Source organism: Sus scrofa, chromosome 6, assembly GCF_054392235.1.
Source record: "Sus scrofa isolate SSC_HxYL_T2T_F1_AM1 chromosome 6, Sscrofa_HxYL_maternal_Yorkshire_Landrace_v2.0, whole genome shotgun sequence".
In the NCBI taxonomy this organism is placed as follows: Eukaryota; Metazoa; Chordata; class Mammalia; order Artiodactyla; family Suidae; genus Sus; species Sus scrofa.
This window is the reverse complement of record NC_139388.1, coordinates 57221104-57336327: the sequence shown is the minus strand read 5'-3', so window position 1 is coordinate 57336327 and position 115224 is coordinate 57221104. Positions and strand designations below refer to the sequence as shown.

The 115224-nt window shown below is 55.6% G+C and overlaps 4 protein-coding genes across 19 annotated transcripts; all 4 read left to right on the top strand.

The window, feature by feature from the left end:
• The first annotated feature begins 4426 nt into the window (after positions 1 to 4426).
• NAPA (NSF attachment protein alpha) lies at positions 4427 to 30345 on the top strand. The gene is given in 11 exon segments (NM_001244384.1): positions 4427 to 4614; positions 15826 to 15905; positions 18613 to 18729; positions 23824 to 23870; positions 25116 to 25193; positions 25428 to 25483; positions 25570 to 25654; positions 26364 to 26468; positions 27521 to 27589; positions 28288 to 28338; positions 29580 to 30345. Coding segments are annotated over 11 exon segments (888 nt in total). The 5' UTR covers positions 4427 to 4516; the 3' UTR covers positions 29682 to 30345.
• Positions 30346 to 33831: 3486 nt separating this feature from the next.
• On the top strand, positions 33832 to 41073 carry KPTN (kaptin, actin binding protein). 3 transcript variants are annotated; one of them, XR_014806444.1, is made up of 12 exons: positions 33832 to 34128; positions 34516 to 34598; positions 34704 to 34788; positions 34875 to 34929; positions 35722 to 35797; positions 35919 to 35992; positions 36403 to 36512; positions 36596 to 36673; positions 36921 to 37425; positions 38178 to 38313; positions 38394 to 38576; positions 40651 to 41073. XR_014806444.1 is itself a non-coding variant. In XM_003127264.6 (12 exons), the coding sequence occupies exons 1-12, from the start codon at positions 33906 to 33908 to the stop codon at positions 40777 to 40779; spliced, it is 1308 nt and encodes a 435-aa protein (XP_003127312.2). In that variant the 5' UTR covers positions 33832 to 33905; the 3' UTR covers positions 40780 to 41073. The 3 variants fall into 3 exon arrangements, 2 of the variants coding, with proteins under 2 accessions (XP_003127312.2, XP_084817415.1); XM_003127264.6 differs by having other exon boundaries at positions 37350 to 37425; XM_084961289.1 differs by having other exon boundaries at positions 35897 to 35992; positions 37350 to 37425.
• Positions 41074 to 43285: 2212 nt separating this feature from the next.
• On the top strand, positions 43286 to 78286 carry SLC8A2 (solute carrier family 8 member A2). 3 transcript variants are annotated; one of them, XM_084961276.1, is made up of 12 exons: positions 44477 to 44793; positions 45577 to 45702; positions 46071 to 46124; positions 48172 to 48864; positions 54292 to 54956; positions 62268 to 62690; positions 68675 to 68778; positions 68929 to 68946; positions 70298 to 70422; positions 70702 to 70801; positions 74646 to 74924; positions 76559 to 78286. In XM_084961276.1, the coding sequence occupies exons 4-12, from the start codon at positions 48187 to 48189 to the stop codon at positions 76933 to 76935; spliced, it is 2769 nt and encodes a 922-aa protein (XP_084817402.1). In that variant the 5' UTR covers positions 44477 to 44793; positions 45577 to 45702; positions 46071 to 46124; positions 48172 to 48186; the 3' UTR covers positions 76936 to 78286. The 3 variants fall into 3 exon arrangements, with proteins under 3 accessions (XP_084817401.1, XP_084817403.1, XP_084817402.1); XM_084961275.1 differs by lacking the exons at positions 44477 to 44793; positions 45577 to 45702; positions 46071 to 46124 and adding an exon at positions 43286 to 43398; XM_084961277.1 differs by lacking the exons at positions 44477 to 44793; positions 45577 to 45702; positions 46071 to 46124; positions 68929 to 68946 and adding an exon at positions 43286 to 43398.
• Positions 78287 to 88156: 9870 nt separating this feature from the next.
• Positions 88157 to 103858, top strand: MEIS3 (Meis homeobox 3). 12 transcript variants are annotated; one of them, XM_084961288.1, is made up of 13 exons: positions 88157 to 88384; positions 93172 to 93353; positions 93606 to 93765; positions 93862 to 93912; positions 95187 to 95237; positions 95467 to 95565; positions 98041 to 98152; positions 98342 to 98490; positions 99693 to 99769; positions 99998 to 100056; positions 100160 to 100246; positions 100809 to 100878; positions 103400 to 103858. In XM_084961288.1, exons 5-12 carry the CDS (start codon positions 95187 to 95189, stop codon positions 100856 to 100858), a joined length of 684 nt encoding a protein of 227 aa, XP_084817414.1. In that variant the 5' UTR covers positions 88157 to 88384; positions 93172 to 93353; positions 93606 to 93765; positions 93862 to 93912; the 3' UTR covers positions 100859 to 100878; positions 103400 to 103858. The 12 variants fall into 12 exon arrangements, 11 of the variants coding, with proteins under 11 accessions (XP_084817414.1, XP_084817413.1, XP_084817412.1 ...); XM_084961287.1 differs by having other exon boundaries at positions 95416 to 95565; XM_084961286.1 differs by lacking the exon at positions 88157 to 88384 and adding an exon at positions 90949 to 91445 and having other exon boundaries at positions 100163 to 100246.
• Positions 103859 to 115224: the final 11366 nt, after the last annotated feature.

The following is a 115224-nucleotide window of genomic DNA, read 5'->3' as shown; positions in this document are numbered from 1 at the left end:
GCTGGCATCCCAGCCTCAGAGGGGGCAGGACAGGGAACAGGGCCCTCCCTTCCTGGTTTCTCTTTTCAGGCGTGAGTGGAGCTTGTGGCAGCCCTCAGCCAAACACCCCTCATGTCTCATCAGCCAGAACTGCAGCCTGTGCCCTTCCTAACCGATCCCTGGCGGTGGGAAGGGGAATGGCCACAGGTGCCCTGCACACTCCAGATTTGTCTCCTCGGAGTTCCCGCTGTCCCACAATGGGAACAGCGGTTTCTCCGGAGTGCTGAGACACAGGTTTGATCCCCGGCCCAGCACAGTGGGCTAAGGATCTGGCATTGCCATAGCTGTAACTGTAGCTCAGATCTGATCTCTGGCCTGGGAACTCCGTATGCTGCAGGGTGGCAAAAAAAAAAAAAAAAAAAAATTAGTTTCCAGGACTGGGGAAAACCAGTGAGTTCCCTCAAGTTCATCGTCACCTGATCAAAGCTGAAATCCCATTTGCCAGGAAAAGCAGCAGCAGCAGAGATGGCTACTGGGGGGAGTTCCCCGATGGTGGTTAGGACTTGGCATTTTCACCACTGTGGCCCAGGTTCAATCCCTGGTTTGGGAAGTGAGATCCCACATTAAGCCAGTGAATACCACAGCAAAAAGGGACGGAGGGAGGGAGGAAAAGGAAGAAAGAGAAAAGAGAAGGGGAAGGAAGGAAGAGGAAGAAAGGGCTACTGGGGAGTTAGACTTGTGTCCACCACAAAGTGATGTGAGGAAAGACAGACGGGGGACCCAGTCCTAGCGAGTGACAGGGTGTGGCAGACACTGGCAGGTGGATGGCTGGAGGGAAGGCCACACTGAGAAGGGTGCTGAGGCCGAGACCTGCTTTCCAGGCCAGAGCGTGGCGAAGCAGACTCTGCCTCGGGAACATGTTGTGAGGCCCGTGGGAGGAGGACTGGAGAGCAGCTAGAAGGCTCTAAGGTGAGATGGTGGCCCCGGGCTGGGTGGCAGTGAAGGGGCCAGAAACACAGGGATTAGGGACACATCAGAGAAGCAGACTCAGGCTTGATGGGTCTCACGTCATGGGATGAGCTGTAAGGACAAAGACGGATCGAGGCTGGCGCGGCAGTGCTGGGGTCTGGGCGGCTGAGTGGATGTTGTAAACTCTGGTGGGCAAGAGGGACGCATCCGAGGGTTGATGGCTTCGAGGTGTGACTGCGCTGCCTTCCGAGGGGCGGGCAGAGGAGGAAGTGGAGCTCAGGCCGTGAGGGCACTGCGGTTAAGGGAAAGGGCCCCAGCCTCACAGGAATCTGATTTACACCCTGGCTCCTCTTTCTTCTTTGTGATCCTGAGCCAGTTACTTTCCCTGTTTGAGTCTCAGTTCTCATTCCATCACTGGGGTAGAAAATGCCTACACTGACAGATCTGTTGATGAGAAAGTGTGAGTTGGGTATTGGCAGGTGCGCCAGGTGGTCTGGGCAGCTCCCACTTTCTGAGCATTGTGCCATGGCTGTCACTGTGGGGCCCACCCTCATAACAAGTGAAGCCCGACAGCTCGGGAAATGAAAGTCTGGCTTCAAGCCTGGGTGGTATCGTAGTTACCTCCTGCCACATAACAAATTAAGCTGAATCTTAACAGCTTGAAATAAATGGAAACTCATGTAATAGTGCTGCTTGGGTGGACAGGGGACCCAACTGCTTGTGGCAATCAGACTCAGCCCTGCCTTATCTGTGCTCGGAATATAGGGGCTACCACAAGTGGGTGGGCCAGAAGGGTCTCTGGGTGCAATCAGAGTTGGGCAAGGGTTTCTTAGGTGAATTACCCCCTCAGCCAAACCCCACCTCCTGCCCACCGGAAAACAGCATTTTCTCAACTGCAGATTATCTGCATCCTGTGCATCAGGGGGTCCAGTAAAAACTGCATATTCTTATACGCCACTATAGCCATTCATAATCGGAATCATTGGAGCTAGGGCCCTGGAACTTAAATTTTTCTAAAGAAGCTTTCTTAGTAAAAGAGTTTTTAGATTTACATAAAAATTGGGAAATGGTACAGAAAATGACCGTATACCCCACAGCCAGTTTCCGCTGCTATTATCGAACATTAGTGTGATACATACGGTTAATGAGCCAATATTGATATTAGTAACTAAAATCCATACTTATGCAGATTCCATCAGTTTCTACCTAGTGTCCCTCTTCTGTGCCAGGATCCTCCCAGGACGCCACACTGCATTTAGTTGTCACATCTCATCAGGTTCCTCTTGGCTGTGACAGTTTCTCAGACTTTCCTTGTTTTTGATGACAGCCATGAGGAGTCTTGGTCAGGTATTTTGGAGAATGTGCCCATCTAGGATTTGTCTAAGTTCTTCGCATGATCAGAGGAGGAGGACCACGGGGGTGAAGTGGCACTGTCATCCCATGTTATTAAGGGTACACAGTACCAACGTGACTGTCACTGTTGGTGGTACCATCCAGCACCTGGCTGACAGTGTCAGGTTTCTACACTGTCAACTTAGGCCCCCTCCCCCCTACTACTTTCTGTGGAAGGAAGTCACTGTGCAGTCCACATGTAAGGACAGAGGAGTTATGCTCCACCTTCTAGAAGGTGGAATATCCACATAATTTGAAATTATGCACAGAATATTTGCCTGTTCTCTACCATTTATTTGTTCAGTCATTTATCTCAGCATGGCTCATGGATTTATAGACTGGTTATAATCAGCGCTACTTTGTTGCTCAAAATATTCCAGCTTTGACTATTGGGAGCTCTTTCAGGTGGCTCTTGCGTCTCTTTGACATACCCCATCTTGTTTGTGTGTGTGTGAGAGAGAGACAGAGAGACAGAGATGCAGGCAGAGAGACTTCCTTTCTGGATGTACAAGAAGCTCCAGGCTCATCTTGTATGATTTCCTGCCCAGCCATTTATCCAAGGACCCCTGGTTCCTTTTAGTGGAGATGGTATTAAAACCTAAGATCTGGACGCTAGACATGGTTGAACCTGACTTTTTACCATACTCTCACCAGCATTTTTTTTTTTTTTAAGTGAAACCAGAGCTAGAACCTCTGCTCTCAGTTTTGCCTCTATCTCTCAGTTATGGGCATATCTCAAAGACACTGCAGGTGCAGTTGCAGATCACCACAATAACACCAGTCACAGGAGTTTTTGTTTCCCTGTGCATATAAAAGTTACCTTTACACTATCCCTGAGTCTGTTAGTGTGCCATAGTATTGTGTAAAAAAAAAAAAAGTACATATCAATTAAACGTACTTATTGCTAGAGTTCCCATCGTGGCTCAGTGGTTAACGAATTCGACTAGGAATCATGAGGTTTGGGGTTCGACCCCTGGCCTTGCTCAGTGGGTTAAGGATCTGGCGTTGCCATGAGCTGTGGTGTAGGTTGCAGACGTGGCTCGGATCCCGCGTTGCTGTGGCTCTGGCGTAGGCCGGTGGCTACAGCTCCGACTGGACCCCTAGCCTGGGAACTTCCATATGCCACGGGAGCGGCCCAAGAAATGGCAAGAAGACAAAAAAAAAAAAAAAAAAAAAGTACTTATTGCTGTCATCTGAGCCTTTAGCCAGTCGTAGTAGTAACATCAAAGATCACTCTTCACAGGCCGCCCTAACAAATGTAGTAATGAAAACATTTAAAGTAGTTCAAGAATTATCAAACGTGACACTGAGACGTGAAATGAGCTAATGCTGTTTGGGAAGCAGCGCAGCGCAGACACTCCTGCTCAAGGCAGGGTTCCCACACACCTTCAACTCGTCCAAAACGTAGTATCTGCAAAGGGTAATTAAAGTACAAATAAAGTGAGGTATGCTTTCTTCACTGCCCTTCCCAAGCCAGTTTCAGCATAGGTCGACAGAGGGCGCAAGAACAAGAAGACCAGTTTCCTTCTCGCCACAGACGCCTTTACAAGTGAAGGACAATAGGAGATAAGGAGCGGAGGCGGGGACTAACTACTGCGCAACGGAGCTGTCAAACCCAGGCGTGGTTTGGTCGTATCTTCCCGCACGGCCCAGGAGCTGTCACGTGAGAGGCATCGGTCAGCTGACTGGGATATAAATTCCACCGGGGAAGGTACAGGCGGAGCCAGGGTCTGGTGCTCATTGGTGGAGGCGGATCCAGCCAGGTAACACCTCGAGGAGGAGCTTGCGGGGAGGAGGAAGGGTCCTTGGCGGTGAGGACTACGATTGGCTGGCGTTGAATCACATGGGCCGTCACCCCGAGCTTCCGGAAGCGAGGCGAGCGCAGTGCGCGGACTCTTGCGCATGCGTCCAAGCACCAGGTCGCCGATTGGAAACTGAGAGTCACGGGGCGGTGTAAGGCAGCTGGCGGGGGGCGGGGCCCGCGGGGCGCGCGCCGCGCTACGAGGCCGCTGGTTGGCCAGCGCGGAGCACGTGGTGCCGGGGCGCAGGAGGCGCGCGCCGGAGCGACGTCAACGCAGCCCACTAAGCTCCCCCGACCTGTGTACCGCGGCTCTGCCGCGGCTGAGTCCTCCGAGGGTTGGGGTTCGGCGGTTTGCTGAGTACCTTTGCCGCCGCCATGGACAACTCCGGGAAGGAAGCGGAAGCGATGGCGCTGCTGGCCGAGGCGGAGCGCAAAGTGAAGAACTCGCAGTCCTTTTTCTCGGGCCTCTTTGGGTAAGAACTGCGCCGGGCAGTCGGCCGGGACCTACGCTGAGAGGACGCAGGAGTCATGGGCTGAGGCGGCGGTAGAGACGAAGGGCTTGAGCCTCGAGGATGGAGGGCGTCACTGGATTACGTGACATGGTCTAAGTCAGCAGAGGGGACGAGGCTGAGGGCTAGGGGGCCCCGGGTGTGGCAGTGGCATCATGGTTTGAGGAGAGACTGAGAAGATGGCATTACCCTGGGCTGAGGACACCCAGGCCAGGGTGACACCATCTGGAGGCGGCAAGGGGACCCAGGCTGAAGACGGGCCAGAGCAGCAGCTGGGGTGAAGAAATGGTCTGAGGCCTTGCGGGGAACCTGGCCTGCGGAGATTGAGGGAGCCTGGGAGGGCAGCCAGGTCAAGCAGCTTTTTGAAGCTCTAGGAGGACTTATTTGAAGGATCTCAGACCGGCGTCTTGAGGCCTGGGACTGAGGAGCTCTCCCGCTCTAGGGCCTCACCTTTCCAAGTCCTGAGGTGGTGGATTTGTGTGAACTCAGGGTCAGGGCTTAGGTGATCCTGGGAGTGAGGAGCCCAGGTCTGAGGTGTGTGAGGTGTCTGGGCTGAGTGTGGTCCTGGTTGCCGGGAACTAGTATCAGGGGATCTGACACCCGGGTGAGATCTGGGCGGAGGCCTCCCTGGGGTGATGGAGCGAAGGCTGATGAGGCCTGAGCTGGGAGACTGGAGACCAAGTGGGCGTGGGGGGAAATCAGTGGAGCTGGCTCGGTTTAGGACTGGGGAGGATAAAAGGAAGAGATGAGAGGAGTTCCCATTGTGGCGCAGTGGAGACGAATTCGACTAGGAACCCTGAGGTTTTGGGTTCGATCCCTGGCCTTGCTCAGTGGGTTAACGATTCGGCGTTGCCGTGAACTGTGGTGTAGGTTGCAGATGCGGCACAGATCTGGCGTGTGGCTGTGACTGGCCGGCAGCTGTAGCTCCGATTAGACTCCTAAACTGGGAACCTCCTTATGCCACAGGATTAGCCCCCCCCCAAAAAAAAAAGGGAAGAGATGAGAAAACCAGAAGGGGCTGAAGGCCTGCTGAATGGTCCTTGAGTGAGGTTTGGGCGGGCAGTGCGAGCAGGATGAGCAGCATGCCCAGGAGAGGGCTGAAGGGGGCTGGGCCACAGACCCAACACCCACAGTGTGGCAGGCCTTTCACATAAAGTTCATGTCAGCCCATCAAAGCTTTTCTGATGGCTACCCATTGAGAAATGTTCGTGACTGAGGGGTGTCAAAAGCCCTGGGTTGAAGTGGGCTCTGCCGTTTCCTGACCTTGGGCAAGCTCTTTACTTTCCCCATTACAGAGGCTCTTAGTGATGAAATTTAGCTCAGATGTTTGCTGCTAGTATTGAATAAGAGGGCAGGCAAAGGGCTTAGAATTGAGCTGGGGGTGGAGAGGCACTGGGGCCTGATGGGTTGTACCCATGAGGTGAGCAATGTTTCATTTGAGAGGCTGAGGGCGGGGAGAGGGTACAGGTGTTTCTTCTTCCCTCGCAAGGGAGAAATTCAAGTGCGGTCTTGGGGGCTGAGGCCAAGAGCTCAGTTTTCAGTACTGGTCTTCCTGGGTGGCTCTCGGTGTCTGGTCCCTTTGGGCGGGGGACTAGTGTACCTCTGGGCCGTGCTTGGAGGGAGCAGCTAAGTCAGAGCCTGAGACATTTGCCAGCTGGTTAGGAAGGCAAGACGAACACTCGCTAAACCGGTAGTGAAGTAGACTTCTCCAGGGTGCCATTCTGCCATTGGTGTGAGGTTTTCGACCTGAGAGCGAGCTGCAGGAGCTGAAGGAAGGCTCTGGAGAGGCGGGAGCCGGGCCCCAAGGAACCCTGGGACATGCTGAGGGAGTCCGGGCCGGGGAGGGTGTTCTGGGCTGCAGGATTGTGTGAACAAAAGTCTAGCGTGGGGGAGGTTCTGCCCCAAATGACGGGGACCAGGATCCAGGGACAGCTCCTGGGAGGAGAGGCCTCCACCTGGGAGGAGGAACAGGAGTCCCAGGGGTGCCCTCTGATGGGGGAGCACTGCTTCAGGCAGAGGAGAGAGCTCGAGCAAGGCCCAGGTACGTGAAGCTCGGCGTATGAGGGTCTGATACAGGGGGTTCGGGGTTAGCACATAAAGTAGGAATGGACAGAAGCGGGTGGTAAGACAGAACCAGAACCAGGTCCAGTCCTAGAGGGCCTTTTGAGAAAGGGCTTGGATTTGAGGAGGTGCTAAAGAGCATGGAGATTGATTGGTTTTTTCTTGCTTTTTAGGGCTGTACCGTGGCATATGGAAGTACCCAGGCTAGGGGTAGAGTCCGAGCTACAGCTGCCAGCCTACACCACAGCCACAGCAACGCCGGATCCTTAACCCACTGAGTGAGGCCAGGAATCAAACCCGCATTCTGATGGATCCTAGTCAGGTTCCATCAGGCTGAGCCATGATGAGAACTCCTTCAGCCTTGAGGATTTTAAAGGGGGCCTGTTTTTTCTATTCAGGCTGCTATCACAAGATACCATAGAATAGGTGGCTTATAAACAGCAGCAATGTATATCTCACGGTTTTAGAGGCTGAGAAGTTTAAGCTCACGGTGCTCACAGATTTGGTGTCCGGTGAGGGCCTGCTTCCCCTTAGCGGTCAGTTCCCTGTGTCCCCACATTGGGGAAGGGGTGAACTAGCTCTCTGGGAGCCCTTTTATAAGGACACTCATCCCAGTCGTGAGGGCTCCACCCTCATCACCTCCAGATACCATCACCTTGGAGGTGAGGATCTCAACACATGAGTTTGGGAGAGACACAAACATTGGAGCCAGAGCAGGACCAGGCCTGGAAGGTTCCCATTTACCTTTTAGATAGGACTGCAGCAGCTGACACGGGGGAGCGTGAAGGCAGTGACAGTGATGACAGCTGATAGCGTTTATTGAGTCAGGCCTGGGCCAGGCACTTTACCTTCGTCCTCACAGCATCCCTGCGGGGTGGACGGATGCAGGCTTAGAGATGCTGATGTATGCCCAGCCTTCCTGTAAGTGGGAGACGGGCGTTCCCACCCAGGCCCACCTGATCCCAGAGCCCTCTCGCTGCCACACGAAGCTTCTCCTTGAGGCTCAGGCCTGTTTTTAGGCACTCCGTTTAGGGGGGACGTGGGCAAACGAGGTGTCTTGGGGAGTCTCCTCCCTCTGATCCCCCATCCTCCCCACCCATGTGGTGGTTTTCCCCAAACGTCCGAAAGAAAGAAGAGCAGGCGTGTTCATCTCAGACCCTTCCAGCTCCAGGAGCAGCTGCCAGGGTGCCAGGAGGAGAGGGAGCAAGGCGCGCGCAGGCGGCGGGGACGCATGGAGACCGAGCCGGGCCAGCCCATGGCTTGTGTGCCTGCGAGACCAGCCCACGGGGACCCGCCCAGGGGTGGGAACCACTCCTCACACCTCCTCCACCCTGGGAGCTGGGTTTGCCTGGGTTCAGCGTTTCACAGCCCATCTTTTCTGAGGCCCTCTGAGGCTTCCAGGGACCAGGCGCGGGAGTGTCAGGGCTCAGCTTGTCTCTCATGCTTCTCCTCCCCCTTTCCGGAACCTCAGCAGTGACAGCACCCCAAATTGAGAGGTCTCTGCTCATGTCCAAAAGGCCAAGTAGGGTGGCTCCCACCTGGGATGAGGGGGCAGCCCTGTGGCCTTGGAGGTTAGGGCTTCTTGGTTGTTTCTGGGCACCAGACACTGGGGGCTTTGACGCGCCGGCAGCCTGAGCGGGAGGCGAGGCGGTACCAGCTGGTTAGTAGATCAAAGCTGCTTCTGTATCTTCCCTCCTGCCCTCCCCCATCCCATTCCCCAGACAGTGCTCAGAAGATAGGAGAGCAGCCCAGACTTTTACTCTGGAAGCAATTGCCCAGACGCAGTGAAACTGGGGAAAAGGAGGGGGCAAGGGGAGTGCACTGTCCTCCCGTCCTGCTCCCAGCCTCCTGGTGGATCGGACCACCTTGCCGCGCCCCTTAGGAACTGGACAGATGGGGCTTTTCTTGTCCTAACGTCCCCCCCTCCCCCGCCACCGATCCAAGGTAAAAAGTTCATTCCACCGGATACCAATGTGTTTAAAAAGTTTCTTCACCTGTGAAATGAAAACTGCAGCAATACCTACTTCGTAGAGTTGTTCTAAGGGGAGAATGAGATTATGCTTGTGAAATGCTAAGAGCACAGTGCCTGATCCTGGTAAGTGCTTATTAAGTGGTTATTATTATTGTTAGGTATTAGGATTGGAAGGTGAGCTGCAGGTGTGGGAGAAACAGAGATAACAGAGTGTTTGTGTTCTGGGCACGCTCAGCAGCCTAGAGATCAAACGCTGACACAATTTCTGCTTGACCCACCTGTGGGCACCAGCAGGCACACCATCCCTCAAGCCCTGGAGGCTGGCTTTGTTTTTTTGTCTGTTTGTTTTTTGTCTTTTCTAGGGCTGCACCCATGGCATATGGCGGTTTCCAGGCTAGGGGTCTAATCGGAGCTGTAGCCGCTGGCCTACGCCACAGCCACAGTCACAGCAACACCAGATCTGAGCCGAATCTGTGACCTACACCACAGCTCATGGCAATGCCAGATCCTCAACCCCCTTTGAGCAAGGCCAGGGACTGAACCTGCTACCCCATGGTTCCTAGTCGGATTCGTTTCCCCTGTACCACAACAGGAACTCTGAGGCTGGCTTTGTTGAGGCAAGCATTGAGGCCAAGGTCCGGGTTGGCATCCCCTGTACAGGAGCCACCTGGGCCCTTAGCTGAGCGTGGTGTGGGAATGATAGCTTCCACCTGCAGGGCATGCAGAACCCCCCCACTGCCAATTAGCTGGGCACCGAGGTGATTCACAGAGCCCTGCCAGCTACCAGGATTCACAACTTAAAACCTGGCATCTCTTGCTTAAAGTGAAGTCTTTCCTAAGGGCACACAGATTCCCAAGGATCCCAGCCATCGTTTCGCTGCAGTCCAGGGTTCTGCCTCTTTTGGTGGGTGGGACTCTGCTGCCCAGTCACACACAGGTTTCGATGCTCCTATCAGGGAGAGGGCTACCGAGAGGCTTCTGAGAGGCAAGAGTCTTTCAGAAACAGCTCTGAAGAACAGGAAACATGGAGTTCCTGTCGCGGCGCAGCAGAAACGAATCCGACTAGCATCCATGAGGATGTGGGTTCAATCCCTGGCCTCGTTCAGCAGGTTAAGGATCCGGTGTCGCCCTGAGCTGTGGTGTAGGTCGCAGATGCAGCTCGGATCCTGCATTGCTGTGGCTGTGGTGTAGGCCAGCAGCTACAGCTCCGATTTGACCCCCAGCCTGGGAATCTCTGTGCCTCTGGTGCTTCCCTAAAAAGACCAAAAAAAAAAAAAGGAAACATTCTGTCAGTTCCTTGGCTGGGGTGATGGGATGAAGTAATTCTGTTGGGGTGCAGAGGGCATCAGTTTAAGGACCACAGGAACACCTGCCAGGCCTTTGAGCTTACAGTCCTGGGGGGCTGGGGGAGACCACAGGCTCTGCGGAAGCTGGAGGAGGGGCGCCGCTTTGCCCATCTCGGGGTGGGGAGACAAAGCCCGCCCTGAGGGGTAGAAGGAGGCGAACATTTCTAGAAACTGTTCTCTCCGCCAGCCTGAGAGTGATGGTCTCCTTAGCTGAGCATCTGCTGTGTGGCAGGCGCTCTCCTGGGCACTTACCTGCAGGCGTATGGGGTGTGGAGTCTGAGCCCCAGTTATAAAGGAGGGATCAGCCTGGGGTGCCATGTGTTGCCACTGGCATCCAGCCTGCCTGACAACAGTCCCCAGTTCTTCCCCCCACCACAAGTGACTCTGGAGTCCCATCGCCAGGCGGCCGGCAGCCCTTAGACCTCCTCCTTCACATGAGAGCACGCGGCAGAGCCCCTGCTCTGGGCGCGCTCTGCTCTGAGCCGGTTGCTGCGCCTGCGTCGTCTCATCCTCACAGAGACACCCCCAGATCGGGCTCCCTGTTTCCAGTTTACAGAGGAAGAAACCGGGGCTCAGGGTTCACTAGCCCAAGGCGGCCCAGCGAGCAGAGCGCCTGATTTGAGCCCCGATCTCTTGGCGCCCAAGCCCCAGCCTCTGTCCCCCCTTGCCCAGCTGGGCAGTTAGCGTGTCACACTGGATTCCTCCGTCGTCACCGGGGCCTCAGCGAGCCGGGGGGCCACGAGGGCTGAGCGCTCGCAGTGATGTGGAAGGAGATGTTGGGGAATCCGGGTGCCATCGGCAGAGGGGCAGGGCTGGGGGCCATCTGCTCCGTGGGAGCGGGGGCTTTGCATTTTCTGCTGTTCCTTCTGCCTGCCGGGTGGGCCAGGGCTCGGCGGGGGCTGTCCTAACTCGTCCCTCCCGGCTGCTCAGCACAGCTCCGGCAGTCAGAGAGCCGTCTGCTGTCAGATGAGGGGAACTGAGCAGCACTGGAGAGACGAGAGCAGGCAGGGACCTTGTCCACCTCCTCGTTTTCCAGAAGACTCTCAGACGTGGGGAAGGACGCCTCCCGGGTCCCTGAGTGAGCCAGAGGCAAGGCAGGTTTCCAGGCCCCACCACTTCCTGGCAGCAGTGGCCTGCCAGCCCCTCAACCCCTCTGAGCCCTGCTTCTGCCTCTGTGAAGCCGGGATGATACCTGGGGGGTGACTGCGTAGCCAGACCCAGGGGGCACAGCGAGGGAGAGGCAGTGAGGGCCGCCCGGCCCTGGGGTCCATTCCTCCCCACATAGGGCCCTGCCGGACAGTGGGGTGGACCGGCCCTCCGAGGAGGGGACCAAGGGCAGGTGTCTGTGTCCCGCAGAGGGACGGGAGGTGGGAAGTGTCGAGGGCCTAAAATGGGCCTCCGTCTACTTGCCTTGCCTTTGAGGTCCTCAGGGGACCGCAGGTGGGGCAGGGGCTGTTTCCGGGAGCCAGGAAGTGCCCAGGGGACAGAGGCAGGAGGGACGGAGGCTGAGACTCTGCCCTGCAGACCCCCTGGCCCTGGTCCCACCGGGCCGTCTGTGCAGTCCTGGCACCACTCACTCCGCTCCATATGGCAGTCACTGGGGGTTGGTGACTGTGCCTGGGAGACCTGAGACTGCTTCCTCCGCCTCAGGAGGGGGCAGAGAGTGAAGCTACATGGGTAATTATAGACAGCCCTGCACCAGGCCGGCCCAAACCAGTTTCCTCTATTCCCGGCGCGCCTCCGAGCCGTGGGATGGCAAGAGCGGAGCAGAGGCAGCAGGGTGGGGAGAAGGGGGCAACAGTCAGCTGTCACAGGCTCTGCCTCTTGGCTCTTCAGAAGACACTGGTCCAGCGAGCTTCTCTGGCCCTCGTGCAGGGTCCCAGGGAGGAGGCGGCCACCCTTAGTTGAGTGACATGAACCGACCCGATCAGGAGGGAAGTCCTACAGGAAACCCCGCAGCTTTACGTGGGGAAACAGCTTGGAGGAGCAGAGGAACTGGGGTCTTCTGCCTTCTGCTCATTCTCCCCTCGCCAGAGACCTTCGCTTAGGATGGGGCCTGAGCCTCTCTTCCTGGGGTCCCCTGCCTGCCTCACCAGCCGCACTGCCCACTGCTCCCTGCACCTTAGCCAGCCTGGCTCCTTCTCTTCCTTGGACTGGCCCAGTTTATTTCTGTCTCAGGGCCTTTGCACGTGCCATGACTACAGTCTGAAATGTTCTTCCTTCTTTGTATGCATGGCTTCTTAGCATCTTTGAGGACTAAGCTCAAATCTCACACCGTCAGAACAGCTTTCCCTGAGCTGTCCACTCAAAGCCCCTCGTCCCCCAGTCCCTCTGACCCGGTCTTGGTGACATCCTGTTTCCCGAGGGCCAGGTCCTTCTTCTCCTTTGTATACTGCTCTTGTTTGCAGTTCCTGGCACATAATCAGTGCCCAGCTGTTTGCTCCTTAGATGAATAAATGGCTACACGAATGGCTTCTGCTTCAGGATCTGCCAGTGACCAGAAGCAAGTCACTTTCCCTTTTGGCGACTCCACTTGGGTCTCTAAACCAAGAGGGTGGAGCTCCAGAGATTGTCCTGTCATTGTCTGGCCATAGGAGGGGCCAGGCCCCAAGCATTGAGGGGACGGAGCTGGCAGGCCTGGAGGCCTGAGCTGAGGTTAGTGGCCCCAGCTTTTCCACCCGCAGTTAGAATCGTCGACCCAGCACAGCGTTGGCCCGGCTAAGTCTGGGATCCTGGGATTTCAGCCCAGCAGCTTCCAGGCTTTGTGTTCTGAGTCCCCTCTGGGCCCCTGAGCCGCAGTGGGCCAGCCGAGGGGGACTCTGCTCATTGCCAACCCCCTGGCTTTAGGTTTCTCCGTGCGATGGGCCGTTTCTGCCCATCTGGGGGCCTGAGCTTTTTCAGAGAATGCCTGGGTCTGAAGAAGATGGAATTGCCCCCACAGACCAGGAATGGATGCGCCAGGGGTCCAGGGGGTGGGCAGACCTGTGATTGCGTCTGTAACCGCATCTGGCCCTTTTTAAAAAGAACCTTCCAGAGAAGGTTCCCCGGGGAGCTTTGCAGACTGGCCTCAAGGGACCCTCCTGAAATCTCTTCTGCCCAAAGCATGTCAAAGTTCCTCCCCTCTCCTGGGCCGGAAGTGGGTTCTAAAGAAGCCCCTTCAAACAGGGCCACAGGAGTTCCCTTTGTGAGTCAGTGCTTAACGAGCCCAACTGGGATCCATGTGGTTGCAGGTTCGATCCCTGGCCTCGCTCAATGGGTTAAGGATCCCGCGTCACCATGAGCTGTGGTGTGGGTCGCAGAAGCGGCTCAGATCCCACGTTGCTGTGGCTCTGGTGTAGGGCAGTGGCTACAGCTCCAATTGGACCCCTAGTCTGGGAGCCTCCATGTGCCGTAGGTGCGGCCCCTAAAAAGCAAAAAAATAAACGGCCCATAGGCCTGAGGCATGTTGTGCCAGCAGGGGTGACATCTGGGCGCAGGGCAGGGGGACAGTGGGACCCAGGAGAGCAAGCATGGAGGGGCATGTTGCTCACCTCCACTTCTGGGGACAGCAGAGGGTGGGTGTGGCCTGTCAGCACAGCCCTGGAACTTTTCATCTGGAGGAGAACCTTCCCTGGTGCCTTTTAGATTCAGAAGGCCAGGCTTCCACTCCCAGCCCGCCTGGGACAGGTCACTCACTGGTGGCTGCTGTCCAAGCGGGGGGCAAGGTCAGCTTTTTCGGATCCTATGAATCATCCAGGGCCATTGTTAAAAATCCCAACTCCAGGAATCTCCGGAGAGGGCGGCCCTGGGCCCCAGCTGGACTGTTCTCTCAGCACCTGCTGTGGCTCCAGAGCTCGGGAGAGCGGGAGCTGCCACACCAGCAGTGCAGAGGGAAGGTCTGCTCCCAGCACAGCTCCCCAGAATGTGCCTGCCACGGCCGGTGTCCGCGCGTTGCCAGGGCCATTGGCATGGGTGAGGGGTGGGACAGGGACGGCCATGTGTGAGGCTTTTCTTTGGAAAATACGCGCCTTTTCTCTGTCTTCAAAACCAAGCACTGCTTGACGGCCACGAGGAGAGGATGTGAAATCCTGGTGGTGGGATTCCTGTGGGTGTGGATTTCACTCTCCCAGTTACGTGGGTGGGGGGTTCCAACCCCAGCAGAGCCCACAGGCCTCGTGGATGGTGGGGACTACGGGCGAGGTGCTTGCCATCCTGGCGCCCAGGTCCAGGACAAGGCCTGTCTGTACTGCGGGGAGGAAGGTCGGAAGCTGGAGAAAAGCTCCCCAGACAGGGTGCTCTGGATTTTTTTTTTTTTTTAAATGCCCCTCTCCTGAACCTCACAGCCCAGTACTGTTTGCACAGTAAGATTTTTTGAGGGTGGGTTTGCTCTTTTCAATAATCTTGCGCTAAACCTCCTTAGAGCTGCGCTGCTTCTCTTCTTGGGATAAATTGCTAGAAACAGAGTTCATTGCTAGACCATAGGACCCGAGGTAGATCCTCATATTGACAGCGCATAGATATGGTTTGTTTCCTCGACTAGGCAAAGTGTGCAGGTGACTTTAAAATTCAGTCAGTACCTAACGAGGGGGATGAGTGTGGCTGCCACACCCTGGGGCTCAGTGCCAGACCCCACCTTCGAGAAGAACACTGTAACTACGCTGTGTGTGTGTGTTTTTCCAGAAATAGTCTCTGTTCACACGTATGTTTCTGTTCTCACTCTTTTTCCGTTTCAACACCAATGGGAACTTTTTATGTACACACTTAAAAACAGCATTTCTTGGAGTTCCCGTGGTGGCTCAGTGGTTAACGAATCCGACTAGGAACCATGAGGTTGTGGGTTCGATCCCTGGCCTTGCTCAGTGGGTTAACGATCCGGTGTTTCCGTGAGCTGTGGTGTAGGTCACAGACACGGCTCGGATCCCACGTTTCTGTGGCTCTGGTGTAGGCCGGCGGCTATGGCTCCAGTTCGACCCCTAGCCTGGGAACCTCCATATGCCGTGGGAGCGGCCCAAGAAAAATGGCAAAAAGACAAAAAAAAAAAAAGAAAGAACTATTAAAAAAAATAAATAAGTAAATAAAATAAAAATAAAAACAGCATTTCTTGGTATGTCTGTGTTTCTCGTCCTGAATTGGCAAGTGACGCGCTTTTAGGGCCGAGAGGTCATCGAACAACTGGAGTGTGCATGGCACAGGGTTAATACATCGAGGAAGGGAAGGGGCATTCAAAACTGGACTCTTTCCCCAGAACGCTTTGCAGCTTCTTGGGAAAAAAAGAGATTTGCAGAGCGCCTAGGAACTGGTGGTCACCACTGAGCAGTCAGAGCCCGAAGTGGAGGAGGCCGTCAGAGGCAGGCTGTTCCCCCCCGCCCCCATAAGGGTCCAGCCCAGGCATGCCCAGCCCTTGGGTAAGGGGTTGGAGCCACCCATTCAGTCTCCCTTGAGCCCGAGCAGAGGCCTGAACTGCAGCTGGACTGGAAGCTGGCTTCACAGGGACATCGTGGGACTGCGGCTGGGCAGAACGTTTACTTTCTATTTGGGTTTGTTTTTTTCTTTTTTTTTCTTTTTTGTCTTTTTAGGGCCGCATCCGAGGCATGTGGAAGTTCCCAGGCTAGGGGTCTAATCGGAGCTGTAGCGGCCGGCCTACATCACAGCCACAGGAAGGCCGGATCCTTAACCCACTGAGTGAGGCCAGGGATTGAACCTGCATCCTCATGGATGCTAGTCACGTTCATTACCGCTGAGCCACAACAGGAACTCCTGCTTTCTCTTTGATACCAGACTAGCTTTCTTATCTTTTTTTCCTTTCTTTTTCCCCAGAGGCTCATCCAAAATAGAAGAAGCATGTGAAATCTACGCCAGAGCAGCGAACATGTTCAAGATGGCCAAGAACTGGAGTGGTACGTGCTCCTTGCTAGAGCGCCTCTGTGCTTCTGCTGTTTCCCCCCAGCTTCCTGTCCCGAGGGCCTGGCTGCGGGATCCGCCTGCAGCCCCCTCTCTCTAATGCCGCCACCAGCATCACAAACCCACTGGCTGGCCATCTGGTCCTTTTGAGCCCACTGGTTACTTTGCAGCTTGGGTCGCAGGGCCTTGGGGGAAGAGCTTAGAAGATAAGGATAGATTGATTTTTCTTCCCCTCGGCTATGCCCACAGCATGCAAAAATGATCAAACCCACACCACAGCGGTGACAGCGCTGGCTCCTTAACCCACTAGGCTACCAGGGATCTCCAGGGATAAGTAGATTATTGAATTAGACCCATGGGGGTTGATGTGTTCTTTGGGCGGTTTCTCCTTAAATTCAGAATTTCAGGTTTCCCCCGAAGCAGTTCCCTCATTCTCCTGTCAGTCTGAATTCTGAACCGGAGGACATTTACGTGGTTAATCGCAGCCCCATTGGTTACCATTTTCCTAAGCACCAAGCAGGCAGTGTTTCATTGAACCTTCACTGCAGCCCCATTTTACAGATTCAGAAACAGGCTCGGCCCAGCCCCTTGCCCAACGGGCCACGACTAGTAAGTGCCTGGGGCAGAATTCAGAAACCAGAGCGCTGACTCTGGAGTTGGGTTGCTTCAGCTGCCCCGTGTGGCTTCATGACCTTTGGAGCCAGAAAGGCTTGGCTTTGTGTCCCTGCTCCTGCTGACCATGTGACCCGGGGAGGTTGCTTGGCCTCTCCGAAACTGTGCCCTCCTCAGTACGGCAGTGACAGCCCTGACCCTGCGGGGCTGTGGCGTGGCTTCAGGAGGATCAGCCACCACCATGCAGGGCAGTCAGCACCACACAGTGGTAGCGGGAGCTCCCTTTCTCACTCCCCGGCCCTCCTGCTCTGGAGTGGGAGAGAAGGCCCTTTGAGAGGCCGGTCACCAGATCGGCAAACCTCAGGGGCACCTCCAAGGTCCCCAGCCTCAGCCTTGTGCGCGCTCTCACTCCAGGTGGGGCAGGACACTCACACCGACACCATATGAGCCTGGGGGTGCCTGTGCCCGGAAGAGGGCATCCCAGCCGCCTGCCCCCGGAGACTCGCAGCCTGCGCTCGTGGGCAGAGTGGCTCTTCCCACCTGGCCAGGAGGGTCCAGACTCTGGCGAGGCTGGAACTTGGGTGGATGTGGTGGCATCCACCACAGAGATGCGGGTGGAGAGGGAATCCTTGAGGTCCGAGGGGCTCAAGATCTGTTTGGGAGCTACCTGAGGACCTCGGAGGGGAAACTCGAAAAGCCACCATTTGATTCCTTTGGGGGCCAATTTCTTGATGTGGCTTTAACCATCAGCAAGATTGGGTCAAAGAGAATCCAGCAAAGGTCGTTTTGAAACTCAAAGAGGAACTTCCTGACCACAAAGGAGCTGAAACTTGGACTTGGGCTGTGGAGGCTCATTTTCAAAGAATGTTTTCAGGAGGAGTCCCCCGGTAGCCCAGTGGTTAAGGATCCAGCATTGTCACTCCTGTGACGCGGGTTTGATCCCTGGCCTACGAACTTATGCATGCCGCAGGTGCTGCCACCAAAAAAAAAAGGGTTTTTGGTTTCCTGAAAGTTAGAAGAGTTTTTCCTGGACTTTCACAAACTATGTATATACACAGAGCCAGATTCTATGAATATTTTTATGTTCCCAAGCTAATCAAATAGCTTTAGGGAAAGAATATTTACTTTTCAATCAGATGTTGCCTTTCTCCTGAAATTTGTCACTTCCCTCCCTCCCCCAAATATGCAAACAAAAGTCTCAGGCCAGTCTTTTTCCTCCACTTTTCCCCAGTGATATTACCTTTTCGGGCAACTCCGCGCTCAAGGTTGGAGGCCTTAAAAATAAGAAAGAAATCCTGCGTAGTGGAGGATTTCCTCCACTACGCAGGATTTCTGCGTGGCTTGTCTAGCCTCCTGCTCTAAAGGTACAGCACGGGGACCGGGCCCTCTCTTCCTCCTCCAGCCCAGGAAGTCTGTGATTCCGATTCGGCTGCAGGAGAGTGAAGGGCAGTCGCCTTGGAACCGAGCTGGAGGCGGTGGTTGGCATTCCCAGTTAGCCCCGTCCCCGCCTCTGGAGGAGGAGGGGTCCCATTGTCAGGTTAGGGAACAGAAGGGGTGGCCTTAGACCTGTGCCAGGGGACGACAGCCTGGGCTGCGGTGGGTCTATGTTCCCTCCCCCGTGGGCATCTGTCCCCACCTACTCAGGTTCTCAGCCTCCACATTCGGTCTCCCTTTCTGGCCGTGGAGGGAGCGGCCCCCGTGAGGCCTCCGCCTCCTGCCCTGCAGTTAGCATAGCGCCTTCTTCCCACACGGCCCGCAGTGTGGACCAGGCAGAGATGGGGCGTTAGACTGGGAAGCGGGGAGCGTGGGGTGTCTGGATCCTGACAGCCCCTCCCTTCCCCGGTACCCCCACCTACCCCATCCCACCATCCAGCCTGTACTCTGCCGGAAGGAAGACTGGTTCGGGGCTCCAGGGGCTGGGAGGGGGCCCCCCTGGGGGCAGGAGACCTGAGGTCTGGGCCTCCACCTCGGTTCACCCAGGCCAGTCTCTTCCTCCCTCGGGAACTCCTTCTGCGCCGACCGCTTCCCAGGACACGGAGCAGCTTTGAGCCCCGCTAAGGGTGGGATCACTCTTCTGTTCCTCTGTTCCAGCTGCCGGAAACGCCTTCTGCCAGGCGGCCCAGCTGCACCTGCAGCTCCAGAGCAAGCACGACGCGGCCACCTGCTTCGTGGACGCCGGCAATGCGTTCAAGAAGGCTGATCCCCAAGGTGAGGGCCCCTGGGACTGGCCGTCCCGAGCACCCGCTGAGCCCTCTGGAGAAAGCCCTCCAGTTTCCCAGAGGCTCCGGTTTCCTCCCGAAGCCGCCGACAGGACACGCTGTCGGCTGGCAGGGAGGCACCGGTGCTTTAACTTGAGGATTGGCTCCCTTCCGGTTGCCATTTGCATCATCGTGCTCCAGGCCTCGCCTCCCCCTCCTACTCTGCGTGCAGCTGATGCTCCCTCCCCAGCTGGGAGCATTTGGGAGTGGGAGTTACATTCCAGCCCCACCGCGTGCCAAGGGGAGAAGGAAATCTGTTCGCTTGTCAGAATTAACCTGCACAGGAGCGGGAGGGGTTCTGAGGCTGGCCAGGTAGGAGTCCCTGCCTGCCGGAAAAAGGAGCGGAAATTATCCTGACCTGGCTTCCTCCCCCCGGGGCGCTGGGGAGGGGAGAGAACCCAGCCTGAATCCTGGCCAGAGGACAGGTCCTTAAAATGAGAGCGTTTTAGACAGAAGCGCAGTTTGGGGCTGACTCATTGGGAGAAAGCAGGTTTCTTCCCCCTGGGCTCATCCTGAAGTGGAAGCACAACCCAGTGGGTACCAGACTCAGGTTTGATGGAACTGAATTTTTCCCTTTTTTTTAAATCTTGGTGCCAGACACAGCCAGCCAACTTTTCATTTTAACGAGCCAAGACTTTTTGTTTCTTTTAATTTCCACCTATTGTCACTGTCCTCTTATAAGAGAATGGGAGGAGTTCCTTTTGTAGCTCAGTGGGTTAAGAACCCGACTCATATGCATGAGGATGTGGGTTCGATCCCTGGCCTCCCTCAGTGGGTTAAGGAGCCAGCATTGCCATGAGCTGTGGTGTAGGTTGCAGACGTGGCTTGGATCCCGTGTGGCTGTGGCTGTGGGGTAGGCTGGCATCTGTAGCTCCGATTAGACCCCTAGCCTGGGAACCTCCATATGCCATGGGTGCGGCCCTAAAAAGCAAAAAGAGAGAGAGAATGGAAAGTATATGGATATTAACTTTTTGAAAGAAGAGAGATGCATGCTCTTGGAACAAAGGCCTGTCCTTCCCAGGAGAGGGCGCTTTGCGGCCGAGCACAGGGCTCTCTCCAAGGGTCTGTAAGCACCGGTTCACCACCATAACCCAGCAGTTGCCGCCGAAGGCCCCGATAGGGCCGTGGGACATTGGTTTCCCAGTCCAGGATCGATGTCTCTGTGGACCTCATAGCTGTTCTCTCTCCCCAGACGCGACAGGTGGCTCCTCTGCAGCCAGGCGTCTCACCGATGTTGCCCACGGGAGCTCAGGCCTGGCGAGAACCAGGGCGGGGGGCAGCTTGTGACTGGATGGGCTGTTGTCACTCTGCACAAAGTTGGGCACGCCCAGCTGGGCGTGTTGGGCCACGGCAGGCCACATGGTGATGTGTTGATGACCCAGGGTGACCTTGGGTTTGTTTTCAGCTGAATCACCAGGGAAGTCTGTGCACCCACCACAGAGGCTCCCTGCCTCCAGGGGAGCCAGTCGGCCTGGAGATGCAGCCCTCGCGCCTGTGACTTCAGCTGCTCTTCCAGAGTGACTGGGAGGACCGGTTTCTGGGGCAGGAGCTGAGGGCTAGGCTTCTTGGCATGTACATGGCACCACTTGCCCTGTAAACCAGCCCCAGCGCTTCCGGCAGATGGGCCCCACCTGGCACCACAGTGTCGCTTCTTCTCCTAGCTTTTGAGCAGAGCCTTTTCAGCTGGCAGCGGGACTCTGCAGGGTGTGTGTTGGCTCTTCAGGGGCCTGGCTCGGGGGTGTGGCCCTGTGCCTGGCTTGTACCTGGCCTCCAGGAGCCTGGAGGGTGGCTGAGCATCCCATGGGAAGGCAGCAGCAGTTAGGTGTGGGGTCGTGCCTGTCCTGGGCACAGAGGCCCACTTGGTTTCTCTGGGGGTCAGCGATCCTGGTTTGCTGCCCTGGATGCTGAGGCCGGAAGGGGGTGGATTTGGCCTTGGGGGTGGCTTTCAGAGAACAGGTGCTCCTAGAGCAGAGGAGCGCCTAACTGGGGCAGAGCAGGAGCCGGTGCCTTGGCCATGGCCCCGGGTTCTCAGTGCTGAGCCGGGAGGGGTATCGGGGCGGGGGGATCCCAGCACCACCGCAGCACGATTGCCCCCCCGCCCGGTCAAGGGCGGGACTCAGCACGGTCTGAGAGGAGCCTGCCCCCCTGTGACCTCAGGCAGTCACCTGATCTCTTGGGTGTCCTGTGTCCTGGTCGTGAAGCAGAGACCACAGTAGGATGAAGCACCAACGTGCCCAGCATGGCACCTGATGTGTGATAAATGTCCAGAGAGGGCAGCCTCTGGCTCCCAGTGGGTGGGGGCCTGGCCTGGGCTCCCCTGGCCTCCACGTCTTGGCCGCAAGCCTTGTGAAGCAGAGCTGGAGGGCCCCTTTGGGGCCCTGCCCAGTTTCTCCAGGCAGGTGGCCAGCTCCCTGGGCCCTTGCCAATTGCCTCACCTGCCACAGAGGCCCTCACACTTGGTACAGGAATCACGGAAAGCCCACCGCTCACCAGGCAGCTGGGGCCAAGCCTGCACCTAAGGCTGCCGGGACGGAAGGAAAGGCCATGGCTCCGTCATGACTCTGCTCTCTGCCCTGAGTGTGGGCCGGGATGGCCAAGGGGGCAGGAGGTGATGCCTGGAGCTGTCCTTGGTTCCCCAGACACTGCTGGCCGCTCCGATAGACTCAGGCCAGGAGGCGCCTCACCCTGCCCACCAGAGAGCCAGGCCTTGGGATGCCTGGCTGCGCACCCAGGGAGGGGCCATGGCCAGACCCCTGCCTTCCCTCCTCCGTGTGCTCCCACAGCTTCACTGCCAGGTACTAGGTGCCTGCTCTGTACCAGGCACGTGGCATCTTCCTTTAACCCGGTCTGCTTCTTTGTGGGGTTCTGCGATTTGTCTTACTGAGCAGGGGACGGCAGCTGAAACTGGGGCGGGGGATGGTGTTGGAGGGGGGTGCAGAGGTGGCCCTGGTTGCACAATCGCCTGTCTCCCTAGGCCAGGGCCTTCCTTTCTCAGGGCCTCCGCCCCCACCCCAGCACTCCCTCCCACGCTGGGTCCTGCCCAGAGCCCCTTGCTGGCTCCTAGTTTCTGTGGGTGGATGCTGGGGAACAGGTGTGCTGGGGTTTGCTGGCCATTCACCCTCAGGGCCCCAGTGACCGGAGATAAGCTGGTTGTAGCCAGTGTGTCAGCAGCTTGTCTGCTGGGTGGCAGCTGGCAGCCTGCCGCTGTCAGGGACAGCCGTCCTGGAGCCCGGGGACTTAACCCTGTGAATCCATGCTGCTGCCAGGGGGGAGCCTTCCTCCCCCGCTGCCAGCAAGGGCCATCTTGCTGACAACACTCCCGGCCGAGGCTCTGCCGCAGGGAGCCTGTCCCACCAGGGGAGCCTCCTGCCTCTTCCCCTCCAGGGCCACTAATCTCATCTCATCAGAGCAACCTTTGCCGCCTCTGCCCGCCTGTGTCAGGCTGTTTGCCCATTGTTCCAGGAGGGGGGAGCCCATGAGTCGCATGGAGGGGCCCCTGCTGGTGGCACCCACCCCCTGGGGTGGGGGCTGGAGCAGGAGGGGATCCGTTCTCTGCAGGCCTGCAGCCCCTTACGGTCCTTATCACTGGCTTGCCGGCTGCTCAGTTCCCTCCAGAAACCCTGTCACAAAACGTGTGATGAAGTGACACTGCTTCTGGTGTTAAACAGAAAACACGAGTTTTTGTTGCGCTCTCTCCCTTTCCTCCTCCTCTGCCCCCTTTTGGCCTTTTCCTCTTTCCTACTGCCTCAGGCTTCCACTGTCAGCCTCAGAACCTTGATCCAGTGGTGTCTACTCTCAATCTTTTAGGGGCCCCCAGAGGCCTTTCAGAATTAGACCCCGCCTGCAGACTCTCCCGCCCCCAGAGTTGTGCTGACAGACACCCCCCTTTTGCCTATAAATTTACGGGAGGAGCCGCCGCAGATCTGGGCCTAAGAGCATCGGCTCCTGTCTCCCTGGGTGATGAGACCCTTAGCCCCGTGAGCAGCTGCTGGGACTGGGGCTTTGCAGTATCTCCACCCAGTGGGCCCTGCTGCCTTTGGAGACCCCAGGAGCAGACCGGGAGCCTTACAAATGCCCGGGACTGCAGGGTGCACTTTCAGCCCCGCCCCAGCCCAGAGCCCACCCCGAGTGGTCTGCCCAGGCTCTGTCCTTGCCCCGCCCCACCTCGCCCAACAAACACCCTTTCCTCCTGAGATGCATTAAAATGGTGTTTAGAAAAAAAAAAAAAAAAAAGTCCACCCGAGAGCTCATTTCTATCTGCTAGAAAATGCCTCCCACTCATGCCTCTCTTTCCTCCAAATAACTTGTCAAAAAAAAAAAAAAAAAAGGCCTTTCCCAAATTTTCAAATTTAAAATCTTGCAAGCTGTAGTACAACAAAGGTACCCCGATTCTTCACCTCGAGTGCTGTCCCGGAGTGTTTGTTTCATTGGCAAACCTGCGGCCTGAGGAGCCAAGGGCAGTGCCAGGCTGAGGGGGCGCAGCGTTTCTGCCAAACGCTGGGGTTGGGGGGGGACTTCCAGCTGCAGGGACCTCAGTGTCACAGCATCCAGCCTTCTGCCCCAGATGGAGGCCAGGAGGGTACAGGGGGTGTGGCTGATTCAAGGCCCCACCGTGAATGCCTGGCAGAGCCCAGGTGGACCCTGGGCATCCCTCAGGTGTCAGGCATGGCCGTCGTGCCAGCAGCTCATCCTTGAGGGCAGGGCTTGGACAGGACTGGCTCAGAACACCCATCAGTGTCTGGCCATCAGCCCAGCCCGGTGCTGGCTGTGCCCTGTCCCAGGGGTTGCTGGGAAGGTGGTGGCAACGTGGTGGTCTGAGGGAGAGGGCGGCTATCTCAGCGGTGCTCCTCCAAAAGCAGGTGCCCAGCACGTCACAGTCTGTGAAGTCACAGTCTGACCGGGTTTCTGAGGCTCAGGGATCCCTTCCCGTCCCCTCCCAGCCCAGGAGCGGGCATGGTGCCCTGGCCACCCCTCGCTCCCTCCCGGGCTGCTGCCCAAAGGGCTTCGCCTTCTCACTTCTCCCCTGGTCCCTCTCTCCCCGCAGAGGCCATTAACTGTTTGATGAGAGCCATCGAGATCTACACAGACATGGTAAGGGCCACCGTGTTTTCCCGTCCCCCAGCTCCAAACCCTCCCGTGTCGCCCCAGCCCTGGGAGTTGGGGTGGGGGGGAGGGTGTTGGTCAACTGAGCTGCTCCGGGCCAGCTGGGTGCTCACTCAGCTTCTGGTGGCAGCTCCCAGCACATCCCAGGGGCTGGTGGCCGCTCCCCAGGTCCTGCCTCTGCTCCCCCCGCCCCGGGCCATCGTGTCTTCACTCCTGGGGCCTCGTGTGTCCAGCACGTATCCCCACCCGGCCATTTGACTAGGGAGGTGTCGGCAGGGCCCAGGGTCAGCTCAGCCCTGCCCCAGGAGCATCCCCACCGACACAGGAGGCCCAGAGAGGCTGGGGAGCTGGGACGCTGGACCAGAACCGGGCCTCAGGTCCTGTCAGCTCCACTTTCTGCCTCTGCCCACTGCCCGTCAGGCCAGTCCCTCCCCAGCGGGAGCAGGGGTCCCGCTGGAGGCTGTAGATCGTGGTTCCAGCAGTGACAGCGGCTGCCCTTTGCTCTGGGCAGTCCTCTCAGCCGAGCGGCGCCCTCTTCCCCCACAGCAGCCCTGGGAGGTGGGCTCTGGCATTCCCCCGTTTGACAATCAGGAAACAGGGTCCCAGGCGAGAGACGTGACTCGGGGACGTGTGTCTACCAGCAAGAGTCGCAGAGACCCAGCACCGGTCCTGGCTCCTTTTTTGCCGCCCCCGGCAGGGAGGTGGCCATGTCCCAGGCCGTGTGCAGAGTGGTGGGCCAGGCACCTGGACCCCCACTGGGTGGAGGCGGGTGGGAGGGGCTCAGCGCCCCTGGGAACTGGAGGCCTCCATGGGGAGAGCCCTGGGCGTCTACCGGGGAAGCTGGGGCCGGCGGGGGCGGCCTGTGAGGAGGACTGCCTGGCCACATGGGAGATGGAGGCTGTCCCTTGGGTTTCTCCAGCGCATTATTAGGTGACTCTGAGCTGGTCCCTCTGCCTCCCTGGACCATCTGTCGGATGTGTCTTTAGGCCAGGCCTGTGGCCCTGCAAAGGCTGGATGTGGAGTGACACACCCAGGCCACCCAGTCGGGGCAGTGCTCAGACCCAGGCCTCTCAGGCGAGCGCCTCCCCTTCAAGCCCTGTGCCCCGTCTGCCCCTGGGGACCCTTCTCTGCTCATGTCCCCTCGCGGGTGTGGCTGGGGACCAGGAAGGGGGGGCGGGGCCCTCAGGACGGCCTCCCCACCCCCATTGCCGGCCCCTCCCCGGGTCTCACCAGGGCCGGTTCACAATCGCCGCTAAGCACCACATCTCCATTGCCGAGATCTACGAGACGGAGCTGGTGGACATCGAGAAGGTTGGTGGCGGCTGCGGCCCAGCCCATGGCGGGGAGGACTGCAGCGGCCTGTCCTCTGGGACCCGGAGGCCTGTCTCTCTGTCCCCTCCGGGGAGTCCTCTGGTGTCAGAGCAGCAGGACAGGAGCGTGGGCCGGGCCGAGCTTGGGTAAAGGGCTTGGGGCCATCCTGGGCTTGTGGGTGGCAGAGGCTGTGTTGGGCCCTCCCTGCCCACCCCCGTCCCCGTGTCTCCCCAGGCCATCGCCCACTACGAGCAGTCTGCAGACTACTACAAAGGCGAGGAGTCCAACAGGTACCCCGGGTGCCCCACCTGCCCTCCCCAGCCCCTCACCGGCCTGGCCACCCCCAACCTCCCTCCTCCCCCTCTGCCCCTTGCAGCTCGGCCAACAAGTGTCTGCTGAAGGTGGCCGGCTACGCGGCGCAGCTGGAGCAGTACCAGAAGGCCATTGACATCTACGAGCAGGTGGGGCTCCGCCCTGCTCCCCCTGCGGCGCCCCCCATCCCCCCATTCCACGCCGTTCCCTCCATCACCCCCAGCTCTCACCTCCTACGCAGCCACAGAAACTCTCCACCTGTGACCACCCCCCACCGCCCCCGGACAGGCCCTTCCTCACAGGCATCCCCCAGGCGGCCCCAGGGTGAGGCCGACCCTGGAGAACCAGAGTCAGGGAGAGGAGGGAAAGAATTGCCAGGCCTGGGCCGGCCAAAGGCAGCTGGGGGCCCTGGGAGGGGCCCAGCAGGGGAGCGTGTCTCCTGGGTCCCCGGGTCCCCTCTGCTCCTCTGCGGTGGGGCCTGGGCGGGGTTCAGCCTGGCCGGAGGAAGGCAGGCGGCTGGCCTGGGAGGAGAGTGGGACAGGTGCCCCCTCTCCTGTTCCCGCAGCCTGCCACCCCTGTGCCCACTGGTGTGCCAGCCTCCTGTCGGGCCTGACGGTGGGACCACCTCCCCTCCACCATCTCAGGAAGCCCACCGACACCTGGCCTCGGCCCGGGGCCCCCCCTGGTCCTCAGTCCCGCAGAGCGGTTGCTGACTTCCGCAGGCTGGGCTCCCGCCTCCCTGCCCTTTTGGCCCTGGATGAACAGGGTTTCACTGGGGCACAGACCCTGTTCCCAGCTGGCCCCCAAGTGCCTGGCAGGGACTCCAGCCCTCTGGCTGCCACGTTCTCGTGCCCACAGGTGGGAACCAATGCCATGGACAGCCCACTCCTCAAGTACAGCGCCAAGGATTACTTCTTCAAGGCGGCCCTCTGCCACTTCTGCATCGACATGCTCAACGCCAAGGTGAGCTCAGGCCCGCTAGAGCTCCCCCCAGGGGACCGCCCCCGCGGTGCCAGGTCTGTCACCAGGCCGTCACTTCTCAACCCCTTAGGAGGGCCAGGCCCCTCACTCACATCTGGCCCCTGGCAGATGGCCTTCAGGTAGGAAGTTCTTGTTCTCACTGGTGTGTTTCTGTCACTAATGTCACCTGCCTGGCCCTGTTTCCAACTCTCAGCTCACCCGGTGCCAGGCTTTTTCTTTGGTGGGAGCACTTTTTGAGTCCTCACTGACCTAACGAGGTTGGCACCCTGGCCGCCCCGTTTACACCTGAAGACCTGAGGCTGAGACCACCGTCCCTTGTTCAAAGCCACATGGCTAGTAAACTGCACCTCCAGGATTCCAGATCTTTCTGACTCCCAGTGTGGCGATTTGAACCATGGCGTGCATGCCACCCCCTCCTGTTCTCCAGGCTGCCCGGCACGAGGGGGCTCCGTGCCGGGCGGGGGATTGGGGAATGGCCAGGGAGAGGAGCCGGGTTCTGCAGGACTCCAGGCTTTCCTGGGGTCCCAGGCTGCCCTGTCCTCAGACACACAGCGTGTCTGAGCCCCCCTGCTCGCAGACCGGTTCGGATCCCTCACACTTACTCTGTGCCCTGAGTGGGTCACTGCCCTCTCTAGATCTGTTTGTCACTTTTGAAAAGGCCTCACCATCCTTTGCCCCAACCCAGGCCCTCAGGAGGGTTAAATGTGACATGTGACCGGCGTCAGGCCTGGCCTGTAGCATCTGTTCCTTTGAGGCGGTGGCGTAATTGCCCCTTTCCTGGGTGGGCCGGACGCAGGAAGGAGCACCAAGCCCCGGCCTGGGGAGCCCTGCCCCCACCCCCTGCAGCTGTCTCTGTGGCCAGGCTTGCTCCAGGCACAGAGCCAGGTGTCGCTGGAGGCTGTGGTGGGGACACAGAGAGCTGCCACGGGGCCAGAGCAGCCCCAGATCCCCCGGCAGCCAGGCCAGCTGCACCGATGCTGTTCTTTATATTTTCTGGCCTCTCCGTCCTCCCCTCCACCCTCGACGATGCTCAGCTCGCCGTCCAGAAGTACGAGGAGCTCTTCCCCGCGTTCTCTGACTCCCGGGAGTACAAGCTCATGAAAGTGAGTGCAGGGGGGCTCAGTGGGTGTGGGCATGTGTGAGTGCGGCCCTGGAGCAGGGTGTGTCACGGGGGATCTGCAGACTTGGGCTCCAGTGAGCACAAGTACCAATTTTTGTACAGTACTTCTCAAGGGTTTTTTTTTTTTGTCGTTGTTGTTTTTTGTTTTTAAGGGCCACGCCTATGGCATAGGGAGGTTCCCAGGCTAGAGGTCGAATCAGAGCTGTAGCCACCGGCCTACACCATAGCCACGCCAGATCCAGGCCATGTCTGCGACCTACACCTCAGCTCACGGCAACGCGGGATCCTTAACCCACTGAGCGAGGCCAGGGATCAAACCCGCATCCTCATGGATCCTGGTTGGATTTGTTTCCACTGTGTCACAACAAGAACTCCCTTTTTTTCTTCTGCCATTTGGGTCTCCATTTTCAAGACAAGTAAAATTCAAGCAGCGACAGAGCTCAGGGTAGAGCTGGGGGCTGCAGGATCTCACCCGAACACAGGCACTCAGGCATGCAAGGTGCCATGTCAGTGACTTGGCAAGCGACTTCCGATGCGGAGGGCAGGGACAGAACACAGCCCCTTCCTGCCTCTCAGCACGGGAGGCCCCCTATTTGCCCCTGCCCAGTTAGTGTGTGTGTCTCACTAGGTCCGGCTCAGGCCAGCCTGGGTCCCTGACCCCTGCTGGCCATTTCTTTGCAGAAATTGCTAGAAGCCCACGAGGAGCAGAATGTGGACAGCTACACTGAGGCGGTATGTGGCCGGCGGGGGTGGCTGTCTTTGTCAGACACGGTCCCGTGAATTTTACCCTTTCTCATCTCCGGCCCTGGTCCCTGGCTGGAAATTCCTTTCTCCAGTGGCCCCAGTATCCTCACAAGGAGCCTGGGGAGGTGCAGACAGTCATCTCCCATCTTAGAGGTGGTGGTGCTGAGGCCGCCGGGGACCAGGGCTGGGATTCGAACCCACGTCTCTCTGCCCCTGAAGCCCGAGGTCTTTGCAGCACTCAGAGCCCATGGGTGTGCAGTTGCAGGCGTCTCTCATCAGGCCCTTTGGGTGACCCAGAAGGTGCAGCAGGGGAGGGGGATGAGTCTCGTCCCCCCGCCGCCCCCATCCCTCCCCGGAAGCCAGAGGGAAGAGGGGCCAGGGCTGCAGGAGAGGCGGCGCTGGGCGGGCCCTCCCTGTCCTCACTCAGTTCTTCCGCTGGACCGCAGCTGTGTCCAGCTCGGGACCTCATCAGGCATCTGTCAGGCTGGTCTCTCCCTTAGGAACCGTGGGCCCCCAGTGATGACAGAGACTGACCGCCTCTGGTCCATCCTGCCCCAGACACTGGGAAGCTCAGCCAGGGTGACGGGGGAGGAGAGAGGAGGAGGCACAGTCGGGGGCTCTCCCTGGCCCTCCCCTCAGCACTCGGAATAGCCTGACTCACAGCTCCAGGCCTCAGTTTCCATCCATCAGACCAGAAAGCTGGACCCTTTTATTTTGTCTCTTTAGGACCGCACCTGAGCCACATGGAGGTTCCCAGACCACGGGTCGAATCAGAGCTACAGCCGCCGGCCACAGCCACAGCCACAGCCACGCCAGATCCAAGCCACGTCTGCGACCTCACCACAGCTCACGGCAATGCCGGATCCTTAAGCCACAGAGTGAGGCCAGGGATCCAGCCTGCATCCTTAGGGATACTAGCTGGATTCATTGCTGCTGAGCAACAACAGGAAGTCTTGGACCCTTTTCTTTTTTTAAGCTATAAAAATCCACTCTCCTCCCCCCCCACCGCCAAGGGCAGCCCGATGCCCAGACCAGTAAAGTCACAGAAGAGAGCTGCCCTGGCTCGTTTCGGGAGCCCGCACCCCCCTTTGCTCTTCCTCGGGGCCTGAGACTGACAGGGACACACCCAGAGGATCCCGGGATGAGGGACTGTGGGCTCGGATGGGGGACAGGGCAGGAGCCAAACCAGGCACAGGGTCGGCCTGACACCGTGACCCCATGGGCCGCAGGTCAAGGAGTACGACTCCATCTCCCGGCTGGACCAGTGGCTCACCACCATGCTGCTGCGCATCAAGAAGACCATCCAGGGCGACGAGGAGGACCTGCGCTAGGCCCCACCCAGCCCCCTGGCGCCCATCCTCCTGCCCCATCTGCTCTCCCCCAGCCGGGCCCTCCAGTGAGGATCACGGCGTGAGCCCAGAGAGAGGTGGGGCCCGAGACCTTGGCTGTGAGACCCCCGATCCTCCCCACCGAGGAGTCGGTCCCTCAGGCCGCAGCTTGGGCTCAGCACTGCTTTGGGGGCTGCTGAGGCTGGGCCCGCTGGCCAGACTGTCACCCTCTGTTCTCACTGCATCCCTCGCCCCCCGCCCTCTTATTTAAGCCCCCAGAGGTGCCCTTCTCTGCCCCGAAGCGCCGAATTTTTGACCCAGACCTATCTGCTGGGGGTGGTGTCGGGGGTCAGGGTCAGCATCCGGCCCCCCATCTCCCAACCAGCTGAGTTGAGAGGTCGGCACCTGTCTCCCCACTTTTGTCCCCCAGCCGAGCTCTGAGCCCATGTAGCCGCTACGATTTGCTCTTGCCCCTGGAGAGGGCCCCTCCCCACCAGTGCCCGGCACCTCCTGCCTCCCACAGCCTGATCTCTGGGGACAGCCCCAGGCCCTGGCGCTCTGAGGATCAAGGGTTGTCCTGTGCCCCCCACCCACCCTCCCTGTGCTTCGAGGTGTTGTTGGTGGGAAGCTGCAGCTGCCCGAGGAAGGAAATAAAATACAGCACCTATGCATGAGTCTCCTCACCTCTGCTGTCCGCCTCACCCAGGGCCCAGGTCCCATTCTCCTGTCCCTGTGGGCCACCCCTCCCCCTTGGGCCCTGGGCGGGCTTGACCCACTGGCTGGGCTGGGTCAGAGCCTGGCGGGGGGAGGAGCCACAGGCTTGGGATCTTGCTCTCTCAGCTCTGCGGGGCTTGGTTCCCTCAGCTGGGACGGCAAGTGGCAGGGCCACCCCTCAGGACTGGCGGGAGGATGGCTGCCACAACGGTGAGCAGAAGGGGTGGGGAGGTCTGCCAAGTCTCCAGCCTCAGGCCATGCGCATGCTTCCCTAGCAGCCAGGTCGAGAAAGCCCAAGTGGCACCGTTCTGTCTCTCAAAGTATGGGGAGGACATGGCTTCAGCAGGCAGGGTACAAGGGCTGAGTGGCTACGGGAAGTGGGGGAGAAGACGACAGGAGTCTTTGCTCAGGAAAGGAGGGCAGGAGCCAGCCACCCCCTCCTGCCCTGGCAGGTGGACAGTTTGCTGGGTCTGCATTGCCACCGGCTCTGAGCCAGGCCCTCCCCACTTGGGGTGGGGGGCAGTGTCTGGAGGCAGGCTCGGTGTCACAGCGTGTGGGGTAACATCACGAAGGGAGCCCAGAGCAGTCGTAACGCAGAGGAGGGGCTGCCTGGGAAATCAGCACAGGCTCCTGGGAGAACTGTTTTAGCCTTGAGCCTGGAAGAGGTTCAGGAAAGGCCCAGGTTCACTGTGGCCCCTTTGTGACACCTTCCTGTTCCTCTGGCCCCTTGAGCCTCTCCCCAGCTCCAGCCAGCCCATTGATGATGACTGCCTAGAGCTGCTAAGAGTTTCCTAAGACTGGAGTTTCCACAGTGGGTTAAGGACCCCACATTGCTGCAGTTGTGGCGCAGGTTGCCCCTGCGGCTTGGATTGGATCTCTGGCCTGGAACCTTCCACATGCCATGGGGATGGCAAAAAAAGAAAAAGGAAAGAAGATTCCTAAGACTTTAGATTGATGACCAACATCTGCCGTGGCAGAGGCTGAAAGATAAGTAGTATGAGAACCTAAATAGTGATTCCCAACCTTGGCTGTGCTTTAAAATCATATTTAAAATGCTCAGGGGGAGTTCCCGTCGTGGCTCATCGGTAGGAACCCAACTATCATCCATGAGGACAAGAGTTTGATCCCTGGTCCTCGCGCAGTGGGTTAAGGATCCGGGCATTGCCGTGAGCTGTGGTGTAGGTCGCAGATGCAGCGCCGATCTGAAGTTGCTGTGGTTGTGGTGTAGGCTGGCGGCTACAGCTCCAGTTCGACCCCTAGCCTGGAACTTCCCATGTGACATAGGTGTGGCCCTTAAAAGCTAGAAAAAATAATAAAAAACAAAATGTTCAAGCTTGGGTGGCACGGTGATAGATTGTGGTTTCGTTGAGGTTCCCTACCCTTTTGGTTTTAAAGAGGTTTTTAACCCCCCTAAACGTTCCATGGGTGATCCAGATGTACAGCTAGAGTTGGAAGCCCCCCGAACGGGGCAGTTCTTTCCTTTCCAACCCATAGCTTGATTTGTGTATTCACTCATTCAACGAACGTTAAGGGAATGTGGTTTAGCAGTTACCCAGGGAGGTAGAAGCAGCCTGAAGAAAACATTCTTCAGAAGTGGCAGAACCAGACCCCACACCTATTTACCGAGCAAGTATTTACCAAGCACCTACTGTGTGCCGTGTCCTGGTCCAAACCCTGGGACCCCAGCGTTAAACAGCATAGCCAGGTCTGAAGTTGACACAAACTCCTTTATACCGCTCTCCAGATCCAGTCTGCCTCTGAGAACACGCATATCTCTAATGCAGCAATGTCCCTGTTGCTTGGCAAAGGGCCTGGTACATAGTTTTGGGTTCTTAAACGTATTTACTAAATGTTCCATGTCAGGCCTTGTGGTCCAGGTGCTGGGGGATCTGACCGTGACCAAGGGAGGTCTAGTCACCGTCTGTGAGGCTCTTGCAGTCTGTGTTCTCTTTCTGTGTGGAAGGGGGTGACAGATTACTCAAGGTGGCCGGCGACAGCTGGCCAGTTCGTCTTCTGGCAATAATATTAGAGAGTCCGCAAACTCCTGGTGCCCTTTTAGGGACAAAAAAGGCATATACAGGTATCCCAGAAGACTCAGAGTCAGAAAGACCTTGGTTTCCATCCTGTTTCCATCCACCACTTCCTATCATATCAGTCAAGGGACGTAATCTCCCCCAGCCTCTACTTCATTCTCTATAAGTTGGAATAGTCAACCTCTTTCCAGTGTTGTTGCAAGTTTATCGAGATGAATTTGCAAAGGATGTCTTGGTACAGAGTGACTGCTCAGTAAATGCTGAATAAATGTGGGGTAACAGATCAGGGTACTTGTGAGCATTCAATAAGATAATGAGGCAACGTGACTGCATAAAGTAGGCTTTCGGTGAAGAAGGTGGTGGTGATGTGCCAGGACAGCTAGATCTTTTTCCCTTGGGGTAAGAAGAATGCATTTCACCTTTTTAAAGGTGATGTGATTAAAATAAGCCATGGAGCTCTCTTGCTGTGTTCTAATACTGACAGCTTCATACTGACTGTGATCTTAAATGAATTACTTTACCTGTCTATGCCTCGATTTTTTTTTTTTTTTTTTTTTTTTTTTTTTTTTTTTTTTTTTTTTTTTGTCTTTCTGCCTTTTCCAGGGCTGCTCCCACAGCATATGGAGGTTCCCAGGCTAGGGGTCGAATCGGAGCTGTAGCCACCGGCCTACGCCAGAGCCACAGCAACGCGGAGTCCGAACCGCGTCTGCGACTTACACCGCAGCTAACGGCAGTGCCGGATCCTTAACCTGCTGAGCGAGGCCAGGGATCGAACCTGCAACCTCATGGTTCCTAGTCAGATTCGTTAACCACTGAGCCACGACGGGAACTCCTATGCCTCGATTTCTTTATCTATAAAACATGGAGTACCTACCTCAGCCTGCTTGTGAGTTTTAAGTAAACCCGTCGATGGAAAACGTGTAAAACTGCTAATGGCACCTAAGGGCTATATTGAGTTTTATGGTTCTTTTTAGGGCCGCACCTGCAGCATATGGATGTTTCCAGGCTAGGGGTCGAATAGAAGCTATGGCTGCTGGCCTACAGCCACCGCACCGTGGGATCCGAGCCGCGTCTGCTACACAGCTCACAGCAACGCTGGATCCTTAACCCACTGAGCAAGGCCAGGATCCTCATCCTCATGGCTCCTAGTCAGGTTCGTACCACTGAGACACCACTGGGAACTCCCAGTTCTTCTTATTCTGCCTTCCGCAAGACCACAGCAAGGGTCACCACCTCAGCCCGCATCTGCAGGCCATCATCAGTCGCCTGGCCCTGAAAAAGGCACAGGGAGGAGGGCGCAGGCACGTTGGCACAAAATCTGTTGGGAAGCCCAGGCGGCCCGGCTGGCGGCCATTTTGGCAAAGGGCAGAGACGACGGCTTCTCTACGTCATCAGTCTGCGCGACCGGCGGGCGCCTGGCGCTCCATGGGGTAGAGCGGACCGCAGCGAAGGGTACCGGAATGCGCGGCTGAGGGGCGTGATGGGGGAGGTGGCTGTGGCCGCGGGGCCTTGTCCGCTGCGCGAGGACAGCTTCACGCGCTTCTCGTCGCAGAGCAATGTATACGGGCTGGCGGGCGGCGCGGGCGGGCGCGGGGAGCTGCTGGCCGCCACCCTTAAAGGCAAGGTGCTGGGCTTCCGCTACCAAGACCTCCGACAGAAAATCCGGCCCGTGGCCAAGGAGCTGCAGTTCAATTACATTCCCGGTGCGTGGCGCCATGGGGCTGGGGGCCTGGAATGTTGTGTTGTGAAGGTTTCTGAGGCTCTGTCTGAGCTGGATCACCATGACGGGAAAATGAGATCAGGTTGATGGTGACTGAAGGGGGTCAGGGCTGATAATCTGCAGGCATTGGGGTCAGAGGACAGGGATAATAGGGGCCTGAAGTGGTTTGGGTTGAGGATTCCCCAGACGCGGAAACCAGGATCCCTCCCTGCCATGGTGAGGATGATCAGGACTCACTGGGACCCAGAGGTCATGATAATTTGCGGTAGTGAGAAGATTACTGAGTCCTAGAGGTCAGAGGTCACCATCATTGAGAAGATTGGGGTTAGGAGTCTGACTGAAACACCAGCTTTGAACTGTCCTCTCTCAGTGGATGCAGAGATTGTCTCCATCGACACCTTCAACAAATCGCCCCCAAAGCGAGGCCTGGTTGTGGGGATCACGTTCATCAAGGTACCCAGAGCCCCCTCCCTCTCCCTGTTTTTTCCTCCTTACTGAGTCTGACCCAGATCCCTCTTGCTGCCCCTGCTCTCCCCTGAGGCCACTTTCCTCCCCCAGGATTCCGGGGACAAGGGCAGCCCTTTTCTGAACATTTACTGTGACTATGAGCCTGGCTCTGAGTACAACCTTGACTCCATTGCCCGTAAGTGGCCCCGGGGTGGAAGGAGGGATGAGGCAGTGGCGGCTCTCAGGTCTCCGTGTGCCCATCTGCCTGTGCTGCCCCTGCAGAGAGCTGCCTGAACCTGGAGCTCCAGTTCACTCCTTTCCAGCTGTGCCATGCAGAGTAAGTAAGCTGCAGGTGTGATACAGTAGGGTGTGTGCGCGTGCGCACGCGTGTCTGTGTGTGTGTGTGTGCATGCGTGTGTGCGCGCGCGTGTTGGGAGGGCAGAAGCTGCAGCACACTGGAGACCACACCTCTGCCTATAAACAATCAGACTACTTTTTTTTTTTTTATAAGGTAGCCATGGACTAGATTTGGTTGATGGGCTACCATTTTGTTGTCCCTCAACTAGATAATCTGAGAGTTGGTTATGTTCCAGATACATAGAAGTCTCAAGTTCTAATGTGCTAGATACGAGCATTCTGAGACCCCAAAATGCTGTTTTTCCTAGCATTATTAGCGCTGAGATTTCAGAGTCTCAAAGTTCTACGGTTTGATGATTCTGATTTTCTGTGATATTAAAGTCCTAACATGACTATATTTCAAGGAGATAGAACACAGACCATCTAGTATACTGATGTTCTGGAATCCCAGAGTTTAAGAATTCCAGGAGTTCCCGTTGTGGCTCAGCAGAAGTGAATCTGATTATTCTCCATGAGGGCGCAGGTTCCATCCTTGGCCTTGTTCAGTGGGTTAAGGATCCAGCATTGCCATGAACTGCTGTGTAGGTCACAGATGCAGCTCAGATCTCACATGGCTGTGGCTGTGGCATAGGCCAGCGGCTGCAGCTCCAATTCTGCCCCTAGTCTGGGAACTTCCATTTTCTGCAGATGGGGCACTAAAAAGAAAACACACACACACACACTCTACCACGCTCAAGTTCCATGACAGGTTTCTAGACTTTCCTGCTTTCAGGGTCCAGATTGGGGGTCAGCTGGAGACCGTGTTTCTCCTGAGTGGGAATGACCTGGCCATTCATCTCTACAAAGAGGTGAGGCAGGGGGAGGTGTGGTAGGCAGAGCCCTGCTGGGACCACCATGGGCTGCCACGGGTCGGGGGCGTGTGAGCCTGGACGCTGACTCCAAGCCAGTGGCGGGTCTTGGTTCCCCCAGAACGAGGGGCTGCACCAGTTTGAAGAACAGCCTGTGGAAAACCTCTTCCCAGAGCTCACGAACCTGACCAGTAGGTAAGAGAGCCCCTGACAGAGGCCAGTGGGGACCGAGACAGGCGGCCGGCCCCAGAGCAGTCAGGCGGTGGGAACCGCCCCTAAAGGAATCAGGCCCAGGAGTTCCTGTTGTGGCTTAAGAACCTGACTAGGATCCATGAGGATGTGGGTTCGATCCCTGGCCTCACTCAGTGGGTTAAGGATCCGGCGTTGCCGTGAGCTATGGTGTGGGTCGCAGACACGGCTTGGATCTGGTGTGGCTGTGGCTGTGCTGTAGCCTGGGAACGTCCAACCCTAAAAAGAAAAAAGAAAAGGAAAGAATTCAGGCCCAGTGGGGGCCCAGGGGCAGGAGGACGCTCCAAGGGAGGCAAAGGTGGGGGCGGGGCCTGGTGATGGCTCTGCGGCCCCTCTGTCCACCCGCCCATCCCCAGCGTCCTCTGGCTTGACGTGCACAACCTGCCCGGCACGTCCCGGCGACTCTCAGCACTCGGCTGTCAGAGCGGCTACGTCCGTGTCGCCCACGTGGACCGGCAGAGTCGAGGTGCGGTCTGGGGCAGGGGCTGGGGCTGGAAGGGGGGTGTCTCAGGGCTGGAGGCGGGACCTGAGTCTTCCCCATCCATGCAGTGGTGCTGCAGACGTGGACCATCCTACAGGACGGCCCCATCTCCCGCGTGACCGTGTTCAGCCTCTCAGCGCCCGCAGGTGAGCTCCAGGCAGTAGCAGCATGGCTGTGGGTTCGGCTCCCCCCACTGCATCTGTACCCGTCTGCCAAAGCGTCCCTCCCTCCCGGGTGCCCCACCCCAGCCCTGGAGCCACAGTGCACCCTACTTGCCCTTGAGGCTCCTGAATTTCCCTCACAGCCACTGACCTTAGCTCTGACCTTGGTGTTGAACTTACCCCTTTCCCTTGGTGGCCTGACCTTGATCCTCACACTGTGCCTTCCTTCCAGCCCCCTGCTCTGGCCTCTACAGTGTGATTCTTGCCACCATCCAACCCAGGCTTTTCTCATGGACTCATCTCTGTCCCCCACTTGACCTGTTCCTCTTCTTGTGGTCTGTCCCCCTCTGGCGTCTCCCTCGGTCCGCCCCCTGTGGTTTATCCCCCGAGGCTCCCAGTCTGGTCTAACCTTGGACTTGGGTGCCATCCTTTAGCCTTTGTCTCTTCTACTCTGAGCTTAGGAACAAACACCCGTTCCTCCTCCTGGGGTCTGAGCTCAATCCATCGTGATCCAGCGCCCACTCCTCCCGCTGTAGCCCAACCTCACGTCTGTCTACTGGGGTCTAACCTGCCTTCCTCTCAGGTTTGAAGGGGGCGGGAGGAGCAGCCTGGAACCTGTCCCCTCACACCTGCCTCCCCGCCATTCATCTTCCTGCTCCAGGGGCCGAGGACAGACCCGAGCGGGAGGAGTACAGCGTGCTGGTGGCCAGCATGCTGGAGCCAGCGGTGGTGTACCGGTGAGGGGCCCAGGGCATGTGGGTGCCTCTGCACGTGGCCTCACCTTGTCCTTCTCTGCACAAAGTAAACCTTAGGGTGCAGTGGTTCAGGGCTGGGCAGACAAAGGGGTCTGTGTTCCAGGGAACGGAGCACAAGTGCTTAGGTCTAGAACTTGCTGGGATGTGCCGAGGCCTTGGGGCGGGAACTGAGATGGCCCCTCCCCCTGGGGTAGGTGGACAGGGCATGTTGGCATGTGTTTAACCACTGGCTCCGTGTGCGAGAAAGCCCTGGGGTGTAGCATCTGCGATTTCCCTGGGTCAGTACTCCGCTGACACGATGCCACCCACGTGATGCCTGCCCACTTGCAAAATTTCTGGAAATTTCCCAGTCGGCTCCCTTGAGCCAGTGCAAGCCAGCTGTGCACACCCGGTGGGCAGTGAAGGTGTCCGGGCTGGGGCCCAGCCCTTAGGCTACAGGGGGCCACGTGGGGGTCGAGACTAGAGACTGGGGGGTCACTGGAAGGAACGGCGTGGGTTTCCACTTGGGTGTGAGATGGCTCTGCCTCCAGGAGACAGGGTGGGTGTCCAGATCAGAGGCGCCTTGAGTCTCCCTTGGTGGGTGTGAGGATGTCCAGCTTGGAGGCAAGGTTGTCCAGGCCCCAGGAGGAATGGCGTGTGCAGACCTGAGACAGGGAGCCCTGTGAGGATGCGCCACCAAGGGTGGCGGTCGCTGCCACCTGACCGCCGTCTCCCCGCCCTGCTTCAACCCTCAGGGACCTGCTGAGCCGGGGCCTCGAGGACCAGCTCCTCCTTCCTGGCAGCGACCAGTTTGACAGCGTCCTCTGCGGCCTGGTCACCGACATCGATTTGGACGGGCGGCCAGAAGTCCTGGTGGCCACCTACGGACAGGTGGGCCCCGAGAGGTGGGGCTGCCTTCCCCCACCCGCCCCCAGCCCCAGCCTGTGTGACCTGGGTCCCCACCCATGCAGGAGCTGCTGTGTTACAAGTACTGCGGCCCGGAGCGCGGGCTCCCCGGGGCCAGGGGCGGCTTCCGCCTGCTCTGGCAGCGGAGCTTCTCCAGCCCCCTACTGGCCATGGCGCATGTGGACCTGACTGGGGACGGACTGCGCGAGCTGGCCGTGGTCTCCCTGAAGGGCGTGCACATCCTGCAGGTAGCGGGGTCCCAGCGGGTGGGCGGGTCCTCACCAACCCTGTGTCCGGGCAGGCAGGCCTCAGCTGCATCCCTCAAGTTCAGCCTGAGCCCACCTTGGGGCAAGGGGGTCGGTGGCTGCAGGGCCCCCTCACCCGCCCAGGGAAGGGAGTGGCTGTTTCTCCAGTTGGGGAGGAAGGTGGCTTCTCTCACGCAAGGAGAAGGGGCTGGGGCTGGGGGGACTGTCACAGTGGGGGTGGGGGCACCAGCCTGATGAAGGGGACTCAGCAGCCGCATCTGTCACCTCCTGGCCTCCCTCAGCCTCCTGGACATCTGTCCTTCAGTCCTCCTGCTTTGTCGGGCTCTGCGCTGTCCCTGTGGCCTCGCCCAGTCTGCCTTGTGGTTTGACTCCACCCTTCCGCTGCCCTGTAACGTGGTCCTCCGACCGCAGCCCCCCTCCCTCCTACGCGTGTGACCAGCCTCGCTCTGCCCGTGGGCTGCCCTCCAGCCAGTCGCCAGCTTTCTCGACAGTCTGACCTCGAACCCTTCCACTGTGCTCTAACCTCTGCACTTTCTACTGTGGTCGCGCCCTTGACCCATGCTCTCATGTCCAGCCTCTCCTGCACTTTGACCTCTCACCCTCCCACAGCAACCTCACGGCCTAAGGTCCAACCACTGCAGTGTTTCAGGAACCGACCTGGAACCCTACGTTGCTACTTAACCTCCAACTGGCGTAGTCTGACCTCTGACCTTTTCCCTCTGGCCCACCCCACCTTCAGCTATGGTGTACCTGTTTCCTGACCTCGTGTCTGCATTCCCCCTCCCTCGGGTCTGACTCTGGATCCGCTCCTGAGTGGTCCAAGCTGCGTTCTCTCTACAGGAGTCTAACCTTGCTGCCTCCTCTGCATCCCTGCTGGGGCTTTTCCTCCCACTCATCCGTGGGATGGTCCAGGTTGAACCTCGGAGAGGTTGGACCTCAGTGGGAGGTGGTGAGGTTGAACCAAAGTTCGTGGGACGGAGCGAGGAGGGGGCCGTGGTCCACCGTGGAGAAGAGGCTTCCCCTCTGCTGTGGTCTCAGCATCCCTGCCTCCCTCGTTGTGATCTGTGTCAGGCCATTTCACTGTGACCTCCTCTCTGTCCCTTCTGTCAGGGTCTAAGTCCAGACCCTCTCTCCCTCTCTCTCCTTCTCCCCTCCACCCCAGCTCCGTCTCTCCTGCACACACACGCTCTTTTTTCTTTAATGGCATATGGAAGTTCCCGGTCCAGAGATTAAATCTGAGCCACAGCTGCAACCTACACAGCAGCTGCAGCAACACCAGATCCTTGACCCACTGCACCAGGCCAGGGATCGAACCCGTACCTGCACAGTGACCCGAGCTGCTGTAGTCAGAGTCTTAAGCCACTGTGTCTCAGCGGGAACTCCTGTCTAGTCCTCTCTTTTCCACCTTGGTTTGCTCCTCATCTCTCCTGCCGGCCTAACCTCTTTTGCCAGGGTCTTTCACCTCTGTCCTCCCTGCTGTGGTCTCACCTCAGCCTCTCCGGTGGTCAGACTTTGCTCCTGAGGTTCCCATTGTGGATGAGCAGTAGCAAAACCACTAGTGTTCATGAGAACATAGGTTCGATCCCTGGCCCCGCTCAGTGGGTTAAGGATCCGGCATTGCTGTGAGCTGTGGTATAGGTCGCAGATGCAGCTTGGATCCCGAGGTGCTGTGGCTGTGGCATAGGCCGGTAGCTGCAGCTCCGATTTGACCCCTAGCCTAGAAACTTCCATATGCCACAGGTAGAGCCCTAAAAAAAAGAAAACAAAAAAATCCACTCCCACATAATGTGAGGTCTCGTTCACGTTTTGATCTGTCCCCGTTCCCTCTACCCAGTTCTAATCTCGGACCCACACGTCTGGGCTAGGCTTTGTCCCTCTCACTGGAAATTCACTGAAGCTCGTCCCGCTGGATCTGACCTCACCCATCCCCAGTGTGAGCCCCGTCCCCAGCCCACACCTGCTGGGCCTCTCTCTGACCTCCCAAGGGTGGCCCAAGGGGGTCTAACCTCCAGCTCTGTCTCAGCCTGCCTTCCTCCCTCTCTCTCATTCCCCACAGCACAGCCTGATCCAGGCCTCAGAACTGGTCCTGACCCGGCTTCGGCATCAGGTGGAGCAGAGGCGACGTCAGCCACCGAGGCCGGGGGACAGGGTGGGTGCCAGGCCTGCCGAGACCCCTGCCTCCTGAGCACCACTCACTGCACATCCCCCCCCCCCCCCGCCCCCGCAAGGCCTCACCTCCAGCCCTTCACGTCGAGGGAAGCATCCTGATGGGGGCGCGAGTCTCCCCAGACCCTCCAGGGCGGTGGATCTGTGAGTCCTGCTCTGGCTCCACCCCCCACGTGCCCTTTGACCCCACTCCCCTCTCTGTGCCTCAGTGTCCCCCATTTGAAAGTGAGATGATCTTACCCAACCCCCGCTCCCCGCAGTGAGAATTGGTCAGCAGACAAGTATTTCTCTGTCCAGAGAAGCCAGACTTGAACTTGTCTTCATTCTTGTATTTGACGAGCGTTCGATGAGAGTCTTCTGTGCGCCAAGCTCAATGTCGGGAGCTGGACTCACCTAGGGGGTGGGGGGGGCTTTAGGGAGAGAGGACCCAGGGGCAGGACTGAAGTGGGATCGTGGTGTGGATTTCGAGGAAAAGAAAGGAAGCTCGGCCCCACGGTCAGTCTGAAGTTAAACCTCCATGGAAGAGACTAGACTCCAAGGGAAAGGTGGAGTTTCCTGGTGGCTCAGTGGGTTAAGGATCAGCATGGTCACTGCTGTGGTGTGGGTTTGATCCCTGTCCTGGGAACTTTCATGTGCCAAAAAGAATATGAGGGAAGAGTCTGTCAGGTTAGACCTCCGCAGGTGACCTGAGGTTAGACCCCAGTGGAAAGCTCTGGATCTGGGCTCTGTGGGCAGATAAGGAAACTGAGCCTCATCAGAGGGAATATGGCGGGAGGCACCGCCATGGGGGACCCATGGTCAGGTTGTAGCAGAGGCGAGGCCCTCAATGAGTAATGCCGAAGTCAGACCCTCGCAAAAATTAGAGCTTTGCCAGGTTAGCGCCCAGCAGAAAGTGATAGAATTTCAGTCCCAGCTGGGGAGTCCTGAGACCAGCCGGTGGATGGAACCAGGATGAACTGTGCCAGCAAGGACATCGAAAAGCCCTGGGGACTGGGGAGCCGGGAAGAAGGCTGATGTCCCTGGCCCACGACTGTAGGAATCGCCCCTCCTGCGGCACTGGAAGGAGGACTCGAAGCCTTGATCTCAGGGACCAGTGGAGGGTGGGGATGACAGAAGACATCCTACCAGGAATAGAATCAGCTCAGGAGGGCTGGGGAGTAGTCTCTGAGCGGGGCCGACTGAGGGACAGGGTCGGGTGGGACCCCTGCTTCCTGGGGGAGAGGGGCAGCTGCCACGGTCATTCTGGGGGTGACCTGACGCTGAAATCCACCCCTCAGTCTGACCATCTGCGCCGACAATGAAGACCAAGCTACAGTAGGTTGTTAGGAGGCAGGAGCCCACCAGTTCGTGGCCACGCTGTCTTCATCTGGCCTCCCCAGAGCCGAGCCCCGGTGTGGGAAACAGCAGGGAGCTGGCACTGGACCCGTGCGCTCCTCTCCTGGCAGCAGCCCAGGGGCGTCCAGCAGGGACCGGCGGTGGGGATGGGCCCTGCTCCCCGTCTGCGGAGGCAGAGTGCTCTGCCACCTCCCATCCTGGGGTTTGGGGCACCTAGTTGATACTGATGTGGATCTGGGAAGTGTGTGCCTGTGTGTGCGTGTATTTCCACTTGAGGGCTCAGGAGTTTGTGTTCCCAGTGCCCGCCCAGTCCTTTGTAGTTCACCTTCTGACTTTTTGCCAGCCCCTCCGTCTCGGACCGTGTGCAGTGTAGCAGTTAAGAGTAGAACCTGAAGCCACGCTTGCCCACTCTGGGGCTCAGTTTCTTCATCTGTAAAATGGGCCTACTAGCATCTCCCTCTAAGGGTTTTTAGGAGGGTCGGTTGTGGCAACATGTGTCAAGCACTTATTTAAAATGTTATAACAAGGCCTGGCACGTGCCTGGCGCATGGGAAGGGCTGGTAAAGGCCTATGAATGGCAACTGTTGTTATTATTATTAATGGGTGCCTTGTGGTTGTTTCTGGCTGGCTTGGGGAGGTTCTGTCTGCAGGCACAGCCTGTGAAATCTGGATCTGACTCTTGCTAAAAACATTCTCGCCCTCCCCCCGGTTCTGGGAGCTTGTAACTATTTGTAGCTCTTTTGCCTCTTTGGCCCTTGTATGGATCAGAGACTCCGTGTGTGTGGTGGAGGGGGGAGGCAGTGTGGAGGATGCTTCTGAATGACCCGCACCCCGCCCCCCACGCACAAGCGCACGCTTTGTCGCTGTCCCCGGTCTGTGGTGCTGAACCTGGGGGGTGGGCGGGAGGCTTGGGCGGCCTCATCCCCACCCCCCACCCCGCCCCCCGCCCCTCCTCTCTCCAGGCCCCTCCCTGCCTCGCGTGCTGGCCTCCCCCTCTCCCCGCCTCCTCCTCCTCCTCCTCCTCCTCGCGCTCTCCCGCTCTCCCGCTCCTCCTCCTCCCTCGCAGCGCTCTCCCCCTCCCTCCTCCTCCCTCTCCAGCCGACTCCCCCTCCCCCGTGTCCCTCCCCCCTCCTCCTCCCCTCTCCTCCCTCTATCCCCTCTCCCTCCCCTCCTCCCTAGCGCTCCCTCTCAGTCTCCAGCTCATCTGTCTCTCTCTCTCTTTCTCTCTCTCTCTCTGCCGGGCGGAGTCGCCCACCACTGCCAGCCCAGTGCTTGGGGAACCGACTCGAGGCTGTAGCTGCAGGTAAGAGACCCCCAGTTGCGGGGGTGCTTGGGGGAAGGATAGTGTTACCCCAGGCGGGTGGAGGGGGGCGTTGGAGGAGCCAGGAGGAGCCGCTGCTTCCTGAGCTTGGTTACAGGGTAGGGGGCATATCCCGGGCGAGGGTACCAGGGCCCTAACGTGGAGGCGGGGCACCAGCAGCAGCCAACATCCTCAGCCCCTCTCGCGTTTCAGCGAGCCTGGAGGGCTGGGGAGGGGGTGCCTCCTGGGCACTGGGGATGAGAACACCCCACCCTGTCTGGGGCAGCTCCCCCACCTTCGCGGCCCCCGCCCCCGCCTTCCTGTGTCTGAGTCTCATCTCTCTGTGTCTCCACGTCTCTCAGGGGTCTCTGTCCTGCGAGTCTGGCTGCCTCCGAATCTGTTTCCCTGCCTCCCTCGGTCTCTCACTCTGTCTCCCTCTCGGTCTCGCTGCGCCTGGGTCTGTTCTGGCTTTTCTGTCTCTAAGCCCTCGGTTTCTTCTGCCTTCCTCTTTCACCATCTCTGTGTGTTTCTCGCTGTCTCTGTCTCTCTCTACCTTCTCGGCTTCCTCTGTGCCTCTGTCTCTCTCCATCAGTGTGGCTTCCTCTCTTCCCTGCCTCTCTCGTCTCCATCTCCGTCTCCAGACACCTGGCCTCTGTTTTCTCTGTCTCCCGGAGAGCCAGTTAATGCTCCTCCTACACACCTTTGTCTCCACCCCTGGCAGGGGGAGACTTGGAGGAAGAAGATCCCCCCCCGCAGAGTGGGCTCCCCCAGAAAGCACGGAGTCCCCCGAACTCCTCTCCCCTCCTCAGCCGCACCCCCCCCCCATCCTCCGGGCTGGCATCTGCCCATCCTCCCCTGAGGACTGAGCTCCTCTGCGCTCCCCTGCCTTGTTTCTGGGAGCCTGTGGCCAGTCCTGCCTGCAGTCTAACCTGCGCCGTTAGCTGTGGACAGCGAACCAGCCCTGTCTTCATCTAACCTCCTTGTTCGTCTTCACATCGACTTGGCCAGTCCTTCCTGCGGTCTAACTTCCATCCCTCTTCGGCTGTTGGTCCAATTCTTGTCTTGTTCTTTCTTTTGACAGTTCCTGAGCACCTTTCCTGCCCCAGGCACAGCTCCAGGCCAGTCCAGGCCAGAGGTGCCATTTCCCCTCCATCCCTCTCACAGTGCGCCAGCCTCAGACTGGCCTCCCCGTGGGGATGGAGCCCAAGAGCTTGCCCACCGCCTCTTGGGGACTCCGGGGGGGCCCTTCAGAGTCTGGAAATCCCTGGCCAATACTTCCTCTTCCTTCTCATTGAGAAGGGGCCCCAGAGAAAACAGGCGAGATGAGCAGTGTGGAGCTGAGCCTATAGCCCACGCTGTGACGGGGCGAGGTATCCACATGCCCATGTGGGGCTGCAGGTGGGTTTTTAAAACCAGGGTAAGAGTCCCACCCCTCGAGGTTCCAGCTCTGCTCTGCCCCTGACTTGAAGCTGGCCAGGCTCTTTCTGGCTCCAGACCTCAGTTTATGCTTCAGTGTATGAAAGCCTGAACACCAACGTAGTGTGTGTGTGTGTGTGTGTGTGTGTGTGTGTGTGTACAATCTCCAGGCTGGGACATCCTGTGCAGGTGGGAGAGCCTGGGCAGTAAGTGTGCATGTTTAGAAGGCCGTGCCCCCCAACCTCCACAATCCCAGGGGCAGGCAGCTGGCACCCCCGCCCCCCACGCCTCCGCCGTGAGCACAGTCAGGAACCACCGCCAGCCGCATCAGAGGGAGGGACTGAAGGAGGGGGTCCCACAGGGCCTGTCAGCGCCCCCGCCCCCCCAGCTTGCAGGCCCACTCTGCAGATGCGGTCTCTGAGGCCCCAGCCCTCACACCCCAGGAGGTGTGTGAGGCAGAACTGGGGCACTCCCACTGACCCAGCTGGCCAGTGGCCCATGAGGGCAGGCAGGGATGCTCCCAGGAGATGGTGCCCGCCATCTGCCCTCCAGAGTCCCACCCCGGCCTTAACCTGATCCTTTTGCCCCTGGATTCTAAACCCAGCTTAGGTTTCAGGGCTGCTGGTAGAGCCAGAGACACAGCGGCAGAGGCCTCCAGCAGAGGGAAGACAGCTGTCCCCCCGTGACAGGGCTCAGACCTCTTGATGGTTCATTTCACAAATATTTATCTAATGCTTTCTCTCCCTGACCCACTCCTTCCCTAAGCTTCAGGGAGAGGAAACCAGGTTCTGCAGGAAAAGGCACTGAAGCAGCTGCTCTGCCCGGCGCTACGGCCAGGAGGGTGGGCCTCGGGCACCCACAGGCGGACCCTGGTCTCCCTTGAGGACCCAGGTGGGAGGGACAGGTGGTTAAACTTGAGGCGGGACTTCCCGGATCACGGCCCTCCTGAGGGAGGTGGGGTGGCTGCTGTAGAGGAATTCTGGGCTCCCAGGTGGCCCTGATTTCTCCTGAAAGCTGTGGGGGGCGGGAGGGAAGGAGAAGAGAGCCTGAGTCTTTGCTTTGGATCCTGGTGGGTTTGTAATTATGCCTAAGTCGTTGCTAATTAGGGGGCTGCTAATTAGATGTACCATTAGGGGCCTTGCCAAGGGAGCTAATTGTGTGGTGGTCCTTTAAGAATCACCCCTCTCCCCCCTGCCTACACACACACACACACACACACACACACACACACACACTCACTCACACCCTCTCCTTCTCAGAGAAGTTCTGCCAACATTCTGCCTCCCTCCCCCGGAGGAGCCAGCTCCCAATTCGTGAGTACATGGGTATGTGTTGGGGGCAGGCTGTGGGTTAGACTCTAAGAAGAACTTTTTTTTGGCCATGCCTGCGGCATGCAGAAATGCCCAGGCCAGGGGTGGAGACTACACCACAGCAGTGACCTGGGCTACAGCAGGGACAATGCCAGCTCCTTTACCAGGGAACTCTCTGAGAAGAACTTTTCAGATAGAAATGGAAATTCCTGAGAGAACTAAGGCTGGCAGCCAGGCAAGGGGGCAGGGGGCAGGCAGTGGAGGCCCTGAGGTTCCTCCCTCCCTCTCTTGGTCCCAGTATTGATAGGCTACTGGGTTGCCATGGCAACAAAAGGATGGGTCCGGGGAACTGGCAGTCAGACCACTCTTAGAGAAACTGGGAGCTGAAGACTGGGTGCTGGGGGTGTTAGGCAAGATATGTTGCCTATCTGAGGCCTGGTTCTCACATCTATTAAATAGCTGGGGCCGCCCCAGAGTGGGATGGTGTCCTCTGGAATAGAGTGGTCAGCGAAAGGGACACGGAGTGGAGAGCTGAGCAGAGGGAAGGGATGTGCGGGAAAGAGAGTCCCGGGAAGCGGCACGACAGGTGCACAGGGGCTGGCGTGTGAGGAACAAAGAGGAGGTCGTGCGGCTGGGGCCAAATGAGGGAGGGGGAGAGGGAGAGAGAGGAGGCCGGGCGGGGGGCAGCCTTATGATCCAGGGAGGGGATTTTGGAGTTCTGAGTGAGACCCGAGCCATGGAAGGCTCTGAGCAGAGGGGAGGGATGTAAACTGATCTGCATTTTTTAAGAAAACCTAAACGCAGAAGGAGCCACTCACCCCAAGGCCAGAGGCAGGAAGAGAAGTCCTGACCCCCACCCCCACCCATGGGGCAAAAAGCTCAACCCGCGGCCTGATACGTCATACTTTCCAAGGAGCCATGCACTTGCCAGAAACCCAGGGATACTGGCAAGAGACACCTGCCACCACCTTAGGGAAGTGAGAGCCCCTCCACCAGCCCCTCCCCAGCCCCATCTGAGACAGACAAACAAACACCCCAGCACCCACCACAATCCAAATCCCAAGCAGGAGCCCTCTGAGCACCAAGTAGGAAACCATAGGAATCACCAAACGAGTTTAGGGTCCCCCAGCCCCTTGCCTCACCCACCACCGTATTCAGTGTGAGTTCTTTTGTGCCTGGCTTCACTCTGCCATGGTACGTCTGTGAGATTCATCTGTGTTGTCGGGTGTATCAGTTACCCACGCCTTTTCAGAGCTGTATAATATTCCACCCTGTACTTCATGTTCTTGCTCCTAGGCATCTGGGTTGCTTTCAAGATGGGAACGATTATAAGTGAAGCTGCTGTGAATTTTTTATGTATGTGCCTTTTGGCAAACACACAATACTTCTCTTGGGTACCTACCTGGGAGCAGAATTGCTGAGTCCTAGGATGCATGATGTTCACCTGTAGTTTCCTGAAGTGGTTAGATGCCCATCGGCAGCACGTGGTGTCTTTATCTTTCGGTGTCTTTCTCTCTTGGTCTCTGCATGGCTCTCTCTGTGTCTCTGTGTCCCTGTGTCTTTTTCTTTTTTAATTTTATTGGAGTATAGTCGACTTACATTGTTACACGTCCCTCTGTCTTTGAATCTCTGTTTCTCTTTTTCTCCCCCAGTCCCCTTCCTTCCTCTGTGAGTCCTCAGCTTCTCCCTCATCCCCCACCTTCAAAAAGCCTTGACTCCGGGAGTTCCCGTCGTGGCACAGTGGTTAGCAAATCCGACTAGGAACCGTGAGGTTGTGGGTTCGATCCCTGGCCTCGCTCAGTGGGTTAAGGATCCGGTGTTGCCATGAGCTGTGGTGTAGGCCACAGACGCGGCTTGGATCCCGCATTGCTGTGGCTGTGGTATGGGCCAGCAGCTGTATCTCCAACTGGACCCCTAGCCTGGGAACTTCCATATGCCGCGAGTGCTGCCCTGGAAAAGGCAAAAAAAAAAGCCTCGACTCTGGAGCGATGGGGGTGGGGTGGGGGGCTGTGTGCTCCCCTCCCTCAGACTCCCTCCTCCTCCCCCACAGGACCCTGCCCCCTCCATGGCTCCCCTGGCCTTGGTGGGGTTTGCACTCCTCCTGGGGACTCCCCCGTGCTCAGGGGCGGCCACCCCGACCCCCTCCCTGCCACCGCCCCCAGCCAATAACAGTGATGCCAGCAGTACAGGGGGCTGCCAGGGCTCCAACCGCTGCCAGCCGGGGGTCCTGCTGCCCGTTTGGGAGCCCGATGACCCGTCGCTGGGGGACAAAGCCGCGCGGGCTGTGGTCTACTTCGTGGCCATGGTCTACATGTTCCTGGGCGTGTCCATCATCGCCGACCGCTTCATGGCATCCATCGAGGTCATCACGTCCAAGGAGAAGGAGATCACCATCACCAAGGCCAACGGCGAAACCAGCGTGGGCACCGTCCGCATCTGGAACGAGACTGTGTCCAACCTCACGCTCATGGCCCTGGGCTCCTCGGCCCCAGAGATCCTGCTGTCTGTCATCGAGGTCTGCGGCCACAACTTCCAGGCGGGCGAGCTGGGCCCGGGCACCATCGTGGGCAGCGCCGCCTTCAACATGTTTGTGGTCATCGCCGTGTGCATCTACGTCATCCCGGCCGGCGAAAGCCGCAAGATCAAGCACCTGCGAGTCTTCTTCGTCACGGCCTCTTGGAGCATCTTCGCCTACGTCTGGCTTTATCTCATCCTTGCTGTCTTTTCCCCCGGTGTGGTCCAGGTAAGCCAGGACCCCTGGCCGTTGCCTTGGCGCAGGTGTGTCAGCGAAACCCAGAGGGGTGGCTCCCGGGGCTCCAAGCGTCAATTCCTGTGTTTGCGGAACTGCGTGCTCACATCCGCGAGGGCCCGCCGGGTGTGGCTGTGCAGGTCGCCCACTGCACAAAGGCATCAGCCTGGAGGGGATAAGGTGGGGCTGGAATTCAGTGGGTGCTCCCCAGCCAGGTGTGGCCGGTGCTGCGGGCCCTGGAAAGGGCTGGTCTTCCCAGAGTGGGCTGCTGTCTTACAGCATGCCCATCCAGAAGCGGCATCCCTTAACTCTCGCAAGGGTGTCGTGTGTGTTGACAGAGGCTTTGCGAGTGCATGCTACACTCTAGCCAGGTGTTTGCCAGGTATGTTTACATGTTTTCCTCCACTCCCTCTCTTTTGCATAATTTATTCCCACTTTTGCAATAAGACATCCCTATTTGCATAATTCATGTTACAGTTGCCTAATCCAGCCTTGTGTTTTCTGACGGTGCTGATTGATTTGGGTAACTTGGTGCAATTTGCATACTTTACCTGTGGACTTCGCTTAAGTACCTGCTCACATCTGTGGACACTCACTCTGTGTTCACCAGATACGCAGTCACGGTTTGCCTAATTCATTCACTATTTATAATTGATTTCTGATGTTAGGATAATTTATGCCACTTCACTGTAATTCGTAGTCACATCCAATCCAACATAGGTGTGAACTCAGCCCCCTGCAGAGACCACTTTGCATAATTTATTCCAAGAGTGAGACAAAATTTAGACCCACAGCTGCATGATTCACACCCCCCCCTCACATAATCATTTGCCTCTCTCTTTTATCCAGTGTCTTAGCCCGCACACGGCTTAGTCTCCCTTTAAAACATTTGCCTAATTTATTTCCCATGATCCCATGCATTTGCATAATTTATTCACGGGCCTGGCCTAACACGTTCATACACACCGCATCCTTCACACATGCATGTAATCTGCTCATGCGTATCTGTCGAGCCTGTCAGTGATAGTTCTTTCCAGGAAGAAAGTTAGAGGTATCAGGATTTCTTTGCAGATGATGCGAAGGCAGAACTGCAGGCTTGGAAACCACAGTGAGGAAAGGGGGAGATGGTGGCACCAGAAGACAGGGATGAGAGAGGGAAAGAGACAGTTTCTACGATTGACTCACGATTGTAATGCTGAGTTTCCCAGCTGCCTCGGTGAAAAGTACAGAACGATGCTTCACATGGTCCTCAGGCACGATTCAAAAGGATGCTTTCCTACCTGGGTTTTCAAAGTGGTCCCAGGATTTACACCAAAACTGTGAACAGAATTTTAAATACCATGGGCGGGAAGTACGCAAGGGATGGAACAGGAGAGAGGGTGATTCCCCCTAAGAAGGAGCGGGCGGAGCTGTAGGGGAGACGGTGGGAAGTGCCGCCGCTCTAGTGGAGATGTGGCTGCGAAGGATCCCTCTAGGAGTCACATGGGACTTATGAGACCTGTTCTAGAAATAACCGAAAGAACCAGCATGAGATAAAGATGATGCTGGTTCCTTCTAGACGCATTCAGCCGGGGCTCTGGGTTTTCTTCCGAAGTGCTGTGTGACCTCAGGCAAAACCCGTACGTTCTGGGCTTCAGTTTACACATGGGAACCATGGAAGGGGTTGGACCAAGACCATTGATTCCTGACCCTTCATAGCCAATCCTCTTTTTTTTTTTTTTTGTATTTTTAGGGCAGTGCTTTAGAAGTTCCCAGGCCAGGGGTCTAATTGGATCTGTAGCCACCGGCCTACACCATAGCCACAGCAACGCCAGATCCAAGCCACGTCTGCAACCTACACCACAGCTTATGGCAACACTGGATCCTTAACCCACTGAGCAAGGCCAGGAATCCAACCTGTGTCCTACTGAATACGAGTTGGATTCATGACCATTGAGTCACAACAGGAACTCCCCAGTCCTTCCTTTTTATAACACATTCTGTTTTATTCCCTTTACTTTGCTGGTAGGAAATTTTTAGCTAAGAGGAGGGAGGTCTTGAAGCCTCGGAGTTTGGCGAGTGGACTCTGGAACCGGAGGCTGGAGTTCAGAGCCCATCTCCATTGTTTCTGAGCTGCGTCACCTTGGGCGGTTCCTTACCTGCTGCGTGCCTCAGTTTCCCCACCTGTAATCAGGGGGTCATGCTAGGACTGCCTTTAGAGGGCTGTATAAGGATTAACAGAATTGAGACACGGGGAGGGGCTTAGAACAGCCAGCCTGGGACAGAGGAAATGGGACTTCCTCTTCTGATTAACAAACTTGCCAAACTGTTGGCTCCCCCCCAGAGTCAGTACAAGGCTTGGACTCCAGTATAAAGGGAAGTGTAATCCACCAGACAGTCTGCATTTCCACTGTAAATGCTTTGGCTCCGATACCTTCAAAGTCATGACCTTCAAGGAGCCACACGCTGGCACCTACTTACAGATAATGAAATATTCCACACACAGAGTCCAGCAGAGGAGCAGGTGCCACGAGATTAAAATTGAGCATATTCAGCGTACATTAAACCACACAGGAAAATACTTCACATGTAGATAAAAAAGAGTGGAGTCTAGGTGTTCCCATCGTGGCGCATCAGAAACAAATCCGGCTGGTATCTATCCCTGAGGATGTGGGTTCTATTCCTGGCCTTGCTCAGCAGGTTAACGGTCCAGCGTTGCCATGAGTTGTGGTATAGGTCACAGATGAGGCTCAGATCCCTGGTTGCTATGGCTGTGGCTGTGGCCAGCAGCTGCAGCTCCGATTCAGCCCCTAGCCTGGGAACTTCCATATGCTGCAGGTGTGGAACTAAAAAGAAAAAAAAAAAAAAAAAAAAGAGTGCTGTCTATGCTCCAATTATATAGCAGGGTATTTGCTGATGAGAACCTCCAGTGGGAGGAGTTGGTATTGTGGCTCAACGGTAACAAATGCATCTAGTATCCATGAGGACGCAGGTTCGATCCCTGGCTTTGCTCAGTAGGCTAAGGATCCAGTGTTGCCATGAGCTATAGTGTAGGTTGCAGACACCACTTGGATCCTGCGTTGCTGTAGCTGTGGTGTAGGCTGCCCGCTGCACCTCTGATTCCACCCCTAGCCTGGGAACTTCTATATGCTGCGGGTGCAGCCCTAAAAAGAAAAAAAAAAAAAAAAAAAAAAAAAAAGAATCTCCAGTGGGAGATTGTGTAGTCCAGCAGGACGTGAGACAATCTTTATTTTTTTTCTTGCATTTGTAGGGCCACACCTGTGGCATATGGAAGTTCCCAGGCTAGGGGCTGAATCAGAGCTGCAGCTGCCAGCCTACACCACAGCCATACATGGGGTGAGAGCCTCATCTGCAACCTACACAGCAGCTCATGGCAATGCCAGACCCTTAACCCACTGAGCAAGGCCAGGGATCAAACCCGTATTCTCATGGATACTAGTTGGGTTCCTAACCTGATGAGCCACAATGAGAACTCCAGGGGACAATCTTATATTGTGTGGGACTTTCCCATGAGTCGCTCGAGGTCACCGGGCTGGAATGGTATCCCCTTCTCCCATTTTGGTGGCAGCCCATAAACACCCATAGATCTGTGATACCCTCCTGTTGGGGATTTTCTGTCCACTGAGACCTGGAGGTGTTCACTGCCCTCCCAGGGTGGGCAGGTCCATGAGCCCACTTTCAGGGGGCGCCCCAGGAGGAAGAGGTGACGCCTAGAAGCATCTTGTGTTTACCTGTAGGGCTGCAAGCAGAGCTCAGGTGTTTGAGATCTGCCTTCTGATGAAGACAGAATCCCCTGCAACGTATACAGTGACCGGTTCCCTGAACGCGGGGCAAGAGTTCATTTTACAGCTTGCGTGGAAAATTCAGCCTCTTTTTCACAAGCCTGCCTGTGGCTTTGGTGGCTTTCCTATTTCCACGCCTTGCCTTTTCTCTGAACCATCAGTCAACACAGCGACAAGGGGCTGTGCCAGTTGGAGCTTAAAGATATTTTCCCTAGCAGGCTCTTTTTAAAGATACCCCTGGGGCCCCCTGATTGTAAATACTCTTTCATCTTTTCTTCCTTATCTTCAAGGAGGAAGGTAACATAGGCGTCTTGACATGAATATTTCAAGGGGAACTGTCAAGTGTGGTGGAGGTTTCCTGTATGCGCCTGGGGCCTGTGCCAAAGCACAGGCAGACTGAGTACCAGGCCCCGGTGAGCCCAAGAGAATAGTCTAGTAATCCTAATAAAGGTACTAATAGGAAGGGCAATGTTAATTTCACATGTTGCCTGTTAATTTCACATGTTGCCTGTTAATTTCACGTTGCCTGTTAATTTCACATGTTGCCTATTTTCCAGCTGTCAGTAACCAACAAGGCTACCTGCAAGTGGTTCCCAAGCTCATTCAGTCTTGGGGGTGTCCCCCTTTGACAGACAAGAGACCTGGCCAGGCATTCCTCTTCTAGAACCAGGATCTAAACTCAGCCTCGCCTTTTCTCTCTGGGGAGGTAGCATGTACACGTGGGAACTCGTCTTATGAGGCTGTAAGACAGCGAGCCAAACTCATGCCACTTTTTAGAGTCAGGATCCTGTCCCTAAGGGCCAAACAATTCCTAAGGATGGAGAACCTGGCAAGGGCTATAGTCCCTGGGGCAGGGGAGGCGGGATTGGGGAGTTTGGGGAGGTGAGCCGAGAGCAGACCCTGGACGATGGGAGAGGTTTGGGGAAATGGATGCACCCCTGTGAGGAGGGGCGGAGGGGACATGGGGCAGAGGGGACATGGGGGCAGGGGGAAATAAATGATGGAGCCAGAGGCAAGAAGAGACACCAGCTCTGCCCCTGGACAGGGTGGGAGGGCAGGGTGAGGGGCGTGTCTCTGACTTGGTGGTGGCTGAGGAGGTCAGGGGAGGAAGCTGGGTTCCTGGCACTTGGGCAGCTGGGTGTGGTTCTCAGCGTGACAAAAAGGTGGATGGATGATGGGTGAATGCCCAGGCCTGGAGGGAGAGAGGAGGGAGGCAGGAGGGGGGTGGGGCCTGCAAAGAATCTCCTAAGGGATAGAGATGGGTACCTACAAAAGATATAAAAGACAAGGAGACAAAGCCACAGGGGAAACAAGAAAGGAAGAGTCAGAGAAAGAAAGATAAAACACCAGCTGACATAGAGAATGAGACAGAGGCAGCAGAGAAAGGAGACAACGGCCTAGACAGACAGAAAGATGGGGAGAGACAGGGAGGAGCAGACTGAGCCTGAGAGGGACAGAAAGAGATGGGGCGGGGGGATAAGGGACGAGGGGAGAGACAGAGACAGAAAGCCCGATGGGGAGAGATGCTGGAGAGGGCCGCGGGGAGCGCCGGGTGGTGGCAGGGGCCCGGCGCCGGGAGCCGGTGGGCGAGCGCGCCCCCTCCCGGCGCGGCGGCCCTGACCCGCGCGGCCGCCCGCAGGTGTGGGAGGCGCTGCTGACCCTCGTCTTCTTCCCGGTGTGCGTGGTGTTCGCCTGGATGGCCGACAAGCGGCTCCTCTTCTACAAGTACGTGTACAAGCGCTACCGCACCGACCCGCGCAGCGGCATCATCATCGGCGCCGAGGGCGACCCCCCCAAGAGCATTGAGCTGGACGGCACGTTCGTGGGCGCCGAGGTGCCCGGCGAGGTGGGAGGCCTGGGCCCGGGCCCCGCCGAGGCCCGGGAGCTGGACGCCAGCCGTCGCGAAGTCATCCAGATCCTCAAGGACCTCAAACAGAAGCACCCGGACAAGGACCTGGAGCAGCTGGTGGGCATCGCCAACTACTATGCGTTGCTGCACCAGCAGAAGAGCCGCGCGTTCTACCGCATCCAGGCCACGCGGCTGATGACCGGCGCGGGCAACGTGCTGCGGCGACACGCCGTGGACGCCTCGCGCAGGGCCTCCCCGGCCGAGGGCCCGGGCGAGGACGAGGACGACGGCGCCAGCCGCATTTTCTTTGAGCCCTGCCTCTACCACTGCCTGGAGAACTGTGGCTCCGTGCTGCTGTCGGTCACCTGCCAGGGCGGCGAGGGCAACAGCACCTTCTACGTGGACTACCGCACCGAGGACGGCTCTGCCAAGGCCGGCTCCGACTACGAGTACAGGTGGGTCCCCGTGGGGCTCCCCAACCAGCCTTGGGTGGGTGAGCAGCAAGGGCTGGCTGTTCTCTGGTCATAGGTTCTGCCACTGAGCAGCCTCCAGGCTCGGAGATGTCCTGGTGACCTCGGGTGCCCGCCCGTACATGGCTATGGGCAGGTGTGCAGTAGTGGAGCAGTCATTCAGAGGGCCACACCTGTGGCAAGTTCCAGGGATGGAACCCACCCACGGCAGTCACCAGAGCTGTAGAAGGTGGGATCTTTAATGGCTAGGCCAGCAGGAAACTCCATTCATCAACTTTCCAGCCTCTATTTTGTACCAGACACTGTTCTGGGCTTTTGGCCCTCACTGCTGGAGTTCCTATAGGCAGCTGGGGAGTTCCCATAGTGGCACAGTAGAAACAAATCCTACTAGTATCCATGAGGATGTGGGTTCGATCCCTGGCCTCGCTCACCTGGTAGAACAGGTCCCACACAGACACCGTCATTAAAGTAACAGTGTTTATCATATACCTACTGTATGCCAGCGGTGAAAGGGGGAAACACAGCTAAGTCCCTACCCTCAGGCTGCAATGAGACTATAAATTATTAAACATAAAAACTAAACATAGGAGTTCCTCTCATGGCTCAGGGATTAACCAACCCGACTGGCATCCATGAGGACCCAGGTTCAGTTCCTGGCCTCACTCAATGGGTTAAGGGTCCGCCGTTGCTCTGAGCTGTGGTGTACGTCAGACAGGGCTCAGATCTGGTGTTGCTGTGGCTGTGGTGTAGGCTGGCAGCCGTAGCTCTGATTCAACCCCTAGCCTGGGAACCTCCATATGCCACATGTGTGTCCCCCCCCCCCCCGCTGCAAAAAAAAGGAATATAGTTGATTTACATGTTGTGTTAGTTTCAGGTGTACAGCAAAGTGACTCATATATATATATATATACACACATACATACATACATATATACATATATACCAATTTTTTATTTTTCATTTTTTATTAAAAGTATAATTGATTTGCAGTGCTGCACCAATTTCTGCTGTCCAGACGAGTGACCCAGTTATACACACATATGCACTCCCTTTCTTATATTCTCCTCCATTGTGGTCTATCCCAAGAAACTGGATATAGTTCCCTGTGCTGTACAGTAGGACTTCATTTTTTTTTTTTTTTTGTCTTTTTGCCTTTTTCTAGGGCCACTCCCACGGCATATGGAGGTTCCCAGGCTAGGGAGCTGCAGCCACCAGCCTCCGCCAGAGCCACAGCAACTCGGGATCCGAGGCATGTCTGCGACCTACACCACAGCTCATGGCAACGCCAGATCCTTAACCCACTGAGCGCGGCCAGGGATCAAACCCGTGACCTCATGGTTCCCAGTCGGATTTGTTAACCACTGCACCACGACAGGAACTCCCTATCCATTCTTTTTTAGATTCTTTTCCATTATAGGCTATTATAAGACCTTGAGTAGAGTGCCCTGTGCTATACAGTAAATCTTTGTTGTTTATTTTGTATGTAGTAGTGCATATATGTTAATTCCAAGCTCCTAATTTATTTCTCTCCCCTGGCAACCATAGTTTCTCTGTGTTTTTTTTTCTTTCTTTCTTTTTTTGGCCTCACTGCAGCATATGGAGCTCCTGAGTCAGGAATCAGGTCTGTAGTTGTGACCTAAGCCGTAGCTGCAGCAGTGTTGGATCCTTAATCCACTGTGCTGGGCTGGGGATCAAACCTGCATCCCAGAGCTCCCAAGATGCTGCCGATCGATCCCACTGTGCCACAGCAGGACCTCCCATGAGTTTCTTTCCTGTGTCTGTCTCTTCATCACCCTTTGAGCAGACTTCTGATCTTGCTCAGCAATCTCTCCTGTGCCTGCTAGGGCCAGATGCTTTTTAAAGGGGCTCAACAGAAAACAGTAAACAAGGAGTTCCCGCCGTGGTGCAGCAGAAACGAATCTGACTAGCAACCATGAGGTTGCGGGTTCGATCCCTGGCCTCACTCAGTAGGTTAAGGATCCGGCGTTGCCGTGAGCTGTGGTGTAGGTCGAAGACCCGGCTCGGATCCTGCGTTGCTGTGGCTGTGATGTAGGCCGGCGGCTACAGCTCCCATTCGACCCCTAGGCTGGGAACCTCCATATGCCGTGGAAGTGGCCCTAAAAAGACAAAAAACAAACAGACACCAAAAAACCCCAAACAGTAAACAAGATGACTTCTGTGTCCTCATGCGTCCACAAAATTCTGTATGTATTTGTGGTTCTTCAGCCCACACCACACTCTTTCAAAGATTAAGATTTACAGTATGTTTTGTTCACTGACCTGCAAATCTCCATGGTCTCCTATAATAATAACACTTAGCATATGTTCTCCCTGTGCCAGAAATGGATCTGGGTGGGCAGTGGAGACCAGCAGTGAATAAAAGACATAAAGTCCTTGAGAGTTTCCAATGTGGCTCAGTGATAACGAACCCAACTGGTATCCTTGAGGACATGGGTTCCATCCCTGGCCTCGCTCCGTGGGTTGAGGATCTGGTGTTGCTGTGAACTGTGGTGTAGGTCGAATACACGGCTCGGATCCTGTGTTGCTGTGGCTGTGGGGTAGGCCGGCAGCTGCAGCTCCCATTCAGCCCCTAGCCTGGGAACCTCCACATGCCAAGGGTGTGGCCCTAGAAAGAAAAAAAAGAGAGAGAATACATGCAATACATGAAAATGTCAGGGAGCAGTAAGAGCGGTAAAGAAAAATGAAGCAGAGTACGAGAGGGCGCATGTGGAAGGCTGAGCTTTCCGCAGGTCCCGCCGGCTCAGTTGAGGCTGAACTGCTCACAGATGTCCGGCTCTGCCGTCACCAGCAGCTGGTCCTCATCTGCACACTCTTGTCTTTCCGGGGCTGAGGTCCTCGTTTCACAGACCCTCGGTTCTGCCGCTGTGCCTCTGCAGAGACCGCAGGTAGCTCGGGCTCCCCTCTCCCCCATCCTGTCTACATGGCTTCCCACTGCTTTGGACTTTGGTAGGTCTTTCCTTCCCCTTCTGTCAGTCCGGGATCCTTCCGTCTGCTGCCCTCTTCGGCGTTCCACTCAACCCACACTTCTGGTCTGCACCGCCCCCACCAAAGCCTGGAGCCTCTGCAGAAGTGAGTACAGGCATCACCTGCTGGGATCGGAGGCTGCCTTCTCCCCTGTAAATGACCTCAGGAAGGAGATGTTTGAAGTGAAGGAGTAAATGCTACTCAATGGTGGAACCTAAGAGCTGGGAAGAGTTGACACCTTCCTACCCGCCCCCGCTCTCCCAACACAAATGATATTCACAGGCCTGGCATCGCTTATCAAGGACTGGGAGGGAGGCCATGTAGGTCCCAGTCCGAGCTGAGCCCTGGCTCCTGTTCCTTCAGCGAGTCCATGCCTCAATCTGGGCAGGCTGGGCTGTCATGTATAGTTGTTGAGGTTGTGCACTGCATAAGAGCCACTTGTCCAAGAAATCTCTATACATGTAGTGGGCATTGTAGATTTCTGTGTTTAATATAACAGTTTCCAGATTCATGGAAATAGTGTCTTGAAGAAGGAAAGCCTTTTTCTAATTTGCCCACAGGTATCACGTGGGCTAGGGTGATCGGGTAGTCTCAGTTTCTGCAAATTAATAATCCTCGCTGAGAACCCCAAACTGCACAGCTCTTCCAAGGTTCTGAGATTTAAGCCCCTGTAGTTCCAACACACTAAGGGTCTAAAGTTCTAAGATTCCAGAATTCCCACACTTTGGTATTCTAGTCTGTAACCCAATCAGTCTTTGATTTGATGGTTCTAAGATTTTCATCTTCTCAGGTTTTGTGCATCCAGTGTTGGAGTGTGAGTCTTGCGAACCTAGCCGTCTATGATTCTGATACCTGGTTTCTAAATCCCCATGTTCTTTTTCTTCTCAACTTTTTATTTTGAAAAAATGTTACACCTACAGAAGGGCTGCTAATATAATCTGGCAAACTCTCATATAAACCTCACCCAGAAGTTCCCGTTGTGGTGCAGCAGAAATGAATCTGACTAGTATCCATGAGGATGTGGGTTCGATCCCTGGCCTGGCTCAGTGGGCGAAGGATCTGGTGTTGTCATGAGCTGTGGTGTAGGTCGCAGACATGGCTCTAATCCCTAGTTGCTGTGAGTGTGGTGTAGGCCGGCAGCTGTAGCTCTGATTCGACCCCTAGCCTGGGAACCTCCATATGTCACAGGTGCGGCCCTGAAAAAGGCAAAAAAAAAAAAAAAAAAAAAAAAATTTCGCCCAGATTCACTAATTCTTCCTATTTTGTCCTGTGTGCATTCACTCTCTCTCTGTAATATATAATAATATTAATAACCACGGAGGTCTACGAGAGTGAGTTGCAGGCAGCCTGACCATCAACATACATAAGCGTGTGTCTGCTAAGAATAGCGACCTTCCCCTCACGTCATCACAGTACGATCATTTCACTCTGGTCATTCGATACTGAATCCATATTAGAAGCCAGTCTACAGTCCATGCAGTCCATGTTTGCATTTCCCCGGTTGTCCCAGTAACACCCTTTAACCCCCTTTATGGCTGTGTTTTCACTCCCCGCCTCTCTTCCCATCCGATCCAGAACCACCTGGCGCATTTGGTTGCCATGTCTCTTTGATCTCTGGCATCTGGATCCATTCCTCAGCCTTTTCATGGCTTTCGTGACCCCAACACTTTTTTTTTTTTTTTGGTCTTTTTGATTTCTAGGGCCGCTCCTGTGGCACATTGAGGTTCCCAGGCTAGGGGTACGCCAGAACCACAGCAACGAAGGATCCGAGCTGCGTCTGCAACCTACACCACAGCTCACGGCAACGCCAGCTCCTTAACCCGCTGAGCAAGGCCAGGGGTCAAACCCGCAACCTCATGGTTCCTAGTCGGATTCGTTAACCACTGAGCCATGATGGGAACTCCGTGACCCCAACACTTTTGAAGATGACAGGCCATAGACCAGAGCAACCCTCAACCCGGGTTTGTCTACTATTTCCTCAGGATTCGATACAGGTGATGTCCGTGGCAGGAATCCGTGGGGGCGAAGCTGTGTCCTGGGTCCCTCGTAGCGGGAGGCACGTGGCACCCATGTGTTCCATTCCTGGTGACATTCCGGTTACCCGCTGCATAAAGATGGGGCTAAAATCCCAACAGTCTCCTCTCCCTTAAGGTTTCATTCCTAACATCTCATTGCTTTAGGATTTACCACTAAGCTAGTGCAAATATCACAAGCTAACTTTGGTTGTTTCCCCTAAAATAGTGTTTTCCTTGTATTAACTCCATCCTGGAACATGGCCAGGAGTAGACACTGTTATTAGCGCCGCTTCACAGATAAGGGAACCAAGGCATAGAGTCTGCAGAATCCCAACCGCCCAAGCTGACTCGGCTGGCACTGGCTGCGAACCAGCTTGGAGCAGGTGGGCCCACCCAGCTGGGCGCCTTGGCCACCATGGGCAGTGCCTCCTGAGCTGACGGCCGCCCTTCTTCCCTCCACTCCTCGGCGTTGTCATCCGCTTCTGCCCCTCCCACAGAGGGATGGGGGTAAATTATAGATTTGTGATGTTCGTTAACATCCCAGAACCATTTGGGGGGGGTGTCTTTTTGTCCTTTAAGGCCGCACCTGCGGCATATGGAGGTTCCCAGGCTATGGGTTGAATTGGGGCTGTAGCCGCCGGCCTACACCACAGCCACAGCAACTGGGGATCCCAGCCACGTCTGCCACCTACACCGCAGCTCACGGCAGCACTGGCTCCTTAACCCACTGAGTGAGGCCAGGGATCAAACCTGCATCCTCATGGATACTAGTCAGGTTTGCTAACCGCTGAGCCACGACGGGAACTCCTCCAGAACCATTTTTAAGTCTGTAGCCCTGTCAGGAAGAGCCCAGTCATCCTGTCCCTTCAGAATTTCACCCAGACATGTCACTGTCTCATCCCCCTCCCCCCATGATATAGTGCACTTGGTGTGTGCTTTAGAGACTTACACAAATGACACTTTTTTTTTTTTTCCTAAGCCAGTTCACCTCGGAGGCCTCCCACGGCTCCCATCTCACTTGGAATAAAGGCAAAGTCCTCACTGTGGCCCACTGAGGCCCCATGATCCCTGTCCCATCGGTGACCCCATCTCCCACCCTCTCCCCCTTGCTCCCTTGGATGCAGCCATGCTGGCCTCCCACCTGTTCCTCAAACCCTCTGGGGCCAGCTTCTGCCTCAGGACTTTTGCATTGGTTGTTCTCTTTATCGGGAACACTCTTCCCCAGATAGCTTCCACGTGGCTCCCTCCCTCAGGCCTTTGCTCAGATGTCACCTCTTCCAAATACTTTCCTTGACCGCTCTGACACAGCTGCTTCGCCTCACTCTCTACCCTTCATTTTTCTCCATAGCATCATCACCACCTAATGTAATAAATGTTTCATTATCCCTCTCCTGCTCTGGAACAGAAGCTCCACCAGGGCAGGGGTTTTTCTCTGATCAGGTTTTGCTGCTGTTTCTCCAACACTAACAAGAGTGCCTGGCACACGGCAGATGCTCAATAAATATTTGTGGAATGAAGGAGCTATGATTAAGTCACTAGATGCGTAATTGTCACTGTCATATGGCTCTCCCATGGGGTTGTGACCCCCCTGAGGACAGGGTTTGTTCACTGCTATGTTCCCAGCACTGCCCAGCCCAGGGTACAGAGCAGGTGCTCAGGGAGTGTATGCTGAATGACTTGATGATGCCAGGTTAAGGGGTGTGGACTTTCTCTTGGGGATACCTGGAAGCACAGAATGGTTATAAGAAGCATGACAAGGTCAATTCTGGGCCCTTACTTAAAGCATGGTCTGTGTACCAGAACCACATTCACCTCCCTTGGGAGCCACTGAGAAATGCAGTCTTGAAACCCAGGAGCTGCTGACCCAGAATCTGCATTTTAATCCCCAGGGGATTGCTTTGCACATTAAGGTTTGGGAAGCATGGCTGTGGAACACTCCAGGCTCCCTCTCCACCCTGGGACTTAGCATGTGCTGTTCCCTCTGCCTGGAGCTCTCCTGCCCACTAAATCTTCCCCTGCGAAGCCTGCCCTGCCCTCACTTCATCACCAACTGTTTAATACCGGCCCTCCTACTCCTCTTCGGATCCGTTGTGGGAGGGACCAACTCTGTCTTCTTCCTCTGCTGCACCTGCTGCCCCGAGAAGCCCGCGCTCATTTACCCTCTGTAGTGTCTGTTTAATGCCTGCCCTCCCTCATACTTGTGAGTTCTTCCTTGGTGCCCCCTCCTCAGGGAAGCCCACCCTGAGCCTCTGAACGACCTTCACCCCTTTCTTCCCCCCCCCCTCCTCCACCGCAGTGAGGGCACGCTGGTGTTCAAGCCGGGCGAGACCCAGAAGGAGCTGCGGATCGGCATCATCGACGACGACATCTTTGAGGAGGACGAGCACTTCTTCGTGCGGCTGCTGAACCTGCGAGTGGGCGACGCGCAGGGCATGTTCGAACCCGACGGCGGCGGGCGGCCCAAGGGGCGTCTGGTGGCGCCGCTGCTGGCCACCGTCACCATCCTGGACGACGACCACGCGGGCATCTTCTCCTTCCAGGACCGCCTGCTGCACGTGAGCGAGTGCATGGGCACCGTGGATGTGCGCGTTGTGCGCAGCTCGGGTGCGCGCGGCACGGTGCGCCTCCCCTACCGCACGGTGGACGGCACGGCGCGCGGCGGCGGCGTGCACTACGAGGACGCGTGCGGCGAGCTCGAGTTTGGCGACGACGAGACCATGTGAGCGCGCGGGCGGGCCAGGGGGCGGGGCAGCGCCTTGTGGGGCGGAGCCTGGGGAATAGGCGTGGCCTGGGAGTGGGTGGGCCTCGGGCGGACGTGGGAAAGGGTGCGACCTTGGTGCAGCCGTGTCCTTGAAAGGCCTGGGGAGGTGGGGCAGGGCCCAGAGAGGGGGAGGGACAAGGGAGAGGAGGGAGGAAACTGGAGCGACGGGGCGTGGCCAAGGTGTTGGGAGGGGGCGTGGGCGGGGCCTGGGAGAACTGGGCCGTTTTGGGGTAGAGGAGGGTGGGATCCCAGCAGGAAAGGCCAAGCGAGGAGACGAAGTGGGATGGGGCCTGGTGAGAGGACCGTGGAGGGCTCAGTTGGTAGAATGGAGGAGTGTGTGCCCTGAGGGTGGCTAGGTGGGAAGACGTCTGTGGAACTAGAAGGCGAGTCTGTGGAATAGGGAAGAGGCGAGGCCCAAGAAGAAGGCTAGGGCCTGGGTAGGGGACGCCCGGAAAAGGACGGCGGAAGAGGGCGGGGTCCAAGATGGGGTGGGGGTCTGAGGAGGCGGGGAAGGGAAAGGCGTGGAGCTGCCGGGTAGAGGAAGGACCTGAGGAAATTGCTGGAGACCTAAGGCGAATGTGGGCGAGGCTTTGGGAAAAGACCGAGCTAGGAGGATGGGGGGCTAGGGAGAGCCACAGGGGAACTGGAGAGCTGGGATTTGGGGGGATGGGATGGAGTCTCAGGAGGTGAGCTGCATACACAGTCGTACATATGTAGACGCACGGACACAACCAACACGCACACACGAGCACATACAAACACACACAGTCCCAGGGGCAGGGCTGTTGTCAACGCCCAGACACCCGGCCGCCCCCTGACACAGATGCCCGAGTCTCTCCCGCCTGTGCCTGCAGCCTCACATCCCCCACCCGCCTGCCTGCCTGCCTGCCTGCCTGGGAGGCAGAAGGTGCCTCCCCTCCCTGGTCCGCTCCCTGCCGCCCCCGCACGCCCGTCTGTCTCCCTCCTCCGGCCGCCCACGCTCCTCCCACCGGGCAGCGCCCCCGCCGCGCTCCCCTTCCCTCCCCTCCTCCCAGCCTCTGCCGCTCGGCCTCCGGCGCTCGGTCTCTCCCCTCGCGTCTCGGCGTCCCGCTCCCCGCAGTCCCTTTCCGGGTTTCTGTCAATCTCCAGATCTCCGTCCCCAGGCACGCGCTCTCTGACTGGGTTGTATTTCAGTCCCGGACTCTCCATACCCTTCTCTCTTTCTCCCGCGCTCTCCGTCTGGCTTGAGTTGAGACCTTGGAGTGGGGGGCTGAGGGCACCAGTCCAGGCCCCATCTCTCACACCCACCAGGCAGAGGGATTGGGGGAAGGTGACTTTCTGCTGGTTCCAGCCCTTCTGGCCGTCTTCGCTGCGGGGCCCCACTGGCCCTCTCCTCCCCCACGAGGCTTCCCCAGTCTGGGACACCCTCTGTCCCCCGCCCCCGGCCCAAGCTTCCAGCTGTGGCTTCTTCTCCTGAGACAGAGAACAGGAGGCTAATTAGCGTTTAGGGAAACACATCCTTTCTCTGACGGGCAGGCGCTAATTAGAGATGCTTCCAGGCAGCCGGGCTGGAGGGTTGGCCCCAGGCAGCATCCACACAGAGATGGGAGAGAGACACCCGGAGACGGGGTGGTGGGACCGAGAGTACAAGAGAAAGAGGGACAGGCACCCAGAGAGAGAGAGAGTCAGGGAGAGACGGCTCCAGAGTAACGGAGAGTCAGGGAGAGAAACAAGAGAGACAGAGAGCTGGAGAGAGACTGACGGAAACTTCGAGGTAGATCCTAATGTGGAAGGAAGCTGAGTGACAGGGTCCCATCAAGAGAAGGGAAAAGGGACTGGGAGACTGCAGTGGAGGGCGATTAAAAGGAGCAAGATGCAGAGGTGATAAAGAGAGACATTCTTTTCACTGAGGAAACTCAGTGCTCAGTGGGACTCAGGGAAGGAAAGGTCCTTTTTTTTTTTTTTTTTTTTTTTTTTTGTCTTTTGCCTTTTGTCTTTTTAGGGCCATGATCATGGCATATGGAGGTTCCCAGGCTAGGGGTCACATTGGAGCTGCAGCTACCTGCCTACACCACACCCACAGCCACGCCAGATCCGAGCCGCGTCTGCGACCTGCACCACAGCTCATGGCAACGGCAGATCCTTAACCTACTGAGCAAGGCCAGGGATCGAACCTGCAACCTCATGGTTCCTAGTCAGATTTGTTACCATTGAGCCACAAGGGGATCTGCTGGAAAGATCCTATTGATGCTGCGGAGACAAAAGAGTTTGAGTCAGCGAGAGAGAACGGGAGACAGGCTGAGGAAGAGACTGGGTGCGAAATCAGAGGTTGCAAGGGGTGGCCGTGTGTGGTTTCCAGGAAACAAGCGGGGTGGGCTCGAGGAGGACAAAATGCCAGGCTGGAGAGAACGGCTGTTGCTGTTGGTTTATTTGTTTATTTATTTATAGTGAACGATAGTTGATTTACAATATTGTGTTAGTTTCAAGTGTAGGACAAAGTGATTCAGTTACGTGCCTGTGTATTCTTTTTCAGATTCTTCTCTATTATTCATTGTTACAAGAGATTGAGTATATAGTTCCCTATGCTCCACAGCAAATCCTCGTAGTTATCTATTTTATATAGAGTGTTGTGTATCTGTTAATCCCATCCTCCTAAGGCTGCTTGCTTTGATCTCAGGAAGTCCTGCCCTTGTCTAACCTGAGTCCCTCTTGCTGTCTCCCGCTGGTTGGGTTTCTCCTCCTTCTGGGTCCTGGGTCCTCCTTCTGGCGTCCATCGTGGCGCCAGATGATGTGCTTGTCAGTCATGTGTGTCAGTGGATCATGGCGTGTCTGCGGGAGAGTGAGCGTTGGAGATGTGTGTGTATCGCCCTGTCAACGTGTCAGCAGCTGTCTGCGTGTGTCAGGGTGTGTGAGAAGCGCATCTCAGGCGACACCCCCCCCCGACCTCATTGCGGCGTTTCAGCACCGCGGACAGCTCCCAGCCCACTCCTGAAGGGGAAGGGGCCGCCGTTTCTTTCCACCCACAGAGATGTTTAAATATCTTGAGACCGGGAATGGATGATGGTGGAAGTGGGTGTATGTCCCCACATGACTGTCTTGTGCGCCTCTGTGTTTGCATGGGTGTCCCCGTGTCCTGCGAGTTTGTGCGTTGAACTAGGTCTGTTGAATGACTAGTTGGTGATTGAGACCCTTTTGCTTAGATTGTGTTGACTTTGGCTCTTCGGCTTTGTGGACACTGAGAGATGGTGATGGGGAGAGAACACAGAAGAGGGGCAGAGGGCTAGGGAGAAACTGAGACAGAGAAGGTCAGAGAGATGGAGAGGGAGACACAGAGATGCTGAAAGATGGGCAGAAAGAGACAAGGAGGATGAATGCGGAGAGAATAAACAGATGCCAGGAGGCACAAAGAGTGAGGGATAAGGAAGGAGAGTCTACATGGAGCCCTGGCAGGGGTCTTACAGGTTGGCGATGTCACCCAGGCTGTGGTGGGGGTGTTGTGCTAATTGGCATCTGGTCTGTGCGATTTTGCCACTGCATAGGGAATGGCTGCTGGGTATGGTGGCATGTGGGTGTGGGCGGTGTGATTGGCTGTGCTTCCTCTGCTGGGTGACTGTGTAGGCTGGGTGTTTGTGTTTCTGGGTCCTGGGGCCAGGCCTTGTGGTTCCTACAGCTGAAAAAGCTGCTAGTGGCAGAGCTATGGGCTTTGGGGAGTTGTGGGTCTTGGCAATCTAGGGCGGTGGGTTGTGTGCCTGAAGGAGACAGATGACTGCTGGCTTTTTCTCCCCTCCCACCCTCTGGTTACCATGGCAGCAGGGATGCTGAGGAAATCAATTAGCACTCTGTTACCCCTCCAAACGTGGTCAGGACAGAGGGCAGGAAGCCAAGGGTCTCCCGGGCATTGGGTCTAGAACAAAGAACCTAAGCGAACCAAGATCACTGCTCTGGGGGGACTTACATTTTTGTTGTTCTTGTTGTTGAAAACATTTATCTTTATTACCATCTTTTCAGGGCTGCCCCGGTGGCATATGGAAGTGCCCAGGCCAGGGGTCCATTCAGAGCTGCAGCTGCTGGCCTGTGCCACAGCCACAGCAATGCCAGATCCCAGCCACATATGCAACCTATGCCGCAGCTTGTGTCTACGCCGGATCCTTAACCCCCTGAGCAAGGCCAGGGATCAGACCCACATCCTCATGGATACTCGTCAGGTTCTTAACCCGCTGATCCGCAACGGGAACACCATTGTTTTTTTTGTTTGTTTGTTTTTGTCTTTTTGCTATTTCTTTGGGCCGCTCCTGCGGCATATGGAGGTTCCCAGGCTAGGGGTCGAATCAGAGCTGTAGCTGCCAGCCTACACCGGAGCCACAGCAACGCGGGATCCGAGCCGCGTCTGCAACCTACACCACAGCTCACGGCAACGCCGGATCGTTAACCCACTGAGCAAGGGCAGGGATCGAACCCGCAACCTCATGGTTCCTAGTCGGATTCGTTAACCACTGCGTCATGGTGGGAACTCCTGTTTTTTACTTTTGTTAATTACGGTATAGTTGATTGACAATGTTGTGGCAATTTCTGCTGTGCAGCAAAGTGACCCGGATCACTTTGTTGTACAGCAGAAATTGGCAGAGAGCTGGGGAGAGACTGAGGCAGAAAAGGTCAGAGAGATGAAGAAAATCTTCCCACATCATCTTCCATCATGTTCTATCCCAAGAGATTGGATCCGGTTCCCTGAGCTGTGCAGCAGGACCTCACTGCGCATCCATTCTAAATGCAGTCGTCTGCATCCACTAACCCCAAACGCCCCATCCATCCCACTCCCACCACAAGTCTGTTCTCTCTGTGAGTCTGTTTGTTTTGTAGATGGGTTCATTTGTGTCATATTTGAGATCTATCACATGGCATTTATCTTTCTCTTTCTGACTTACTTCGCTTAGTGTGAGAATCTCTATTTGCATCAGGAACTTAACATTTTAATGTGAAGAGGCAAAGGCCAAACCATGAACAAAATAAACACATTAGCTGGTGCGTTAGAAGATGATCTGGAACAAAGAAGAGGAGGGGAAGGGGGCCGAACTCGCTGGAGCAGGGGCAGGGATGGATTTCGGTTTCGTTTTGGTTTTTTGTCTTTTTAGGGCCGCACCCGTGGCATATGGAGGTTCCTGGGCGAGGGGCTGAATTGGAGCTGTAGCCACGGGCCTACGCCACAGCCACAGCCACGTGGGATCCAAGCCGTGTCTGTGACCTACACCACAGCTCATGGCAACGCCAGTTCTTTAACCCGCTGAGTAAGGCCAGGGATCGAACCTGTGTCCTCACGGATGCTAGTCAGATTTGTTTCCACTGAGCCACGATGGGACCTCTGGATTTCAGTATTAAAGAAGGTGATGGGAGTGGGTCTCATTGAAAAAGAAGGTGAAGTTTGAGCAGAGTACTGGAGGAGTGGAAGGAATGCATGTGGGGGACCAGTGTTCTAGATGGAGGGAACAGTCAGTGCAAAGGCCCTGAGGTACGGGCAGGCTTGGTATGTTCAAGACACAGGGAGGGAGGCCAGTGTTCCTGGAGTGAGTGAGCGAAGAGGAAAGGGCTGGGAGGCCAGAAGGGGGAAAAGAGCCAGATTGCATGGGGCCCTGTGGGCCCTGCTCATGACTTTGACTTTTATTTCTGGGTAAGAGGGGAGCCATGTGAGTTTTTTGAGCAGAGGAAGCACCCAGTGTAACTTAGGTTTTTATCAGGGTCCCTCAGGGTTGACATTTAATACAAACTCAACTTCCGCCGCTGTTTCTGAGCTTATTTCTGTCAAATAGGGATAATAAAAGAGCCTTTCCCCCAGGGTGTTGTGAGGATTAAAGGAGATTACAAAGCCTGAGATGAAGCGGATGCTTCAGAAACTGGGTGGCTGATGGGGGAGTGATCCGGCGACTCAGGGGAGGGGGGCCCCATGCTGGGTGTTCTGTCTCCCTGCTCAGGAAAACTCTCCAGGTGAAGATAGTTGATGACGAGGAATATGAGAAGAAGGATAATTTCTTCATTGAGCTGGGCCAGCCGCAGTGGCTCAAGCGAGGGATTTCAGGTGAGGGGTGCTGGGGGGGCTGTGGGCGAGGTAAGGGGTCCAGGGCGGGGGTGCCCTTGAAACCGTGATTGTGAGAGCATCTGCAAGTTCATGGATCCGAGCTTCCCGGGGAAGCGAGCTGACATTCTCCCTGTCTCTGTCTCTCCCCAGCTCTGCTCCTCAGTCAAGGTGAGTGGAGTTACCTCTGGGCTTTGGGGGTAGGGGGGCCCAGGAGGGAGGATCTCGGGGGAGAGTCAGAGCCTCAATCCTTCCACCCTGGTCTGGTTTGAGGCAGGTTGGGGGTGAGATAAACGTGGGGGGACCTGTGTGAATGTGAGGTGACAGAGGTGTGGAGGCCAAGGCCATGTTTCATTTGTAGCTGAGACGGGGGAGGTAGGGGAAGTTAAGACCCCGCCAGTCTGGGTTGGGGGTGGAATCAGAGGGAATTAGGCTCGGGACCCATTAGGGCGAGGGCGGGGTTGGGTTTGGGGCTCAGTATTAGGACTGGGTCCAAGCTGGAGTTAAGATGGAGATGGGTTTCTGGCTTTGCGGCGGGATCCAGTTAGAACTGGGGTCCGATTTGGGTCAGCGCCGAAGTTGGAATGTGAGGTGACTTGGAAGGAGCTGAGGTGAGAGTTGGGGCCAGAGTCAGAGACTGGGGTGAGAGTTGGGACTAGGATCGGAGTTTTGTAGGTAGCGACAGAGCAGTTTGGGAGTCGAAGTCAGAACTGGGATCTGGGGTTCGGATGGGGAGAGACTGAGGACTGTGTTAGCTGGTGGAAGTAGTACAAGCCGCTGGAACTAATAGGGCCCCCGGATCCCAGGAGCTTAACACAATGAAAGTCATCTTTTGCTCAGGCTTGGTTTTCTGAGAATGTTCCAGGTTGGCAGGTGGCTTTCTCATGAGAGTTAGGATTGGGTTGGTACCTGGGCTTGGATCAAAGTGTCACCGTGCTTTGGGGAGATAAATGAGCCCAGAGGCAGGTGTAGGTGGTTCTGGGTCAGAGATTTGTATCAATATTGGGACTCCCCCGCCCTCGTCACCACCTCAGATACACTCTAGGATATTTTCAGAGCTTGAATGGTGACAATGATGGTGGCGAAAATCATAAATTAACACTGTGGATGATTTACTGGGTACCAGGCACTGTTTTAAGCGCTTCACAGGAAGGAACGCCTTTAAGTCTCACAACCACCCTAGGTAGGTACTATTATTGTGCCCATTTTATAGATATGAACACTGAGGCACAGAGAGCCTGAGGCCTTGCCCAAGGTCACACAGCTCCCACCATATGATCCTCAGAGCCCATCAACTGAACTTCGTGGACCAGCCCATGGGAGCCGGGTCTCAAATTGGGAAAGACGGCGGTCAGATGGGTTGGCGGGGGGTTGGGGGGGGGCAGGCTGGGGAAGCGTCCGCAAGGAGCCGTCCTAGAGAAGAGCAGACAGGGTTTTCTTTATCAATGGGAAAAGGTAAGAGAGGCATCTCAGGCCCAGGTAAGCCTCCCTGGAGTCTAAACTCCCATCCCTCGTGTCGCAGGCGACGGGGACAGGAAACCAACGGCTGAGGAGGAAGAGGCTCGGAGGATAGCAGAGATGGGCAAGCCGGTTCTTGGGGAAAACTGCCGGCTGGAGGTCATCATTGAGGAGTCATATGATTTTAAGGTGATTTTCTGGGGTTTCACTTTCCTGGAGTCTGGCCTGAGTCGTTTGTCCGGTGGGGGGATCCACTATGAGGGCCACCAAGGTCTGACGCCATCGTCTGGACCTCTCCATTAGCACCATGGAGAGCAAGGCCTCCCGTGTCCCTTCTTGCCAGCAGGACCCAGGTACAGAGGTTGAGGACCCTTGAGCATGAGGTGTGAGCCCCCATCCCCAGGACCCCTCGTGGAGGAGCTGCCCGAGGGTGATCTGGGCGATGGTCTCTCCCCCTCTCATCCCCAGAACACGGTGGATAAACTCATCAAGAAAACGAACTTGGCTTTGGTGATTGGGACCCACTCGTGGAGAGAGCAGTTTTTAGAGGCAATTACGGTGAGCGCAGGTAAGTGGGGAGGGAGAAGAGAGGCAGGGAGAGAGAAGAAGGGGGTGGGGAGACAGAGAGAAATGAGACAGGGAAAGATGGACAAGGAGAGAAGGAAGGAGAGCAGAGAGACCCAAAGAGAAAGACCAAGAAACAGTTGCAGAAAGACAAAGGAAAAAATAGGGGACAGATACAAATAGGAGCGACAGACACACAGAGGCACCCAGATCCCGGAGGGACAGAGATGCGGAAGAAGCAGGAACAATGTGGAGAATGAAGACGCGGAGGGTCAGAGAGAGAGGCAGGTAGGCACAGAGACATAGAAAGCTGGCGGAGAGGCAGAGCTGTGGGGAGGAAGGGGCTCAGCCCATGCTTTCTCCTGGCCTCCGGTGACTGGAGGGTGGAAACAGGTTAAAAGGCATGGCCTCCCCCACACAGCCTGGGCCCCTCTGTTGCCATGGAGACAGTCACCAGGGTACCCAGCTCTCCCACCTGAGCCGGTCTCATGCCCCCCCAACTTAGGGCTCAGACAGGCCCACACTGCCCCCATGTGGCTGTATGTATGATGACACCTGGATTCACAGATTGTCTTGGAGAAAGCGAGGGGGAGACCTAAGAGGGACTGGCCTGAAGTCCCGCAGGGAATCCAGAAAGTGCTAGGGCAGAACTCAGGACTTCTGCCCCTTGTACAACATTAGGTTACCTTCAGAGGGGCCAAGCTAGTGGGAACGGGAAACACACAAAGACTTGTTGGAAAGAAATTGGTGTGTGGGAAAAAGTACCAGGTGGCAGGCCTAGAGACACAGGTTGTAGTCCTAATAGAAGCAAAGTGGCATCTTCCTCTGAAGTCACACTCTTTTTATTTTATTTATTTATTTTTGGCCATGCCCATGGCATGCAGAAATTCCCAGACTAGGGATCAAACCTGCACCATAGCAGCAACCTGAGCCACAACAGTGACAACACCAGGTCCTTAACTCACTGCACCACCAGGGAACTCCACGAAGCCACAGTCTTTTGACATCTATTTCTGAGGGATTCTCTGGGCCCGGCCCTGTGCAGGAGCATGGATGGGGACAAAGACATGACCATGGAAGCTTGGGCCCTCCCTGTCCTCACAGAGCTTACAGCCCAGTGGGGAAGACAGGCCTGTCACAAGAGAATGTCAACTCAGAGTGGGCAGGACTGAGATGGGGGACCCCAGGGAGCTACAGGAACCCAGATCGGGTGTCTGACCCAGCTTGAAGATCAGGGAGCGCTTCCTGGAGGAGGAGGCTTCTAATCTGAGTCTTCCAGTGGGAATAGGAGGTAGCTGAGAGGAGGGAGCCAGGCAGAGGGGAAACCAAGTAGGGAGTCTGGAAGTATGAGAGCTCATGGCACCTCTGGGGAGGGTGACTGTTTCAGGCAGGGATGAGGCTGGAGGTAAGCAGGGTCCAGAGGGGGCTTGGATGTTATTTTATTTTATTTTATTTTATTTTATTTTACTTTCAAGCATCATATGAAAGTTCCCAGGCTAGGGATCCAGTTGGAACTACAGCTGCCTGGCCTACACCACAGCCACAGCCACATGGGATCTGAGCTGCGTCTGTGATCTACACCACAGCTCAGGGCAACACCAGATCCTTAACCCACTGAGCGAGGCCAGGGATGGAACCTGTGTCCTCATAGATGCTAGTCGGATTCCTAACCCACTGAGCCACAGCAGGAATTCCAGCTGTGGAACATTTTAAACAAGGGGAACTCCTGGAGGCAGAGAGAGCTTGTGGACAGAAGAGGGAGAGGGTGGGATGGGTGTGAGTGTAGGTTCTCAAAACTGGCAGGAAATGGGTGGTACAAGGTCTCAGGAGGCTGAGCTTCATTCTAAGAACAGTGGGAGTCAGAACCGTCCTTCTAGTGGCTTAATGAAGGTAAAAGGGTTGCACGATGCTGTAACTGTGGGTGCGAGACAGCGGTCTTGAAGGCCCTGGGTGCACAGAAAGCACATGATTACATCAGAGGAAGTAGCGGTCATAGCAACAGTAAGAATAATCCTCATGATGACGACAGTGAAGACAGATCGAGTATCAGGCAGCTCTGAAGTCCATTTCCTGGGATGAACTCATTGAATTAAGGCTCTATCCCCAGTATCTGGGCTGGGGCTGGATCATTTTGCACTGTGTTCCACAAATGCCTTTTGATTCTTCCGGTGAGCACAAAGCTTTGTGAGGTGCTGGCAGAGAAGAGTGGTTCTCGTTCCTTTAGGGATGAATCACGTCCCACTTGCACTTAGAGATGCGTTTGTACTTCCTCTGCCTCCCTTTCTTGATGGTAAGCTCTTTACAGGCTGGACTTGGTTTCAAGCATCTTTGAAAACCGCGCCTCCCCCTCTCCCCGAAGTTCCTGTTGTGGCTCAGTGGGTAAAGAACCCATGTTGTCTCTGTGAGGATGTGGCTTCAATCCCTGGCCTGGCTCAGTGGGTTAAGGATCCAGTGTCACCGCAAGCTGTGGTGTTGTTGCCGCTGTGGTGTGGGCCTCAGCGTCAGCTCTGATTTGACCCTTAGCCCAGGAACTTGCATATACCACAGATGCAGCCATGATGAGGAATAAAAGTTAGCAGCTCAGTAATGTTGTTAAAGGCCCAGGCTCCTCCTCTGTTTCTTTTTCCTATTCTCAGCTGTTGCCCTCATGGCTGCAAGACAGCTGCTGTACCTCCAGGTGTCAAGTCCGTATTCCAGGCAGGAAGAAAGAGGAAGCAGGAAGAGGCAGAGTGCCTGCTGAGTTTGATTTCCAGTTCTAGTTTCCAATGCCCTTTTACTTGGGGTTGCAGCAAAAACGTTCTTTGAGATGCAACAGGCAGAACCAAAGAAGCCTCACGATCTATATTAGTAGTAAAGCATTTACACATTCAAGCATTTATTTCATTAACAAGCCAAGGAGCTAAGTAGGCAAGAAAAGTGGGAAAAGGGATATACGATCTGAAGCCCCCAATCTACCAGCCTCTCTCTGTCTCCACGGCCCCCAGCTGTCCTCTGCTCCCTGACATTCCAAGGAGTCATTGGGTGGGACCAGGGGAAGTGGCTTCATGATTTGTTGGCTTGTCTGGCTTTTATCCCCTGATGTGCTCTGAGCAGCTGGCCAGGGATTACAGCATTTCTTATTAGCATCCTTCCAGATGTAATGCTTGGTACACTCAGGTGTGTTCCTTGCTTCTTCATTGCTTTCTGCTTATCAGTTTCAGGCGAAGTAAGCAAAAAGCAAAACATTTCACTTACACTTTCCTATTGCACAAGTCACTGCAGGTCAAAAGTGGGTCACGTTCAGTCACCATAGGTCGCATAAGCAACTCTGAAAAGCTAGAGCTTTCCGGAAACTCTGTTTATGTCTCCTTGCCAGAATGGGTCACTTGGCTGCTGCTGCAAGGGATTCTGGGAAAGTGAATATTGTTTCACCTAGGACAGCATCGTTGCTTGCCCAAGGGTGCGCTGGGAAGGCGACTAACGTTTGCTGGGTATATGGTTCTCTCCAGCTTCAGGGAATTCTGGGAAAGTAAGCACCTTTAGCTGAGCATATGGCTGCTGTCAGCTGCAGTGAATCAGAGGAAGTGGATATTTCTAGCTGCAGATATGCCTGTCCATATGTGGCCACCCTTAGCAAAAGGTATCTGGGAAACAAGTATTTTTAGCTGGGCACCTGCCTCCTCTAGCTTCCAGTGATTCTTGGAAAGTGACTATTTTTCCCAGGGCCCATGCATTCTCCTAGCTGCAAGGGATTCTGGGAAGGTAATTCATTTGATGGGACTGGCTCTCTGGAAGTTGAACAAAACAAGGGTTCTACAGGCGAGGAAGGAAGCATGGTTTTGTGCCCCAGCTGGGTCGTGTGCCCCCAGGGGACGAGGAGGAGGAGGAGGACGGGTCCCGGGAGGAGCGGCTGCCGTCGTGCTTTGACTACGTCATGCACTTCCTGACGGTGTTCTGGAAGGTTCTGTTCGCCTGCGTGCCCCCCACTGAGTACTGCCACGGCTGGGCCTGCTTCGGCGTCTGCATCCTGGTCATCGGCCTGCTCACCGCCCTCATCGGAGACCTCGCCTCCCACTTTGGCTGCACCGTTGGCCTCAAGGACTCTGTCAATGCCGTAGTCTTCGTGGCCCTGGGCACTTCCATCCCCGGTAACTCCTCGGGAGACCACTTGTTGGGGTAGAGTCTCAGAGAAGCCAGGCAGGCGGAGCCTAAGAGAAAGGCCCTGTGGAAATCAGGTGGTGGGATCATCCAGAGCCACCGTGGCGGGTCCCATGGCGGGTCCTACGGCAATAGACAGGTGGCTCGAATAGAAACTAGGTGGGGGAGGGGCCGGGGGATGGATTCCACCAGGTGGAATGTCCCAAAGAACTAAGACGGCGGGCATGGTAAAAACCGGACCGTGGGTTCCATAGGGAGAAGGTGGCGAGGCTTTGAAGAGACAGGTGTTGGGGTCCGGGGCGGGGGGGCGTCCCATAGAAATAAGGTGCCTTCCTAAAAACCATTCTGCCTGGGTCCCATAGAAACAAGATGTTCATCCCCCCCCACACACCAAGAAGCCAGATGGAAGATTCCATAGACCTCTGTCTCAGGGGTGTGACAAGAACCAGGACAATGAATCGCAGTTTAACTAAGATGAGGGGCAGAGTAGTGTTGGAGGAGATGTCACAGAAATAAGAGAGTGAGGCCTCGAGAGACGACAGCGTGTGTTCCATTGAAACACGATGGCCCGACCCGCTCTTCCCCCGTGTCTGAGGAGGGTCCCTTAGAAAGAGAGTGGCCCAGACTTTAATTCCTGCAGTCGGAGGAGATCAAGCATGGAGCCTGACAGCTTTCTTTCTCACATCATGTGTCCACGAGTCAGGGGGTGGGCTGTAGTCCCAGAAAGTGAGTGGGTCCTGTAGAAAGCAGCCGTTCTGGGAGGGCTGCTCCCCCCCCAACCCCATGCTGGGGACGTGCAGCCTTAGCAAGCCGTTCGGGAATGGGTGGAAGCCAGAGAAGTGAGGTGGTGTGTCTGACAGAAACCAAGGGGGGCCATGTGGGTGAGACCTAACCTTCATCTTGTCCAGCCAGGTGGCAATGGGGTGCTTGGGCCTGTGGAAGCACGGGCAGGGTTCATGGGAAACAGGTAGTGATTCCCACCAAAAGCAGGCAGCACGTCCCATAGAAAGTAGGCAGCGGGCCCCCTGGGATACAGAGTGGATTCCACAAAAATCAGGTGGTGAGCCCCACAGAAAGCGGGCAACGAGTCCCATAGAAAGCAGGCAGCAGACTCCATAGAATATAGAAAGGGGTGGGGCATAATAGAAACTAGGCTGGGGGGCAGGACTGCTTTCAGTCCCCAAAGCAACCAGGTGGAAGAGCTAAGGTGCGGGAGATGGTAAAAACCGGAAGATGAATCCCATAGAAAGAGGGGTGGGAGACAGCAGTGAAGAGACGGGCCTTGGGAGAGGGGGTCTCAGAGAGAGAAGGCGTGCACTTCATAAACCCTGGCAGTGGATTCCAGGGAAAGCAGGCACTTGGGCGGTGAGTTCCAGAGAGTAAGATGGTGGGTCCCATTGGATGCAGACAAGTTCCACAGAAGGCAGGCAGCAGGCTGGCGACTGACTTTGCCTCCTGTGTCGGTTCAAGGGCCCCAAACTCCCAGGAGTGGGAGGCGAGGCTTGCGCGGTGCTGGGGCAGGGGGTCTGGAGCCTTGGGACAGGGCGCAGCAGGTGCCTCCGCCCAGCGACCCACCCCCCCGCCCGCGGAGCCCCGCTGACCCGCAGCCTCTCCGCCCCCGCAGACACGTTCGCCAGCAAGGTGGCCGCGCTGCAGGACCAGTGCGCCGACGCGTCCATCGGCAACGTGACGGGCTCCAATGCCGTGAACGTGTTCCTGGGCCTGGGCGTGGCCTGGTCGGTAGCCGCCGTGTACTGGGCGGTGCAGGGCCGCCCCTTCGAGGTGCGCACCGGCACGCTGGCCTTCTCCGTCACGCTCTTCACCGTCTTCGCCTTCGTGGGCATCGCCGTGCTGCTGTACCGGCGCCGGCCGCACATCGGCGGCGAGCTGGGCGGCCCGCGCGGTCCCAAGCTCGCCACCACCGCGCTCTTCCTGGGCCTCTGGTTCCTCTACATCCTCTTCGCCAGCCTCGAGGCCTACTGCCACATCCGGGGCTTCTAGGGGTCCCCCCAAGGCTCGGCCTCCCCCCTCGAGACCACTGCATCACGCTGGACTGCGTCTCCTTTGGCCTCCAGAGGGCCAGCCTCCTCTCCTGGGACTCAGCCTCCCTTCCTCCTAGGAAGCAATCTCCTTCCACTGACAGCCGCCCCAGGTCCTTCTGCCGAGACACGCTGCCCCCTGCAGTCCAGCCCCGTCTGTGACGGGAGAAATGTCCGCCTCGAGGCTGCTCCGCAGGAACCCACCCCACCTGTGATGCTCTGCAGGATCCTCTCCCTAGACACCCGCCCATCCTTGCTCCATGAGCCCCCTTTCCTGTAGAGGACCCCCCTCCTCCAGCGGACCTGTGCCCCTCTCCCCCTCCCCGGGGGACCCTGGAAGGAGGCTGATGGTCCTGGGATGTCACAGATCTCAGCCCTTCCCCCCAACCCTCAGGGAGCTCCCTCAGCCTGGGGGTGGGGTGGGGGTTCATGGGGGGCACACCTTCCCTGGTTTCTCCGCTCAGGCCCTTGGGAGGACACGCATTCTCCTTCTCGAGGCTTGGAGAAAGGAGGGAAGACCAGGGGTTCCGGAGCTGGAGGAGGCACACTTTGGACCTGTAACTTCTCACATTCCAGCGCCCCCACTTGCCTCCACTACCTCTGAGAGCCCAGCCATGCCTGGGGGGGGGAGGGGCCACTGTGTGTACATAGTGTGTTTGGGGGAGGGGGAACGCGGGAGGGTGCATGACTTGGGGAAAAAGGGGATGACAGACTTTCCTTTTGAGAGGGCAGCAAACTCCCCCAGCCACGAGGATTGGCTTTGGGGAGGAGGCCGGAAATGGAAGGGAGGACAGCCTATCTTCCCTGACTATCTAGAAGGCTCATTTTGCCCTCAGTGCCAGCCAATCCGGGCAGGACCCTCGAAGAGGAGACCGAGGGTCCCAGAGGACCAATGCTACAAGCCAGCAAATGCTGCCACATCTCTGCCTGATGGGCACCAGGGGTGGGTGGGTGGGAGGGTGGGACCAGGGCCAGGGGGTCTGGGTGGGCATTTTTAACTTTGGAGGCCACCCATCTGTTGTTTTGCCATCTGCATTTTCCTACTGTTGATGTTTCCTGCCCAAAGGACACACTTGGGGTGTGAGGAGGGCTGCCCACTTCTTGGGACCCTGAGGATGTCCCTGCAACCCTGTAACAGCCAGCTTCCCACAGGTTTTTAGCGTCCTGCCGTCCTGTTGTGCGTCAGCCCCAACACCCCAGACCTGTTGCCCCCTCCTCTTCTCTACTCCTAGCTCATCAGTACCCGTCGCTGTCTCTCTTCTTTGTGATTTCTGTAAAAGTTGCCATAAAACTTTGAAATTCTGCCTGAAAAACAGCCTTTCCGTGGGAAATTGCGATTCAGGAGGAGGGAGCTACTGAGGTCTTTGAGATTTGGGCAACTGTGAAATAGACCAGATAAGCCGGGCTTTTCCATGCTTCCCCCATCCTCTGCTGGACCCCTGCCGCGCTGAAGGTCCGCCTGGAGCTTCCCGTAGCCACGCCCCCACCCAGTGCCCGGAGCGTCGCTAGCCACGCCCCTCGCCAGCCCCTTGGACCTGCCCTCTGGCCACGCCCGCCCACCCACCCCCGAGCCTCCCTGGCCACGCCCCCGTTCCCTCAGTCACAAACTATTCCTCATTTTAGGATATCCTGGGATCACAAAAGAGGAGAGCTGGGCTGGATGGGGGCTTCCTCAAGAAAGCAGGTAACTCTCAGACTCCTGAAATGCCAGGAGCTGTGTATGCGCGCGCGTGTCCCGCCAGAGGGCACAGCCCATGCCGGGGTGTGCAGCTTTCCGGGTTGACTTTTTCCGCAGTCTTGCAAGTGGCTGGGAGGGGGTGGGCCCGGTGGAAAATGTCCAGCCCAGAGAGTGAGGTCTCTCCTGGGCTTGGGGAGCGAAGAGGGGGATAAATGGAAGGAAATGTGAGGTGCCTGAGGGGCATCTAGAGGAGGCGTCAGGGAGGGAAGTCGTCCAGGGTCACCTGGAGCCCCCGGGAGAGGGGGCCGCGTTTGAGAGAGTCGGGGTTTGTTGGCAGTGAAGGGTCATCAGACCGCGGGGGAGGGTGATGTGAGAAGAAAGCAGTGCGTGAGGAGCCCCAGCACCTATGGGGCACGGGGAAGATGGAAGACCTGTCAGTGGAGGAGAAGAGAGGTAGGTGGGAAACGGGGAGATGGGGGCACCTGAAGCCGAGAGAAGTTTCTAGAATGAAGGCGTGGTCGACAGGGCCCAGGAAGATGAGGACTAGGAGGCCGCCCCAGGGTTTAAGTCCTTAAGTGAGCAGTTGAGGGAGGGCTAGGAGGCAAAAGTCAGGCCGATCTAGACTGAGAAGGAGGTGGGAGTTGGGGAAACTGAGCCAGAGCACATAGACCATGCTTTGGAGAATCTTGAGAGGAAGTTCTAGAAGAAGCTATGCAGCATGAGAGGGCTTCTTCTGCGAGGTGGGGAGAGGTGGAGCAGGAGGGTGCTGAACGCAAGGGCATCGGAGAGCACCTGGGGCCTGAAGCTTGGGAGAACAGGTGTCAACGTTGGTGGGCAGTTGGGCAGCACCCACTGTGCTGGGCTCCCCCAGGGAACCCCTTTGTCTGGTCCCCCAGGTGTCATCAAAGTCGCCCCCATTCTACTGGTGAGGAAACAGGCTCAGAGAGACGAAGCAACTTGCCCCAAATCTCACCATGAGGAAGGACAGAGAAGGAGGTGCAGAATGGGCCCAGAACAGGGAGAAAAAGGTGTAGAGGCGGGAAGGGGTCAGTCTGTGGAGGGGAGGGCGGGGGAGAAAGGTCCAGGCTTGAAAGAGGAGCATCGCCAGAGCTTGGGATGTGGACATGTCCCGTCTTCATCTCTTCCCCCCCCCCCGCCCCCGCCCCGCCCCGCCTCCAGACTCCAGGGAGTTCCTGGGGACTCGGCTTGGGAGCGATTTGAATTAGTTGTCGTGAGAGGCAACATAGCATAATGATTTGTTTTCTCCGTTCTATTTCCTCATCTGAAAAATGGGGACAATAGTCATAATGGGGATGGACAGTGCTTGTTTCAGAGAACTGTTATGGTAAATGCATGCTTTTTTAAGACTAATATCTGGCACATAGTAAGAGCACACTAGATGGAAATAATTACACTTTCCAAGTATTCCTAGCTTACACACACACACACACACACACACACACACACACGGTTGCCAGCCTCAGGACAGAGAAATGCAAACTCCCATGAACCTGCTTTGCCAACCTGAGTCCCAGTTGTTAAATCCCAGTCCCAGGGGAGAAGAAATGGGTGAGTGGGGTGGGATTCTTTAAGTCACGTTTCCACTGGGTGCCTCCCCCGCGTCTGGTGCTGTGCTGGGGGCCCTCCTGTCCCAGGGCTTACACTGCAGTGGAGGACACGTGCCAAACAGGGTAGCAGAAGTGGTGGTCACATTGTCACTTGTGAGGCCAAGAACTCTGAAGCAGGACACAGCAGGACACCGACAGCACTGGACTGGGTAAACTAGGCAGGTCTTAAAGGGGGTGTCGACGAGGCATAAGGTGCGAGGGTGTAGGGAGACGGGCCAGGGATGGTGGGGCCCCCTCGGGGCCTGCCGGGCAAGAGAAGGGGGTAATTTCTGGAACCTGGAGAGGGTGGCTGTGTGTAAGCCTTTGTAAGAGCTTCCTAGTTTTTCTTTTCTTTTCTTTTTTTTTTTTTTTGGCCTCGCTCATGGCATGCAGAAGTTCCCGGGCCAGGGGTTGAACCCACACCACAGCTGTGACATATCAGATCCTTAACCATGAGGTCACTAGGGTACTCCTTTGTATTTGTAGTGGTAGCAGTTAGATACGGATTTAAATGTGAATAACAGGGATCCAAGGGAATGGTGGTTTAAATAAGAGTTTATTCTCTCTTGCATAACAGTTCACATCTGGCCCAGAAATTCTGTTTCATGAGAGCAATAAAAAACCTGGGCTGCGGGAGTTTCTGTCGTGGAGCAACGGAAACGAATCTGACTAGTATTCGTGAGGATGCAGGTTCAATCCCTGACCTCGCTCAGTGGGTTGGGGACCTGGTGTTGCCGTGAGCTGTGGTGTAGGTCACAGGTATGTCTCCGATCCTGTATTCCTGTGGCTGTGGCTGTGGCTGGCAGCTGCAGCTCCAATTTGACCTCTAGCCTGGGAACTTCCATGTGCCGCGGGTGTGGCCCTAAAAAACCAAAAAAAATAAAAAAGAAACCCTGGGCTGTTTCTACCTTGTGGCTCTGATCTAGAACACGATCCCTCATCTGTTTGGTCCCAGGCGGCGCATCTCTGTGACAACATCTTCCAACCAGAAGGACGGAGAGGAGTGAAAGGTTCTCGGCTCCCCCACCCTCTGTAAGGCTTTGCCCCAGGTGTTCCAGGTATCACTTGCTTCTAGAGCTCAGGGTCCAGACCTGGGTCACCTGGCCACACTGAGCTACCAGAGGAGCTGGGGGAAATGTAGTTTTAATTCTGAGTCATGATGCTAAAAATCATGGAGAATTTTTAAGGAAAAGTGGGAGACTGAATGTTGAGGGACAGGAGCAGTCTCTTCTGCAGAAAGGTTTGAGGGAACTCCCAGAGTAGATGGTGAGGAAAACCAATCAGATGCTGGATGACGTCATCACTGCAATTGACGCCCCAGAGCCCACACCCTCTGCTCACCTGTTTGGAGATCAAGGTCTTTAGTGGGATCCAGTCCCCATCCTCTGACCTTCCCCAAACTCTGAAACCCACATTTCCTCTCCGTCACCTTTCTACCAGCTCCCCAAGTTCTTAGCCTATTTCCTCCAAATAAATCTTCCAGCCTAAGACCTCTCCCTACGCCCCCAATTTCCTCGCGCACATTTTCCTGGTGCTCCAAGCATCCTGTTCTGGGTATCTGTTGCTACGTAACAACCCACCCAAAACATAGTGGCTTAAAACGTTTTGTGGCTGGGTTCAGTTCACTTAGGCTCTGCGGCTTGACTTGGGGTCCCTCACAATTGCAGCCAGAGGCTGCATTTATCTGAAGGCAACTGACTAACTCCTAAGATAGCTCGGTCTCGTGGCTGACAGTTGAGGCTGGCTGGCTGGTGGCTGAAAGCCTAGCTGGGCTGTTGACAGGAGCCGGTGTCTTTCTTGACAATTTCTGTTTCTCTCTTTTTTGTATCCTGTCTGCGCACTGCTGCCTCCCCCGCTCCTCTTTCCCACAGTTTCTGTCTTTTTGACCCTGTCTCCTCCGTTTCCTTAATTTCACCTCCCTCTCTTTATCTCTCTGCTTGGCTTTCCCGATTTGCATCTTCTTCACTTCCACTCTTTCTCTTTCTCTTTCCAAATATCAGTTCTCCGCCCCCCTCCCCCCACTGCCCCTCCGCCCCTGTGTCTGTGTCTCTGTGGGTGTATCAGCTTCTCTATTGCTGAGTGACAAACCACCCCAAAACTTGGGGGCTTAAAGCAGTGATTTTAACGATTCTGTGTGTTGGTGGTGACGTTGGCTGACGTCGTCGGGTGCCTGTGTTCCTCTTGGAGCTTGTCTGGGGCTTAAAATATGCAAAGTGCCCTCATTCGTGGCTGGCAGTGGGTGCTGTCGGTGGACTGGGCCACCGCACTTCCCCCTGGACGCCCCCTGGTGGCTGAGCTCCAGAGGTGCACTGCGAAAGCTGCAAGGCTACATCTATCCTATTCGCCGGTGGAGGCAAGTCACAGGGTTCAAGGGGCAGGGTAATAGACGCCACTTCTTGGTGGGTGGAGAGTGGATATAGAAGGAGGGGAGGGATTGGTGGTGGCCATTCGTGGTGGGCTAACTAACAGCCTTCAAAATATATTCACGTCCTGAAGTTCCCGTCATGGCACAGCGGAAGCGAATCCCACTAGGAACCATGAGGTTGCGGATTTGATCCCTGGCCTCTCGCTCAGTGGGTTAAGGATCTGGCATTGCCGTGAGCTGTGGTGTAGGTCGCAGATGCGTCTTGAGTCTGATGTTGCTGAGGCTGTGATGTAGGCCGGCAGCTGTAGCTCCGATTGGACCCCTAACCTGGGAAGCTCCACATGCCTTGTGTGCAGCCCTAAAAAGCAGAAGAAAAACTATATATATATATTTATGTCCTAATTCCGGGAAGCTGGGTGTTCCCTTCTGTGACAAAACAGGATTTTGCAGGTGTGATTAACTTAAGGATATTGAGATGGGAAGATGATCCCGCAACATCTGGGATCACATGGATCCTTAGAAGGGGGAGGAGAGGGAGATAATACTACACACGACAAGGCGGGCATTTGAAGATGGGGCAGAGCTCTGAAGATGCTGGTTTTGAAGACTGGAGCACTGTGGCCACAAGCCAAGGAATGCCACAGCCCCAGTAGCTGGAAGAGGCGAGGAACTGATTCTCCCTTAGAGCCTCGGAGTGAGTGAGGCTCTGCTGACACCTTGATCTTGGTCCACTGGGGCTGATTTTGGACTTTTGGCTTCTGGAACTGTGACAGAATAAATCTATGTTGTTTTAAGGCACTGAGTTTATGCTAATTTTTTTTTTTTTTTTGGCCGCACCCACAGTGTTTGGAAGTGCCCAGGCTAGGGATCGAAGCCGCTCCACAGCAGCAACCAGAGCCGCCGCTGTGACAATGCTGGATCCTTAACCTGTTGCACCACAAGGGAACTCCCACATTAATTTGTTACAGCAGGCACAAGAAACGATACGCCATCTTTAGAGCCAGCTCACCACTGCCTCTTGTCTCAAAGTTTCTGTGGATCTCTACATCTTGAACTCTTTTTTTTAAATTGTGTTGGAGTTCCCTTCATGGTTCTGCAGAAATGAATATGACTAGTATCTACGAGGATGCAGGTTCGATCCCTGGCCTCGCTCAGTGCGTCCCTCCATATGCCGCCATCATCACCATCTAGCTCCAGGCCCTCTTCATCACCCCCAAAGGAAACCCCATCCCCATTAGCCATCACTCCCCCACTCACCCCCCAAACCCCTGCCCCAGGCAGCCACTGATCTGCTTCCTGTCTTTACGGATTTGCCTATTCTGGATAATTCTTTCTTTTCTTTTTCTTTTTTTTTTGTCTTTTTTTTTTTTTTTTTTTGTCTTTTGGGGCCACACTGGCGGCATATGGAGGTTCTCAGACTGGGGGTCCAATCGGAGCTGTAGCCACTGGCCTACACCACAGCCACAGCCACACTAGATCCTTAACTCACTGAACGAGGCCAGGGATCAAACCTGCATCCTCATGGATGCTAGTCGGGTTCGCTGACCATTGAGCCATGGCAGGAACTCCCTATTCTGTACAGTTCACATGAATGGAATCCTACAATGTGTGGTCTTTTGTATCTGGCTTCTTTCATTCAGCATAAGTCATGTTTTCGAGGTCCATTCAGGTGGTAGCTTCGATCTGAGCTTCCTTCCATTCCGTTTATGGGATAATATTGCAGAGGAAAATACCGCATTTTGCTTGTCCAGTCACCTGCTGAAGGATGCTACATTTTGAACTCTTATGTTCTTTTTGCTTCTTTGCCATGTCTCACATGCTTATAGCATTTTAGGTTTTGGAAGAATATTAGTAGGGGTCCCCGGAGAAACAGAACCAATAGGACAGATAGATAGATAGGTAGACAGATGGATGGATGGATGGATGGATGGATGGATATATAGAAAAGGATTTTTTTTTTTTTCCGGAGAAGCCAGAGGCATGGGGAAGTTTCCAGGCCAGGGATGGAACCCACACCACAGCAGTAAATAGAGCCACAGCAGAGATAACGCTGAGTCCTTAACCGCTAGAACACCAGGGAGCTCCAGGAAAGGATCTATTTTTATTTTATTTAAAAAAAATTTTTTTTTGGTCTTTTGTCTTTTTAGGGCCATACCCATGGCATATGGAGGTTCCCAGGCTAGGGGTCCAATCAGAGCTACAGCTGCCAGCCTACACCACAGCCACAGCAACACCAGAGCTGAGCCACATCCTCGACCTACCCCACAGCTCATGGCAACGCCAGATCCTTAACCCACTGAGCGAGGCCAGGGATTGAAACTGCATCATCATGGCTATCAGTCGGGTTCTTAACCTGCTGAGCCACAACAGGAACTCCCTCTGCTCCCTCTTGCTCCTCCCCCACCCCCACCCCCTCCAGCCCTCTCCCTACAATTTCCCCCCCCCCAGGCAGAAGGAAGGAGATGTCAAGGAGGATGGACTCGCAAGGGGCAGCTGGGGGTGGAGAGGAGGGGCCGTGGGGTGCAGGGCGGGGGATGGGGGGGTCAGAACAGAACGTGGCGGGGGCGGTGGCAGGGACAGACAGGAGGAGACAGAATGAGACAGAGGGGGAAGCCAGCGCTCAGGAAGATGGGAGAGGGAGCGAAATCCAGCCAGAAGTGGTGCCAGGTTGAAAGTGATCCTCCAGCCCCTCAACCAGCACACACAGCCGGAGACAGGCAGCTGCCTGGAGATACGAGGGGAGAAAGCCAGAGTCGAAGAGGTGGCGAGGCAGGAGCAGCGTGAGGCGGGGTCCAGATGCAGAGACACAGGCAGAGGGAGACAGAGAGACAGAGGCCTAGAACCATGGAGACTCAGAGAGGGACAGTGAGGGAGAGACGGAGACAGGGAGACAGACACACACCCGAGACTGGGAGGGACGGAGTGGGGGGGGAGGCGGAGTAGAGGGGACACCCAGAAAGGAGACAGGGAGGGAGATTGGGAGGAAAAGGAGAGAAAGGCCTGAGAGACGAGAATGGGAGTCTGGGGGGCGAGGGGAGTCGAAGCCCTGTGCCCCTCCCCCTCCAGGGTCAGGCCCCGGTCCTCCCGGTCCTCCCGGTGGCCTCTGCTGAGCCATGGCTAATGGTATGATTGCTTGGTGGGGCGGCAGGGAGCAGGTGACAAATGAGCCGCCAGCCCCGGTGATGGATGGGCCCTGGCCGGCGGGCGGAGGGGCGGGCGCGGGCTTGGGGGAGGGGGCGCCAAGATAAATGTTTCCTTCTCCTGGAGCTGGGCCAGGCGCAGGGTGCAGGGGGCTGCGTTTGTGGAAGGCCTGGGCATCCTGGGCATCGGGGTAGGGATCTAGGGATGGGCTGGGGGCGCCGAGAGGTGCAGAGACCGAGGCCAAGGGCACAGGTCCCCAGAGGTGGAGTGGGGGTGGGGAGGGAAGGGCCCTGAGATAAGAGAGGGAGTGGGAGCTCGAGTGAAAATGAGAGGGCGCTGGAGACAGAGACCAAAGAGACCCAGAGACAGGAAAACAAATGGAAGGAGGGTCACATGAGGCAGAGACGGAGAGACAGACACCCAGGACAGAAAAGACACACCTAGAGGGCCCCTTCTTCCCCCACCCCCAGTCCAGATACAGACCCTTGGGAGTTCCTGCTACGGCGAAATGGGATTGGCGGCGTCTCTGCAGCACCAGGATGCAGGTTCAATCCCCACCCAAATCAAGCACAGCAACGTTGGCTTGGATCTGATCCCTGGCCTGGGAACTCCATATGCCACAGGCTAAAAACAACCACAAAAAGCAAAAAGAACAGATACAGACCCTCAGAGAGAGACTAGGAAGGAGAGAGAGGCAAACCCAGCTAATGGAAAAGAGGGCTAACAGGACCAGGAGAGAAGATGGGGGCCCCTGAGCCGGCCCTCGCTCACTCCCTGGGCCCCCCAGCCTCTGAGAGCAGACTCTGGGGACCACTGGGGGTCCCTGGGGATGGCTGCTGCCTGGTGGGCACAGCCCCAGTGACCAGTGCTCAGGTGGGGGGACCCAAGTGAGTCAGAAGGTCCTGCCTGGCCACTGAAAGGATGGGGCCAAGCTGGGGAAAATGGGTGTTGGGGAGACCTGGGAGTTGCCCTGTATCTATTCCTGGAGGCTTCAGTGGGTTGGGCCCTTCCCTTCTGTAAAATGGGGGCAGGGGGAGTTCCCATTGTGGCTCAGCGGTTAATGAACCCGACTAGTATCCAAGAGGACGAGGGTTCGATCCCCGGCCTCACTCAGTGGGTTAAGGATCCAGCATTGCCGTGAGCTGTGGTGTAGGTCACAGATGCTCCTCGCATCCCATGTTGCTGTGGCTGTGGCATAGGCTGGCGGCTGCAGCTCCCATTCGACCCCTAGTCTGGGAACCTCCATATGCCACAGATGCAGCCCTAAAAAGACAAAATTAATTCATTAATTAAAAGCTTATAAAAATAAAAAATAAAATAGGGGCAGGGCCAGCCTAGGGGGTGAGACCCCCTCCTAGGGCTGGTGCTCCCTTGGGAGTCTGTGCCTCCACCAAGAAGCACACGAGACCCAGACACATGCCCCAGGGAGAAATGCACACGGGCAGTGAAGATGCTTCCAGATCCCTGCTCACAGGGGCCCAAACGTCGCCTCACAGCTGCAGTCCAGGTGGGACCAGAAAGCTCAGGTCACCCCGCTGGCCTGGAGCCAAGTCTGGACCCACCCACTCCCTCCTCAGCCTGGGATGGAGGGTCCAGCCATGGACTATCCCACCTAAGGGAGACAGCTCGGCAGAGGAGGCCTGTGGTTAGAGAGAGATGGAGAGATGGGCCTGTGTGTGTGTGAGACAGACAGACAGATGGACAGACAGCCTGGGGGGGGTGGCCAGAGTGAGAAAGCCAGCCTCCCTCTTCCTCCCCGTCCAGTACCTCGCCTTCCCCATGTTTCTCTCCCAGACACTTCTATCTTCCCCTTGCTCTTCTCTTTAATTAAAAAGATTTATGCCCAAGAGTCCAAGCTCCTCCTCCTTGTTTGGGCACCGAGAGCTCAGAGCAGTGGAACCAATACCTCCCATCTCGGCCTCCTGTCTTCTCTGTCTCTCTGTCTCTGTATCTCCCTTCCTCCTCTCCCTCCTCCGGGCACCCCCCCCCCATCTGTCTGGCTCTAGAACCCAGTCTGCCCCCCTTTTCCTCCTCCTCTCTCTGCCAGTTTCTTGTCTTTCTCGGCATTGGCCTTCCACTCGCCCCCACCCTCACTGCCCCCCACCAGCACTGTCAGATCAGCCACCCTTCTTTTTCAGAACCAGCGTGGGTGAGGGGACATCAGCATCCCCCAAGACCTAAAGTGAGGCTGGGGTCCCAGACCCCCAGCTCCCCGCCCCTCCCCTAAGCCTCAGCTGAGAGCAGTCGGGGGTGGAGAGAGGGGGCGCACACAGAGAGCTTTGCATCTTTAATTAAAAAGTGATTTAAATTAATTTTCTGCTCCAAAACCCCGATCTGTGGGGCGGGGTGTGTGTGGCAGTGATTAAAGCCTCTCTCTGGCCCCTTTGCCTTCCTTAAAGGGCCAGCATCACCCAAGGGACAGCACGTGGGACAATTTCAGAGGGAGCACCCCTTGGCGCGAGGACCCTGACTCCACCAAGGACACCAACTCAGCCAAGGACCCAGAGTCCTGGCACCCTCCACCTTAAGCATTTTTTTGCCAACACGCCCCAGCGCTCAAGCCGTAGCTCATCCCACTGATGCGGAGACCGAGGCTCAGAGAGGGAAGAGCTGGACTGAGGTGGGTCTGGACCCGCGTTCCTGGAGGGAGGAGGGCTGCCAGTGTGCCGAGGGGAGGGCGTCCCAGGACAGGAGTCAGGGACAGAGAGAAAGAAGGGGCCTGAGATCCTGGATGAGACAGAGTGAGAAGGAGATGCAGGAAGTGGGGCGAGGGGGGCTGGATGAGGGGCTTTGCGGGGGCGGGGCCCTCATCCTCCCCCTCCCCCACAGCCCTCCCCCTCTGGGAAGCGCTGCTGCTGTCCTAACCCCATCCTTCAGGCTGTAGCACCAGCTGTCTCACCCCCACACACACACCCCGTGCCTGGGCAGTTTTGTTTCATTTCCACAAGATACAGGTTGTGGCTGAGGTCGAGCTGTGTATGAGGGTCATAAAAATCTCCTTAGAGAAGCCCAGCAGGGGTGGGGGTCCATTCCACCCTCTCAGCCCGCTTCTCTCTCTGGGACTCTGTCTCCCCCTCCCGTCTCTGTCCCTGCTTTCCCTGGGTCTTTGTCTGCTCAACCCGTTTCTGTCCCCTTCTCTCTGGATCTGTGCCTCATTTCTCTGTGGAGCTCTTCCCCTTCGGGAGGTTCAGGTATCCCCTTTGAGGAGTTCCCGATGTGTCTCAGCGGGTTACCAACTTGACTAGTATCCATGAGGGCACAGGTTCGATCCCTGGCCTCGCTCAGTGGGTGAAAGATCCAGTGTTGCCACGAGCTTCGGTGTAGGTCACAGACATGGCACAGATCTGGCGTTGCTATTTGTGGTGTAGGCGCACAGCTGCAGCTCAGATCCGACCCCTGGCCTGGGAACTTCCATGTGCTGCTGGAACAGCCCCCCAAAAAATGCCAAAAAAAGTATCCCCCTTGATAATAGGGTGAACACTATGGGCCATCACCCTATAAAGACATATAGACACCATGCCCATAATTTGCCAGGCAAGTTGAGGGAGTTTACAGGCCTCCTGGCACCCTGGTTTACATCCTCTCGGGACTCTGAGGCCACCAGAGGATAAAGACCCTACTGTAGAGAAAGCCAGCAAGAGACTGAACCCCGGGGGGGAGGGTCTCTCCCTTCTCCCCGCCTCCCTGCCCCCTCCTGCCCTCACTGGTCTCCTCACTGTTTCCCAAACACATTCCTGCCCCAGGGCCTTTGCACCTGCAGTTCCTCTGCTAATATTCCCAGACATCAGCCTGGCTCCCTCGCCCCCCTTCTTCAGGTCGCTGCTCAGATGTCCCCTCCTCTGAGGTCTTGCCCTTTCCAGCTCTGGTCGTCCCCCGTCCTTATTCTGCTTTGTCTCAGCACACTGGACACCTCCAGGCGGTTTTTTTTTCTACTTTGCACATGTATTTACTGGACCATTCTCTCCCCCACACCATCCCCAATGGCCTGTGAGCGCCAGGAGGCCAGGAAAGGTTGTCTTCTGTTCCCGGCTCTATCTCCAGAACACCACCCGGCACACAGTAGGTGCTCAATAAATATTTGTTGCAGAAATCTTTGTTTCATTAGAACACTAGTTGCATAGGCTGCCTGGGACAGCCAGAAATCAGATGAAAAGCTGTGGACCTGCTCTCAAGCAGATGTGTCACCAGGCACTCCGTTTTTACCCTCAGTTTTAGAGATTCTATCACACACTCCTTGGGAGCCATTGAAGGGATTTCAGGCTAAGAAACTTCCAAAAGGGAAGCGTCAAAATGGGCGGAGGGCAGCGACACCTCCGGGGGTGCACCGTGCACGTGCGTGTGCATGTGTGTGTGCATGCACACACACACACACAATTACACACCTAACAGTCACCACATTCAGAGGCAGAAAGCGCACACCCACCCCAGGCATGATCCCACAACCAGACACACAGACACAGCCAGGGACACACACACAGATGGCTTCAGGCAGGAACAGGGGCGTCCTTGTCTCCCAGGGGAGGAAAGTTGGGGGGGGGGGCGTCGGTGCAAGAAGAGAAACTACAGCATGGGGTTTGGTTACTTCCAGCCTCCCTCTGATCGGTCTCAGGAAGGAGACAGACAGAGAGACAGAGACAGAGAGACAGAGACCAGGGAAAGGGCGGGGCGAGAGGGACGGATCGCAGGGTCCGGGGGAGCCCAGGGGGCGGTCGGGAGAGAGGCAGGATGTGTGGGGCAGAGTTGCGAGGGAGCAAGGGAAAGATACAGAGGACAAAGAGCGAAAGACTTGAAGATCTAGAGAAAAGAGGGAAGCAGGGAGATGGAGAGAGAGAGAGGGAGGCAGGAAAGGGGCAGAGAGAGACAGGGACCCGGGCGGCCGGGAGGGGGAGGTGGAGAAGACCCGGCGCGGCGCGGCGCGGCGCGGGGCGGGGCGGGGCGGGGCGGGGCGGCGAGCGCCGGGCGGCGAGCGGGAGGCCGGCTGGGTGGGGACCCGGGCCGACGAGGCGCGGGGAGGGGAAGCGAGGGGAGCCGCCCCCGAAGGCGGCCGCAGCCCCCCCCGGGGGGGGGGACGGGGGGAGGGGGGGAGGAGGCTCCGGACGCTCCCGCCCCGCCCGGCCCCGCGGCCGAGCCACCGGCGGACAGTGGGTTAAGCATCTCCGCGGTGGAACTTCCGGATGTGACCACAGAGAGAGGGAGAGACCGGGAGAGGGGGAGAGACGGAGAGACGGAGCCGCCGGCATCCCTCCGGCCCGCCAACGCCGGGACGCCGCCGCCCCGGGCCGGGCCCTCCCGCGCCGCGCTCTCCCCCGCCGCTCTGTCTGTGGCTCTTGGGCTGGTTCCATCCTCCCAGGCCCCGGGGGAGGGACCGGAGGGCCCGGGGGAGGGGGCCTCGAGCGGCCTGCCCCCGCCTCCTCGCCCCTTCCCTCGCTGGCAGGAGCCTCTCGCGGTGACCCCCGCGGGGGCGGGAGGCTGGGGGTCCATGCTCGGAGCCTCGGCGCTGCCCGGCGCCTGCCGCTGACGGCGGTGGGGGTGGGGGGGCCGGGCACCCAGCCTCCTGCCCCACCCCCTGGCGTCGGCACCGCGGGCCATCTGGGGCCGCTGCCCCTGGCTGCGCCCTCCCCGCCGGCCAGGCCCTGGAGAGATCCGGGAGCTGCCGCCGGCATCAGCCCATGGCCCGGAGGGTAGGTCTGAGGGCGGGCGGTCCTGCGCCCCAGCCCGCGGTCGCAGCCCCCATCCTTCCGTCTCCTCCTTGGGGACCTTCCGCCCCCATCAGCCATCCCGCCCTCTTCACCAGCGCTTTCTCTGCCTCCTTCTCTCCCTGCCCTGGTCTCCCCCTCCATCTCAGCCCTTTCTCCTACCTACCCCTTCTTCCTTCCCTGCCCTCCCCAAGCCTTCTCCCTGGTCTACTTTTGTTCCAAGTCGCCCGGAGGGTTAAGGGGTGGGGACAGTGCTGGGAGAGATGGGTATCAGCAGGCAGGGCCAAGGGATTCTCTCTGTCGTGGTCCTGGGGATGGAGAGACAGGCGAAGAGGCGAGCATGAGCCTCTGGGGGTGGCGGGGATGCCAGCACCTCCGAGATGTGGGATGAACTCTGGGGGGCAGTTGGATTCAACTTCAGGGCTCAGGAGAACTTAGAAGAAGAGGAAGTGAGTGAAAGGCAGAGAGAAGGAAAGAGACACTGGGAGCCCTGGGTGTATACCCGCCAGGGGTGGAGGACCAGCTACGGTGGGAACGCTTACTCTCCACCCCCACCCCCCAGTCCCTTTGCCTCTTTGAACCTCAGTTTCTTCATCTCCACGGAAAAGGTTGGACCTGGGTGACTTTAAAGGTCCCCTAACTTCCCTGGCGCGGGCGTGTGTGCTTCCCTGCTGACAGGATGCAAAAAGCTCACTCTCGGTTTCTCTCTGGTTGGCACAAGTGGGTTTGTGTGGTGGTGCCCAGTTATACTTTGGTTCGACGCATGTTTATTGAAAGCGTGCCAGGCCCTGTGCTAACTGCCTCATTCATGCTTGCACGCGCCTGCTAGATGTTTCATTCATTCAATACAGGCATTCATTCACTCATTCATTCATTCCTGTGCCTGGCATCTGGCTCTGTCTGTGTGTCTGTGTGCGTGCGTGGTGGCTTCACATGGTGTGTGGCATGGGACAGGTGGTGAAGCCACACTCCGATGTGCATATTTGTCTGGGAGATGAAACTGAAGCGGGGGAGACGGTGCGTGCACCGCGTCCATGGGCAGTGTCCGTGCGTGAAACTCACCTCCTCTCCCTCCGTCTTCTCTCTCCCCTTCTGTCCCTCTGTCTGTCTCCGTCTCTCCCTGTCTGCCCCCATCTCGCTCTGCCTTTTCCTCCTGTACCTTCTTTGTGTGTCTCTCCTCTCTCTATCTCAGCATCTCTCTCTTTAGCTTTTCTTTCTCCCTTTGCCTTTTTTCATTTCTCTTTTTTTCCCTCTTAATCCTGCCTTCCCTCTCTCTCTTTCTCTCATCTCTCGCGTCTCCCACATGTCTCCCCCTTGCTCAGTATCTCTGTCCCCTCCTCACTCTGTGAGAAGCTGGCACTTACCACCAGCCAATCCCAGACCCTCCCACCCTGCCCCTCACATCTGAGACCTGAGTCAATCAATCTCTCTCCTCCAGAGCCTCCTGCCCACACATGGGGAATCTCTGATGGGACATTTTTCACAGTCCACAGGTCCAAGCGAAGGCTTGGGGCCAGGGCCTTCAGTCCCGCCCAGACAGCTCCATGGGACATTGTTGGGGGCCCAAGGGAGCAGGGCGGGGATGCTTGGGGCCAGGAGGGCAGGCAGGCGGCTGGAGCAAGAAGGGGCATCTCCAGAGTGCCAGGGTAGGGAGGTTTCTGGCTGGTGTGACACCTCGCTGGGGCTCTCCCCTGCTCTCACCTCCCCCCAGTACGATGAGCTGCCCCACTACGCCAGCATCGTGGACAGCACCGCAGCCCTGGCGGGCTTCTCGGAGGCAGTGCCCTCAGCAACAAGAGCCCCGGGGCCCTATGGCCCCCACCGGCCCCCCCAGCCTCCACCCTCGGGCTTGGACAGTGATGGCCTGAGGAGAGAGAAGGATGAGATCTATGGGTGAGTGAGGACAAGGCTGAGGGTTCTGTGGGGTCTCGGGATGGGCCCCCCACCCCGCCCCGCACCATCCTGTCTCTTGGTCTCTCTGGATATGTATCTCTCCCTCTGACTCTGTCTCATTCTGTCTCTGTCCCTTTAGCTCCTTCCCCTGGGTCTCCTGTCCACCTCCCAGTTGGGCCATCCTTCTGAGCGCCCCCACGCCCCCTACCCCTGGCTCTGCCCTCATGACCTCTCTCTTCCCTTGGTTTCCAGACACCCGCTCTTCCCGCTGCTGGCCCTGGTCTTTGAGAAATGTGAACTGGCCACATGCTCGCCCCGGGATGGGGCTGGGACTGGGCTGGGCACACCCCCGGGCGGTGACGTATGCTCCTCTGACTCCTTCAATGAGGACATTGCAGCCTTTGCCAAACAGGTGGGCACCCGCCCTCGGCTGTGCGCCAGGAGAGCCGGTGAGGCGGGGTAAGCGGCAGACAGCATGCGCTCGCCCTGGCCTCTCTCTTTCTCCCAGGTCCGCTCCGAGAGACCCCTCTTCTCCTCCAATCCAGAGCTGGACAATCTGGTGAGACCTGGCCCCTTCCCAACACCCCCCTCTTCCAAGGGGGTCTCCTGGTCCTCCCTCCACAGGCTCGGGTTCAGTGTGGGAACAGAGAGGAGCACACCTGACCCACCTCCTCCAACGGTGATCACCGTTGCCCATTTACGATGCAACATAGCCTAGAGTTTGAGACCTGGGACGCGCTGGCTGGAGTTTGAATCCCAGCTCTATGCTTACTAGTTCTGTGAACCAGGGCAAGTAGTAGCTCCTTCTCGGAGTTCCCATCAATCATGGCGCAGCAGAAAGGAGCCCAGAACCTGACTAGTATCCATGAGGACATGGGTTCGATCCCTGGCTTTGCTCAGTGGGTGAAGGATCCGGCGTTGCCGTGAGCTGTGGTGTAGGTTGCAGATGCAGCTCGGAGCCCACATTGCTGTGGATGTGGTGTAGGCTGGCGGCTACAGCTCTGGTTGGATCCCTAGCCTGGGAACCTCCACATGCCATGGGTGCGGCCCTAAAAAAAAAAGTAGCCCCCTCTCCCTGCGCCCCATTTTCCTCGCCTGTAAAGTGTAGCCTGTACTAATTCCTGTGTCGTAGGGCTGTTGTGAGTATATAATGAGTTAAAAGGGGGTCAGGCATGTAGAACCGTGCCCAGCACAGAGTGGGGACTGGTTAAGCGTTAGCTGTTCTATCAGTCGGGAGAATGAGCCCATACCAAAATGAATGAAAACGCTTAGCTGCAAAGGAGAGAGGAGAGGAGGGAGAAAGAGAAGGGGGTGGGGTGTGGGGAGGGAGAGGGAGGGAGAGATAGCCCAGACTTGCCCCTTCCTCTGGCGGGTCAGCTCCCACCGGGGCTTCCTATTGGCCAAGCCCTTCTGGCAAAGGACTCTGGGAAATGTAGTTTTCAGGTGAACGGTGGGGAAATGGATCAGAGGGCAAGCTCGCAAAAGATGGGGTGCTGTTACCATAGCATACCTCAGCTGACTCTTGTCATGGATCCTCTTCTGTCTCTTGCACATCTTGCTTCTCTGTCTCTGATCTCAATCTCACACTCCCTGGTTCCTTAATTCTCCATCTCTGTGCCCTGTTTCTCTCTGCCCCTGTCATTTTGTCTTTGTCTCTCTTTGCTTTCTCTTGGTCATTTTATCTCATTTTCTCTGTTTCTCTGCTTCTCTCCTCCTCCTCCTCCCCTTCCCTCCTCCTCTTCCCCCTCTTCCTCCTTCTCTTTTCACCTCTGCCCTTCCTTCTCTCTCTCTCTCCCTGCCTCCCTCCCTCTCTCCCTCTCTGTCTGTTTTCAGATGATACAGGCCATTCAAGTGCTCCGCTTCCACCTGCTGGAGCTGGAGAAGGTGAGTGCTTCTCACTTCCCCTCACGCCCTCGCTTGCCCCCGTCCCCCCACTTCCCGCCCCCTCCACCCCTCCTTCAGGCTCTCTCCCCACCAGAGTTGGAGCAGAAGGCCCCCCCATCCCTGTACACCCCAGCGCTGGCCCCCGGGTGGCCCCCCCAGTACCCCGGTGCCCCCTCAGGTCCACGACCTGTGCGACAACTTCTGTCACCGCTACATCACCTGCCTCAAGGGAAAGATGCCCATCGACCTGGTCATCGAGGACCGGGACGGCGGCTGCAGGGAGGATCTCGACGACTACCCGGCCTCCTGCCCCAGCCTCCCAGACCAGGTGGGCTCGGGATGGGGCACCCGGCGTTGCCCTGCAACCAAAGGCACGCCCAGAGAGCTGGGCTGCAGCCTGAGGGCACACACACCACACAACCCAGCCTCAGGCAGCCACCATCAGACACAGCCTGACCCCAGGACAGGCACCAGCTCTGCAGCAGCTACACAGACCGCAGTACCGCTGGATGACAGCACACGTGCCCCACCCCCCCAACAGCTGCACATACCACCCATAGACTCCGATACACCCGCGCAGCTTCCCACACAGCTACACAAACCGTTACATTCACGGCCGGGCAACTGCATACACTGCACACGTAAACGCACACAGCCCAGGGACGTAGCAGCATCACGTCGCCTGATCGAGACGGTGCTGTTTCAGAGTATGCGTATGCATGCAGTACACAACCCTGACCACACGACAGCACACAGCTGGACCTGGAGCCACGCGGCCCCAGATCCTGCCATACGGACTCAGCTACGGCCACACTTAGACCCACAGCAACCACCGTGCCTGCGCACACACACACACACACACACACACACACACTCACTACACTAACCTGTTAACAGTTGGACTACAGCAGGTGTGGGCACAAACTGCGGCACTCAGCTGCGACGTGGCCCCAGATTCATTCAGTCTCAGATGCTGCTGGACTACAGTTTTGTAGATTTAAACAACCAGACAACAATCACCCAACAGCCGTGCAGATCCCAGCGAGACACACCCACCAAGAGGTCGCACTGTCCCCTACTCAGCAGTTATGCAACACGGCACCTGCACCCACATATTAGGTGGGTGCCACGTAGGCGCACAGCTGTCCCACGAGTACACATATGTGAGCACACACACACAGCAGTGACAGAGGAGCCCCGAGGACCCTCTGCCCCACAGCCGGCAGTCACCATCCGCTCAGCCGCACACCCTGTGCGTGCGCTGATCAGTTACGACTCCCTCAGAGGCGCCGCCATATTCCGCATCTTCACACAGATGCCGACATACTCCATGGCCGTCACCCACCTCAAAAGAGTCACAGAGCCACCCCCCAACTCACGCAGGAATCAGGAAAACCACAAATGGGATGCCAACCCCTAGAACTACAGACACAAACTTAGAAAAATAAATGTTGGCGTTCCCATCGTGGCTTAATGGAAACAAATCTGACTAGTATCCGTGAGGATGCAGGTTCGATCCCTGGCCTTGCTCAGTGGGTTAAGGATCCAGAGCTGCCGTGAGCTGAGGATGTAGGTTGCAGACTCAACTGGGATCCAGCATTGCTGTGGCTGTGGTGTAGGCCGGCAGCTGCAGCTCGGATTTGACCCCTAGCCTGGGAACCTCCATATGCCACAGGTGTGGCCCTGGGAAAAGACAAAAAGACAAAAGCCTTCAGACCTAGTGATGCTTGCAGTTGGCACCCGACTCACCCTCCATGCACTTGAACTTGAAATTCCACACAGAAGTACCGAGCCTGGAGGAAACTTTTCCTGGCTGCCTTGTCCCTGGCTGAGCCCCGGCAGGACACAGATGACGCATCCACACTGGGTCATTTCCAGGCAGCGGGGGCGGGGACTGATTCCAAAGCAGAGGGCAGGGTCTAGAACATTCAGCAGGGGCTGGGGGCGGGGGTGGGGGATGGGGGAGGTGTCCCCTGGCTTTCAGCAGCAGTAGGCGGCTGTTTCCACCCCCACCTCTACCCCATCTGCCTTCCGACAATTGGAAGAACCTTAGACCAAATAACAAAGAGGTCTTGCTGTGTCTGCAGGGACGGGTCAGCCTCCTGGGACCCCGAGCTGGGGCGGGGGTGAGTGCAACACATCTTCAGCTCCCTCAGCGTCTGCTGGGGTTCCAATAAAGAAAACCCAGCCCCGCATTCCCTGAGCTGCAATGCGGAGACCTCCGAATCGCTGAAAAAACGGAAAGTTGCGGCTTTTTTCCCCATAAGTTTAGGGCAAGCGCATTTAGCAGTGAAATCTGACCTGAACTAATGAGGGGCTATTTATAGCCTTTATTTATTCCAGTTAGTTAAATATTCATCCAATTGGCTGCAGAAAAGTTAACGAGCTTGATGACGAGGTTACGGCCTAGACCGTGCTGATGGTGGTAGGAAATACAGCCCACGCGCGCACTGGTTTACTGTCTATTAACGCGAAAGGTTTGAATTTTGAAACAGCACTGGCTCCCAAAGATTTCAGATAAGGTGCAGGCTCATCTTTATTGAGTGATTGCTGTGTTCCTTTATGTGCATTTAGCCAGTGGATCCTCACTCTGTGAGGTGGGAGCTATGCTTGTTGTCCATGTTTCCAGTTGAGGAGACTGAGGCCCAGAGAGGTGAAGCGACTTGCCCAAGGTCACACAGCCAAGAAAGGCAGAGAGAGGCTTCGCATTCAGGAGTCCTACCTCCAGAGCCCGTGGTCTGAGCCACCATGCTATTCTGCACCCCAAGCTTTAGCACTGACTCCCCACTCCTGTTTTTTCCAGAATAATACATGGATTAGAGACCACGAAGACAGCGGGTCTGTACATTTGGGGACCCCAGGTCCATCCAGCGGGGGCCTGGCCTCCCAGAGTGGGGACAACGCCAGCGACCAAGGTGAGTTGCTTGAGAGGCGGAGGGGGAAGGTGGGAGTCAGTCTGAGGATGGGAGTTAGACAGCAGGTAGGACTTCCAGAGGGGCGAGGATGACTGGGGGGGCAGGGGCTGGCTTGGGGGCGGGTTCTGGGTCCCACCTGTCCCCCGCCTTCCCTGTCCACAAGCTCAGCCTGCCTCTCTCTGTTCTCAGGGGACGGACTAGACACAAGCGTGGCCTCTCCCAGTTCTGGGGGAGAAGACGAGGAGCTGGACCAGGAGCGGCGGCGGAACAAGAAGAGAGGGATCTTCCCCAAGGTGGCCACCAACATCATGAGGGCGTGGTTGTTCCAGCACCTCTCGGTGAGGCCCTGGGCTGCAGGGGGCAGAGAGGGAGGTGGAGAAGGGCCGGGTCTGCAGAGAGACATGGAGAGGGGAGACTGAGGCAGGGCATAGGGGGCGGGTGTTGAAGAAGAAGTTCAAGCAGGTGGAAACAGACCAAAGCAAACATCCATCCGAGTTACCTGTGTGCCAGGAGCCGCCAAGGGCTCTTGACTCATTCAGTCCTCCCCCAACCCCCCAAGCCCTCACCCACCTGTCAGTCATTCCCCCCCCCCAGCCAAACATACCCTGTGAGGGTGGGCGATGTTATTAGCTCCATTTTGCAGATGAGGAGACTGAGGCCCAGAGGTCTCACAGCCAGAAGTGGGTTCAAGGGCAGGTAGTTTGGCCTTCCCCACTGCACCACATGGCCTCAAGAAGAGGGATGGTAAAAAGAGACAGGAAGGAGTTCCTGCTGTGGCTTAGCAGTAAAGAACCTGGCTAATATCCATGAGGACGCATATTCGATCCCCGGCCTCTCTCAGTGGGTTAAAGATCCAGCTGTGGTGTAGTTTGCAAACGCGCCTCAGATCTGGTGTGGCTGTGGCTGCGGCTATGGTGTAGCCTGGCAGCTGCAGCTCTGATTTGACCCGTAACCTGGGAACTTCCACATGCCCTAAAAGACAATAGAAAAAAAAAAGAGAGAGAGAGAGAGAAACAGGAAGACAGGGAGAGACTGAAATGAAGACAGGGATGGAGAGATACAGGGAAGACTGAATCAGAGCAAGATAGACTCTGGGGAGACTGAGTCACAGAGGGGGAGAGACAGAGAGACAGTGGAGAGCCACAGAGAAAGATGGAGAGTGGGATGAGGAGAGACAGACGCAAGGACCTGATGGGCTCAGGGCCCCTGGCTGGGCTTTGCCTCTTTTCCTGGCATCTGTGCAGTCGCCCGGCCCCCAACCCCCAGCCCCAGCTCCACCTCCCTAATGAGTGTTGGCCAATTAGTCTCTAATTGCTGGAAGAGGCGGGGGTGCCCACGGCCTAATTGCCAGAAGCTTGGCTCTGCTTCCCTCCATTGGGCTCCCGGGAGCACGGAGAAGCTCAGACATTGCTGACTCTCCCGGCTCTGGCCCAGCCTGGGCTCGCCAACCCATCCCACCCCTCCCTGGGGACCTGGGCGGGCCAGGCCTGGGGATCAGAGGGCAGCCAGGCAGCAGGGTGACTCTTGCTGATGGCCATAGCACCCGTACCCCTCGGAGGAGCAGAAGAAACAGCTCGCCCAGGACACAGGGCTCACTATCCTGCAAGTCAACAACTGGTGAGTGACATGGGAGGCTGGGGCGTCTGGGGCCAGCCCCGGGTGGGAGGCCGGGTGCTGTCCGCGGTGCTGAAGGAGGCCCCGAAGCCCCTGGAGCCTCTCCTCCTGTGTCTGCTTGGCCGCCCCCACATCCATCCTCTCCTGCCAGCGCTCTCCATCTGTGTGTTCATTTTTCCCTTCTTCTCTTCCCTCTTTGCACCCCCCCCCCATTTCCACGACCTCCTTCAGGTTCATTAACGCCCGGAGACGCATCGTGCAGCCCATGATCGATCAATCCAACCGCACAGGTACAGGGAGAAGGTGGGGAGAGAGGGCGTGGTGTTCCTGGGGGAATGTCAAAGCCTGGACCAGGCATCCTGGGGCTCAGCCTGCACCCCTCGACTTCCCTAGCAGGCCAGAGTGCAGCCTTCAGTCCAGAGAGCCAGCCCATGGGGGGCTACACGGAGACTCTACCACATGGGACTGTCAGGCCTCCAGGTAAGGGCTGCTCCCTTAACTAAACTATGCCCCCAGAACACAGGCCCCTCCTCTAAAGGAAGATACCCCACCTTCTGGGATTAGGTTCTTTTGTTTGTTTGTTTTTTGTCTTTTCTAGGGCTGCACCTGCAGCATATGGAGGTTCCCAGGCGAGGGGTCGAACTGGCGCTATAGCCACAGCTCACAGCCACGCTGCATCCTTAACCCGCTGAGCGAGGCCAGGGATTGAACCTGTGTCCTCATGGATGCTAGTCAGATTTGTTAACGACCGAGCCAGGACGGGAACTCCTGGGATTAGTTTCTTGAAAAATACTGTGCTTCATTTGCATAAGAAGGGAGCCGGGAGGCAAATGCGGATATCCTGGTCCCCACCTTTCCTCCCAGAGTTTGCTTCTTCCAGGCTTTGCCCAGCCATTGAAAGGCTCCTACTTTTCCTTAAAGAACCAGCACCCTCTTAAGCCATGACTCCGTCCTGTTAGTTGTCCCCTGGGGAAGGAAGGGCCGGTGGAGCCCATGGGAGGGTCTGGTGAAGACCCCCTCATACTCCTCTTTCGTCTTCCAGGATCAATGGGCATGAGTTTGAACTTAGACGGAGAGTGGCATTATCCGTAGAGGCCGGATTCAGGAGAAGCGTGAGTGTCTTAGGTCTGGGGGCACCGGGTTGGGGGTTGTGCTATTCTCAGCCTCTCAGACTCCAAGAGGCATCCCACCCAGAGCAGGGTCAGCCAGTGTCCCTGAACCGAGGGTCTTCAGGTCATCCATCCATCCATCCATCGATGCACCTGTCCATGTATTTATCCATCTAATCATCCACCCACCCACCGTCCAGCCAAACGCACATCTACTCGCTGTCCATCCAACTGTATAGTCACCCGCTCAGTCATTCATCTGTCCACGCTGCGTCCCCACTCAGCGTCACCTTCCTGCTGATCCGCCCACGCATCTACTCACTTATTCATGCATGCACCCACCTCCCTCCCTGCCTGCCTGCCCACCCATGGATCATGCATAAATGCATCCACCACCCATCATCCATCTTCTCGCCCATGCACTCACCTCCACACTGATCCACCCACCCACGTGTCCACCCATTTGTCACCTTACCATCCATTCAGCCACCTACCCACCCATCTATTCATCGGCCCATTCATATATCCCATACATCTCCAAATATATATATTGACGAGCCTCAGGTAGTGTCTAACTCTTGAGAAGATTCTGGGCTCCTGAGGAAGTAGACATCAGAAACCAAAGCACAGCTATCATCAGCTGTCCCTGAGATATCAAGGAAGTGGCTTCTGAGTAGGGCATTGACGAATGAGTAGGAGTCCACTGGGTAGAAGTGGAAGGGGCTCATTCTTTTACTCTCCTAGGTCTGAAGTCTACAGCATGTTCTCATTTATGCTTTTTTTTTTTTTTTTGGCCACCCTGTGGTATATGGAGTTCCTGGGCCAGGGATCAGATCCAAGCCGCAGTTGCAGCCTGCACTGTAGCTGTGGCAGAGCTGGATCTTTAACCCGCTGTGCCAGCCAGGGATTGAACCTGTGTCAGAGCACTCCAGAGGTGCTGCTGATCCTGTTGTGCCACAGCAGGAACTCCTCATTTAGCCTTTACAAAAACCCCAAGAAAGAGAATCTATTATTATTTTCATTTTACAGATGAGAAAACTGAGGCCGGGGGGGAGAGGAGTTCGTGTGTATAGGTTTACCCAGTTCAGAAAAGCAGAGGGAACAGCATGTGCAAAGGCTCAGGGTTGAGAGGCTGCCTGGAGTTTCTCAAGCACAGATCAGATCTTGACTCCCCTTGGATTAAAAGCCTTCTATGGCTCCCTAGCGCCCTCTGGATGAAGTCCACACTTAGTTTGGCATCCATTCATTCATCTGCTCATTCAGTACGTATTCCCTGAACACTGCTGTGCCTAGCCCCATGCTGGGTGCTCTGGGAACACAATAGTGACCATGACAACCCAGTCCTACCCTCACGGAGCTCACAATCCAGTGAGGGAAGAGAGACTCATCTCCCGACGTGACAACCCACTGTGGGCACAGCCGGGATGAGGGAACCCAGGAACTAGAGGAGCCCAGAGAGGGCATGAGACCCCCAGCTAGGAGGTCCAGGAAGGACTTCCCAGAGGAGGGGACTTTTTTTTTTCTTTTTAGGGCTACACCCCAGGCATTTGGAGGTTCCCCAGGCTAGGGGTCAAATCAGAGCTGCAGCCACTGGCCCACACCACAGCCACATGGGATCCAAGCTGCATCTTTGACCTACACCACAGCTCATGGCAACACTAGATCTCCAATCCACTGAGCAAGGCCAGGGATCGAACCTGAGTCCTCATGGATACTGATGGATACTGGTCAGATTCATTTGCACAGTGCCACAACTGGAACTTTTTTTTTTTTTTTTGAGGGGACTTTGAGAGCAGGAGACCAAAAGGCATGAGATAGGAGACGACAGAACAGTATAGACAAAGGCCACACATGCAGGTTCCCCCAAAGGGGAGGAAGAACTGGGCTGGGCTGAGGCTGGGAGTCAGGTGGCTGAGATGAGAACTCAGAGCCCAGAGAAAGGCTGGGAGATGAGAGTGGAGACCTGGGAGGGCCCCAGGGGCCTGAGCCTGGAAGGAGCGGTGGATGGGCTTGCTGAAGTCCTGGCAGGTGTGTGGGGGTCTCGGCTCTGCCCGACCGACCACAGACAGCTGAGCCTGGTCTGGCATCAGGGGACCTTGGGTACCAGGAGCCACGAAGGGAGGCTGCTCCTGCTCTGCAGCGGGCTGCCTTTGGTCCCCCGCGCTCTCTCCGCCCTGCTCTGTCCTAGACCCCGGCTTCTTTCTGGCTCCCTTTCATTCAGTTGCTCTTTCTTCCTGCTGCGGCGTCTCCGCCTCTGAGCGGCTCAATGTCTCCTCCTCTGTCCAGCTCTGTCTCTCTCCTAGTTTCTCTTTCTCTCCACTGTCTCCTTCTTTGTTTTTGTTTTCTGTTTTTTTTTTTTTTTTTCATCTGTTTCTCTCTCGTGTCTGTTCTGATTCTCTGTCTCTGTCTGTCTCCGTCCGTGTGTCCCGCTCACTGTGGGGCTGGCGGGAACAGCACGAAGGGCTTGGCGCGGGTACGGCATGCCCCCCGCCTCCTGACTTGGTGTCTCCTGCCCTCTCCGCAGACCCCAAGCTCTGGACTGTGACCAGCAGGCTCATACCTGCTCCCTCGACGCCTGGCCCTCTGGCTTCAGGACCCCACCTCCTACGCACCCCCCCAACTCAACGCCTACCTCCCTGGGGCCCTGCCTGGACGTGAGGGGCCTGAGTGCCCCCTGGAGGGTCTCTCAAGGACAAAGACAAGGCCTCCAGGCCCTGCACCACCCCCCCTTTTGCTCTAAGCTCTGCCCAGAACCCAAGCTGACACCCAGACTGGGTCTTCAGAAGATGGGGGCTGGGGCTCCCCAGCCCCCCAGGGCAGAAAAGGGGTTGGGGGTGGGCTGGGGCCGTCAGGGAAGGAGGGTTATCTGGATCCGACACTGGGGGAGGTTCCCTTCATCCTCCTGGGCCACCCCCTCCCCTCCCCCACTTCCCTTCTTTCTTGTCTTCTACCTTTTTTTAATGATAAAGTCTTAAAAACGCCACCAACATGAGTGTGTGTCTCTTCCAAGATTCATACCCATCAGCTCACGAGTCACTAATTATAGGAATAACTGATGCTCTTTACCATCCTCTCACCTTTGCCTTCTTTATGTATCAGCTCTTGCTGTGTAACAAACACACCAAAGCCTCATGGTTCAAAATGCTAATTAATTTTCCTTTTTCTTTTTTCTTTCTTTCTTTTTGCTTTTTAGGGCCACACCTGTGGCCCATGGAAGTTCTCAGGCCAGGGGTCACATTGGAGCTGCAGGTGCCAGCCTACACCACAGCCAAAGCCACACAGGATCTGAGCAGCATCTGTGACCTACACCACAGCTGGTGGCAATGCTGGACACTTAACCCACTGAGTGAGACCAGAGATCAAACCTGCATCCTCAGGGATGCTAGTTGGGTTCATAACCCACTGAGCCACAATGGGAACCTCCTAAAATGCTATTGAATTTTCAGCTCATTATACTGTGGATTGGTGTACTAGGTTCAGCTGGCCAGTTCTTGTGGCTTCGACACGACTCTCTTGCTTGTCTGTGGCCAGCCACGGGGCAACGAGGGGGCTCTGCTGGCTGGCAGTAGGATCAACAGGAATGACTGGGCCACGTGGGACATTGAGCAGAAGGCTGTCAGCGGGCTGTCTGGTTTGCTCACATAGAAGAGAGGCTTGGTTGGACTCCAAGAGAGAACAGAGAACAGAAAGGCCCACAGCCTCTTGAGATCTCATCCTTTTTTTTTTCTCTCTTTAGGGCCACACCTGTGGCATATGGAAGTTCCCAGGCTAGGGGTCGGATCAGAGCTCCAGCTGCCAGCCTAAGCTACAGGCACAGTAACGCCAGATCTGAGCTGCATCTGTGACCTACACCAGACCTCACACCAGCTCCTTAACCCACTGAATGAGGCCAGGGATCGAACCTGTGTGCTCATGGGTACTAATCGGGTTCATTACTGCTGAGTGATAATGGGAACTCCCAGCTTCATTTTTAAAAGATGTTTAAATTTCTATGAATTTCGAAAGATCCACCATAAACCATTATCTGGGTTAGATAGTGTTTTAGTGATTATGAATAGAGTTGGTCTCTCCCCACACTTCAGGGGACTGAAGTGGGATGGGCGAGGGTTAGATAACAGGAAGGACTTCCAACAACCCTCCCCTTTTATTCAAGGCAGGTGGGGGATTGGTAATGGGGGCTGGGGCAGGGCTGGGCCTGGGCTGAGGCCTGCTCTTCAAGTGAAGGCCCTCTCATTCTTCCTTTTGTGGTGGTGGTTGTTGACTGTACCCATGGCCTATGGAAGATTCTGGGGCCAGAGAGGGAATCCAAGCCACAGCTGCAACCAACTCCACAGCCACAGCAAAGGCCGCATCTTTAACCCACTGGGCCCCAGTGGGAACTCCCCGCTCTCCAATTTTTGCACCCTCTGCCTGGCTGGTGAGGGGGGCGCTTGGGACCCTGGAAAGTGGGGGAGGGGGGTATCCCTCCTGCCCCCCTCTCCGCCTTCTCCTGGCGGCCACTGAAAATGCCTCTCAACCCTCTCTCATGAAGCCAATTGGATGTGCCTTGCGGGGGGGGGGGGGGGGAGTGGGCGGGAGGTTAATTGTATCTAAAAATACTTCCCCCCTTCCTGGCGTGAGGCACCAGCTGCACCCGGAGGAGTTCTGAGGCGGCCTGCCTGCGTGGCGAGAGGGTGAGAGGGTCTTGCTGGGGTGGGGGGGCCGAGGGAGGTGGGGACCCTGATGGGTCCCTAGGGTGGCCCAGGTGGGGCTGGGTGGTCTTGGGGTCGGAGTGGGTGTGTGTGTGGTGTGGGGGGGGGGGCTGGCTGCTGAGGCCAGGGGCTTAAGTTGCTGGAGTCCGTGTGCCATCGCGGGGAGGGCCGTGGGTACAGTCTGTGCCACCTGGAGTGTGTCCGCCGCCGAGCCTGTTTCCGAGTGGGGCATGTCACGGAGGAAGGAAGGGCTGTGTCGTGGCTCTGGCTGTCCCGCTGTGCCTTGAGATAGGCCAACTGTCTCCGTGTGCGCGTGTGTCTGTGACTACGTGACTCTGGGTGGGACGGGGTGGCACGGTGGGTCTTTATCACTGGTTCCATAGCCTGGCTGAAGACAGGACCTCACGTTGGGAGGTGCCTCCTCCCGTTAATGGGGAAACTGCGATGCCCACGCTGCAGGGGCCAGAGGATCTGGGGCAGGTGCGCTGGGCCGCCCAGAGCCAGTGTACAGACCCGGGACCCCTTGGATGAGGTGAGGTGGGTCCCCTGCAGGAAGGACTCCAGTACAAGGCCCCATCTTCGTCCTGTTCATCTTGCTCCTGGTCTCTCCCAAAGGGACCACTAGCCTTTGATCAGAGTCACTGTGCCCTGGGGCCAAGGAACTAATCAGACCTTTCGGCCGGGTCTGCCGGACACGTACTTTGAATGGATGCCGATGCTGGGAGACCCCAAAGGTCGCTGTGGCCCACCAGCATGGGGGAGGGGGGCTCATGGAGGTCAAGTGCCAAAGCGTTTTAGCTCAAGGCCGCCTCACTGTGTGCCCCCCACCCCCTCCCCGAATCCATTCTTCGGTAGCTTCCCCAATTCTGGGGAACTGAGACATTGAGATACACCTACTCAGTAGGTGGTAGAATCCCCTCCTTGGTGTCTGGCTGGGAGGGTGAGTCAAGGTAGAGACCACGGGCCCACCTGGTATGGTCCATAGCTTTGTTCTGGGGGTGTGAACAGATGGGATTGTGTGGCCAAGTGAGTCTTTATAACTGGGGGCCTTCCTTGTATGTGTCCTTGGCAGTGTTTCTGTGTGGCTTTGTAGCCATTTGTGAATTACACGGATCCACAGCCCTGTAACTGGGTGGTCCAGCGGGGATGCATCAGAATATGGGGCCGGCAATGAGCCTGGGCTCCCTCCAGAGGGCGCAGGGGAGCCAGGGAAGATGTTTGATAAGTTCTTTGTGTGGGGGGGGTTGGGGTGTGTGTGTGTGTGTGAGTGTGTGTGTGTGTGTGTGTGTGTGTGTGTGTGTGTGTGTGTGTGGTTTTTGCTCTTGTTTTTGTCTTTTTGTCTTTTAGGGCCGCGGCCGCCAGAGCCAGAGCCACGTGGGATCCGAGCCTCGTCTTCGACCTACACCGCAGTTCAGGGCCACACTGGATCCTTAACCCACTGAGCGAGGCCAGGGATGGAACCCTCATCCTCATGGATGCTTATGGGTTCGCTAACCCCTGAGCCATGACAGGAACTGTGATAACAGTTTTACTGGGGAGTTCCCGATGTGGCGCAGTGGAAACACATCCAACTGGGAACCATGAGGTTGCGGGTTCCATTCCTGGCCTCACTCAGTAGGTTAAGGATCCAGCGTTGCCATGAGCTGTGGTGTAGGTCGCAGACAAGGCCTCGATCTGGCGTTGCTGTGGCTGTGGTGTAGGTGGGCAGCTGTAGCTCCGATTCGACCCCTGGCCTGGGAACCTCCATATGCCATGGGTGTGGACCTAAGAAGCAAAAAAAAAAAAAAAAAAAAAAAAGTCATATTGGGATAGAATTCAGACCATAAAATTCAGCCATCTAAAATGTACAGCCGGGAGTTCCCATTGTGGCACAGTGGTTAACCAATCCGACTAGGAACCATGAGGTTGCGGGTTCGATCCCTGCCCTTGCTCAGTGGGTTAAGGATCCGACATTGCCGTGAGCTGTGGTGTAGGTTGCAGACGTGGCTCGGATCTGGCATTGCTGTGGCTCTGGTGTAGGCTGGGGGCTACATCTCCGATTAGACCCCTAGCCTGAGAACCTCCATATGCTGCAGGAGCGGCCCTAGAAAAGGTAAAAAGACAAAAAATAAATAAATAAAATAAAATAAAATAAAATGTACGGCCGAATGACTTACATATATTCCCAGAGTTGTGGATCCATCACCACAGTCAGTTCTAGAACATTTCCATTACCCCCCAAATGAACCCTCTAGCCTTTAGTGGTCCCCCCAATTCCCCATCCCCAGCAACCTCCAGTCCACTTCCTGGCTTGATGAATGTGCCTGTTCTGGACATTTTTTTCCAAATGGAATTATTTGGGCTTTTTTGTGTCTGCCTCCTTCCTTCAGCATGGTGTTTTCAAGGTTCATCCGTGTCCTGGCAATGCTTCATTGCTTTTTGAGGCTAATAATATTCCATTTTCTCAGAAGGTTTTTTTTCTTTTTTTAATGGCCATACCTGTGGCATCTGGAGGTTCCCAGGCTAGGGGTTCAATTGGAGCTGCAGTGGCCAGCTTAGGCCACAGCCACAGCCATGCCGGATCCGAGCCACATCTGCTCTGATTGTACCACACAGTGTCTTGGTGTTGGCAGTGCTTTTTTATTCTTTTTGCCTTTTCTAGGGCCGCTCCTGCGACTGTCAGTGCTTTTTATGTTGGCCCCTCTAGTGATATTTCTTGTGGTTTTAACTGCAGGACCATGATGACTAATAACATCGAGGATCTTTTCATGGGCTTATTAACCATTTGTTTATCTACTTTTTGTAGTTTAGGTTCAGTATTTTGCCTCTTACAAAGGGATTATTTGACTTGAAAGAGTTCTTGATGTATTTTATGTATTTATGTAATATGTGTAGTTCTTTATGTATATTTGGCAAATGTATAATTTTTTACTTTATTTTATGTAATTTTTTTTGTTTCTATTATACCTGGTTTTCAGTGTTCTGTCAATTTTCTGCTGCAAGCCTGGTGACCCAGTCACATATACATGTATGCATTCTTTTTTCTCACGTTATCCTGCTCCATCCTAAGTGACCAGGCAGAGTTCCCAGGGCCTCATTGCTTATCCATTCCAAAGGCAAGAGTCTGCATCTATTATCCCCAAGCTCCCAGTCCATCCCACTCCCTCCCCCTTGGCAACCACAGGTCTATTCCCCAAGTCCATGGGTTCCTTTTCTGTGGAAAGGTTCATTTGTGCCCTATATCAGATTCCGGATATAAGTGATATCATGCGGTATTTGTCTTTCTCGTTCTGACGGACTCACTAGGGATGAGTGTCTCTAGTTCCATCCGTGCTGCTGCAAATGGCCTTATGTTGGTCTTTTTCATGGCTGAGTAGGATTCCATTGTGTAATAAACCACATCTTCCTAATCCATTCATCTGTCCATGGACATTTGGGTTATTTCCATGTCTTGACTATTGCAAACAGTGCTGCAGTGGACATGTGGGTGCATGAGTCTCTTTCAAGGAAAGTTTTGTCCAGATAGATGCCCAAGAGTGGCATTGCTGGGTCATAGAGCAGTTCTATGTATAGATTTTGAAGGTACCCCCATACCGTTTTCCACAGTGGTTGTACCAGCTTACATCCCACCCACAATGCAGGAAGGTTCCCTTTTCTCCACACCCCCTCCAGCATTTGTTCTTTGTGGCCTTACTACTGATGGCCATTCTGACTGGTGTGTGGTGGTGTATCAGTTTTGATTTGCATTTCTCTGATAATCAGGGATGTTGAGCATTTTGTCATGTGCTTGTTGGCCATCTGTGTTTCTTCTTTGGAGACATGTCTGTTCAGGTGTTTTGCCCATTTTTCCACTGGGTTGTTGGCTTTTTTGCTGTTGAGTTGTATGCGTTGTTTGTATATTTTAGAGATTAAGCCCTTGTCAGTTGCATCATGTGAGACTATTTTCTCCCATTCTGTAGGTTGTCTTTTGGGGTTTTTTTTGTTTTTTGTTTTTTGTTTTTGTCTTTTTGCCTTTTCTAGGGCCGCTCCGTGTGGCATATGAAGGTTCCCAGGCTAGGGGTCGAATCAGAGCTGTAGCTGCCAGCCTACGCCAGAGCCACAGCAACGTGGGATCCGAGCCTACACCACAGCTCACGGGCAACACTGGGTCCTTAACCCACTGAGCAAGGGCAGGGATCGAACCTTCAACCTCATGGTTCCTAGTCGGATTCGTCAACCACTGCATCATGACGGGAACTCTGTCTTTTGGTTTTCTTTTTGGTTTCCTTTGCTGTGCAAAAGCGAGTCAGGTTGATTAGGTCCCCTTGGTTTATTTTTGCTTTTGTTTCTTTGGCTCTGGGAGCCTGACCTGAGCAAACATTTGTAAGGTTGATGTCAGAGAATGTTCTGCCTGTGTTCTCTGCCGGGAGTTGGATGGCGTCTTGTCTTACATGGATGTCTTTCAGCCATTTTGAGGTTATTTTTGTGCATGGTGTCAGGGCGTGGGCTCCTTTCATTGATTTGCATGCGGCTGTCCGGGTTGCCCAGCAATGCTTCTGAGCAGATTGTCTTTTTCCCGTTTTATGTTCTTGCCTCCTTTGTCAAAGAGGAGTTGACCTCTTTGGTGTCTGGGTTTATTTCTGGGTTCTCTATTCTGTTCTGTTGGTCTGTGTGTCTGTATTTGTTGTTGTTGTTGTTTTGCCATTTCTTGGGCTGCACCCGCGGCATATGGAGGTTCCCAGGCCAGGGATCTAATTGGAGCTGTAGCCACCGGCCTACGCCACAGCCACAGCAACGTGGCATCCAAACCGCGTCTGCAACCTACAGCACAGCTCACAGCAACGCTGGGTCCTTAACCCACTGAGCAAGGGCAGGGATCGAACCCGCAACCTCATGGTTCCTAGTCGGATTCGTTAACCACTGTACCATGACGGGAACTCCTGTGTGTCTGATTTGGTACTAGTTCTACACCGTCTTGATGTCTGTGGCTCTTTGATGCTGCCTCAAGTCTGGGAGAGTTGTGCCTCCTGCCTGGTTTTTGTTCCTTAGGATTGCTTTGGCAATTCTGGGTCTTTTGGGGTTCCATAGACATTTTTGGATGGTTTGTTCTAGTTCTGTGCAAAATGTCATGGGTAACTTGATAGGGATTGCCTGGAATCTGTAGATTGCTTTGGGTAGTATGGCCATTTTTACAGTATTAATTTTTCTAACCCATAAGCATGGAATATTTTTGCATTTCTTTGCACCTTGTTTAATTTCCTTGATGAATGTTTTATGGTTCTCAGCATATAAGTCTTTCATTTCCTTGGTCAGGTTTATTCCCAGGTATTTGATTTTTTTGGGGGTGCAGTTTTAAAAGGTATTGTATTTTTGTATTTCTTTTCTAGTATTTCATTATTAGTATACAGAAATGTGACTGATTGCTGAATGTTAATCTTTTTTTTCATTTTTTTAATTACTCAAATGAATTTATCACATCTATAGTTGTATAATGATCATAACAATCTGATTTCACAGGATTTCCATCCCACAGCCCAGGCACATCCCCCCACCCCCCAAACTGTCTCCTCCGGAGACCATAAGTTTTTCAATGTCTGTGAGTCAGCATCTGTTCTGCAAAGAAGTTCCGTCTGTCCTTTTTTCAGATTCCAAATGTCAGTGAAAGCATTGGATGTTGGTGTCTCATTGTATGGCTGACTTCACTTAGCATGATAGTTTCTAGGTCCATCCATGTTGCTAAAAATGCTGGTATTTCATTCTTTTTAATGGCTGAGTAATATTCCATTGTGTATAGGTACCACATCTTCTTGATCCACTCCTCTGTCGATGGACATTTAGGATGTTTCCATGTTTTGGCTATCGTAAATAGTGCTGCAATGAACATTGGAGTACGTGTGTCTTTGCGAGTCGTGGTTTTCTCTGGATAGATGCCCAGGAGTGGGACTGCTGGAACAAATGGTAGTTCTATGTTTAGTTTAGTTTTCTGAGGACTCTCCATACTGCTTTCCACAGTGGTTGCACCCATTTACAATCCCACCAACAGTGTACGAGGGTTCCTTTTTCTCCACACCCTCTCCAGCACTTCTTGTTTGTAGACGTTTTGATGATGGCCATTCTGGCTGATGTAAGGTGGTACCTCAGAGTGGTTTTGATTTGCATCTCTCTAATAATGAGTGACGTTGAACATCTTTTGATGTGTTTCTTGGCCATCTGTGTGTCTTCTTTGGAGAATTGTCTGTTCAGATCTTCTGCCCATTTTTGGATAGGCTTGTTTGTTTTTTTGGTATGGAGCTGCAGAAGTTGTTTATAAATTTTGGAGATTAATCCTTTGTCAGTTGATTCACTTGCAAAGATTTTCTCCCATTCTGTGGGTTATCTTTTTGTGTTGTTTAAGGTTTCCTTTGCTGTGCAGAAACTTTGAAGTTTGATTAGGTCCCATTTGTTTATTTTTCTTTTTATTTTTTCTTTCCTTTTCTTTCTTTCTTTTTTTTTTTTTTTTTTTTGTCTTTTTGCCATTTCTTGGGCCGCTTCAGCGGCATATGGGAGGTTCCCAGGCTAGGGGTCGAATCGGAGCTGTAGCTGCCACGCCTACGCCAGGGCCACAGCAACACGGGATCCGAGCCGTGTCTGCAACCTACACCACAGCTCACGGCAACGCCGGATCGTTAACCCACTGAGCAAGGGCAGGGATCGAACCCGCAACTTTATGGTTCCTAGTTGGATTTGTTAACCACTGCGCCATGACAGGAACTCCCTATTTTTCTTTTTATTGTCAATACTCTGATAGATGGATCTGAGAAGATGTTGCTGTCATTTTTGTCGGAGAGTGTTTGGCCTATGTTTTCCTCTAGGAGTTTGATAGTGTCTGGTCTTATATCTAAGTCTTTCACCCATTTGGAGTTTATTTTTGTGTATGGTGTTAGGGAGTGTTCTAATTTCATTCTTTTCCATGTGGCTGTCCAGTTTTCCCAGCACCACTTATTGAACAAGCTGTCCTTTTTCCATTGTATAGTCTTGCCTCCTTTGTCATAGATTAGTTGGCTGTAAGTGCATGGGTTTAATTCTGGGCTTTCTATCCTGTTCCACTGATCTGTATTTCTGTCTTTGTGCCAGTACCATGCAGTTTTGACGACTGTTGCTTTGTAGTATAGTCTGAAGTCCAGGAGCCTGATTCCTCCAGCTCCATTTTTCTTTTTCAGAATGTCTGGCTATTCTGGGTCTTTTGTGCTTCCAAACAAACTTTAAAATATTTTGTTCAAGTTCTGTGAAAAATGTCCTTGGTAATTTGATAGGGATTGCATTGAATCTGCAGATTGCCTTGGGTAGTATAGTCATTTTGATCATATTAACTCTTCCAATCCACGAGCATGGTATATCTTTCCATCTATTGTGTCATCTTTGATTTCTTTCATCAGTGGCTTGTAGTTTTCAGAGTACAGGTCTTTTTTTTCTTTAGGTAGGTTTACTCCTAGGTATTTTATTCTTTTGGATGAGATGGTAAACAGGATTGCCTCCCTAATTTCCTTTTCTGCTTTTTCATTGTTAGTATATAGAAACACTATCGATTTCTGTGTATTGATTTTGTATCCTGCACCTTTGCCAAATTGATGGATAAGCTCTAACAGTTTTCTGGTAGAGTCTTTAGGATTCTCTAGGTATAGTATCATGTCATCTGCAAATAGCGATAGTTTTATTTCTTCCTTTCCAATTTGGATTCCTTTTATCTCTTTTACTTCTCTGATTGCTGTGGCTAGAGCTTCCAGAACTATGTTGAAGAGTAGTGGCGAAAGCGGACATCCTTGTCTTGTTCCTGATCTCAGCGGGAATTCTTTCAGCTTTTCACCATTGAGAATGATATTTGCTGTGGGTTTGTCATATATGGCCTTTATCATGTTGAGGTAGGTTCCCGTTATGCCCACTTTCTGAAGGGTTTTTATCAGAAATGGGTGTTGGATTTTGTCAAAGGCTTTTTCCGTGCCTATTGAGAGGATCATATGGTTTTTATTCTTCAGTTTGTTAATGTGGTGTATCACACTGATGGATTTGCGGATTTTTTTTTTTTTTTCCCCTAGGGCTGCTCCTGCGGCATATGGAGGTTCCCAGGCTAGGGGTCTAATCGGAGCTGTAGCCGCTGGCCTACACCAGAGCCACAGCAACGCGGGATCCGAGTCGCGTCTGCAACCTACACCACAGCCCACGGCAACGCCGGATCCCCAACCCACTGAGCAAGGGCATGGATTGAACCCGCAACCTCATCCTTCCTAGTCGGATTCGTTAACCACTGCGCCACGACGGGAACTCCAGGATTTGCGGATATTGAAGAACCCTTGCATCCCTGGGATAAATCCCACTTGATCATGATGTACAATCCTTTTAATGTATTGTTGGATGCGGTTTGCTATTATTTTGTTGAGGATTTTTGCATTGATGTTCATCAGTGAAATTGGCCTATAGTTTCTTTTTTTGTGGAGTCTTTGTCTGGTTTTGGTACCAGGGTGACGGTGGCCTCATAGAATGAGTTTGGGAGTATCCCTTCTTCTGCAATTTTTTGAAATAGTTTCAGAAGGAGAGGTGTTAGCTCTTCTCTAAATGTTTGATAGAATTCGCCTGTGAAACCATCTGGTCCTGGACTTTTGTTTGTTGGAAGTTTTTTAATCACAGTTTCAATTTCAGTTCTTGTGATGGGTCCATTCACCTTTTCTATTTCATCTTGGTTTAGTCTTGGAAGATTGTACTTTTCTAAGAATTTGTCCATTTCTCCTAGGTTTTCCATTTTATTGGCATATATATGTTGCATATAGTAGTCTTTTATGATCCTTTGTATTTCTGTGGTGTCCGTTGTTACTTCTCCTTTTTCGTTTCTAATTTTATTGATTTGAGTCCTCTCTCTGTTTTGCTTGATAAGTCTGGCTAGGGGTTTATCAATTTTGTTGATCTTTTCAAAAAACTAGCTTTTCGTTTCATTGATCTTTTCTATGGTTTTCTTTGTTTCTATTTCATTGATTTCTGCTCTGATCTTTATGATTTCTTTCCTTCTATTAACTTTAGGTCTTGTCTGTTCTTCTCTCTCAAGCTGCTTTAGATGTAAAATTAGTTTGTTTATTTGGGCTTTTTCTTGTTTCCTGAGGTGGGCTTGTATTGCTATAAACTTTCCTCTTAGAACGGCTTTTGCTGCATCCCATAGGTTTTGGAGTGTCATATCTTCATTGTCATTTGCTGCTGGGTATTTTTAAATTTCCTCTTTGATTTCTTCAGTGATCCATTGGTTGTTGAGTAGCATGCTGTTGAGTCTCCACGTGTTTGTGTTTTTGCAGCTTTTTTCTTGTTGTTGATTTCCAGTCATACAGCGTTATGGTCGGAAAAGATGCTTGATATGATTTCAATTTTCTTAAAGTTACTGAGGTTGGGTTTGTAGCCCAGGATATGATCCATCTTAGAGAATGTTCCATGTGCACTTGAGAAGAATGTGTATTCTGTTGCTTTTGGATGAAATGTCCTATAAATATCTATTAAGTCCATCTGGTTTAATGCTTCATTCCGGGTCTGTGTTTCCTTATTGATTTTCTGTCTGGTTGATCTGTCCATTGCTGTAAGTGGGGTGTTAAAGTCCCACACTATGATTGTGTTATTGTTGATTTGTCCTTTTAAGGTTGTTAGCAGTTGCCTTATATATTGTGGTGAACCTGTGTGGGGTGCATAG

Excerpts from the sequence above, each read along its gene's own strand:
- KPTN (XM_003127264.6), top strand. The coding sequence starts at position 33,906 with ATGGGGGAGGTGGCTGTGGCCGCGGGGCCTTGTCCGCTGCGCGAGGAC. Across the intron at positions 36,513-36,595 it reads CGTGGACCGGCAGAGTCGAG|TGGTGCTGCAGACGTGGACC; the intron begins GTGCGGTCTGGG and ends CCATCCATGCAG. Across the intron at positions 38,314-38,393 it reads TGGTGGCCACCTACGGACAG|GAGCTGCTGTGTTACAAGTA; the intron begins GTGGGCCCCGAG and ends CCACCCATGCAG.
- MEIS3 (XM_084961278.1), top strand. The coding sequence starts at position 92,929 with ATGGGACATTTTTCACAGTCCACAGGTCCAAGCGAAGGCTTGGGGCCA. Across the intron at positions 95,238-95,415 it reads ACCTGCTGGAGCTGGAGAAG|GTCCACGACCTGTGCGACAA; the intron begins GTGAGTGCTTCT and ends GTGCCCCCTCAG. Across the intron at positions 99,770-99,997 it reads ATCCTGCAAGTCAACAACTG|GTTCATTAACGCCCGGAGAC; the intron begins GTGAGTGACATG and ends GACCTCCTTCAG.
- SLC8A2 (XM_084961275.1), top strand. The coding sequence starts at position 48,187 with ATGGCTCCCCTGGCCTTGGTGGGGTTTGCACTCCTCCTGGGGACTCCC. Across the intron at positions 54,957-62,267 it reads GGCTCCGACTACGAGTACAG|TGAGGGCACGCTGGTGTTCA; the intron begins GTGGGTCCCCGT and ends CCTCCACCGCAG. Across the intron at positions 74,925-76,558 it reads CCTGGGCACTTCCATCCCCG|ACACGTTCGCCAGCAAGGTG; the intron begins GTAACTCCTCGG and ends CCGCCCCCGCAG.